Source organism: Urtica dioica, chromosome 4 (assembly GCF_054948205.1).
Source record: "Urtica dioica subsp. dioica isolate 48M chromosome 4, U.dioica_male_clone48M_v1_H2, whole genome shotgun sequence".
NCBI classification, from domain to species: domain Eukaryota; kingdom Viridiplantae; phylum Streptophyta; class Magnoliopsida; order Rosales; family Urticaceae; genus Urtica; species Urtica dioica.
Genome location: NC_142759.1, coordinates 1,572,503 through 1,711,255, shown reverse-complemented (window position 1 = coordinate 1,711,255; position 138,753 = coordinate 1,572,503). Strand labels below are relative to the sequence as shown.

Here is a 138,753-nt window from a genome sequence, read left to right as displayed (position 1 = left end):
GAATTTTTCTTTGAACTTGTTGCAATTTAAGCCATTTTGCTTTTATCATATTTTTCGTTCACGAACCTTTAAATAAGAAAAAAGGGGGATAGAAAAACACTTTAAATTTACTAATTAATAAATATAAGTTATACAATTTTTTATTTATTTTTAGACAAAAATAACCCAAAGAACATACAATTTCAAAACTTTATACTTTCCTTAAATTTTTGTTCATATTTGTGTCTAAACAAAGGATATTGATTAAATTATCTATCTAAAAATAAGGGTTTAATTTTTCGCATTTCACTCGCGGATCCTAACCGCTTCCTCCAAGCTCATGGAATAGGTTGGGACTTATTCCACATATGTCTTTATTTTTAGCAAATTTTACAATTTTTTTGCAAATACTGTAATTATTTTAGAATATACCGCAAATATCGTAATTATTTTAACAGATTTTGCAAATATCGCAATTATTTTAATAAATACCGCATATATCATTTATATTAATTTCTTTTTTATGTAATATCTGGCAATAAACCTTCGACACACTGCGGTATACTGCATAAGGTTAAAAATAAATCAATAAAACAGAAACCACAATACAGTAGCGATAAACAATAAGTAAATCCTTGCTAAAAACTCATTGTAGCCAACTGTATTATTTTTATATATAATACATAATTAATCTTTATATGACCCGTTCTTTCATCTCAAAACTTATTTGTGCCTTAATATGTGCGCACAAATAAAAAAATACAACTAAAATTAAAAGAATGATGGGATAAAAATAGAACGCACTATCTGTCATGTATCTAATATCTATCACAATTTAACTTGACTATTCTTTTTATGTGGGCTCAAGGAATATGGAAGAAAAAAAAACATGGAAAAATGATGGTATTTTTCTGCATCTGCTGCCTTTTTTTAATATATATATATATATATGTGGATCCAAAATGGAATTTGACTAATCATGCAGATAACTGTCCCAGTTATGGAATTGTAATTAACAAACGTAAACTTAATCCGGTGTGACATTGTCCTTATCCAAAACAAAAGGGAAACTTGATAAACCAAGCTTGGTGTAGCAACTGATTTGAAAACCAAACCATGTTTTGGATCCTTTAGAGAAACCAAGCATTTGACCATGTGTATTGTCCAAATTATCCTTAAATTAAAATTCTTTTCAAAATCAAACATTTCTCTCCACTCTCATTCCCTTCCTTCACGCTTATTTTTTCAATTAAAAAAAAAAAAAAAAAAAAAACGCTCAGACGCTCAGACCCTCTCCGGCAACCCAGGCCTCTGCGGCGAGCTCCTCAACAACCCCTGCCCCGCCGCCTCCTCTGCGCCCTTCTTCGACGTCCCCGTGGCCCCCGCCAGCCCCCTCGCCGCCGCCGATTCCGAGGACACCGTGGTTCTTCCTCCGAACCCTCGGGCCGAGAACAACAACAAGACCGGGGTTGTGGTCGGGCTCGTCGTCACCGTCGTGATTCTCGCCGCCGTTGCCTTGCTCCTCTCCGTGGGCGTTCGGCGGCGGAGGAGGGCGACGAACGCGAAAGCGCCGAAGCTGGGATCTCCGGCGAGATCGCAGCCGGAGCCGGAGCCGGTGGAGGAGACTCGGGGGAGAGCCGAGAAGAGCGGGGATTCTCAACGACGTCGTGCGAATGAGGTACGACCGGCTCCGCAGCGTACCTTCTCTGCCCCTCAACTTCTTCAGGAGATTGCCGGCTCGTACGGACTGCTTGTTGTGATCTTGTTTGTTACTTTGTTGACACCCAACAAAAAAAAAACTGTTTTGAAATTTTTTCGATTTGTCTTTTTGCAATCTTTGTGCCAATAATATTACAAGAAAAATAGCTAGATGAGTGTAAACTGACATGTCTAGAAATTTTTTTTTTTCCTCTCAGAGAAATTCTTATTTGGTAATAGTTGAATAACAATTCAGCTAGTCTATATTGAATTTGAGCATTTTAATTATATGTGAAAAAATTAGCTACAAATCTTAAAGGAGATAAACGACAATCTTTGGGGAAACTGGCTTATGAGCATACTCGCTATAATTAGTTACAGTCACGTTTGTTCCGAACTAAACAACAGTCTTCATTCACAATTGAGTTTGTAATGTTTATTGATAGTTACTTTGGTAGTTTTGGAGCGTTTTTGGATGAAAATTGGGTTTGTAATGTTTCTTGAAAATTGGGTCTGAAATCTTTTACAAAAAATAACTGAAATGTCTGAAATCAAACACATAAACTAACTGAAAACTCTGAAATCAAACACATAAACTAACTGAAAACTCTTAAATCCAACACATGAATAACCTGAAATGTCTGAAATCCTTTACAAAAAATAACTGAAATGTCTGAAATCAAACACATAAACTAACTGAAATGTCTGAAATCCTTTACAAAAAATATCTGAAATGTCTGAAATCAAACACATAAACTAACTGAAAACTCTGAAATCAAACACATAAACTAACTGAAAACTCTGAAATATAACACATGAATAACCTGAAATGTCTGAAATCATTTACAAAAAATAACTGAAATGTCTGAAATCAAACACATAAACTAACTGAAAACTCTGAAATCAAACACATAAAATAACTGAAATGTCTGAAATCCTTTATAAAAAATAACAGAAATGTCTGAAATCAAACACATAAACTAACTGAAAACTCTGAAATCAAACACATAAACTAACTGAAAACTCTGAAATATAACACATGAATAACCTGAAATGTCTGAAATCCTTTACAAAAAATAACTGAAATGTCTGAAATCAAACACATAAACTAACTGAAAACTCTGAAATCAAACACATAAAATAACTGAAATGTCTGAAATCCTTTACAAAAAATAACTGAAATGTCTGAAATCAAACACATAAACTAACTGAAATGTCTGAAATCCTTTACAAAAAATAACTGAAATGTCTGAAATCAAACACATAAACTAACTGAAAACTCTGAAATCAAACACATAAACTAACTGAAAACTCTGAAATATAACACATGAATAACCTGAAATGTCTGAAATCCTTTACAAAAAATAACTGAAATGTCTGAAATCAAACACATAAACTAACTGAAAACTCTGAAATCAAACACATAAAATAACTGAAATGTCTGAAATCCTTTACAAAAAATAATTGAAATGTCTGAAATCAAACACATAAACTAACTGAAAACTCTGAAATCAAACACATAAAATAACTGAAATGTCTGAAATCCTTTACAAAAAATAACTGAAATGTATGAAACCAAGTCCTCTCTGTCGATACTCTTGACAATCTCATCTGCTGCATCAATGACCTGCAAGACAGATTCTCATGTGTAGCAAAATTATTAAAGAGTCATCTGCTGCATCTGATTCTCATGTGTAGCAAAATTATTAAAGAGTCATGTGCAAAGAAAACAAAGACACACACACACCTTTTGTAGAAGGCAGATTCTGTCTTCAACATCACTACGACAAACCAAAGCTTCCAATATCTTTGCAAGAAGTGGAGTGTAGTCTGGATATTCAGACTGCAAAAAAAAGGTAAGAACTTCAAAATGCATATGTATTGAAGAAATTTTAAGACAGTACTAGCAATCTTTTTCAAGGAGAAATAAAAATCTTTTATTCAAAAAAATTGTTACAGAAAAAGGAATGACGGGACTGTCTTTCCGATCCCGGACCCAACACTAAACCAACACGCCGGCCCGAGAAAGGGAACAACCCGACACCCAGAACAAAGACATAAAGAATACTAGGACATAAGACAATATTAACAATTTGAACTATCTTAAATTAAATATTTTAGTAGGAAAGAGGGTAAGAAAACTAAAATATAGTCAATTCAGGGGTGCAAAAATACAGTCTCTCATCAGCTGCTCAACCCGTACAGCTTAGCCTCCCCCGGAGCGAACACCAAGTCCCCGCTCTTCTCGGCTCTCCCCCGAGTCTCCTCCACCGGCTCCGGCTCCGGCTGCGATCTCGCCGGAGATCCCAGCTTCGGCGCTTTCGCGTTCGTCGCCCTCCTCCGCCGCCGAACGCCCACGGAGAGGAGCAAGGCAACGGCGGCGAGAATCACGACGGTGACGACGAGCCCGACCACAACCCCGGTCTTGTTGTTGTTCTCGGCCCGAGGGTTCGGAGGAAGAACCACGGTGTCCTCGGAATCGGCGGCGGCGAGGGGGCTGGCGGGGGCCACGGGGACGTCGAAGAAGGGCGAGGAGGAGGCGGCGGGGCAGGGGTTATTGAGGAGCTCGCCGCAGAGGCCTGGGTTGCCGGAGAGGGTCTGAGCGTCTGAGCGTTTTTTTTTTTTTTTTTTTTTTGAATTGAAAAAACAAGCGTGAAGGAAGGGAATGAGAGTGGAGAGAAATGTTTGATTTTGAAAAGAATTTTAATTTAAGGGTAATTTGGACAATACACATGGTCAAATGCTTGGTTTCTCTAAAGGATCCAAAACATGGTTTGGTTTTCAAATCAGTTGCTACACCAAGCTTGGTTTATCAAGTTTCCCAAACAAAAATTATGTCTCATTCTCGATAATCCAATGTTTTTTCTTTTTGGTAGATAGGTTTATCATTTACTTTTTTTTTTCTTTCTTTTTCTTCATACAAATGTAAACATAACTTAGAGATGTTTTATCTTCATAAACCTAAATTAGGAAGGGTTAGTATGAAAAAAAAAAGTTAAAAAAAGCTAATTTATAATGTTAGGGTAAAAAAAATAATATAAAAATTGGAAAACGGTTGAAAAAAATAATTGAGCACAGTTACTTGGATCTCGAAATCAATCACTATATGGTTTTATCAAAAGAGTCAAATGATCACTCGAAATGTAATGTATTATGCATAGTTTCTTTTGTCGAAAGCATGCACAAGACGAACGAACACATGTATTTAGTGTTAGATTCATTCTAACTTAGGTCCGTGTTATTGTGTCTAAAATTTTATTTACTTGTACCAAAATTTTCTACATTTTTCTAATGGAGAGTCTAATGCAATTGTCCAAAATAGAATATAAAATAAATAACTAAGCTACTTCTAACTTCTCTCAAAAAGCGGACATGTAATAGCACCAATAGACGACACATAACATGTAAAAAAATTATCTTACTTTCACTCTCTTCCCCCTTTTTTTGTTTTTGAATCATGAATTCCATTCAACATAAAAAATACTACCAAGCAAATTATAAATAAATGAAAAATAACAAATACGCAACCGATTAGACCAGCCATACAAGGTGTCACCTGAGAACCATCGAGATATAAGCGCAGGATCGAACCTACTCGAGATTTTTTGAAGCGTGTCTCTATGTCGTAGTAGGAGAAAAACTCCTACAAACCTAAAGATGACAACCAATACATGGAACAATTTGGTCAGTAGCCCAATAGTCCACTATCATTTTAAGAAACAGTCAAAGTTTTATTTTATTAAAAAAAATAGTTTATCTGGTCGAAGTAAATTAAATTAACTGTTTGAGTTGATTGAATTTACTTAAACGTGGTAGGTTATTTTCTTAATAAAATAAAATTTTAACTAAAATTTTAAAAGAAATTAAGAACTTACTAGTTGCAATAAATTCTTCCCAAAACACTCACTTCCATAGGATAGAGGACCATCTCTTCAAGTCCAAAAAAATAATAGCCTGTCGGATTATGTAACTAGTTGCAATAGACTGTCACATTGAAGAACAAAATCTGTAGTTTTAGGACAAATCTGAAACTACTAAAAAAGTAGACATTTACGTTAATTATTTTATGAGCAACAATGTCAATAGTTGTAGTATAATTGGTCTTACGATGAGGTTGATATAATTCATCAAGTTAGGCCAAGAACACTCCTCCTAACCAGTGTACCTAAATATTATAATTCAAACCTCTAACGTCTAATAAGCATATAAGTAAAATTACCAATCTGAATTATAGTTGAATATAAATGATAAATACTATAATTTAGACATTATCTAATTTATAGCATCTTATGATACAGTATGTACCGAGTATCATACTGTTGTGCTATCTATTATTAAAAATATTTTCCGAGAGTATTCTACTTCTCATTTTTATTTAAAAAATACTTCATTTTAACAGATTTTCCCCCTTGTATAATTCTATTTGAAATTTTTTCATTTTTTTTATTATCTTTTTACATATTCATTTAATGTAACGGAAAAGTTATTGAAAGTTAAAATAATTTTTTTTGTTGGATATGGAATATATGAAAATCAAGATATCTAGATAGGAAAATTGCCAAAAACTTGGAGCAATGTGGAGAACATTTACCTTTTCTTATAGTAATGAAAAATTTGTCATACTAAGACTTTTTAGTTACGAATTTGTCACTGAATCACTGAAATTAGTGACATACTTGTAACTATAGAATCCTAATACGGTAAATTTTTTATTTTTATAGGAAAATGTAAATGTCCTCCAAATTACTCATAATTTCGTTCATCCCCATTTAGATAACCGTAATCTTCAAATGACATATTTATTGAATTTACTCTACAAATAATTTACATGGCTTATCTCTGTATGATACCGAGATAAGCCAAGCCCAACCCTTTATTGGAAGAAAAAAAAATACTTTTCGAGAATGCTTTACTTTTTATTTGTATTCCTAAATATCTCATTTACTTCAAGAATAATTTTCGAGAATACTTCACTTCAAAAATATTTCATTTTAACATATTCTTCGATATTTAAAATTTTATTGACATTTTTTTAATAATTTAATTCTTTCTTAGTCGTTTACAATTTAATTTAACGTAATGGATAAATTATCCACATATAAAAAAATCGAGATATTTAGGTAACCATCATCTTCAAATGATATACTTGTGGAATTTGCGCTACAAATAAATTACAAGGCCCCTCTCTCTATGATACCGAGATAAGTTTAGCCCAACGCTTAATATGAACAACTTGTTAACTTAATCGGGCCGACCAACATGAAAATTGATATATTTTGTCAAAAAATAAGAAACATACCACTTTTTATATTATTTGATGTACAGTAAATATTATAGGGTTTATAATAAATATTACATAAATCACTAATTATTCATATTTCTTCTTTCGTTTATAATTTGCTAATCAACCGAAGTGTAATTCATTATTGACTAACATAAAATATTTCATGACCCATGACAAAAATTTAGTAACCTTCTGAACATAAATACTGGCTATTTTGCTATCGGTAAGTGTTTTGACGACTATTTAGAAAGCATATCCTTAATTTTATATATTTTATTTTATAAAATGAGATGATGGTAATGATAAAATATTTGATATATATAATTATACGATTTTTTTGGTCGATTCTGTATGGGATCTTGTACAACCTGCAATAACTTTATCTTGCACAAAGTTCATATGCCATAAGATATATATCTTTATATCAGCAACATGGTGAACTCATACTTAATGGATAAAAATAGAGAACTTAGATTCCAAATAACTAGAAAGTGTATCAAATGTGTGAATCTAACTAGGGCTCGCGATGTTAGAGGAAAACCATGATTGAGGTTTTAAACCTCTTGAATCCCATCTCACATCCAACTATAATTTTGAGAAAAATTACTTCCACATGATAGAGTATTTTAGATTTTCTTGCCAATTTTCCACTTCAACCACACGCGCACTTGTTCGTTCATATATATGCTAACTAATAAGTTTCCATAAATAGATAATATATACATACATATATATAATTATATATATACATATATACATATACACACACACACTAGCTAGCTATTAGCTAACAGGGCTATCACACACCCAAAAAAAAAACATTGAAAAAGCATAATTTTTCATTTGACATTTATCAAACATTACGATGACTCATCACAAGGAATTATCACTGGATGATCACTTTATTTTTTTCTTCCTGTTCAGGAGGACTTAACTTTGGATGCTTTGTGTAATTTGACCCCATAAACTGAACCAAATGGGCTTTTAAACCTAATTATTCAACACTTGTTCTTCTAGTACTGGGACCTTGAAAAAGCCATGACCACCGACGCCTTGCTGGTTAGTACTTATTGACTGGTTTGATTTTTCTCACAAAATGTTTATTCATCTTATGATTTATATTATATATATGTAGTTAATTACGACAAAATTGCAAAGCTGCTTTAGATCCTTTGGACAGACATGTGTATAAAGTATAAACTATGCATATGTGTTGTGTATATTCATTTGCAAACTCTTGTTCTCACCTGGCAATTAATATATATATATATATATATATATATATATATATATATATATATATATATATATATAATAGCACGCTATTCCAGAGCAAAAGTATTAATATATATTAAGTACATATATCCAAAGAAGCCCTCTTTTTGCTTGCAATGTTTCCTCTTTAGAAATCCCATTCTTTTTTAGAGTTTTTCCCTGTCTGGTATTAAACGTTAAGGGTTTGTGTATTGATTAGTTATTATATATTCTCGTGTGTTCTTATTGCCAAAAGCATTACATATATTCTATAGGATGATTATCATGATTTGATTATCTTTCTGCAAAATATGTTATATCTGAAAACGGAGCTTGTCTTATACATAAAATACAGATAGTCATGGTTATTATATAGCAAAGAAATTAAGCAAATAGTGGTGGTTGTGGTTGGAATATTATTAATTAAAAAGCAATAAAATAGTTTTTTCTTTCTTCCTATATGAGGTCTATGATTCAAACCCTAGCAAAAAAAATGTGACAAAATTAATTAGGTCTTTTAAATAAAGTAGTGTTTATTGAATCGTGGATAAGTGGTCCTCCTTGATCCTTTGGAGACGTGATTAATTAGAACATGTAGTAACATAATATTAAAAAATATCGTAGATTAATATTTGACACCAAAAACTATGTTAACAATTTTGTAGTTATTGCTCAATTTTGTTATTATATTATAATTACTAATTTTCTGTTTTCTATGGTCGAGAATAGGTTGTGCAATAGGAAATAGTTCACGCGTGACTCTCTCCTCCCTTGTATATCTCCATGTAGATCCTTTTCTCTTTAATTCCTTCGCAACCACTTGTTTAATATATATTATTTAATTTATTTGATTTGGTAGCAAATGTTGTGGCTCAGACCTCACTACAGCTTTGCCGTTAAGCAACTTCTAGTTAACAAAAGAATATTCCCTACGCTAATTAATGACAATATGAAAAAAAAAAAAAGTTTTGAAAATCATGTATTGGACATAATGTATGGAAAATATGAGAAAAAAACGTGGGGTTACTTTTGCCCATTATAGACATGAATGTATTACACTTTTTTTTTTCAAAGTGTCGGCCTCATGGTATCTATATATGGATTTTAAGGCTTCCTTTTTATTCTATCTCATCATGGCTCAATTGAGCTATATATAGATTGTTATTCCTTCTTAGGCTCGAATATATAATTATTCCTTGGTAGTTATTAGTACTAGTCTAGAAACTTTGGGACTATAGTTGGGAGTTGGGACTCTTATTATTTTTTCGTGTTACAATCTAGAATAATCACAAGGTATAATTACTAAACAATACTAAAAAAACATATGTTGCATGTTATTTATAATAAATATATCTGATTATGTAATGGACATATATAATTATTGTAAATCTGACATTTTTTTTTAATATTTAAGCTTTTGATATGTAAAAAGATGTATTTTTTTATTACCTTAAATGCCCCCAACAACAAATTTTAATTACGTTATGCACCTTGAATTATTTTATTTAAATTTTTAAATCCACTGTATAAGATTTTTTGGCTCTGGTAATTTTTTTTTTTTTAATTTTTTTTTAATTTTTATGAACGGCTCTTCAAATGAATGTATTGATAAAAGTGAAAAGTTCATATTACAATAATAGCGCAAAGGAAATTCAAAAACTTTTACAAGAAGAAGATGAAAAGTGGACTACAAAATAATATGTGGTTTACCTGTGCAGCTAATCAATCATTATAAAATTTCTATACGAATCAGAAGTGAAAACGGTGACCTTCGCTTGTTGCAGATTGTGTTTTATGGGTTTTGTTTGACTGAGATCCACGTTAAAAAAAATCATATCTTAGATATGAGATTGAGATATGAAGAAAAATTAAAAATCACTTTGATTAAAAATCGGACGGTATAAAAATCAAATCTATTAAGTCTGAATTATTAAAACATAATTAAAAGAGAAAGCAAAATATCAAGAAGAAAAAAAATAAAAAAAAAACATTTTTTTAGGTTGAGAATCTTTTATGTCATTGGTCGAGATTATCGGAATTTCCCTATCTCAAAGAAAGCGATGCCGTCGAAAAATTAAAAGTCCAAATCTTGATTTTTTCGAAGATAGCGCAACTAGGTTTTTTTGGGAGAGGCGGCTAGGGTTATATTCTCTGTTTTGCCGACAATTTTTCTTCAGACTCATTCAATTCCCGGTAATTTATTTTAACTATGTATCTTATTAATTTTAATGCCACCTCATAGCATATATCATAGTTTTTATTGATAAAACATAAAAGCAAAACATAAATCCTTTATTTTAAGCATTAAAACTTTTAGCACGTTTGGTGTCGCAAGACAGTCCCTTTTAATTTCTGTCTCTCTTTAATTAATTGCATATTTGTGACCCTCTCTAGTATAATAAATATATACATTCACTTATATATACGTATACATACAGATAGAAATATCAATATGTTTGCGTCGCTGTTTTCACTTTCATCACATCAATATCTTCAAAAAAAAAAAAAAAAAAAAAATCTTCCAGAGTACGTGAAAGCAACAATTCGGAGTTTTTTTTCAACATAATTAGAGCCCCTAAATTCAAACTCCAAGTAAATAATGTTATGGTCCGTCGCTTTCACCGTTTAATGAGTTTTAACTTCAATAATTAGAAACACGGCTTTAACACAGCAATGCACGATCGGCTAAAGCCAGCCGCTAAGCCGAGCCACCCATGTGACTCCACATCATCATAAAGCCATCCCATTGGCTGCTCATTAGTACATTGAATCTAAAGACGACACGTGTCCCTCTGTGGCTCCCAGCCGGTTTCATTGTTTCTTAGTGACTAAGCTTAAATAAAAATCAATAATATATCAGTCTTTTTAGTGGGACCCACTCAAGGGTACACATCGCTCTCCAGTAATGTCATTTTAAAGCTCAACTCCATTTGGGCCCGAGAGTAGGGCCCACTGTTAGTGCCGGCTGACTCAAAAGCTGGACCGAGCGTACACAAATATATGCTTCCGGACAAAAATACCCTCTAGTGGAGCAACGTAATTACGAAATTACCAGACAAGGCTCAACCATAAATACCAAGGCCCAGCAATGCAACAATTCCCTTTTCCTCAATTTCCCTCTCCTCCTCTCTAATTACAAAAACTCTGCCCCTTTTCTTTCTCTCTCTTTTCCTTTATTTATTTATTTTTTATAAAACTTTTGTTTCCGTAGTAAGTCAAATTCGTCTCTTCATTTTAAGGGTAGAGTCGTCTTTTGGTCTTTTATCCTTTTATTTTCGTAATAATGGTTTCCACTTTTCTTTCTTCCTCTGATTCCCTCTTAGTAAACTCTTTTCCTACTTTCTCCGGCGGATTCTCGCCGTGGGACCTCCCGGAGATACTCCCGGTTTCCCCGGAAACCGGATCTGGTTCACTCAGTCCGAATCCCGGTTCTGATGGTTCGGCGAAACCGGATTCGTTTGAACTAAACCAGGCCGTTTCGAAAGTGGACGAGCGGAAGCGGAGAAGGATGATATCGAACCGGGAATCGGCTCGGCGTTCAAGGATGAGAAAGCAGAACCACCTCGAGAATCTTAGGGGTCAAGCGAACCGGTTCAAGGCCGAGAATCGAGAGCTTACGAACCGGATGAGGTTCGCTTCGCACCATTTGAACCGGGTCCGGACCGAAAACTCTTGCCTCCGGGCCGAGATCGTCGCCTTACGTCACAAGTGGGACCACATACGTCAGCTTTTGCTTTTCCAACGCCTCCAGCAATTCCCGGCACTTTGGCCAAGCAATAATGTCGTTTCTGAACAAACGACTTCTTTGATGATGACCTAATCTAAACCCATGCACGTCCATGATCACTGTGTTATATGAGAGTAATTTCACCCCAAGGATGAAGAAAAAACACGTTAAATTCTTAAACTCTCAAGAAAAAATATAGAGGTCTGTGTAAATTGGTATATAGTAGTTATATATGGTGGAATGGAATTGTATGTCCTTTTCTGGTAATTTTTTTGGGAAAGGAATTCCCGAAACATACTAAAGCTGTGTTTGGGAAAGTTATATATATACATATATGATATATCATGGTATTTTCTTATTATAATCTGAGTTAGGTCAAGTGTATTTTGTTGGTTTTCTTATTTTTTTTTTCTTCTTCTTCTGAGGGTAGGTATTGTTATATGCGCATGCTTAGCTGAGTTGTTTACTTTAGTTCCACTTGGGTAAAATATGTATATAACTCTCGGCCATTTAAATATATCTCCAATCAATAAACGCACATATTCTTATATTATTACATATTGCCTTTATCTTCGAAGCATTAGACTATAATTCCAATTTCCAATATACTTTCTTATGGACAATTTTGTCGTTCGTCGTAGCAACGTACATTACACACGATTCTCATATAAAATGTATACATAACATACACACATATATATGTATATGCGAAACTGCACAAAAATAGTTTCACATCTATTGCTTCTGTCAATTTTATTGACGCGAGATTGCCATGAAAAAGCATGGCCCATGACTTCCATTCTCGAATAATTAATAATAATGTAGCTTATTTAGACTCTATGTTAAAATTCAAACTTAGCTATATCTAATAATTAAAAAATAGCTTATAACTAAGACATATACGTAATATATGAAAGAATTTTGATATTTTAATAATTTAACTCTATTTTTAATTAATTAAGTGTAACAATTAGACTATTTTAAACAATTTTTTTGTGGTAGAACCTTTAGACTTATTTTAAATAGGTAAGAAGATTAATACATTTCTCAATTCATAAAATAAAAATAAAAGTAAAAGTAAAAGTAATTATCTCAATCACAACTTAGTTTAGTTTAGTGAGGGGAACTTTTTTACACTTTCTTACACACAAACGTCATTACAACAATCTACACTCTTATTAGTTGAATTGTCCGCACCCAATAGCGTTAGATGATTGTGCTATTTTGAAAGGAAAAAGAAAAGCATTATGTAAAGGAAAAGCCAAGTCAAAGAAACCGTAAGCCACTGTATAAAAGTTCTGTATATAGTCCCTTTTCAATATACTGAGACAACGGCCAAGTGTATAACTAATCTCGTTTTTTTATTAAGTGAAATTTGGTTGGTTTTGGACTTTTTTGTGTGTGTGTGTGTGTGTGGTTTTGGATATATATTCTAAAAAATAAAAATAATTTTTTTCTAAATGTATGTCTAAGGTTATAATCTGGATTCCTTATGTAAATGTTGGAAACATTATTGCTTCTTGTCAAAATAATAATTACTCGCCGGGAAATCTGAAACTCCTCGTCTTAGAAGTCGATTGCGCAGTGTTAAAGTCGTCAATCATTGTTCTCTGTTTTAAACCATGATAAGTTTCTCGTCTTTTCTTCTGTAAGGAAGTAAAAAGGGCAATTTTCATAATTAATTGGTATGTTTTAAAGTGATATATGTTTCGCATACGCTGATGAGAAATTAAATTTGCTTCTACACATTATTGTCACCCTACAAAAGAAAACATTATTGCCATATGTTTCGCGGATTGATTCGGTTTTGGGTTAGACGTGTCATAATGTCATTGGATAAAGGATTGGTGTACACTGGGACCCACTATGCACGGTCTCTTGTATTTCAAAACGTTTTTCTTACTTTTGTTTTTTATATTATCAATGAATTAAGCTTTTTCCAAAATTTTGCTTTGTGCCTCGGCTTGTGTTAAGCCAGCCCTGGTTGTGTTGACATTAATGGACTTTGAAATACCTATCTATGGCTTAAGCTCACAAGTCATAATATAAACATCAGTGTGTTGTATGAAACTATGCATATATACCGTTTATGAGCAAATGTGATAAGTTGTGTATCTTACTCAGAACTCCAATGAAATTAACCGTAGCGTTCATAGCGAAATCAAGGGAAAAAAAAAACTTTAAGATATTTAATTCTCCCATTTATTACACAAAGGAGAAAATATGTATACTAGACCATTGAAAAACGATTTCTTCAATGGATTCACTTCTTACACTTGTCGGAATATCCGGGGCCACCGTAAAAGAAGAAGCATCCGGATTCAAAGTTACGACCGGCTTTGAGGTCGTAGCATTTAGGTTTGTCGACGACGCGAATGATCTTGGGGGGGTCCTTGAAAGTATTATCAGAAGTGTCGCGAAATTGGAGTTTCTTGAAATAGCTCGCCTTCTTGTAGCCCTCGCTCGGAAAATGGCCGCTTCCCATCTGCGTGCTCGTGTGGCGGGATCCTTTCTTAGAGTTATAGATCTCACCGCCCCAATGCACTCCCGTCGCCACGTTAGCGAGGTTTGTGAATAAGGCTCTTGGCCAATACCCGACCCTCTCGCCTTGTATTTCTAGCCACCAATCACCTTTATTTCCCTCCTGATTGATTATCATCATCACCATATGCTCAATAAGCGTAGAGGTAATGTACATATTATAATATATATGTATATATTTTTAGACATGATTATTGATTAGGGAAATAATACCATTTGTTGTCACTCAAATATTGACACATTTAGTATCAAATTGATCACTACTAATACGACACTAGTTTCTCTAGTCATTTATTTCTCTTGAATCTGCTGAGTCAGCTTTTATTCTTTTCTCTTTTTTTATATGGTCCCTGGACTCCAACTAGGCGGACTCGGATCTGAACTAAGGCTCCATTATTTAACACAATTTACAAGAAGAAGAAGAAAAAAAAAATCATGTATATGGATACTTTGCCAACTATATATCTCAACACAAAAACTTTATAAAGAGAAATAAACGACTAGAGAAACTAGTGTCGTATTAATCCAGTTCGTGACCAATGTGTTACGAAATCAATCTAGTTCATGATTGATTTGATACTAAATGTGTCAATATTTGTATTTTGATTGATTTTTGGTAAGTGACAAACAATTGAAATTATCGATGCCAATTTCCCTAATAATTATGGTATTATAGACTAGTACCTTGGTTATACTAATTTTTATCTCGTATGGGTTACCGTCGTATGTTGAAACAGGATATAGTGCAGAACCAATTGCTATTTTGGAGCTGATTTGTACAAAACCTGGACATGCCAAATTGTAGCACCCTGTATGCTTGTAGTTGTCCCGCTGAACAATCAAATATGTAATGATAAATTTTTTATTAGCGAAATATATATAATTAGTACGTATACATATACCTAAACTAATTAAAACAAAAATTCATGTACGTGGTTAGCAAGTCTTACAGTCCAGTATAAGAAGGTCCTGGTCTTATTCGAAAAAGCATCATCCTTGTTTTCCTGGTAAATGTAATCATTAATATTATATGGGATTAATACATGCTATGTTTATGTATAGTTGTGGTCGTCGTACTTACAACAATCCAACCAGCTTCGATAGTGTTGAGCGTTTTTCCAGCGTAGACCCAAATTTGAGAAATACTAAGTTCCCCAAATGACGTTGAGGGGTTCCACACGTTGATGATTGCACTTCCTCCATGGTTTTTTCTCAAGAATCTAGCCACTGCATACTGTTATTTATCAATGAAAAACATTACACTCAATATTCAACATTTACAAAATGACCGGATTGTTAATTTTGTGCGGCAAAACGTATAAATAAATACGTATAATAATTACACAAAAGGGATATTATATACCTCATGATTAGCGGGAGAATCAAATTTATTGAGGTCTTTTGTGAATCTAACTAAAGGGGCTTTCGGTGGATAATTTAATTTCGGTGACCTCAAGATTGGGATCGATCCTTTCGGACAATATTCTCCATTTTTATTCCATTCTTGTTGAAATATCATTTTTTCATCTACATCTTGACTTTCTCTGGTCCAAATCTGCACACATTCTTAAACGTTATTATTATTACTATTATTCTATCATTGAATTGAATGAATATCAAAACGAGCCAAACCAAACCCTAATAGTATGATTCTTCAGAAGTGGATGATCAAACGCTGGTTGCATGTAAACGTCAACACAATCTATCACTTCACCATTTTCACTCTGCAAGTAATACAATCATTGACGCAAAAAAATGATGTTTATATGTTATCTTTTGAAAAATTAAAAAAATACACATGTATTTGTTCTGATTTTCAGAAACCTTTATAGTTTTGATGGTACCCTTGTGCTTTGTCGTCCCTAAAATTTGTCTCTGCGGAAGCTTTTCCCCATCCGCAAATTTCAATGAAATGACATAACAAAAAAATATGATCGAGACAATTACGCTGCCCTTCGTTGAGTCTTTCAGATTGGTTAAACCCATTATTATTTTAGATCTTCTACAATGAAAAATATTCACTAACTAAATAGAACCCTGTTTATGTTGGAAGAAAATTTTGGGTGAAGAAGAAACATTTTAAAATACGGTGGAGAATATGAGATTAAAGAAAAAGAATGCTACTTGTATTTAATCTACTCTTTGATTTCTGTAGATTTTCTTCTAGAAATTGGATAACTACTTGTCATATTTGTGAACTGTATCTTAGTCTTTCTCTTGATTTTTTTGGAATTGTTGATATCTTTCATTAATGCGGTATCTTATCCGAGAATCCATCTATTTATGAAAAACAAGAAATGAAATCTATGATTATAGAGCCATGATTGATGTTTTTATGAAAATGCACAGATCTTTACAATGGGACAACAACCTAGGATACGTTTTTAATATACACATACACATGCAAGGCAAGTAAATATTTTGTTTATTAAACTTAGAGAAGGACAACTTATGCCATCGAGTAATATGCTAAGCATTATTTTTCTTCTAAATAACGATTAGTGATTAAAAATAAAATGCCCAAAAATCTTAAGGTCGAGGACAAATTAAGAAATAAACAACATGATTTAGTCAACGCTTTGCAAAAATTATTGCCCGATTATTATATTCTAAAAGTGATTTAGTTAAATAACCTATTTAAAATAATGGATTTGTAAAATAACCAAAATTTATTTAAAATTAATGAAGTAGTCAAAATGTGCAATAATCAAATTTAAATTTTATTTTTTATCATAAGATTAATTTTCCAACGCCTCCAGCAATTCCCGGCACTTTGGCCGAGCAATAATGTCCTTTTTCTGGACAAACGACGTCTTTCATGATGACCTAATAATCTAAAGCCATCCACGTCCATGAATTTGATCACTCTTATATGAGAGAGTAAATGGGTACACTATCAACCCAAGGATGAAGAAAAAAAGCACATAAAATTCTTAAACTCTTAAGAAAAATTATAGAGGTCTGTGTAAATTAGTATAAAGTAAGTATATATGGTGGAATGGTATGTGATATGTCCTTTTCTGGTAATTAATTTTGTGGGAAATGAATTCCCGAAACATACTAAAGGTGTGTATATATATATATATATATATATATATATATATATATATATATATATATATATATATATATATATATATATATATATATGATATATCATGGTATTTTCTTATTATAATCTGAGTTAGGTCAAGTGTATTTTGTTTGTTTTCTTAGCTTTTTTCTTCTTCTTCTGAGGGTAGGTATTGTTAAATGCGCATGCTTAGCTGAGTCGTTTACTTGAGTTCCACTTGGGCAAAATATGTATATAATCTCTTGGCCATTTAAATATATTATCTCTAATCAATAAACGCACATATTCTTATATTATTACATATTGCCTTTCTCTTCGAAGCATTAGACTATAATTCCAATTTCCAATATATTTTTCTTATTGGCAATGTTGCCGTTCGTTGTAGCAGCGTACGTTACACACGATTCTCATATAATATGTAATTATGTATACATAACATACACACATATATGTATATGCGAAACTGCACAAAATAGTTTCACATCTATTGCTTCTGTCAATTTTATTGACGCGAGATTGCCATGAAAAAGCATGGCCAATGACTTCCATTCTCGAATAATAAATAATAATGTAGACTATATGTTAAAATTCTAACTTAGTTATCTAATAATTAAAAAATAGCTTAACTAATACATATACGTAATATATGAAAGAATTTTGATATTTTAATAATTAAACTCTATTTTTAATTAAGTATAGATTAGACTATTTTAAACAATTTTTTTTGCGGTAGAACCAAGATTTTAAATTTCGGCAAATTCTGACGAAAATCGGCGGAAGCGCCGCTATCGGAGCAAAAATGGTCGACGAAGAGCATGTTTGTCGTCGTTTTTCGCCGAATATCGTCTTTTTTTGGTTTTTGTCGTTTTTTTGCCGAATGTCATAACATTATTTCGCCAAATGTCATTTTTCAAAATTCTGTCTTTTTATTATAAGTTAGAGAAAATTTGCACAATTGAGATTCGAACTAAAGACCCTACGCTTTGGATGCACATGTGTTTACCTCTAGATCAAATTACAACCTTGTTAAATTTTATACAATTTTAATATAAAATATGTAAATCAATAATTTTAATGTAAAAATCATATAAAAAATTAAACAATAAATTTATAATTATTATAAATTAAATTATTAAAAATGTTTCACATATAAATTATAAATATATGTATATACACATTTATACAACTAAATATATGTATTGGGTATAAATACATTGAGATTAAAATAAATAAGATATATGATATTATATTCGTGCAAAATCAAATATAATATCTTTATAATGTATTGGGTATAATGATATGTATATTGAAAAATATAAAATATAGTTGGCATAAATCTCAATTAAAATTTGAAAAAATACATATATATATATATATATATATAACATATTATGTAACATTATTTTCATTTGGTTTTGCACCGACATGTTAGTTTTCCATCGAAAACAATATTTTATTTGCGCTTTTTCACATTTTTCCGTATGATTTTTTGTCGGGTTGTCGATTTAATGTAAATCAGGAGACTCGAAACGACGTCGAAAACAGCATTTCGAACTTTGGGTAGAAGCTTTAGACTTACTTTAAATAGGTAAGAAGATTAATACATTTCCCAATTTATAAAGATAAGTTATTATCACAGGACAATCACAGCCGTTGGATCAAAAGCAATCTAACGGCGATGAGATGAATAGTGAAGTTGATTGAGCCCCAAGATTGACCTTATTATTAAAACAAGTAAAATGTCCGAGCGTTGCTGCGGGTTGCTTGATGTATATTGTTATTAATGAATTATTAAAATAATTCATAATATTATTTTGATGGAAAATATGACGTATTCAAAATATTTTTGAAATGTTAACTAATAATATATTGTATTTTATTTGAGGAAAAAATAAGTTCGTACAATAAGTTCTTGAGTAACTAATAATTATTGCATGGAAAATAAGTTCTTGAGGAAGAAGAAAGGGCCACAATAGTCAAAGAGGTGGCCGAGATCCACGAACAATAAGGACGGCGAGAAATCGAAACCACAAAGCCACGGATGATAGCTCTTTATACTGGCTCGAGGCGGAAATGAATTCGTTTTTTTTTTCCTCTCTCACAGAGAATAGCTCTATGCTAAAAAGTCAGCCAAAGTTGACCTGCAAGTATAAAGATTGATATTTTTGGAAAGTTTTGATGATGTATGTGTGATCAGCTTGAAGATTTTTTTAAGAAACATGACTCTTATTTATACAGAGACAAAAGCCTTTGAGGACCCAATATCTTCCACGACTATGCAAAGAGGCAATATCTTCCCATTGACAAGTCCTGTGAGTGTAGGGAATACACTTTAAACTCCTCACAAGTCCTGTAGGGAATACACTCATAGAGCTGCGATCTCTTCAATCATTTCTTGCACATCAAGACATAGCAGATCTACTGGAGATCCGATCCTCAAACGAGATAGTCATTCATACACATCATTTCTCTGTGTTGTGAGTTTTGATTTTCTTGTTACAAATAGAAAGTGGGGCGTTGATAATTAGTTGAAAGTGTGGCAAGAGCCAGCGTTTACACATCAGGAATTAGAAAAAAAAAAAAAAAAAAAAAAAAAAAAAAAAAAAAAGGATCTGGAATCCGTAGACCAGCGGACCGCACGCAAACCAACACGCCAGCCCCGTCCGATCTAACAGAAACAACACTTATTACAAACTAACCTTAGTCTATATGCAATCCAATGGAATCAACTAATAAGACAGATAACAAGCTTTAAATTTTTACTCTCTCTTTACAAACTAAACCTTTAGACTATTTGCAATCGATCGCTGCATGGTCACTACTGTTCTCCTGCAAGTAATTTCAATAAACAAAAGTTGAATTTAGCCTTGTAGAATAAGTTATTTTCAACTCGAGACAGGTAATGGATACAAGTAACTATTATTGATTCCAAGGGAGTTACCTTGTCAAGCACGTGAACTAGACTTGACAATATTTTGTATACGAATGCCTCAATAGGACATGGTATCACGGTAAAGTCAGGATGATATTGAAAGTACGAAAAATTCTTCGACGAGTCATAATCCAGTGGTATTTCTCGTGGTGAGTTCGTCCTTGGAACAAAGTCACCTTCCATTTGTCGAATTGGCAAACGAATTACTGGGCACATCTGGAAGATAGTCATTTAAATTTAGGTGATAAAACAAAAACAAATTATGATTTAGGAAAAGCAAAAAAAAAAAAAAAATAGCTTTACCACGGAACTTACCATCACAAGTTATGATTCCAAATTCCTCTGCAGTTTCACGAATCATAATTCCACTCACCCCAGCGAGAGAAGCAGTTATACATTCAACTTAAAACACACAGACCAGGCTTTAGTTTAACAAAACGATAATAATAATATCAACAATAAGAAGCTACTTCGACAAATACACGTAACAGGATTACCTGAAAGAAGAGCACCGTGTATGTCTATGTCCATAACATGTTTGAGCAAGCTGATTTAACCTATCAAGTTATGTTCAACAGAACTACGATCACATCCAGGAAAACCAAAGGAAACAAGGAAACAACTTTGTATGTGAATTTACCCATTCTTTTTCAGATGTTGTCCCGTCATATTTTTTCACTGTTCATGCACCGGCAAGAACAATTTGTATCTGTGGTCTGATTACATATTGCCACAATGATTAATAAGGGAACAAAAGAGAACAATTTAACCAAGATCAAGCAAAACCGAAAAACAAGTTGTCGAACTCACTTGTGGAACTCCTTGGGAAAATCCAACGCCCCATTTTTCTCGTGTTGTTTCATGGACATGTGCTTTTTAAATCCGCAGAGCCCTGAGACGAGAAACGGTGGAGACACTCCACTCCTGAGCGTATTCGAGAAGGACTTAAATGTCTATCTTTAAGCTTCTTGACTGTTGCATGTATTTCTGACCCGCGTCCCAGTTTTGAAATATTTGGTCCAAAAAGTTATCGACTTTACCCTCTTTCCCAGTGGAGCTCTACACTAAAAAAAACCATATCAACCAAAAATCTCAAGATTCAATTTCTTTTATTATTTTTTTTTATTAAATACACTTTGGTGTACATTGTATAGATTGGGGAGCTTCAAGCAAGTTTAACCGACTAATATCCACGAGATCTTGACATTATCATCGACTGGGAGACTACACTTGTCCCAAAGAAAACACATTAATTATGAGAATCACGAGAGAAGAAAGTTACGTTTTGTTTTTTCAAATGGGATCGCGAAATCTTCAAAGTCAATAAGCTAATGCAAGTGTTTGATATGTATGATAATACTAAACATGAATTATTTTGGAAAAATGAGAAAATGAAATTACCAGAAAGTTGTCTCACTCGGTCTCGTCTGTTTGAATCCAGACACCATCTTTCCGCACGTGTTTGCGATTGAAGAGGAAGTTGGGGACATGCGAAATCTTGTGCCATTCCTTCCCGACCTCTTTCTGGCACTGCCTTTGCAAGGTGCGGGATTTATCATCGATGTCCAGCTCTTGCAGTGGCGTCATTTTCAGAAACTCTGGTAGTGTTTCAAGGCTTTCACAAAATCCAATCCTCAAGGTGCGTAGACATGGCATAATTTGTGTTGTCTTTGTGCAACATCCTTCCCACACTCTCCACCGCGGATGCTTAAATAAAGAAAGCTCTTCCAATTTCGGAAATGAAATGACCTCTCGATCAACTTCAGTGATTCCGAGGAATTCTTCACCCACCCTACACATCTTGGGAAAGTGATTTAGTAATAGTTTCTTAAGTGAAGGCAATTTCCCAAGCGGAGGTAAAGTCTCGCAATTCACGAATCCATTTAATTTAAGAAAGGTGAGATTGGAAAGAGACATCATCCAAGCGGGCCACGCGGTGAGACCCAAGTAATTCTCAATGGTCAGAGATTTCAAATTGGGATGTGGATGAATGGAACTCAAGATTTCCGTGTCATTGTGGTTGTTGCTATCTACAAACTCAGAATCGGATCTGAACTTCAACTCCAACGCACGCACATCCGGTTTGCCATTGAGGTTCAGCTTCGCGACATCATCCACTGTCAACGCTACATTTCCACACCCTTGGATGCTTAGATTCCCTCGAAACTGAAGGTGTTTCATTGTGATTAGATCTCCAATGTGTAGATAGGATCCCCTCTCCTTGGGCACCACTATACAGTCTAGACTTTGCAAACCACTTAATTTTCCTAACCCTTTCGGAAGCCCCTCTAACTCCCAACACCCCTTAATGTAGAGATGTTTTAGGCTGACTAGTTTTGAGATGCACTCTGGTAGTATTTTTAACTTAAAGCACCACGTGAGTTTCAAGGTCTCCAGATTACAGAGGTCGAATAGTTTCTTCGGCAATTCTTTCAAATTAACATTCCTCGATAAGTCTAGATATCTCAAGTGTTTCAATAGACCAATATCCTCTGATAATCGTTCCAACCTGCAATGCTCCAAACTCAAAGTCCGAAGACATGTAAGTTGAGAAGACTCTAACATCTCTTCTTCCAGACAGAAAAGCGTGCGCAAATTGTTCGCATTTCCTAATGAATTAGGAAAACACCCTTTGAGAGTCAAGTGACGAGTGTTTTCTTCTACCACCACCGCCTTCTCCTTTCCGTCTTTGTCAATTTCCATATAAACGTATTCATCGCCCGTCAAAAAATGGGCAAAATCATGAACTATGTCATGCATTTTGCAGAAAACGACTCCAAAACGTTCTTGCTCTTTGATTTCTTGAAAAAATGAACGCATTGCCAAAGTCTCAAAACAATCTCGACCTTTTTTCCACGAATCTACTCCTCGGCCTAAATAACCGTGAGACATCCACATCTCGATTAGATCATTTCTCCGTATAACATGGTCTTGAGGAAACACCGAACAAAACAAAAAGCAGCGTTTTTCCAACGGTGGAAGGTCGAAGTAACTTAGCAGAAAAGGAGCAAAAATATCCCTAACTTTAGCATCATTCGACTCCCACAGTTGACTTCCCAAAATGTCCCCCCACTGACTGGCCGTCCTTTTAAACCGCACAAGACTTCCTAGAGTTTTAGCAACTAGAGGCAAGCCTCTCGATTTAGCAGCAATTTTCCGGCCGATAGTTTCTAGTTCTAAATCCTCTTCAACTCCCCTCCCCATGAAAGCTAATTCGCGAAAAATTGACCAACAATGCTCTTCACTCAATTTTTTTAGGCTAATTATCTGCTCCGTGGCCACTCCCATCATTATTGCAACTTCTTGCTTTCTCGTGGTCACTAATAGCCGACTTCCTCTACCCCCATTCCTAAGAGATTCGCCTAATGTTTCCCATCTACTGTGATCTTCAAGCCAAACATCGTCTAAGACAATTAGAACTCTTTTTCCCTCAATGGCCTCATGAATGCATTTGACAGCGGCATTCAGTTCAGAGCTTTCAGATTTTCTTCCAAGGCCTTCAGCAATCGCTTTGGCGACCTTGATCTCGTCAAAAGGATCGGAGACGCACACCCAAACTCGCTTATCAAAGTGGGCCTTAACTGCCTCGTCTTTGTAAGCAAGTTGGGCGAGAGTAGTTTTTCCGAGACCCCCAAATCCCACAATGGGGATAATGTGAAGGGATGATCTCCCATCACGATTGTTACTACTCTCACACAGTAACTTGCTCACTAAACGACTACTTTCCTCGACTCGACCATGAACTTTGGTCTCATCGATGAGGAAAGTTGTCTGGGGCGGCCTAGGCCTCTTGACAATCTTTTTTGTATCGAGATTGTAATTATTTTTATTGTTGGAAATCCTAGTCAACTCTTCATTAAGCTGCTTGATTTTGAGAGCAATATCACGGTGCATAACAAGGCGACCGACTTTGGTGCAAGAGAAGCAAGAGAAAGAAACCGGAAAACACACCTTCTTGTCTAAAGAAGAAGAAGAAGAAGAAGAAGAAGAAATCTCCAGAGCTTTGTCTTCTTCTTCTTTCTTGATCTTGTCTTCAAGAACAGCCGTGCTCCACTCGTCCAGAACGTTCTCCATCTCCTCCGAAGCTTTCTTGAGCTCCTTCAGCCATAATTTCACAGCTTCATTGCCCAAGTGTTGCTTCTCCTCGGCGTCCTGAAGCACAGCTTGAATGAGCACAAGATTGGTCTTCAGTTTTTTGACATCTTCTTTGACTCCTTTCACGAGCTTGATCTCCCCTCCGATTCCATCGAATGCCATGGGAAGCAGAGTCTCAATCAGCCCCGAAACCACAGCTTCAGCCATCTTCCCACTTTGGAACTTACTTCACAGCTCAACTCACTCACTCTAATGCTCACTCTTATGGTATTGTATGAAGAAGAGAGACAGGGCTGAACAAAAGAGACTCTTGTTTCCCTGTTATATTTTCAGGCTGCTTTTATAAAAAGAAAACTATTCAATACAACCAATGAATTGAAAAGGGGAATAAAGGAAAATATGCCGAAATGAGAATGATTGAAGTAAATAATTATTTCCTTTACAGCTATTGTTTGTCACTTTGTCTATGGTATTTTCCTTTACAAAATAATAAAAATGTCTTTATATTATAATAAATAAATAAGTAAGGCACGGTAGTCGATATTCTATTTCTATTACAATATTTAAAGATGAGCTTTTTGACCATTGACTACTACCATATTGGTTGTGATTTCTTAGTGCATCAGACGATTTATTATTTTTTTATATACTATGATCTCAATGATGATATTGTGACGGATTATATATCACTTTTTTGTTTAATAGTCAACTTGTACATGCTGTGCTACAATATGAATTGTTATTAGTTTGAAAATGTCATTATTTTGTACAATCTTTGGTGACTGGCTTGCGTTTGCATTTCATTGTAGTAATGTTTTATTATTGTAGTTTTTGTTTTTGACTTGCTACGCCACCGTGTTTATTATGTTTGACTCGTAATCTCAGGGTCTACAACTCTACATATAAATGTTTGTATTATTGTTATATTTCTATTGTTGCATATAATGACAACTATATAATAGTTGGTGTGAGTGTAACGATTTTGTACTTTTTTTTTAAGAAGAATAAGAAAGGGTCGTCCTGATTAAACGGCATATTTGCGAAAATTTGGTCCCAGAAAACAGAAGGAGGTGACTTTGTCCAAGAAAAAAGAGACTCGTAGTTTATAGCTAATTTTGCGAATTTGCAAGCAATAATGTTACACGAACGACGAATAAAAATGATAGAAAAGGAGACAAAATAAGAATGTCTTTCACTTCGAGGACCAGAGATAGTAGCCAAAACGAGGCTCCACGAAACTAATGTATTACCTAGATTGATATTATTAATTACTAGAGTTTGGTATATAGTGATAGTAGCGGAGTTAAAGTTTTCAGCCAAAAGGGGCGTAATTTAAATTTGTAGGGGACGTTAGAAAAAAAAATGTATGTGGAGGAGCATACGTGAAAAAAATCATGTGATTTTAGGCTAAAAATGTAAAAATATATATATAAATTAGGGGTCGAAAAAAGAATTTGTACATATAATATTCTGTAAATATTGACTAGTAAATATGCTTGAGTTGCCAACTAACAATTGTAACCAATTCTTATGCTCTGATAGGTTATGCAATTGTTCTAGATGACATAAGTGAAAAAAGGCAGTTGGAATATTTAGTCAGCGATCACATTGGCAATGGAAGTCGGGTTATCATAACGACCAGAGACGAAGGAGTGCTTCGGGGAACCGACATTACTAGAGCAACTTTCGACAAATACAAGGTTAAGGTCTTGAGTTCTGAGGAAGCATTTATGATCTTTAACGTGACGACTTTCGGAGAGAAACCACCACTGAAGGATTACAAAATGTTTCTCTTCTACACAGTAGAAATTTGGTATTAAATCTATCTGTATTATAATACTACGCAATGAAATTGGAAAAATATCCGAGCCCACTAAAATGTTATAAGGAAACAATTACGAACCTACAATCAGTATGTAAAATTTATAAATGGAAGATCAATTGTCCAAATATGTTTCAGAGTACATTAAAGTAAAACCTCACAGTGATTTCACAAAATCCAGTCAAGCTTGGTGTGTGCATTAATGTAAAATCTCACATGAAATTAAAAATTTCTTAATGGATAAATTTAGGGGCCGTTTGGTTATGTTTTCTGTTCCCGTTTTCTGATTCTAAAAAACAGTTTTAGAAAAACTGTTTGGTTATGAATTTAGAAAACAGAATCATGTTTCTGTTTTCTTTGAAATTTGTTTAAAAAACAGAAAACAATGAAAAGTTGTTTTCTATTTTATCTATTTACAATTGAATGGAAAACATAGGCCCCGGTTATGTTTTCTATTTCTGTTTTTTGTTTTCTTATTCTAAATTCTAGAAAACAGTTTTAGAAAAACTGTTTGGTTATAAATTCAGAAAACAGATTTAGAATCATGTTTCTGTTTTCTTTGAAATTTGTTTAGAAAACAGAAAACAATGAAAAATTGTTTTCTATTTTATCTCTATACAATTGAATGGAAAATATAACCAAACAACATTTAAAATATTATGAAACGTAATTCTAAATCTGTTTTTTAAATTTAAAAATTAGAATCAGAAAAAAAAATATAAAAACAGAAAACGAGTTAGAAAACTAAACCAAACGGCCCCTAACCAAACAACATTTAAAATATTCTGAAACATAATTATAAATCTGTTTTTTAAATTTAAAAATTAGAATAAGAAAACAGAATTTAAAAACTGAAAACGAGTTTAGAAAACTAAACCAAACGACCCCAAGGAAACAAATTAGTAAGGTAGATGAGACCTCAGTCAAAGCCTTTCGGATTTTGTCAATAAATTGGGATTTGAGGACTGAATTATTAGGAAAATATGATATTTTTGGACATCCATTACCATATGTATTGAAAATTACACATTCACTAACAAAGCATTACTCGAACGGTTTTAACCTTGAATGATATTTTCAAAAATAAATACACTAAAACTTCAATTAAATGGTAAATATTGAAGATTCTTTTATATCGGAGACATACTACAACTTTAGAATATTTACTATAAAAGGCCTCATAAATATAGTATTGCTCGAGAGAGTCTCTTAAAGTTTAAAATATTTATTTTCAACGTGACAACTGTTATTTATTGACAAAAATATAATATAGTTATAGTATTGGCTAATAATTAATCAATCAATAATTTAATTAAAAATTCGAGTTGCAAATTCACAATGTACAATTATTTATTTTTTTAAAATAAAATAAAGCTTAAAATATAGATGAGTTATTATTAAAGTCCAAAAAGGTTATGCAGGTGTGTGAAAATTAAGCTTCGAAACTAGTCACAATAGCCAAAAAGCCTGTTAACACTTGAAAGACTCTCAATAATTTAAAGAATTTTTTTTAAACTACAATATAAATTTTATGGTAAAAAATAATCTCATGTGGCCACCAGGAAAACAAATGAAAATTATTTGTTTCACAAATCGAGTTTTCAATACTTAGGTAAATCAAATGTTAATTTCTTATTGTAATTGGTGTTTCTATTTGATTTGTCTAATTTGACGCAACGTTCTTAGTGATGTAACTTGCTAAAATTTCTAATTGTGATCGGGTTAATATATGTTGACCCGTTAATTTATGTGGTGTTTTATTTACGAAATTAAAAAACATAAAAAATACAATTAACTTATTAGGATATAGTATGGTTCATTTCGTCTTCGACATACCTTTTTGTTTATTTTAAAATGACTTACGTGCCATGCCATCGACAAATTTTCTCCAAAAAAAAGGATAATGTAAATTATGGATTTTAAAAAAACAAACGAGGAAAATGTATACGTTTCAAGTACAATCAGACTAAAGATCAAACTATGAAGGTATTCGGAAGGCGTTGACTAATTTATTACTTAAAACGTAAGTACGAGTCGGCGCTTAGTTAGTATTATTTGTTTAATACCTAGAATTTCCAAATATAATTATATTATGTTTATTTGACTCATTAGCTATGAGTCGGACTAAAAACCCGTAACAACGGCCCAAGCCCATATCCCACGATGGCTTCGGCCATAATCTGTTCACAAGTACCTGGTATAATTCAAATTTTAATTTTTTTTTCCATTTTTACTTATGTATTTTAGTTACTAACAAGTTATAAACCCTAATCAAATTTAGCAACTATGTCTTTAAAAGAAAATACAAGCAAGCATAAATAGCTTCTGTTCAATTCATTACAAAATATAGTAAATTATTTCCAAAATTTTAATTTTACTAATGAGTACACATTCACAATTAAAAGATCGTTCCAATTCCAATAACAAAAAAATAAAATAAAAAATACGATAAAAAATGACGTCTATAAAAATATTACATGAATAACATTTTACACTAATAAAAGCAAATAAATAAAATAAAAACTAACTTAAAATTTTGTGCACGTCCCTTAATTTTAACGTTATTCCAAATGGAAACCCACGTAATCATCGACAATTCACTCTCCGATTATCTACCATAAACCAACTTCTTTTTGCTGTATTTAACCGTACACATCCATTGGTAATTTTTCTATGTTTGCGACTTGAGAGTGGCCTTGAAAGAAAAGAAAAAAAAAATTACTTCACTGAACCTGTAAGATTAGCAGTCTCTTCTCTTCTCTTCTCTTCTCTCCCTCTCAATATATAATTGTTTTTTTTTTACCATTTCGATAAAATCACTTGACTTGCTCGTGCCGTAGTTAATGGTGTTTTGATTCCACGAATGGTCTCGTGTAGTAATCGATCAGTGGTTTTCCGATCGTCGAACAGATGAGTAGCCTAGTCGAAAGGCTTCGAGTTAGGTCGGATCGCCGGCCGATTTATAATCTCGATGAATCCGACGACGACGATGTTGTTCTCGGAAAGCGCGCGGCGGAAGAGACTTTCGAGAAGATAGTTCGCGACGATGCGGTGAGATTTCAGAACATATCGATTCGATTGATCACTTGTGGTGCTTAGTACTTGTTTCAGATTATCTGTTTTTTTTTTATCCGAAATGCTTTCCAGTGTATTAAGATTGAGCTCATGGACCTAAATTTCATGCCTAAACCCTAGATTATTGTTGACATTCCTTCATGTCTTGTAATATAGCTGTTTTGCTTGGTCTTTTTCTATGGTTTGAATTTGAACATTAATAATCTGTTTTTTATTTTATTTGAAATGTTTTCCAGTGCATTCAGATTGAGGTCATGAGGCTAAATTCGTGCCTAAACCCTAGATTGTTGTTAACATTGCTTCATGTTTTGTGATATCATCACCAATTTGCTTTTTTTTTTTTTTTTTTTTTTTTTTTACAATTTTTACATATACAGTTGTATTGTTTGGTCTTTTTCTGTGGCTTGAATTTGAACAGAAAGAGAATTTATGTCAATCCTGTGGAGAAGGTGAAAATCTTCGTTCATGTGAGACGTGTAATTACGTGCACCACTCCAAGTGCTTGCTTCCGCCGCTGAAAGCCGAGAATCCTGGAAAATGGAGATGCCCTGAATGCGTATGATTAATGTTCAATCATGTGCTATTTTCTGATTCGCGAGGGAAATTTTTTTATTTATATTGATTACTGTTTGCAGGTTAGTCCTCTGAATGAAATTGATAAGATACTGGATTGTGAAATGCGGCCCACTGCAGCTGATGACAGCGACGCTTCAAAGCTCGGGTCGAAGCAGGTTTTTGTGAAGCAGTATTATGTTAAGTGGAAAGGCTTTTCTTATTTGCACTGCACATGGTAATTTTACAGTTAATTCCATTGGCTCCTAAATGTGAATGGTTTTTGGATTAAGTTCCCATTTTTAGTGTTGTGTATACTTTTGTTCAGGGTGCCAGAGAAAGAGTTCCTCAAAGCTTTCAAGACAAATCCACGACTGAGAACCAAACTAAGCAATTTCCATCGTCAAATGGAGTCAAATAATACCTCCGACGAGGACTTCGTTGCCGTTAGACCCGAGTGGACGGCTGTTGATCGGATCATTGCTTGCAGGTTTATGCTTTTCCCAAACTTTCTTGTCTGTTGTAGATACAATTATAGCTGTTTCTGACTTTTAGCTTAACGTCGATTCAGTGGCTTAAATTTATGTTCTTTTGTATTTAGCTAATATGTGATTAACAAGTCTATTTCCTTTCTATATATAGTACGAATCATAGATTTATTTCTGATGCAAAAGGTTACTATAGACTTCAGATTGTTTTGACCGACCTCCTGGTTCTTAGTGGGAGGTGAAGATACGGTCAGTTGTGCTTTTGCGCCCCATTTTTTTAATTAGGATTTCAGCCCTGTTAATATAAAGATTCATGTTTCAAAAAAAAAAAAAAACTTCAGATTAGGTGCGATATGTAGTAGCTTTGAAAATTTAGGTATTTATAGTAGTTTTTTATTGTTATTATTATTTTAATTTCTAAGATTCCTGTAATTGTATGACATTGTATTGTTTTCCTAGTTGAAACTGATACGACATGCTCACTATCAAGCAATGAATAGAATTAGTACTTAACATGCGTTTATGGTTAATTTTTTTCTCAATAAATGCTGCAGGGGTACTGATGATGAGAAGGAGTACCTTGTGAAGTGGAAAGAATTGTCTTATGAAGAAACCTCTTGGGAATCTGAAGCAGACATAGCTACATTTCAACCTGAGATTGAGAAATTTAAGAGAATTCAGTCGAGGGGTAGCAGTCAGTCGTCAAAGAAGCACAAAAGCAGTAATAAAGATGGTATTGAACCAAAACAAAAAGTGAAGGAGTTTCAACATTATGAAAGCAGTCCTGAATTTCTCCCTGGTGGTATGTGGCTGACTTTTTTTTTTTTTTTTTTTTTTTTTTTTTTTTTTTTTACAGGCGATTTGGTCTCTTTATAGTGAATTTATATTATTTATTTATTTAATGTTTTTATTTGCGTGTGTAATTGAAGGTTCGTTGCATCCTTACCAGCTCGAAGGGTTAAACTTCTTACGTTTCTCTTGGTCCAAACAAACCCATGTTATACTTGCGGATGAGATGGGACTCGGTGAGTCTTTGTTTTCTTCTTTAGTCTCTAGGTGGTAAGGTGTTCTTAATTGCCTTCCTTCTCCATTCAACATCTAAAAAAGATTTGGTCTTGTATTGAGAATTGAATCTCTGATGCTTAATGGAACAGTAAGGTGTTTGACAGTAATAGTGAGCTCAATTTGAACACAGATGAGCACTGGTTATATAGATTGGAAAATGAGGACTACGGGTGGTCCGAGAGACCCGCGGCTCTCCTAGAATTCTTCTCCAAGAAAATTTCCCAAATGGACCGATAACCTTCCATCTCTGAAATTCCCTCTATATGCACTCACCCTCGCATATTCCCTCTCAATCCCGTAACAAACTTTTCAACATAGGAAAATGGCTAATTTATTCCAATAAAAGATAAAAACACTTAATGACACATCGTAGGCTTCTAGAATGAGCTTCCCGTCTTCTGCTCCGACAAGTCGTCCTTTGGTGACATTTCCTCCGTTGTGAGCTCCCTCTTTGGGCACACGGAAATTTGAGTTTGGGCCTCTTCTTATCATCTTGTTTGGTTCCAGGGAAAACGATACAGAGCATTGCATTTTTAGCCTCTCTTCATGAAGACAAGATTGGTCCACATTTGGTGGTTGCACCTCTATCTACATTGAGGAATTGGGAGCGTGAATTTGCAACTTGGGCGCCTCATATGAATGTGGTATGTGTGCCTGGGATGGTTGTTTTTAAATACCCCCTTTATTGGTTGGGACGTACGGCTCTAAGTTGATTTATTGAATTTTTTTTTTTTTTTTTTTTTTTTTTGCTGCAGGTCATGTATGTTGGTGGTTCACAAGCTCGCACTGTTATACGAGAATATGAATTTTACTTGCCAAGAAATCCCAAGAAGCTGAAGAAGAAGAAATCTGCTGGGGTCAGTGATAGTAAACAAGAGCGCATCAAATTCGATGTTCTCTTAACATCGTACGAGATGATAAACCTGGACTCGGCCTCGCTAAAGCCTATAAAGTGGGAAAGCATGGTAATATCTTATACCATCTTTCACGATTGTTGTTTTCTTTTAAGGAAGAAAAAAAAACATCTTTCATAATTGCTGGATTATTTTTATATTGGGTTCCAGCTTAATGCTTAGATCTGTATGTAGATTGTTGATGAAGGTCATCGTCTCAAGAACAAGGATTCAAAGCTATTTTCATCATTGAAGCAATACTCTAGTAATCATCGTGTGCTTTTGACTGGAACTCCACTCCAGGTGTGTTCTACTTACCCTGCTATGACAAATAAATAACTTTTAGCATGTGCGAACATTCTTTGCTCAATTCCTATGCACTATTATGAATCAGTAATTTGTCTTATTTTGATCACAGATTTTCTGACAATTTTTTTTTTTTATTGCGTGCATCAAATTATTAACACAAACTCACTCTTGTTATATCGATTGATTTGCTTTCAGAACAATCTTGATGAACTGTTTATGCTTATGCACTTCCTTGATGCTGGAAAGGTGAGTGCCAGAATGTTTTATGAATTTAATTGTATTGATTACTTTTCTTAAAAAAAAAAAAAAAAAAAAAAAAAAAAAAAAAAAAACTGTATTGATTACTTTGCAGTTATATGATTACTTGAGATTAGATTTTTGTGAATTCTATGATTCAGCATTATATGTTTATTGTGTTGCAGTTTGGAAGTTTGGAGGAGTTTCAAGAGGAATTTAAAGATATAAATCAAGAGGAACAGATTTCAAGGCTCCATAAAATGCTGGCACCCCATCTTCTTAGAAGTAAACACTAGCCGTTTCTTGTCTTAAAAGTTTTTCCATAAATATTTGGATAGAATTTAATAATTGGGTCAAATGTCCTTACTGAATCATGCTAGATTTTTTCAGGTTGAAAATTATTTACCTCTTATTTTGTGGTATTTTAGAAGGGTTTTCTGAAAACATAATGATCTCTTCCTATTTTATTAATCACAGAAGTTTTCTCTTTCAAATTGGCCAATAGACATACATATAAATACATCACTTCACTCTATTTATAATACAATAGCAATTGATGCCATAATTCTGATCGTGCTGTTCTGTACATGAAATCATTATCCTGAAAGTGTTTAAACGAATTGTTCCTTCCGCAGGAGTGAAAAAGGACGTCATGAAAGAGTTACCTCCAAAAAGGGAACTAATTATGCGTGTTGAGTTGAGTAGCAAGCAAAAGGAGTATTACAAAGCAATTCTTACTCGTAACTATCAGATACTATGTCGCCGCGGTGGTGCACAGGTAAGGAGTCCAGATACGAAAAAAAAGATTGATTTTTGTTTTTTTTTTTTATGTAATATGACGTAACACATCTTTTTGGTCGAATACAGATCTCACTTATCAACGTAGTTATGGAATTACGCAAGCTCTGTTGTCATCCTTACATGTTAGGCGGAGTTGAACCCGATATACAAGATCCAAATGAATCATTCAAGTAATTTTTATGATATTACTTCCAAGTCTTTACATTCTCTGCTAGAACAGTATTTTTAAGAATAAAACCTATAAATAGTTAATAGTTAAACGTTATGAATAAATTGTCTGACTCTAGAATATTGGCTAAAATTTAATCCATGGTATATTTTCATTCATTAAATAAAATACTATTCCATTCTGTCTTTGAATTGTTGCTGTTATACTTCAAATATTAACAATAAACAAACAACAATAATTTAATAGGGTCTTAAGTTTACCTTACCTTTGTACAGGCAATTGGTAGAGTCTTCTGGGAAATTGCAGCTATTGGACAAAATGATGGTGAGACTTAGGGAGCAAGGGCATAGAGTGCTCATATATACCCAATTTCAGCACATGTTGGACTTGCTAGAAGATTATTGCACTTTCAAGGTATGCCTCATTTGGTGTGCATGCTTTTTTGCCAGCATCGAGCTTTTTCAGTGGTTAAGTGATATTAATCTAAAGTAAATTTGATATGATTTTGGTGTTTCGTTTCAGAAATGGCATTACGAAAGGATAGACGGTAAGGTTGGTGGAGCTGAACGGCAGATTAGGATCGATCGGTTTAATGCCAAAAACTCGTCCAGGTTTTGTTTTTTGCTTTCCACCAGAGCTGGGGGTCTGGGAATAAACCTTGCAACTGCTGACACGGTCATTATATATGATAGGTGAGTTTTGGTGAATTCTTTTTAGTTTTTTTTAGTTTTATTATTTATCAATCCTATATCACATTAGTTAGCATAAGGATGTTGTTTGACTAACCTTGAACTTCTTTTTGCGTCATCAATTCACTTCTACATTTTCTGAATCCTTCCTTTTCCCTGCTCTCGTCTAGTGACTGGAATCCTCATGCGGACTTGCAAGCTATGGCTAGAGCCCACCGACTTGGGCAAACGAACAAGGTTGTAATTAGCTATCCAGAAGTAACATTCTTCCATTTGGGGAGAGTTTCATATGGACACTGGTTCTGTTCTTGTTCTTGTTGTAGGTTATGATTTTTAGGCTGATAACTCGCGGGAGCATTGAAGAGAGGATGATGGAGATGACCAAGAAGAAAATGGTCTTAGAGCATTTAGTTGTTGGAAAGTTGAAAACTCAAAATATTAATCAGGTAACTTTCTAGATGATTGGTCCTTGAAAAGTCAGCAAGGAAAACGTGTGTTGTGGCGGAAAAAAGAAACTTAATTTAAAATAATATATTCAGAAGGAATCATATACATTTCAATAGGAACTGGTGATACTGCACAAGCCTTAAATCAAATAATAATTATTGTTTTTCTGCTTTTCCTAGGAAGAGTTGGATGATATAATACGGTATGGCTCGAAGGAGTTATTTGCTGAGGACAACGATGAAACTGGAAAGTCCCGGCAGATACACTATGATGATGCTGCGATCGATAGGTATATGACTCAACAGGGTTCGTTTTAATTTAATTTTATCACACGAGTATTTGTTTGAAGACTAAATTATGTGTCTTACTTCTTTAATTATAGATTACTTGATCGAGAACAAGTTGGTGATGAAGATTCGTCTGTGGACGATGAAGAAGAAGATGGATTTTTGAAAGCCTTCAAGGTTTTTCTCAACTACTTATATTGAGTGATTTATCATATGCATGGCTAATTTCTAATAATTGACAATATATATAGGCCTCTTTGACTTTCGATATATATCATTTTTTTTCTTTGTATTCTGGATTCTGGAAAGGGATATTTACGCTGCCTAATTGTTATATTACACCGAGGTTTTGTTTAATATCTGATTATTTAACTGGTAGGTGGTTTAGATTTTTGTGGACCCTTTCGGAGAGAAAATTGAAACTATCATGTTTGTTATTTTTTCCATTTACGATACTTGATCTTCCAGAGTAATCTCCATCATTATGGATAGAATATAATATGATTTCGTGCTTAATTTTGAGTTCTGAGGATGAGTATTAATCTCACGGATTGCTCCTGTTATTAATTGTTCCTAGATATCATTCTTTTCTTTGTTTTAAGATATTTGAGATCTTCAGATTCTGAAATTTTTCATGCTTAAGAGGAAATATTGCGTATACTTCACGATGTGTGATGGTTATCAAAAGGAAATTTACGTAATGAGATTTGATGGTATACCCTTCTGTCTATTTCCCATTTCCCCAAGGATGTAATGTCCTTGGTGACCTGCTAGGTTTTCCAAAAGTTTGAATTACCAAAATAATATTTCTAAGACATAACCCCGGGACATATAATGACCTCTGCCATTGTAACTATTAATTGAAGTGGTTAAGATCTTCTTTGCCATCTTTTCATGCTTCTTTCTTTGGTGCTTTTAGGTTGCAAACTTCAAATACATTGAAGAAGCAGAGGCCAAGGCGCAAAAAGAGGCTGAAAAGGCTGCCCATGATGAAAACGTTACTATGAGCAATTCAGAGAAGTCTAATTACTGGGAAGAGTTGCTGAAAGACAGATACGAAGTTCACAAAGTGGAAGAGGTTAGCGCTCTGGGCAAAGGAAAGAGAAGCCGGAAACAGGTATGCCTAGTTTATGTTGCATTGTTTAACTTTTTCTTAGGATGCCACATCATATGTGACAGTTGTAAATATTAACTCCGAGGTCGCGTTTCTCTTGATAAATTTTTTTGAAAGTTTTCTCGGATTGAAAAAATTGTTGGCATTGTACTTTGTTAAAATAACGGGGTTTTTAACAAGAGAGGATAGCTCAGTGGTAAGCACCCATGCTGTAATCTCTTATAAAAAATAAAAGAAAAAAAGAACGGGGTGGAAATTCAATTCTGTCTTTGTACTGAGGGCTTACAAGTTTGTGCCATTGAATCTCTGTAGATGGTTTCTGTTGAAGATGACGATCTTGCTGGTTTAGAAGATATAAGCTCTGACGGAGAGGATGATAACTATGAAGCTGACATGACTGATGGTGAAGCAGCATCATCGGGAAATGCTACTGTAAGAAGAGGCCGAAAGAAAGCCCGTGGTATGTATTCCATTGTCATCGCAGGCCCAAGAAAACAACTTGTATATGCTGAACCTGTATTGACCATTGTTCAACTAAAAAATGGACTTCTGTTACAGTGGATAGCTCGGAGCCACATCCTCTGATGGAAGGTGAAGGAAGGGCGTTTAGAGTGCTGGGTTTCAACAACAATCACAGAACTGCATTTGTTCAAATTCTGATGAGGTCTGACTTTATTTACTATTTATCCACATCTCTATCGCGGAAACGTGCATTTAGGCATTTAAATTTTCTTATTCGGGAAGTTACTTTACAATTCTCTATCTTTCCTTGTGTTTTAACCTCTGGGAACATGTTGCAGGTTCGGTGTTGGTAATTTCGACTGGAAGGAGTTTGCATCTCGGATGAAACAAAAGACATATGAAGAAATTAGAGCGTATGTCAGTCCATTTATTTTATTTTTTTGGATCTGTTCGAATAAAACAAAGTCCATAAATTATGCATACTTTTGTCTTTTCATTTAATTCTAATATTAAAGGATTATATGACCTTTATGACGCCCTTCGGGTTCCCAACAGAAATCGCAATAGTAAAACCCGACTTTTCTAAAGTTAGACATTAGGCTTCCATAATTAGGTCTCTTTTCCCTCGTAATATCACGCGTTTTTAGAAGAGTAGATAAATTGATGTGGTATTCGCGCCTATATCAAGCAGTAATGGATCTCGATGAGTTTAACATATTCATTTATTGATTCTAAGTATGCATAGTAGTTTGCCCATCTATTGTATGACACGTGTCTTTCTCCTACAGTTATGGAACACTTTTCCTGACCCATATTGCTGAAGACGTTAACGATTCTCCGAACTTTTCAGGTTAATAAGCCTTTCTTCGCTGACTATATGTTGTTTCAATTTTGACTTAAATTACTTTTTTTTTTTAGCAAAGACTTATTGTACTTTTGTTCTGCTACTAAATACTTCTCCCTATATGATCTTTGCTCTGTAGATGGCGTTCCTAAGGAAGGACTCAGAATATCGGATGTGCTTGTTCGCATTGCAGGTCTTATGCTAGTGCAGGAGAAAGTGAGTTATTACCTATAATCCATTTTTCATTTTGTATTTATATACAACTTTCAAGAATATTTTTCTTATTATATTCCGCTATGTAGCTTAAACGCATATTGTTTGTATCCGGAAATGTATAGGTACAATATGCAGTGGATAATCCAGGATTGCCATTATTTGCTGAGGACATTCATCATCGCTACCCAGGATTGAAAGCTGGAAAGTACTGGAAGACGGAGCACGACTTGGCGTTATTGCGGGCCGTGATGAAGTATGTCGCCATTGTATGAGTAGTAATATGTCTCCGATGCTTTAAAATAATTGTTTGGTTTCTTATAAATTTGAACATTTTCAAGGCATGGATACGGAAGATGGCAAGCTATTGTCGACGACAAGGAGTTGAAGTTCACGGAGCTCATCTGTCAAGAGTTGAATCTTCCGGTGGTCAACTATCCCGGCATCAACCAAGCTGCCACTCAAGCACCGGTCACCGGAGAAGCTTCCGGAAACAACCCTCCAAGCGAGAATGGTGGTGTTGCCCCTCCCTTCCAAGACCCGTCTCAGATGTACCATTTCAGAGATATGCAGAGACGATTGGTCGAGTTTATCAAGAAGCGAGTGCTTCTCTTGGAAAAAGGGCTTAACGCCGAGTACCAGAAGGAATATTTCGTGAGTTTTTCAACATATATAAATTTTTTCATTGATCTGGCATCGTTCTTTGTGATCTGATATTTTTCTGGGTTCGTAAACAAAGGCTGAAAAAGATCAGAATGAAGAAGCTGCTGAGCCGACCAAAGCCAAGGTTCCGAATAATGTTCCGGTCGCACCACCGGTGGTGCCTAAGCCCGCTGAGGATAACCCAAGCTCGGCTGATCTCTTGCCCGAAGTGAAGCCCATTTGTAAGTCCACTTCAAATTATTTAAAAAAAAAAAAAAAAAAAATTCTTCTGCAGATCTAAATTTTTCTCGTCGTTCGTGCAGCTTCCGAAGAACTTGCTACCGCGGTCGACTCCAAAGACGGTCGCGCGGATTTGGTCCAGCTTTATAACAAGGTATGAGAAAACCCTTTTCGTTTTTCAGCCGATTTTCCTAATATTATGAACAAAATATGTTTACTCTTTATAAATTTATTTATGGGCAGTTGTGTAATTTGACCGAGGAATCTTCCGTTCCGGGACCCGGCGACACAATCAAATCGGTTTGCAACAACATAACTATGATCCTCTCTTCTTCTCAGCCCAAGGAAAATGTAGACACAGCGGGCGGGTCGAACTCCAATGTTGCGTCAACTCAAAATCCCGTTTCCAAAGTCGAGAACCCGAAGGCCGTGGCGGGCCCAGAAGCAGCCAGAGAGGCCAGCGTGGCCCAGAGTGATGTGGCAGCGAAGACCAAAGGTGAAGGGAAAGATGTTGTACTGTTGGATGATTGAGACCCGCTTCTCCTCATTTAGTTATTACCGACTTACTTAGTCTTTTTTCTTTTTCTTTTTCTTTTTCTTTCTTCAACACATCGATCTTAGATCGTTTTTTTTGCAATTTTTTCTAGTGTGTATAATTAAGTGTTTTAAGACTGGAAGTTTCCAACCTCATTATCGTTAGGCCATTGGTATCATGTTGGATGGTTATTTAATCTTTGATTACACACAATCACGTCTATTTCAGACGTTGTAGAACTCTAATTTTTTTATGATTATATATAGCGCAGTTCTGAAAAACACTAAGAATTTTTTTTTTCTTTTTTTTTTTACAAGATCGTATAATTTGGTTTATGGTATAGTAGTTTATTTTTTTCTTTTCCTTATGATCGCTTTTTAGTCTAAACACAAGAAAATTATTTGATTTCTGTATTGCAACTTAATAAGAGGAATTGGCGGCATAAATCATCAAACTCTTTCGTTGGACTCAGTTTGGTACTCAAACTTTTTTTTTTACGGGAATAATCACTAAACTGCATTTCTAGTACTGACGTTACTCATTTTAACAAATCAACGACTCAGATTACAGACGGCCGAATACAGACGTTAAAAACAATTAAAGTAAAATATTAAAGAATATTAAAAAACAAAAGAAAACTATGTTCCAGACATAAATCCCTAATTCAAAAATCCCGCGCGACAAATTTTGTGAAATCGAAGAGAAGAAGATGGACGAAGAAGATCAACACGAGATTCGCGATGAACGCGAGATACACGATCAAGAGCCTGACAGCCAAGCAGATTTCGAACTCGTGGAAGAGGAATACCGCGGCGAAGCTGAGCAAGAAGAGGCGGTTGATCCACAAAACACGACCCAGAATCAGACATGGTGGGCAGGTGTGAACGAGGTCTGCAACGAAGTCAATGGAGAAAATGAAGAGTCTGATGGGGTTGAGTCTGAAAGCGAACTCGAGAGCATCCACAGTGACGATGACGAACAAAGGCCAAGGAAAAGAGAGTATAACCCGCGCTCAAACCGTGAATCTTTCAAGTTCAGGTTAGGGTTGCTTTTCCCTAGTATTGTAGAGCTGAGAAAGGTTTTGAAAGAAGAATTTATCAACTCGGATAGGGACTTCAAGTACGAAAGCAATGATCAAACTAGGATACAAGTCCGATGTAAAGGGAAAGCTTGCAAATGGATGTTGTATGCTAGGGTCTTGAACACAGATTATAAAACGGTCAGAATCAACACTCTGATAGATAAGCACGAGTGTGGCATTGTGTTTGACAATAGACTCGTCACCAGTAGTTGGCTAGCTCATCATTTCATTGATCAGTTTAGGTTCAACCCTCACTTGGACTTTCAAAGCTTCAAAGAAATGAGCTGTGCAGCAAAGTTCACCAATATCACAAAGAACATGTTCTACATGGCAAAGAAAAAGGCAAGGGAAGCCTTAGAGGGATCTGTTGAAGATCAGTACAAGATACTTGACGATTACTGCAAGGAATTGATGAAGACTAATCCAGGCACAACTGCTCTACTGAAAACAATGATGGTGAATGGTAATAGAGTGTTTGAGAGGGTCTATGTTTGTCTAACTGCTTGCAAGGAGGGCTTCAATAGAGGTTGTAGACCTTTGCTTGGGTTTGATGGTTGTTTTCTTAAGGGGTACTGCAAAGGGATGTTATTGGCTGCTATTGGAATTGACCTGGCCAATTCTCAATTCCCGGTGGCTTATGCAGTGGTTGAGAAGGAAAACACAGAGACTTGGAGATGGTTCATGTCACTTCTTAGTGAAGATCTAGAAATAGAACATCCTAGCACTTTCACAGTGATAAGTGATCGACAAAAAGAATTGGAGAGAGCTGTGTCAGATGTGTTCCCGGGGGCTGAAGTGAGGTTTTGTGTTAGACATCTACACTCGAATTTCAAGAAGGAGCACAGTGGAATGCTGCTGAAGCAAATGTTATGGGCGGCTGCTAAAGCAACTACAGAGGCTGATTTCAAAAAGAAGATGGGTGAGCTCAAGGAAGAGGATGTGGAGGCGTATGAGTGGCTTTCACAAAAGGATCCAAAGGAGTGGAGCAAATCACATTTCAGAACCAATGTGAAATGTGATATGCTTCTCAACAACCTTTGTGAGAGTTTCAACTCTGCTATACTAGGTGCAAGAGACCGGCCAATTATTACTTTGCTAGAGACAATCAGATTTTGGCTGATGAAGAGATTTGCTACAAAGAGGCTTGATGCTCAGAGATGGATTCATCCAGTTGGCAAGCGCATTGTGAAGATTTTGGAGTCCAACAAGCAGTTGACAAAGTATTGTCAAGCAACTTTGGCTGGTAATGCAAGGTATCAGGTGACTTTTCGTGGTACTGAAACTTATGTGGTTAATCTGCGTGGAAGGACTTTTCAATTAACAGGACTCCCTTGTCATCATGCATTGGCAAGCATTTGGTCTTCTGGCTTGGAGGTAATTGACTTTGTTGATAGCTGGTACACGCATGCGGCTTATACTGCTGCATACAGTGGAGTCATACAACCAATGACAAGTCCAGATCAATGGCCAGACACTGGACTGAACCCCATTCTACCACCACCTGATATCACCCTGCCAGGAAGACCCAAGAAAAAGAGAAACAAAAGCAATGATGAAGCAGCTCCTGGTTTTGGCCCCTATCCAGCTCATGCCACGAAGCAATCACGAAAGGGTCAAGTCAACCACTGCAGCAAGTGTGGCCAAGCAGGCCATCACAGAAACAAATGCACTAATCCTGTTAATGAGGAGGTATGAAATTGATTATGAGTTTTTATTGAAATTTTGTGTGTATGTGAAAATTTATTGACTACAGGTGATAGCAAGTGATAACAAGTGCTGGGTTTGATTTTGATAACAAGTGATAACAAGTGCTGGGTTTGATTTTGATAACAAGTGATAACAAGTGCTGGGTTTGATTTTGATTCTGTTTGACAGGTGATAGCAAAGAAAAAGAGGGGAAGACCTGCCAAATCAAACCCAGCACCAGAGACAGTGAAAAGAAGGGAAAGAAGGCAAAGACAGCAAAAGAAATCTACTAATCATGCAGCTTCATCTCAGATTGATTCTCATACAGTGTTGTTTAGGCCAATGTAAAGTCAATATTTTGTAGTCTATGATAGTGAAAAGAAATGGCTTTGTTATCAGCCAAACATTTTGTTATCAGCTTTGTATGGCTTTGTTTTGAGACTAATGTATGGCTTTGTTTTGAGACTAATGTATGGCTTTGTATGGCTTTGTTTTGAGACTAATGTATGGCTTTGTTTTGAGACAATGTTATCAGCCTATGTTATCATCAATTTCAGTCCCAATTTCAGTTCCAATTTCAGTCCCAATTTTAGTGCCAACTTCAGTCCAATTTCAGTCCCAATTTCAGTTCCAATTTCACTCCCAATTTTAGTGTCAATTCAGTCCAATTTCAGTCCCAATTTTAGTGCCAACTTCAGTCCAATTTCAAACAAAAAAAATGTCATTGCATTGCATTAAAATGAGTCTTCATTACATCATTACAATCTGGTCTATTATCTGACTTAAAACCCTTAAAACAGTCCACTCTGGTCTATTATCAGACTGACCAAACTTAACCAAACATAACCAAACATAACCAAACTAACCAAACATAACTAAACATGTTCATAGCATGTAACAGACTACAACAACGACAATGACAACAAACAGCGCCATCTTCAGCTTGAAAATCTGAGTTCGAAGACCCTCATTCTCGGATTCTAACACGTTCTTCCTCCTCAGCAAACCGGGAATAATCTGCTTCGACCTATAGCACATTTCTGGGTCTATCCACTTGAAATAACCGCACCCACCATCTTCCTGAGAAAACAAACACAAAGATGAAGCAGCTCGGCGAAAACGAAGACGCGAAAACAAATGAGCTTACCTTTTTTTTTATGCAGCCGTGGAACCTCCTTCCAGGATTTGAAATTGTCCACGACGCGCACTCGCGAACATGAATGCCACAGTAGCAAAGCTCCATGACTGCTGCAAGATCAGGACTTCAAGGTACGCAGACGAGAGAAAAGAAGAAGCAATTTGGTACTCGAATTCAAAAAATAGAATAAATAAGTCCCTAAACTTATAAATGAATTCAAAATAAATAAGTTGGTACTCGAGTTTGTGTTAGATTGAGACACGTGGATTTCCGTCCAACTGTATCGTTAAAATGAGTAACGTCGGTACTAGAAATGCAGTTTAGTGATTATTCCCGTAAAAAAAAAAGTTTGAGTACCAAACTGAGTCCAGCGAAAGAGTTTGATGATTTATGCCGCCAATTCCTCACTTAATAATAGCAACAAAATATTACATCGTTAAATTTTGTTGTATATATAAGCAACAAAATATTACGTTGTTAAATTTTGTGATATATATAAAGTGAAATTGCCCAAATTACATTAATCAAGACCTAAATTATAAAAGGTGATATTGGAAAGCTCAAATTATCTACAAGATGTCACGTCATTGAATTGATTATTTACCTTGATTATTTACCAAGGACTTATCAAATGTTGGCTTGTTAACAAACGTCCAAGTTTATGTTGGCTACTTAACTAATTATTTGAAATTATAATCATTAGATTTACAAACGGAAATTGTCATTACAATTACCTGCACTTGCATACTTATTTTGTTTTCGGGGCGGCATACATACGATACATTCTACTTCTACCGTTAAAAAACAATTGTTTATAAAATGGACACTCAAGATTTAGCAATAAAATTTATTTCACTGATATCTCATTATTTGAACATTAACTTGACAAATAAAATAATAAAATCCAGTTCAAAATCAGTGATTTTGGTCGTTTATCGTCTCTTGTCAGCGTTTTGCCATTTTTTAATTTATTGTGTTGGGTTTTCTTGTTACTTGACATCATTTTCCAACTTTTTATTTATCATTTATATCATAATATCCCTCATAAATGTCAATACAGCTAAATTTGTATACCATGATGTATATATATTTCAATACTATACTTTATGTTTACTTAATATTCGTATACTATTTTTAGTTTAGATTAGACTATATACATGGAAACATTTAAAACCTTTTTTTAATTATTATTTGTACAATTTCATTGGCCAATAACTTTTCGGTCTTTGACGATTTCTCTGTCGGCTTTATTCTTTTTCCGTTATATCCTCATCGTCCCTTGACATTTTTATAATCCAATAATCCAAGACCATTAACATATCATCAGCTCGGCTCTCAGCATTTTTATGTTGAGGATTTTATTTCAACAACTTTAAGAGAATCTTTGCAGAAGAGTCTTATTTAATAATAGAATAAAAGTTGGATCTCTTTCAATAAAAATAATTTAAATCACAAGAGGAAGAGAAAGCCAAAAGTACTCTTGCAAACTAATTTAAAAAAAAAATAATAAAAAAAAAAACAATATACGTTTGTAATAAACACTTAATTAACTTGAAGGTGCCTATGTACATAACCTCTCTGTTCAATCATGACAAAATAAAATTAAAACACGTTAATAATCACCAACCGTCCATCATAACGTCTCGAAGTTTATAACTCTTTACGAAGTTCTTCTCACTCTTATCATTGTAGTTCCTCGCTATGACATCGCAAGAGTTCACACTCTTGCAAGAAAACAAGTACATAAAATTGAACAAGCTCTTCTTATGATTTGCTTTAGAGCCCCTCTTTCCATAATTATAACTATGCGGCGATGACTTACTATTTTTGGTAGGTTTAGTGCACTCTTTGTAAGCGAGAAGAAAAGGATCTTGTTGATCTTGAAATAATTGTCCCTTCCCCGAGCTACTTCGGCTCGGTGGCCTTGAAAAAGCGGGGCACGGAGGGAGAGGAATATTTTCATTGCTCTTTATCGTCGCCACGTCACCATTTGAAGATGGTGAGTCATCAAGTAGTTTTATCGCGGCGAGCTTTGAGATCCCGGGTTTGTCTTCCCATGAGAAGGGTATGTTTCCCAGTGAATCAACCTTTTTGTGGCTCATGATATGTGAAGTAAAGAGTTTATTGTAATGGATTATTAGGGCTTAATTGGTAATGCTTTTAGGTTGAGAATAAGTAGAAAGAGGAAGAGTGACAAGAGTTAGGTTTTGTAATTATGGTTTTGAGGTAGGGAAGGTTATAGAGCTCTTTTCATGAACTTCACACTCTCTAACGGCAAGAGATACTTAAGAGTCAAGCAAGAAAAACGTGAAGAGGAATTAGTATTTAATATATAGATATAGAGTTGTGCAATCATGAAAATATATATATATATATATATATATATATATATATATATATGAGCGATGTTAATTGAAAAATAATTTGGACAAACAATTTTGAACATGTTAATAATTTACGACAATAGAAAAAGACGGCCGTTTGTTATTAATGACAAAATCAATGGCTCGTTATGGAGTTTGGTAAACTGAAGGGTTTCAATAATTACTACGGCTTAAGTTGTGTGGCTTGAGACATTTTCATTCCATGACACGTTTACAAGTTCAATTATCTCGTTCATAGATTCAACACTCCTATTATACTCTAATGTTATTGAGATAGTGACCACCAAAAGTATTTCATAGGTTTTTATTACTAGTTATATTATCGATCAATATTTACTGAGATACCAGTTAGAAACGACTATTTAATAAAACAATATTTACCATTATTCAAATTATACATGGTGATTATTTCCTTATCACTATGTATAATATATTTTTTTAACAAATACAATGAAATACAAAAATAAAAATATATTATTTGTTTAACAAAATACGGTTAAATACAAAAATACTTGTGATCTGCGTAGGTTGAAAAAAATGAACCATATTCCGCTTATCGCTGATTATTATTTTTTTTAACAGAAAAGCAAAATTCAACTCGACAAAGATACCGACTATATATTTTCATTCTCAATAGATATAGAATTTTAGCATATATTAATGACTTATTTTTATTTTTATCTTATAGCCAACAACATTATTTAAGAAAAAGCAGATAGGTGCATGATTATAAAGTAAGGGAATACAATTTGCATCGTCTATTTTGTGGGGAAATCAAAGCTTTTGTCGTACATAATTCACTTAATTATGTAATAGCCATCAATCTTTCTCTTTTCTCTTTCCTTTTCTTTTCTTTTTTCTGATTTTGGCTTTGAATTTGCACGAGGATATAAGATTGGACTTTGGAGACATGAATAACAACTGGCTACCTAAAATGAAAAGTATTTATTTTTAAAATTCAACGTGCAATAATCTTTTTTTATTTTTTTCCCCTGGAGTCAACCGCACGAAAGCTTCTATTTCATATTAATATATACAATAATATTTACTGGAATAAAGTTCAACAAATATGGGTCCAAAATCCGAATAGTATAGTGTACGAATTTTTCAGTTTTAGGTTGAGATATTAGCGGAGAAAGTGAAGTGATTGGCAACACTACCACACATGACAAGACCACAATTATATATTAATTATTGTAAATAAACTCATAACCTTCAAGTCCCACAAGTTCTTAAATCCATAGTCATATACAATAAATGATTTAATGTAAGCACACAACTTACGTTAAAGCTAACCGACGAGTATCGCTGCTAAATTAAATATGATTATGCAGTTTTTTTTTTCAAATACTAGAAGCTAATTAACAAGGTAACGTATACACATATTTCTCAAATATCCTTCATTGAATAGATATGGGTTGGTTGCGCTCAACTATCATGATATTTGTTGAGAAAATTACAAAATAGAGTTTTTAAAGTGCAATATTTTTAAAAAATAGTGATTTTTTTTTATAAATGATATTGTAATGTTTTACAAAACTGTAAACAATTTTTTAAAAAGAAAAATCTATAAACGTTAGAAAAAAATAATTATTTACAATTTAAAAAGCGTTATCTTTGTAATAAATATTTTGGACACACCGCTCTTGTGATTACTTAAAAAAAGCACTATACTACAATTTTCACCAAGAATTCTTTGTTTGGGCCGTCTTTATTTTCAAGCCCAGTACATATTTGACAGACTACTTACTTCCCATAATTTCCGGAAAGACGATAAAACCCAATTGAATCCGATAAAGCACTCGAACAATAACAGGATAGTAACGTCTTTTCGCTTGTTTCCCCAAATATATACAAATGAATCTTTCTGAAACAATAAAATTAGGGTTTCATCGACATTTTAGATTCTCGAAGATCTGAAATCCCAGCCTTTGGTGTTTTTTTTCCTGTGCTGTTCATTTGATTTTCGCACACATCCTATCAATTTAAGCGTCGATTTCATATCATTTTTCCGATACCGATTTTTGTTTATATTATCAAATATCACTGAAGAAATATGTGGCTGTGATGACGAAACTACATTTCTCGATACTGAAATATGTATTTCGTAATATACATGGACCAATATGTGTATTACGTTGATGAAAGAATTTATGCGTGTCTGAGCCTTTTAAACATTTTTTTTTCATTTTCTTATTTGTTCATCTTCTCATATGTTGATTAAACCAGAGAAACGGAAAAACAGATTTAGCTATAGGTTACACTTGTGTTGAGCTTGTTTGGTAAAATATACTTGACACGTCTTATCTATCTCATCAAGTAATTCAAATTCTGAACTGCAAATGTTTTTTGTATACATTTTGATCAAATGCCCAATTTTTTATTGTTAAGAACTGAATAAATTATTGGTGGCATAAAGGCATGTCTGAGATGTTTAAAGCCATGGATGATCATCAAGCTTGATTTTGATTGAAGGATGGATATAATTTGGACAAGTGTCAAGATTGTCTTGTTACAATAGATGTTGGGAATGTTTTTTTACAAATTATATCTTTTTAAAAATAAAAACAAATGACATACGAAATTATTTGTTATCGAGAAGATTAGTGATTTGTCATGAAAATCTGAAAATACATATTTTAAGAGCTTAAAGCAATTAGAAATAAACTCAAGGCCGTTGGACAATCGAAACCTAAATAAGATCATACCTAAAAGCTATTGATCTTATTCGATTGATTAATTGGAGCTTTGTTTATTAGGCTTAATGAGTCGGAAAACGGACAGGAATATTTTTGTTGTAATATTATTTGATAAGATAAGATGATATGTGAGTTTTCATAATCAAGACCCAACCTAAATTAAAAAACTTAAAAACTTATTTTGTTTTGTGTAATAACTTATACCTGATTTCAAACAGAAAGCTAAGCATTACTAATAACTTTTAAAAAGAAAAATTGACATAGAGAATCATTTTTTTTTTCGCATACGCAAACATTTTTTTTTATCTTGCTGTCAGTTTTATTATAATCTGTGAGGCAATATTAATCTTTTTTTGTATGCTTGTTTCCTTTTTGCATCTTGGGTTTAAATTTACCTTCATAGTTCAACCTCTGTTTTAGCTGCATGGTTTTATACAATTTAGTCTTTGACTTGATTTCTTATATCTTTTAAATAAATAAAAATCACACTCTAGGTCTAGGTGGCATTAAGCTTTGAATTATATAGTACGTAGGACTATTGGGTTAGCAGTGGATAATTAAACATACACACACAATATATGTGTATCACGTAACAAAAGAGCTTCACAGAAGAACACTTATCTGGTAAGAAAGAAATACTCTCTAAACTTGGCATCTACTCAAAATTGTTGGATACTATTTTTGGGACCTCCTTTTTGTTTCCTAACAGAAATCACCCTTTACAGAATAACGCAAAACTATGAAATGATATCCAACTGGCTATTATGCACTATTAGTGAAATGATAGTATGAAATAAGTAATAAATAAAATTCAACTTTTCATCAACATACTCAATCGCATTCATCAACGATCTTCTATTGCCACCACTTTTTGGGGAAATAGCCCCACAAATTGCATAAACAGCTATACAATTAGCAACACAAGATATCCCAACATAAAAAAAAATATCTTCTACCCAAAGCCCAAACAGAGTGGAAATAATTATAAAAGAAAATGTTAATAATTGTCGCGGTAGGTAAGTGGTGAATCATCAGTATGTGTAAACTTTAATTCTGTTGTGTGATTGATAAAAAAATAAAAAATAAAATAAAAAAACCTGTGTGTGTGTGAGATATATATTTATGTAATGCTTATCACTGATATGATTATAAAAATAAAATTAATATATGAAAAAACGGAGATATTCCTCTATTGTTTGTGGGCCTAAAGTCAACATTATTTTGGGTTGGGTCGTGGTGGGGTTGGGGTTTTTTTTAGGGACCATTGTAGCTGGTCCTGTTTTGACAAATATTAAAGAAAAATCAGTGGCGAAATGGTAAATAGAGAGAATTGTTTGGACCATTGCCATAATATCTCTGACTGCCTGATGGGCAGGCCACAAGAGTGCCTCCTGTCTCAATTCAGGGAACTCCAAGTAAAAGAAATTTATAACTAAAAAAAATCTATGATTTAAGATATATTATTTGTTATTAAATGGCATTATTGTGACAATTCACCCATATTTGTGAGAGCCAAACCCAATTTCAAAGAGAAGAAGGTTGATGGGGTTTTTTCTGCCAAAGGATGGCCCTTTGCCACGCTCACGTCACGTCTTATCTCAATAATAATTCATTACTTGTCAAAGCGATTTATTATATCATTATAATAAGAATTATATTATGTATGGACTATGGAGGACAATTTTATACTAGTGGAAGCCTAGAACATATCTTGTCTAAAGTTCCACGTTTTAATTATATATTAAAAAAGAGAGGATGGTATGTTTATGTCAATGATATCTAGTTTTAAAAATATATTGAGATAAATTAGTGTAGTGTCCCCCTATTTTAGCTCCCAAGTTCTCAGATATTAGCAAGCGAGGTCGGTTAATTAGATGTCTACGTTAGGGTTTTCGAATCGATATGGAACGAAGATAATTAATGTATGAAAAATGGATCAAATTGATTCGCGCATGATTTGTTTACTCAGTCAAGATGTTTAAGTATGTTCTATGATGACATCTTGAAAAATATTTTTGAAACGTGAAATAATAAGGTAATTCAGCATAATTATACACGAATATTCTCAAGTGGTGATAAAAAAAACATCGAACGCGATTTCAATATGACACTCAAGTTACTCGATGGTCAGTCATATAATTAAAATTTTCAGCACAGTTCAAAGTCTAAATAAGTGTTACCCTCTACGTTGCACCCCAACAGGCCCGCGTTTATAGGTGACATCAGAGATATTAGCATGCAAACGTTACATCGAGGAAAGGTTGAATGAGACTCGAAGATGTCACATTCTTAAAATGGGTTAGATGACTCTCGGCATTTCAAACCACGGCCTTGGTTGGTCTCGAACATGCTGGTCGTGTGGATTCCTTAGGTCAGCCTGAGCCACTTGGTCATAAAATAGCTCAAAGTGGTTTCTAAAGCCAATATCGATACGAGTATTATAGCCCCATAATTGCACAGGTCTGTGCGACAGCTCGGCTTATCTCGGGCTGGAGTTGGTCCTTAATCGCCTTTTCGCTCATTTTGTTGTCAGTTTTGTCAAAACGATTTAACCAAAGTGACATACCACAATATTATTATTAGATTTTGTTCGTCCCTACAGAATCGTTTTACAGCCTACAAAACAAAGCTTATATAGCTCGTGCTTAAAGCAGACCAATTATTCTTGACCAAAGTCTCCTCCAAGAATCTATCATCTCCCATCTCCCAAATCTTATCTTCTTCTGCTACCGATATTTTACATAAAAACAACTCCATATTGTTGGAAACAGAGTTCTTAACCTTCTTATTATAAGCAAACTGATAAATAAAGTACAAGTTAGAAATACAGCACATTAAATTCCAGCAAGGCCCACGTCACACAACATGTAATTAAACAGATGCAATAAATAAAAACAGTAAAAATCCCAGAGGAAACAAAGGAAAGAAACTGTTGGGCTGGCAAAACCCCCCATAATAATATAGTACATGAGTCAAACTTTCAAATATGGATGAACCCATGAAAGGTTTCTGTTGTTCCAAGCATCTGAATCATGGGTAATCTTAGATCAGATGGACTTCGTCGTAAAAACTAGCGGTCCCATCGGCGGCATCGTTGGTGCTCTTGGTGTTGGTGGGGTCGGCGGTTCTGGGGCTGCTTCCGGAGCTGCTGTTGGAGAGCGAGCAGAAAGTGGAGCGCTGAAGAACGCCCGTCGGGGACGAGTTGAGCGAGCCCCTGAAACCGGGCTTTGCGGTCGAAGTGTTGGTCAAGACCTCTCCGAGCGGGCCGCCCATGGCCGAGCCAAGGACGAGGCTGGTGGGCTCGTAGTCGCACTCGCGGGAGAGCCTCAGCGAGGACATCGAGAGCCGAGTCCACTCGGGCTTCGCCGACTCTTCCTCGGCTTTCGTGGGCCAGTCGTCGATGAAGTGGCGGAGCGGGTTCTGGTTCTGGTGCGGTTCTTGGCTCTTGAAGTCGAGGAACGGGTTGAGGAGCGAGTCGGTCGAGACGAAGCCGAACGCCGATTGGGTTGTCGGGGCCGTCGGAGTTTCTTGTTTCGTGGCCATGAAAGCGGGTCCGTTGTTGGACGATGATGTCAGCGTTGCCGGCGGCGGCGGCGCTGGAGACACCGCGGGGGTTATGGACAGACCTCTTCTGCGAGAGAAGTCAAACCGTCATGTATTGTATAAGAATTTCCATCAACTTTTTTCTATTTACTGTAGTAGTTCAGTTAACCAACTAGTTAAGACTTTGGATGAAGTTCAAGCTTCATATCATTGCACATAATAATTGGAGCAAAAAGCAATACATACATACACCAAATTTTGAAATTAGAAAATAAAAAATGTAAAGAAGAGGGAACTGGAAAACAGCTTCTGAGAAAGGGAATCCTAAGTCCAGCTGTTGAGACTTGTCACAATCAACATGAAAGCAATAAAAACAAAATATGGGGTCTACAAGTTTAGCAAATTTTGATGATGGTGTTTAGTGACTGACCTGTCAGAAGCAGAAGGAGGATTAGCAATGTTGTTATTGTTGTTGGTTGATTTGGGTTCCACAGGCTTTCTTGAACGGTGGCGTCCACGGTTGATGTGCCTTTCGCAGTACTTCTGATCGACCACCGCGTCTCTCGAGCACCGCCACTTCTTCCCGTCCGTTCGCCGGCACCGCCCCGGCTCCGGGTCACAGTTCTCTCCCGGAGAAAACCCCCACCCATCTGCACACGCCACGTCATCATCCTCCCCTCAAAACCCCCAATTTGTAATACCAAAATTTCCAGGAAAGTTCGGATTTTTGCGAATTTACTTGGATTTAATTACACTTTCATCACAATGTACGAATTTGGTAAGATTTCCGTTTTTATATTATGCATTTAATTTTTCCCTCCTATTTTTCGACTCGGATTTTTGTTTCCACAGTCTGAACAGAAAGAGATTGAGAGAGAGACGGAGAGATTAGGGTTTACATGAGGAGACGGCGGCCGGAGAGAAAGACGAGACGGCGGCGAATCCGAACGGGTACGGATTGACGAGCGATTTCTTGAGAGGCAAGAGGAGATTCGATGGGACCGAGACATTGGAGGCGATGTACTTGTAGATCAGAGCTTGGTGCTCCAACTCTAACCACTGAGAATCCGTGAAACCTCCTCTTTGAAATTGCATGGCCGTCTGGTTCAAATTCAATCCGTAACCTGAGAAAAAACAAAACCTAGGTTTTTTTTTAGCTATCGAAGTTTTTTCAGTTTATAGCTTAATCGAAGAGATCATATTTTTTTTTACCCGCGTATCTAGGCACAGTGGAAGAGAAGCTGAGCATTTGCTCTTGTGATCTCATCGACGCCATTGTTTCCTTCGCGGCGGTTCTGGCGAGCTTCGACGCTCTCCAACCACCGAAACCGCCATTGTCGTCCTCTTCGTCTCCTTCGAACTTCACGCTCCCAGATCCGGGCCTGGGCTTGGGCCTGGGCTCGGACGGAGATTCGGATTGACCCGAGACCAAGCTCTCCAAGCTCACGAAACCGAAATCCATTCTCGGATTGCTGTGGCTAAGACGAGGACAAGGTCTTTGCTGAGCATGAGTTCATGAGTTTCAGTAGAACTAAGAAGAGGAACAAAGAAGAGAGAGTAATGAGAAAAACGAATCTGAAACTACAACACTGTTTTTCTTTTTTCTTTTTTTAATATTGTTATTTGTTTTCTTAGTTACAACTTACAAAGATGATTATCTCTCTTTTTTTTATATATAAAATGATAATATAAATGAGAGAAAGTGAAGTTGAAAATTAGGGAGCATAGACAAAGCTAGTATAGGTGTTTGATGATGTAGTAGTAGACTACTCGCTTTGAGACAAAAAATAAATACTAGCACAAGTTTTTTTTTTTTTTTAATGTAAATTGCGAAATCTATAGTAACTTGTAACCATTTATATATGTCTTGACTCATGAGTTAAAAGTACTAAAATCTCCTTGGTTGGTTGGCTTCCGATTGAAAATATTATTATGGAAATTATTGTAAATGGAAAAGTTTTGTTATATATTATTATGGAAATTATTGTAAATTAATGTCTTGAGATGATGCGGATTGCTTGATTTATGTTGATGATAATTAATTATATTTTTATAGTGATAAATGATACACTAAAAATATTTAGAATGTTTGATATTTAGAATTTTCTTAAACTATGATGATATTATAAGTTTTAAGGGTTTTAAGTTTTGTAGTTCAACATTTTTGTAATTTTGAAAATTGTAAATTATATTTTTATAGTGATAAATGACACACTGAAAATATCTAGAATGTTCTTATATCTAGAATTTTCTTGAACTATGAGGATATTATAGGTTTTAAGGGTTTTAAGTTTTGTAGTTTAGTATTTTTGTAACTTTGAAAGTTGTAAAAGATATTTATGTAATTTATAAAAATTAAATGGGTAATGTAAAATGAATAGTGAATGTGGATCCATCTCCATCTTTTTGTAATATTTTCATTTTTTAATATATATTTTAACGATGGATATGTAATTGAGAAAATGGAAATCAATATTTTTTTTAACGGAGATCCATCCTTGCATTGTCAGTTTGGAACACAATAATATGTTTTTTTAATGACGAAAATTTACAAATAGCAGCTTTGAATTGTAAGGTGATAATGATTGCCCTTCTTTATGGATTTATTTGCTTTTACTCTCAAAATTGTAAGAAATTCCATTTTGACTTTTGGATTTTTAGCTGTATATTCTGACTTCACCAATTTTGACCTTCTTTATTATTGTTGCTCATATTGTGACCGTTAGAAAAATAACGGAATGGATGATTTTACTATCCACAACTCGTTGTGGCCAAAATAGTTAGCTTCATTAATTTTTTAACAACAAAATTACCCTTCAAAAGATGGTGAATTGTCACAATGATTTCATTAGGGAGTGAAATATCACTTATATTTGTATGAAGCATATCTACTCACATGGTAAAACAATATTGTACACGCAAACTTGTTTGAAACCAGTGATAATATTACTTTACCTCGTAAAACGGGTAAGACTCGAAATTAAATTCCGCCAGAGACATTGCCCATATTTATTTAATTTTAGAGTGTATCTATTAAATTATTTAAGAAAATATAAAAAATTGACTAGTTAACATATGTTCTTTTGTAAATCTATTAAATTAATAGTAGTCATCTATTTAATTATAAATGAATCAATCCATATCTCTAAAAAGAAAAAAAAAATGAATCAATCCATATAATTGGTGGTTAGGATGGAATTAGAACAATTAAGTGTGGTGCAATTTAATTGTTCCACTCCAGCCTAAGAATAAAAATGTTCCACTCTGTAAATATGGTTCAATTCTTTAAACTGCAAAGAAATCTCACTACTGAGTTGATCTGACAAACTTCATAGTAGCAGTGAAAATTGAAGTGCGTATTCTATTCTGTTCATTTAATAATAACCTTTCTTAATGGGAAAAAGAGACGCGCAACTATTTAAGACAAGAACTAACAAACATATTTTCCTCAAATTAAAAAAAAAAAAAAAAAAAAAAATGAACAAACATATTCCTTTATTCCAAAAATGCAAACCTTTTCCCGTCTTTTTATTATTAGTAGCTTTGCATATTCGATAACTATCATTTATTTCTACCATTAAAAAAAAAAAAAAAAAAACTATCATTTATTCCTTAGTAGTGAGTACGCATATTATATATATATATATATAGCAAGGTCTTATAATATGAACCACGGAGAGTTTAAACGCCTTTTACAGCATATAATACCCAATAAGTCATTCGAAACCAGAAATAGGAAAAGAAATAAAAATCTTACGGATCACAGTGTGTGTCCAAAATATAATCTATTATTTATTCTCACTCTTAGCCCCTCTTTGGTTTTCTATTTTTGTTTTCTGTTTTCTAATTCTAAATTCTAGAAAACAGTTTTAGAAAAACTGTTTGGTTATAAATTCAGAAAACAGATTTAGAATCATGTTTCTGTTTTCTTTGAAATTTGTTTAGAAAACAGAAAACAATGAAAAGTTGTTTTCTGTTTTATCTCTATACAATTGAATGGAAAACATAACCAAACAACATTTAAAATATTATGAAACGTAATTCTAAATATGTTTTTTAAATTTAAAAATTAGAATCAGAAAACAGAATTTAAAAACAGAAAACGAGTTTAGAAAACTAAACCAAACGGCCCCACATTCTTAACAAGAGAATATAGCTTAATTTTTTTTGGCTTAGATACTTCCATATGCAAATATACAGGCCCGGCTAATTTATAAAAATAATAAAAAAAAATAAAAAATTAATATAACTAATGTCATAAAATGCTAAATTTACATTTAATTTGGTTTTGAACGCTTTATCAGTCCATTTTTTTTTAATATCAGTCCACTTAATCATTCTCCTAACACGTCAGTAAAACTACACAACTATTTGCATTTAACCGATATCAGAAATTTGTTACCTTACCTTCCAATATTGATGACGCTTAAAAAAACTTTAAATAAATGAAAGATAATTTGGATCCCATAATTAGCACATAATAATTACTTCGAATAGTGATCCCTTGATGATAGCCATGCAGACCATATATAGCTCTAACACGTGACGTGGTAGGTATTTAGTTTGTTTTGTAGACCTTTTTTTTTTATACCATTCATCAAAGTAAGACAAGCTTTTTATACGTACACAGTTGAGTTATTAATGAAATCGACATCAAGTTTATTGCTCAACTATTGCTACGTGGCAAAACTGTTCGCCGGCAAGAGCAAACTTATTGAAATTCTTCACCGGAATTATGTATTAATCAATTAAAAATTTATTTTCCCTTGTTTTGTGTTGCCACATTGATATATAATCTTTGAAAGGGAATAACAATGGTTGAACTTTAAAAACCAATGTAGTCATGCAATCACGGGCATAACGTGTGCTAAAACTAAGACGCCACGTGGACTTCGTTTATATACAAATCATTTAATGATTACCTACATTTACACATATTTTCTTCCGATGGGAAACAGTATCATCATTTGCCCTAGTGTGTTGTCTTGCATTAAAAGTGTCAATAAAATTACGTGGAAAAGGGGTAGAGAAGAGAATAGGTGAAAAGTATTTGTAATGGATTTCTTTATCCAGTTCTAGGGTTCTAATTTTGTTTTTAACGATCATGTATGGCTTGTATCTTGTTGTTTTTGCTCTGTAATTTGTTTTGTGTTTGTAGCTTATTATCTAGGGTCAAGCGGCTAAATGGCCAAATAGAACTTAAGGATTTGCAAAATAGCCAAAGTTTATCAAGTATAAGCAAAATAGCCAAGCTGCGATTATTAATTCAGGCAGGATTAAATTTAATCCAGACAAGATATCGGGATTAAATTTAATCCAGGCAGGATTAATTTAGTCCAGAGATTTTATTCAGCCTTAAAATTTAATCCTCGACCTTCTCCGATCTTCTTCTTCTCAGACCTCTTTCCAGTCACTGCAATCGCACAGATCTTACCTCCCGTCGGACTCTCCGTCACGGCGGCGAAGGCGAGGAGATCGACGGAGATTCGTGACTCTCCGTCACGCTACGGCGACGAGGCGGGCTTCCTCGCTGGAAAGGTTAGTCGCCGGAGCTCCTGCCCTCCCTCGCCGACGAGATAGTCGCCGCCGCCCGTCACATGGCCGACCACCGCCCGCGGCCGGGCCCCGCGGTGCTGCGCATGGAAGTCGAGATGGTCCTCCCGGTCGACAGAATCCCCGGCGGCGAGGCGATCGAGAGTCTGCAGAGAGTGGTGGCTATTTTGGCTAACCTAATGAAACTATGGCTATTTTGCAAAAGCCATAGTTTGAATTGGCTAGTTCATGCCATTTTTCCTATTATCTATTGCTGCACTTAGGGTGGACTCAAAAATTAAAGTTGAGTGTGATCGGAGATAAATAAACTATAAAAATAAATTAAATTCATAAAAAGTTTAAAATATCTAAAAAAATATCCTTTTATATAATCAAAATACTAAGCGACTTGATTTCATTTAAAAAAAATACTACGCATATCTTTAAAGAAATATTTAAATTATTTTCAAATACTGAATTAATTTGTATGTAAATTCCTTCACACATGTCAAAATATTCAAAAATATATATATTTAAAGAAACTAGATTATAATAAGCTAAATATATCCCTATATACACTATACTCATATATATCCATATATGATATATAATCAACTTTAAAATGTCATTTAACTTAAGAAACAAAATTGAATGAATCAAGAGATAGGATAATCATGTAATAAGTGCACCACTAACCAATCATTCTAAAAAATTAAGATGGCTTGACAAAAAAAAATTACAAAGATGCATGTATGGAGGGTAAAGAAGGAACAAAAATATATTTTTCCCCATAAATACACAATAAGAAAAAAAAAAAAAATTGGACAGGTGGAGAAATATAAGAAAAATTCATAATTATGAAATTATTTTAAAAAACAAATGAGGTAAATATTAAATTTTATAAAAACAAATTAGGTATATATGAAATTTATAAAAGAAATAAGGTAGATATATAATTTTATATAATGAAAGGTATTTAAGAATTTACCATATTCATATAGGTATTTAAGGAATTATATAAAAAATTGGGGTGGTCTGGGCCACTACTACAGTATGTTAAAGACAAGACTAATAATTTGATCAGAATACATAAGAAAGAAGACAAGTAAATTATCTAATTAATAACAAATATAAAATTTAAGTGTAAACTTAATACCTTTTAAAAATTATTTCATAACTTTTTTTTAATTTTTTGAAAATAGACTTATTGAAAGTAGAAGGTCAACTACGCTAATTGTATTTGATTATTTTTTTGTCCACAAAACATCTTTCTGAAAAATGGACTTTTCCTACTTGACTTCATAGATGACTAATCTAAAGTAGGGATGGCAATTTGGTTCGGACACGAAACACGAAACGGTTACGACACGATTTAAAGCGGATTTGGATCTCAATAAATGGATCGGTTCTTAATTGGGTCGAACACGGTAACACGATTAAATAATGGGTCAAAACGACACGATTACGATAACACGATAAAAATCCGATTAACACGATTATTAAATGGTCGACACGAAACACGATTACGACCCGCACGAATATGACCCAATTAAAACGATTACGAGTAATAGCACGATTACGATCCAGTTAAACACGATTAATATTATGTATGTAAAATTATTAATTTAAAACTATAAACATAAAATCAATATTCAATTATAGTTGTTTTCAATTACTGATTTAACTAGTATGCCAAATGGGTGTTCTCATAATGACAATTTACAATCACAATAACAATAGTCTCGTAATAACATATCGTATTCCATTTTATTCGGTTTCAATTAAATTCAATTTATTTCGGACAATTACAATTCACATACACAATAACAATAATCTCATAATAACGTTTTGTATTCAATTTTATTTGATTTCAATTCAATTCATATCGAACAACCACAATTCACAATCACAATTACAATAGTCTCATAACAACGTATCGTATTCAATTTTATTTGATTTTAATTCAATTAAATTCATATCGAACAATTACAATTTACAATCCCAATATCAATAATCTCATATTAACGTTTTGTATTCAATTTTACTTGATTTCAATTCAATTCATATCGAACAACCACAATTCACAATCACAATAACATGAGTCTCATAATAACGTATCGTATTCAATTTTATTTGATTTCAATTCAATTCATATCGAACAACCACAATTCACAATCACAATAACAATAGTCTCATAATAACTTATCGTATTCAATTTTATTTGATTTCAATTCAATTAAATTCGTATCGAACAATTACAATTCACAATTCACAATCCCAATATCAATAGTCAAATAATAACGTATCATATTCAATTTTATTTAATTTCAATTCAATTCATATCGAACATCCACAATTCACAATCACAATAACAATAGTCACATAATAACATATCATATTCACTTTTATTTTATTTCCATTCAATTCATATCGAACAATCACAATTCACAATTCACAATATCAATAGTTTAATATTAATGTATCATATTCAATTTTATTAGATTTCAATTAAATTCAATTCATATAGAACAATCACAATTCACATAGTTTCATAATAACATATCATATTCACTTTTATTTTATTTCAATTCAATTCGTATTGAACAATCGCAGACAATAGTCTCACAATAACATATCATATTCAATTTTATTTGTTTTCGATTAAATTCATATCGAACAATCATAATTCACAATTCACATATACACTAACAATAGTCTCATAATAACGTTACGTATTCAATTTTATTTTATTATTCGATATTTAATTCAATTAAATATCGAACAATCACAATTCAAAATTCAAATTATCCTAGAAAATTTATTAATTCACTTTACATTACCAATGATATTTTTGTATGTAATTAACAAACTATTATTATTTCATATAATTATAAACTTTTATTATTATTCCATGTAACTATGAATTTTTATATTAATATTAAGATATTATATCCCTCCATAACATTCCCTCCTTTTTTTCCAATAAAATTCAATTTCAATCTAATATTTTTATTTTGTTTTACCTCTCTTTCCCTCACTTTTTCAATTGATATTTGACTAATTCTTTGTTTGAAAAAAAAAAAACAATTAGGTCTGTTGCTCTGTGCAACTTGTCATTAAAATTTAAAAGTAATTATCATTAAAAGTCATTTCACCTATTTCATTGTACACGTTGCAGTTTGCAACATACTTTGTATTGTAATTACGTTTTTTTATTTTATTTTAGGTCTGTGGCTCTGTGCAACAATTAGTTTGCACTCGTGATTGGCTTTATGGTAATTACGTTTTTTTATTTTATTTTATCATTTTCTAATTTTATTAGTCTTGAATTTATTTTTGTATTGTTATATTTACTAATTATAAAATTTATGTATGATCAAATGGAGAAGCCGATGTTTTCATAAAAGACGTTTTGAAGTTTAAGTTACGTAGGTTCAAAAAAAAAAAAAGTTTAAGTTACGTGATGAGGATGTAGAATCCGAAGGTTCAAGTATTCGTATTGACTAAAACTAATCGTATGTCTTTTTTATTTGTTTTTGTGAAAGATAATTGTATTTTGGAGTTTTATTTTCCTATGGCTATTATGTTTATGGTAATTTTATTTTCCTATGGCTATTATGTTTTTGCTAATTTTATTTTATTTTGGAGTTTTGACTAATTTTATAATTCATCGCAATTAATTGAGTCCGAATGTCTAAACACGATTAAATAATCCATTTAACACGACTATTTAATGGTTTAATTTAAACGGTTATGGATCTGTAAAAAAATAAATGGTCGGATTTGGATCTAGACTTCAAACACGATTAATAAATGGTCGGATTTGGTTCTAACAATTATTTATGCAAACACGATTAACACGACACGATTACGACACGAACACGAAATTGCCATCCCTAATCTAAAGTACATAATTATCATGGAAGCTGTGTCATGTCACACACGCTTTCTTTCACGATTTGAAGTAGCTAAAATTAATTAAATATTGTTTCAAAACTGTAGCTTCGTTGTTTTATCCATCATTTTATAATATAAAAAATTATTCATTTTTTACAATAATAAAATATTAAACATCATTTTTTTTTATTATAGTCGGGAGATTTTTTTTTTTTTTTTTTTTTTTTTGCATTATAAAATACCTTTTAAAAAGTATTTCATTTATTGTAAAAAAAAAAATATCATAAATTTTTTAATTTTTTAAAGTAGACTTATTGAAAGCATGTAGAAGGTCAGCTACGCTAATTGTATTTGTTTTTTTTTTTTTTTTTTCCCACAAAACACCTTTCTGAAACTTAAACTTTTCTTATTTGACTGCATAGATGACTAATCTAAGGTAATGGTGTGGCTCTCGAACACACCACATATATCACACAATTAAGTTCTCTATGAATTTCAGTACATAATTACTATGGATGATGTGCCACGTAACACACGCTTTCTTTCACGTTTCGAAGTAGCTTCACGATCCCTTAAAGCATAACGTCGTTGTTTTGAAACTCGGAAGTCCCAAATTTCAAACCCAATGATCGTAATCGTGAGTGTCGTTTTCTCTTTCCTCTTCGTGGCGATGATTCCGAGCTCAGCTCCGATGGAATTCAAATACCCGGAGATAAAGCACGAAAACACGGAGCACAGAGACTCTTCGGAAACGCGACTCGGTTGGACTCGGGGATCGAACTCACCGCCATCAACAGAACGGACCAGATCGGCCACGTTCGACACAAAGATCTCATGCAGCTCTGGATCACCGACTCCGTCGGAGCTTTTGTTGACGTGGCAGATTTCGCCGTCGAGTTTTCCTTCTCCGTCGTCGCCGAGAAGTTTCCCGGCGGAGAAGGGATTGCCTTCTTCATGGCCGAGCCTTCGTATGCGATGCCTAACGAGATTGACGGGAAAGCGATCGGACTGGTGAGCCGCGACGAGCTCGAAGCCTCGCGGGTCGGCTTCTTCGCTGTTGAGTTCGATACTATGTACGATTCGAAGATCGACCCTCCCGAGATCGCCGGAAAACACGTCGGAGTGAACGTGAAGTCGATGGTGTCTATGGTTTGTACCCATGCAAAAAGGATGATTGGGTTTACGACGCTTCGATAGTCTACGATTCTAGGTCAAGGAATCTAAGCATCGAGTTCTCGGGGTGCGACGAGGAGAGAAATCTCCTCCTCGATCGGGTCGCTCTAGACGAGTATTTGCCGAGAGAGGTGGTTGTAGGGTTTTCGGCCGCAAATGGCCGGTTCACTTCGAGCCATGTCATTCGATCTTGGTCTTTCAATTCGACACTACAATCAACGACATCAACGGGGACGAAGAGCTCGAGATCCACTACTAAGGGCTTGATCGCGGGAATAGTCATCGGGATTTCCATTCTTCTTCTCACCGTGATAGGTGCGATTTTCAAAAGGTGCATAAAAAACGAATCCGATAGCGAATCGATTTTCCTCGAGGATTCGATGGACGACGACTTCGAGCAAGGGAGCGGGGCGAAGAGGTTCTTGCACGAAGAGCTCGTCGCGGAACAAACAACTTTTTTCGGACGAGAAAAAGCTCGGACAAGGAGGGTTCGGGTTCGTGTACAAAGGAACGTTGAGAGGTTCGGGAATGAGTGTCGCGATAAAGAAGGTCTAGAGCGTTTCTCGTCAAGGAGAGTGAGAGAGTACTACGCGGCGGAGGTCAAGATCATAAGCCAGCTGAGGCACAGAAACTTCTACGAGCTCGTGCCCAACGGAAGCCTAGACTCTCATCTCTTCAAGCCAGAGACACATGTACGCACTTATTTATCACCTCATAAACTTATTTTAATAACTCCTATATTTTTTGTTCATATATTTTTAAGCAAATTATTTTCGTGCTCTACCAATTGAGTTTAACCCCTCTTCTTCTTCTTTTTTTTTATTTTTATTTTTTTTTTATCTAATAAAGACTGATTTTTTTACATGCCGCCTAGAACTTTATAAGCTTGATAGATTAATTGCTCTCTTTTTTTTTTCGCGGGGAATTTATGAACTTTGAAAATTTGGTCGATGTTAGATGAAACGGCCACTTCATGTTAAGTTCAATTCTAGCCTTTTTTATTATGTATATATCGAGTTCATTAATATACTTGCTTTTAGACCGTTTCAACCTTAAAAATAAAGTCACTCACACGCTTGATATTTTATCCAAAGAGTTAGGAAATGATATATCAAGTCTTCAAGTTTTAGGAACTACTAGTTAAAAAAAAAAAAGATATAGCTACAACCATCAAAATTTAGGAATAAACAAATTATGAAATTATACAAGATTCAACTTCCTTAAATACTTTCAAGTTTCTTTAATTTTGACACTACTAACATTGATTTTTGGCTATGTTATGCAAAACAGTTGGAAAATAAGGGTTTGTTACCATGGCCAATCCGGTACAACATAGCTCTAGGGCTCGCGTACCTCCACGAGGAGTGGCAACACTGTGTGCTAAACCGCGACGTGAAAGCCAGCAATGTCATGTTGGATTCGACCTTAATTCAACGCTAAGCTCGGAGATTTCGGTCTCGCCCGATTGGTGGATCACGAAAAGGGCTCACAAACAACCGTCCTCGCCGGAACGCTGGGCTACATGGCGCCGGAGAGCATCACCACCGGCCGGTCCAGCCGGGAATGCGACGCGTATAGCTTCGGTGTAGTCTCGCTCGAGATTTCTTGTGGGCGAAAAGCCATTAATCTCCGAGCCTCCGAAGAAAAAGAGATCGGAATCTCGGAGCCATTAATCTCCGAGGCTGCTCTCTTTTTCTTCTTCTTCTTCTTCCCAGGTGGATGGTTTTAATAACGATCAGATTTTGAGGCTCATGATCGTAGGGTTGTGGTGCGCTCACCCGGATCCCGATTCGAGGCCTTCGATGAGGCAAGTGATTCGCGTCCTCGATTTTGAAGCTCATGTTCCCGATCATCTCCCTCGGAAAAGACCAGTTCCGACTTTCTTGCCACGTTCCGAGATGATAATTATATCGTCGGAGACTAGCATTGTGAGTGATCTATCCTTGAACGAGGGTTTAAGTTTACCACAGTAACTCGTCGGTAAATTATTTACCCTATGAGCACCATCAAACGATAATCATAGACCTTACACTTTTATTTGTAATTTTTTGTGTTGTTACCGACTACAAATTCAATAATTTCAAAATTATAAATTTTGATATTTATGTAACCACTGTATAAACGTTTAATCTTCGTAATTTATATTTATTTCTGAATATTCGTTGCTTCGTCTGTTTTCTGTGATTCCCACAACGAAAGAACGGCATATAAGTTAAACAACATAATTTTATTCAAACGACTTAACTTTATTAAAAACGACCTATAACTGAAAGTTCGTCATTTCCCGAGTTTCGCGCGCCTCTGTAGTCTTCTCTACTACCACTGAATCATCGTTTTCCAAATATTCCATTTTGGACATATATTTTTTTTAATATTTGTTGTTAAATTATAGCATATCAGTTAAAACGACATAGCTTTAGTAAAACGACATAACATTTTTAAATCGACAACATAAGTGAAAGTTCGTCGTTTTATGACATTAGCGCGCCTTTCTAGTCTCTACTCTCTACAACTGAACCAGCATTTTCCAAAAATTCAATTTTGGACATTTATTTTTTTTGTTGTAATTTTTTTAATGGCATATCAGTTAAAACGACATAACTTTATTGAAACGATATAACTTTATTCAAACGACATAACATTTTTAGAACAACAGTATAACACAAAGTTTGTCGTTTTCTTACATTCGCTTGCCTCTCTAGTTTCTACCACTGAATCAACGTTTTCCAAACATTCCATTATGGACATATTATATTTTTATTTAATTTTTTTATGGCATATTAGTTAAAACGACATAATTTTATTAACACGATGTAATTTTATTCAAACGACATAATGTTTTTAAACGACAATATAATTGAAATTCATCGTTTTCTGACATTGCGCACCTCTCTATTCTCTCTCTACCACATAATCAGGTTTTCCAAGCATTCCATTTTGGATATATATATCTATCTCAATTTATAATTTTTTTCTGAAAAATTTATATTATTCACTAAGCTCACACACTCCTTATAACGTTAACGAACACTTCATGGATGAGGCTCTAATTTCCACCCCGTGTCGTTCACACGTGTCGTAAATACAAATGAGAGTTCAACACACACACAAGGACGAGACAAGACGTAAATGTAGTGGGGGCTAAGTGTTATATAATAAAAGTTTATAGCACACGCTGTTAAAAAATAAAATTAATATAATTTGTGAATATATATATATATATATATATATAATATAAAAGCAATTTTTTTTTACATACATGATATATAGCTGGTGCAAAATCACACACGCTACTTTGAGCCGCCATTCGCTTCGCAGCGACTATCGACATCAGCTGATCCTAAACGACTCGTGATTTTGATGGGAGCTGCGGTTTTCGATTTCGGCTCGAACATCGGAGATATTCTCGACGATGTTACTATCTTCACCGCCTCAGACTAGCCCGTGAACTTCTAGGATCTATGGAACAGATGAGAGATCTCTTAAATTCTCTTTCAATCCTCTATTTGTATTTTTCATGATTCAGTTATTATTATTTTTTTTATTTTAAATAAATTATATATAGGACGCTGATGAATAAAAATAAAATGAAGTTTACATAAAAATATATAAATGAAAGTCAATAATGGAAAATTCGTAACACTTTTATTTATTTTAGGGTATAATCTCTCATCTTAATTAAGCAAAATTATAAATTCGACTCGATATTTTAAAAAATTAAAAGTTAAACTCGATATTTTACTAAAATATATAGTATACACGTGTTATTTTATTTTCTCATATAAGTAACAATTCAATCTATACCAACTTAAAAATACAAATTCATATCAATCTAGACTAGTAACAACTTGTAACTTGTAGAATGTTTATTTACAGTAAGTATCTCCTAATAAGAAACATTGAGGTAAAGTTTGAGTCGTATTGTAAGAATAAATTAATAAATTTTTTTATTTACGAAAAGAGAACCGATGAGGACAACATAAAGGCCTGGATACTACTATTCTTGTAGTTCGAGAGAGTAAAAGATATTTGGAATTTTTTTTTAGTTAGTTTTTTATTTTATTTTATTATTTGAGCTTTATTTTCTATTTTGGTAAATTATGCAAGTAATTTTGGGAAGTTAATTACACCATTCATTGCCAGCTAGTTATGTATTGTCAATACCGTTTAGATCACTCATTAATGACTCCATTCATCTCATTTATTGAGCCCCCACTTTCCTAATATCTTAGAACTTGCTCTCCAAGAAGTAGAAAAAGGAAAGAGAAATCACGTGAAGATATCATGATCTTTCCTGATTCGTTCGATCAAAAACACCAGCTTTTAATCCAACGGCTAAACACACTCTAAAATTAGAATGCAACGGTTATATTTCGAACATCACATCATATATAAACAAGAACTCCAGAGCTTTAGCGCATAACTCACCCGCCTTTATCTCAGTCTCTCTCTAATTCCAATTTTTAGGGTTTTGCACCAAAATCGTCATGATCTAGGGCTTCGTCTCCACCGTCGGCCCGCCGTCGCACTCGCCAGCCGCTCGACGGGAAGCCTGGACTCCGTCGTCAGTATCTCGCGGCCGATCTTCCAAGCCGATCCCTCTCAGAGCCAGGGTTGCGGGTTTACTCGTCCGTAGAGCCAATGTTTGGGATCGGTGTTGGCGGTGACTTCCGAGAGAACCGCGCCGGAGTAAAGGGTTACCGCCGATAACAAAGCTGGAGAACGACGCTCGGGTGGAGAGAAGAGACTAGACTGGTATCCTTTTCCCTTTTCATCTGAAATCGTTTCCAAAATAGTGAGATTCGAAACAAGACAAGACTCGTTCACACATAAAAGCCGCGTTTCTCTTCTCAATCTCTCTCTAATCGCGGGATTTAGGGTTTCTTCGAGAAAATCCTGATCTAGGTTTCTCTGACTCTCCACCGTCGGCCCGCCGTCGCTCCCTCCCGCCTGGAAAACTCGGCGCCGTTGTCATTATCTCGCGGCCAATCTGTGCCGATCCCTCTCAAAAGCCAGGGTTGCGGGTTTACTCGTCCGTAGAGCTGCTGTTTGGGATCGGTGGCCGTGACGCTCGAGAGACTAACGCCGGCCTAGCGGTCTTCCGGTGAGGGCAAGAACGACGCTCGGGTGGAGAGAAGAGACTAGAAAGGTATCAAAATCCCTAGACAGCCAAACTGGTTTCTTTCCGGCTCAGTTCACTCCGTTGCCAAAATCTCGTGGCCGATCGTCTGCGCCGTCCCTCGCAGAAGCTCGAGGTAGTGCGGGTCGGGTATGTGTTACCCTTGTGCGGGTCGGGTATGTGTTACCCGTCCGTAGAGCCTCTGCTTGGGATCGGTGGCGGTGAAGCCAAGAGCACCACAGCCGTGATTCAAGTGGGGAACAACGCTCGGGTGAAGAAGAGAGACTAGAGACAACCATGCCCAACAGAGCTTTTCAATGGTAAGGAAGCTTTTCCTTCTTCTTTCCATGTTTTTGCTAATTATCTGTGAAATTGCTTTAAATCGTTGATCTATGGTTTAGGGTTTGGACGTGAATGAAATTTCTTCGTGGCCCAACCCCGAAGCTCTGCGGTCCTTGATGTTCGGGTGGCGGGTACTTTGATCTTCTGCAGAGCCTGGAATTGGTGGTGTTGATCAGCGGCGTTGTCCGTGAGGCGAAGTCGTACCACCGCCATGTCTCAACCCGCCCTGGCTACTGGAACGGAGCTTCTGCCATGGCTGAGAACAGCTCGACGATGACTAATTGCCTAACCAAGCCTTTCCATAGAAAACGAGGATAAATAGAAGAACAATACACGGTTGATAGATTTGAAAATGGATCACTCTTTTTTATTTTTTTCGATTTTTATTTTTGCTGTGTTTTGCATTTTTTTTCTAATCCATTACCTTCACACAGACTTCGCGAGAAGGGTTTTGATCCAGTTGGCTCCTTCCTTGGCGAGTGAGTTCAACACACTTTGCAAGATAGGTCTGATCGAGAAAACCGGTAATCTCTTAAAGAGAAAAGAATGGCCAATAGACCTTTCTACACTCCGTATGACCTCCGCTGTATTTCTATGTGAATAACCAATTCCTAATCAAGCCTTTCCATGGTTTCAACAATCAGAGAACGAGGAGAAATGGGAGAACAACACACAGTCGATAGAGTTGAAACTCTTTTTTTCTGTTTTTTTTAGACTTTACTGTTTTTCTTTTTGCCCTGTTTTGCATTTTTTCTAATTGAGTATCTTCACACAGGCTTCACGAGAAGGGTTTTGATTTAGTCGGCTCCTTCCTCGGCGAGTGAGTTCAACACACTTTGCAAGATAGGTCTGATCGAGAAACCAGTAATCTCTTATAATAAACGATAGCCAAGAGACATGTCTACACTCCATATGACCACCGGTGTGTCTTTATGTGAACAATCTCTTGTTTTGTTTTTCAGAGGAGGAGAAGAAAAGAGATGACAGTACAAGGTTGATGGCCAATATTGTCCGTTTTGAAATATTACATCAAACTATCTATAAAATTCGGGTTTCTTAAAAAAAAATTGCTTCCTTTTAGTTTGTTTGGGATTGGTGGCCGTGACGCTCGAGAGACTAACGCCGGCCTGGCGGTCTTCCGGCGAGGGAAAGAGCGACGCTTGAGTGGTATCAAAGAGACTAGAAAGGTATAAAAAATTGCGTGTGTTTAGCGGGTCAACAACCATGAAGCCTTTCGATGGTTTCAAATATATGAACTTCTGGGGTTAATTTGATATCCATGAACATCGAAGGAGACAAAAGTGGGTAATAGTAAGAAATTCTACGACAAAAAAGGTTGAGCAAATAATCAAAATCAGTGTTAAATATCTCTCTCTCTCTCTCTCTCTCTCTCCATATGCGAAGTGCTGGATATAATCCACGAAATGAAATACCTTTCATTTGGTTCAAGGTGAATAATTGAAATCTCTTTTAGAATTTCTTTTTCTCTTATGTTTTTTTTTTCTTCTTTCCTTAACTATTTTCCTTTGTTTTAGGAACCCATGTATGCTGCAAGAACTTTTCAAAGAAGATGCAATCAAGGAGGCCCCAAACAGAATCAGGTCATGAACTCTTTTGTGCTATAAAGTTTATCATTTGAACTCTTAATGCTGTTTTTCATTTTCTTAGGAATTTGGTTTGATTGTTTACTGCATGGTTGGGGAAAAGCTACAGGATTGCTGAACATTGGCAGATATTCAAACTGGTTTAGTCTTCTATTCTCTTTATTCTGCACTCTTTTGCGGTTTGATTAGTTAATTCATTAGTGGATTGAATGGTGTTAAATGTTTACAGATTATTGGAGGTGTAGTACTTCGTGACAGTTTCGGTGAAGATATGATGGGACAAAGAAAATCATTCGGATGCTTCCTGTGTATCTCGTAGGAAACTGACAGCAACTAAGAGGAGAATACTTTGACCATTTAGGTAAAGTTCTGTAACTAACAGCAACAAAGAGGAAAATATTTTGACCAATTTTGCTATAATTCTGAAACTGGTTTTGAGTAAATTTGTGAAAGTGATATTTATGCCAAATTAGCCAATATTTATATTTGTTTACGGGATTTTATTTTCATCAAGCTGCTGTGGGGAAGGAGAGAGCTGATGAAACTGACAGTGAGACGGGTCGCAGCACAAATTGAATCTCTAGAGTTCCGATCCATCTCAGTATTTGTGCTCCTAACGGTATATAATATGTTCTCTTGCAATCGTTTACCTTGTTATTTAAGACTTATTGCATTGATAGATGTGTAGTGTAGGTGTAAATAGGTGTAAATACAAACCCTGATTCATTATTGTGCTTTTATTGTTTTTTACCTTTGCAGTTGTGAACTTGACACCTGTTGATTTTCCTGGACTTACGGAAGTAGCTGTTGATGGGTGCAATCTCAAAACCTTTGAAATTCGAAATCTTATTTTGGCAGTAATGTTTACAAAACTAAAGAATCTTATTTATAATTTTATTGAATTTATAGGGTCAGCTGGATAGCATTGTCCAGGACCAGGACATCGAGAATATGGTTCGTTCATTCATAGAAAAGGTAGTTCGTTTTCAAAATTTATGTGATTTCTTTCAATTATGAAACTGTATCACTGGATTATAACAAGTTGGAACTAATTAAATCTCCTTCTCAGATCAGTAAGTCAAATCTCAAACCCACAAGTCTCTCTGCTGTTTTCCCCTCACCTGGTGGGCCGGGGTCAGCTTCCTAAGTCTTGAGCGTGCCCTAGATCCACTTGGCCTTAAACCAGAGAGCAAAATGAATGTGTAAGTATCTACTTTTAAAAGTGCCATGGAGTCGAGAGTGCTTAATTTTTTATTCTGGCATAAACTTGCAACTATTTTCAAAGGTACAATTTATCTCTATGTTTTGCTAAAAGAAACGATAGATGAAGGTAATGTATTCTCAGAGTCTGGGTTTAAGATGATCTACCTTCCTTCCATGTATGAACATTTTGTTAATCTGAAATTGAGTGTAGTTAATGTAAGGGGTCTCATTTTAGCCAGCCCGAGTCATGGTTTAGGACTTGCATAAATATAAAATTTTCAGCTGGTAGAATAACGGGGAACACAACACGGTTTCAAGCGACATAATGATGGAGGATCAGATATCAAGGTTTCAGCTTTATTTATCTTCCGATGGCTTTGTAATTATAAAATGACATTGTTTTTTGTTTCACGGTTCAATGGATTCAGTACATGGTGGCTATGGTCACGAGGGGATGCTTACCATGGCTGTCGTGGGAGACTCACTGTGGAGTAGTGGGTGTGTTCACCACCAGTCATGGTGTAGCCTATTTCTTCTCTATCTTTCTTATATTTTTCTCTTTTTGTTTGCCCTTTTTGTATATTATTCTAATGGCCTCCCCTGAAATACTTATTCATTCATGTTAATTGCCTGGTATTTTGTGGCTTGGGAGATCCTGGTCTATGGAAGTTTCTTCAATTCTAGCCTGCAAGGTCAAGTGGATGAAGAGAGAATTCTCCTTTTGTTTGCGATTTTGGAATTCAACGGAAACTTATGTAACTCTCTCTCTTCCTTTGACTTGAAAATTGTATAGTTAAATGGGGTTTTGAATCTGATTTTCTCTACTTTTTCTTCTCTAATAATAAGTATATCTAAGGAATATTGAATATTTTATTTCATGGTTTCTTCTTTAATAATTAGTATATCTAAGGAATATTGAATATTTTTTTGTAATGGTTTGAATGCTTCTTGTATCCAAAGGTCTATATCATTTATGTAACTCTTTAACATGCTTTTTGCTTTGTATATGGAATTTAAGCGGGGGATTCTCCCTACTTTTTCTTCTTCAATAATATGTATGTGTGGTGATGGTTATTAGATATTTTGATATTTGCTTTCTATTTATCTTATAGCTTGACTATTTCTTGTATCAAAAGGTCTATATTACGTTTGTTCTGTGCATTACTAGTTATCTCTACAGGTATTTTGAATGTTGATAGCATGCTGTTTAGAAGGCACCAGTTTATGCTTCTTGTATATTGCTGCTGTGTTCATTAGTTCTACGATTTTTAGCCGCCTAAACTTTTTTCAAGAGTGTAAACTTTGGATAGTTCCTTTGGCCAGTGGTTGGAGATTCTGCAAAAAAAATAATTTTTCTTATTGTTCTGGTTCTATACCTAGAATTTAAAGTTCTTTTTGGCGCATTTAGTATCGAAGTTAACAGTGCGTTTTGAGTTGGTTTTATTGTGAATATGAAGGAGAACACATGAAAAGATTGGATAGCGCGAATTCTTCTCTTCTCGCTGTCCTTCCTTTACTAGCGTGGCAAAAGATTGCTTGCAAAATTATTTCCAAGGTCAGTGGGTTATCCGATCTCCTCTCTGTTAAGTTGTAGATATACTTAACCACCAATTTTTTTTCTTTCTCTTTGAACCGTTTTCTAACGTTATAGATTCGAGAAAGCCTTTTTCAGTAATAGTTTTATGTTTTTTTTTTTTTAAAAAGAAGCAGAGAAGCAAGTGATCGAAGACAAATCCTAGCCAATGGCTTCCTTAAACGTTAGAGTATGAGTTCTTTGGTTTGCTGGCTTTACTTTGCTGAATACGGTTGTTGCTTCGCTCGAACCGTTTTCTATTTCGAAGGCATGAACTTTGAAGGAGACAAAATGGGGTAATTTCACAAAATTCTAGTACTAAAAAGGTTGAGCAAATCATCAAAATCAAAGTCAAATCACTCTCTCTCTCTCTCTCATATGCAAAGTGTACGTACCTTTCTGCTGCATCGGGTGCAAGGTTAGTGAACGGTTTTGGAGTCTCTTTAAGAGTTTCTTTATCTCTCATTTTTTTTCCTTCTTAACTTTATTCCTTTGTTTTAGGAACCCATGTACGGTGCAGGAACTTTCAAAGAAGTTGCAATCAAGGAGACCCCGAATGGACCAGGTCAAGAGCTTTCTTGTGCTATATAGTTAATCCTTTGAACTCTTCTTATGTCGTTGTTTCACTTTCTTAATAATTTCGTTTTCATTGTTCACTACGTAGTTGAGGCAAAGCGACAGGATTGCTTAACATTGGAAGATATTCAAGCTGGTTTCATCTTCTATTCAGTTATCTATATCTATATAATATAATAAGTCAGAATGATTACTTACTATTCATAGACTATTCATCTTGTTTATAACCAATCCTAACTTGACACGTCGCTTACACACGTCGTTATCTTTCTCTCTCTCTCTCCGTTTTCTCAGTCTCTTAATATCTTCCCCGAAAATTAACGCTCTCTGACCAGAAGCCCTAGCTCTTTCTTTGCAATCGGTTCTATAGCCCCCTAAAACTCAGCGACTATGAGATCAAAAGGCTCGAGAACATCCGCCGCTACAGTGAGATGATGGCTTCTCTCATTTGTCTTTAATCCAACATATTCATAGACTATTCATCTTGTTTATAACCAATCCTAACTTAGACACGTCGCTTACACGTCATTATCTTTCTCTCTCTCTCCGTTTTCTCAGTCTCTTAATATCTTCCCCGAAAATTAACGCTCTCTGACTAGAAGCCCTAGCAATCGGTTCTATAGCCCCCAAAAACTCAGCGACTATGAGATCAAAAGGCTCGAGAACATCCGCCGCTACAGTGAGATGATGGCTTCTCTCATTTGTCTTTAATCCAACATATTTTTATCGTCTTCCAATCTATAATTCTTGAAAACCTAACCTGCTCAATTTCCTCTTTTTCGGTTTTCTAGGGTTTCCTTGTTCGTCTAGAGAGATGGTTGGCTCTGGGAGTCCGGGTAATTCTTCGTCAACGAAGCCGGCGGCTGAGACACATGGGATCACAGAGCCGATCTCCGACGCGGGTCGTACCGAGTCAGATCTTCAGCGGAATGTGGAATTGGAGAAGGTAAGTGTTTAATGTTATGGATGTTTGTCGATTTTTGGGGTTTTGTTCGATTTCCTCTTTTTCGGTTTTCTAGGGTTTCCTTGTTCGTCAACCCTCTGACCACCCTTCGGTCTTCTTCTTCTTTTCGGTTCCCTAATCTATTCTATACATTGGTTGAAAATCTCTTTTATTTTATTTTTTTGTTCGGGTCATTTTGGAGATGAAACAAGTGTTTCAAAGGGTGAATGAAGAAGAAAAGTTTGTAAATTTGTGTGGTGATAATGGGAGAGAGAGACACCCTGAGAGGCCAATTTCCCTGTCCCATACGTTGTCTAGGTGCTTTAATTTAATCTATACATAGAGAAGAGAGAGCTTTATACGTCTCTTGTTTCTTGGTTTTCGGTCTTGCTTACATTACGAGTTACAACCATCGCCTTGTTTGAGCTTGATGCAGGGTACTTCTTCGTCAATGAAGCCGGCGGCTGAGACACATGGGAAGCTGATCTCCGTCGTGGGTCCTACCGAATGCACGTATATCTTTTATTTTTGAATTATATTTTTAAACCCACTATTATAGTTCTCTTAATCTAAGTTCCTAACAGAGTTACACTCTGATTTTGATTTTGTAGGTGGCGGAGAGAGCTTTGTTCTTGCGGAACAACGATCAGGAATAGGAACGTGATAAGACAGAACAGGAATGTGATTCTACCGATAATCTTCCCATCGCTCGAGAGAAAAACGAAGAGCCACTGGAACCAAGCTGTGCAGAACCTGACTCAAGTACTGCCTCAGTCCGTCAATTACCTCGCTCTCATACCTGCCAGGTATTGCTTTGTCTTCTTTGATTCCTCGTTTCTCTTACTTGATTCCAGTTTTCGTGGAAACGGTGTGAGCCTGGTTGAGGTTTAGTAGAATGAAAAATCACCGGTATCTTAAGAAGTTTTGGAAGATTACTTTGACCATGTTTATGATTCAGAAGTGGAAAAATTATTGTTTATATGATACAACACACTTCCAATTACTTTTGGTTTGATGCTTTTCTGGAAATATCACATTTTGAAATTGAAAAATCGAAAGTCATAAACCTGCTTGAGGACCCAATGTTATGACATTGCAAAAAAAAAAAGAAAAAAAAAGAGGGTCTGATACGTACTATTAATAACAGAATAGCAATCAACTTAGCTTATAAAAGAAATTCTAGGGTGTCATAACAATGGCTGTTGAGCATTCGGGAGGCTTGGAGAATCTCTAAACAAGAGCAAGCTCAGTTACAAAATATTCCTTTACGATCCTCATGCACGCCACACGATCGTCAAAAACCCACCTCAGCATAAAGACAAACTGAAAAGAAAAACCACCCATACCCATCACACATCAGTGCTCTTATACTCGGATATTCGCAGCTTTCATCTTTTAATACGTTGAGTTTGTCGTAGCATACCAATAATATGGCTGTGATTCTAATGGCCAAATGAAAAGAAAAAAAAAAGTTGATTGAAGGACTTTATGATGTGAAAGTGGATATATCAAATGTTTGCAGGGTTGAGATGAGTTTCATCTAGAAGTCTGGTGAATCACATGGAGAAATGAGACAGAATTTGTGTACTTTTTAGCAATAGTATACATGAGAAAATTCTGTTTTCAAGTACTAATGAGCTTGTTTCAATTTTCATTGGTTTGATGCTGGAGCTGAACGGTAATCAAAATCATTCAAACTCCTATTTTGTAGGACGATCCCTTTTGCGTGGAATCTCATCACAGCTGGTTATGTTGAACAGTCGGTACATGGGGTATGCACTTTTGTAATTCTTTTTATGTCATTATTATGATTGTACATTTCCCTGAATGCTCATAACCCGTGACCTTTAAGTTCCGTTTATCAAAATCATATTGAATTCCACACTGGCTCGTTTAATAGGTTTTTCTGAGAACACTGGGTCTTCTCTTCATCAGAAAGCTGCTTGAACCTGTCTGGGGTTCTAGGGAATTCTTCAAGTTCATCTTCGTCATTAACTTTCTGACTTCAGTATGCGTTTTCATTACTGCTATTGCATTGTACTACATTACAACGCAAGAAAATTACCTGTAAGTTGTGACATCAGTAGTGTTATGCTTTTATTTTGTGGAATCCATTTTAGTTATTTTTCTTCTTTCGAATATCTATTTCTCCGCTTCTGATATTATAATATGTTTCACTATATTCTGGTATTGTTTAGTCTGATCATGTTTATATTTTTAATAATGCTACAGAAATATCCACTCGAAATGTCTTTTAATATTTTTGTTTCTGTTTGTCTATGGTTCCCTTGTTGAATCCAATTTTCATTGAAATCTTCTACGGAGTAAACCAATTCTTTATAATTAAAGTAGGAACTTGTGCCTTCTTTTGATACATTTTTCTTTTGGTTTTTATCCTTTGCTAATAAGTTTTTTATGGTAGCTTTCTATGCTCTCTGATACATGCATTTATATACTAAGTCGTATAAAGATCTTTCTTATCATATAGAAAAATAATAATAATACTGTAGATCTCGTCTGCTAGGTACATGCCTCTCTGGTTTCCATGGGGTCCTAGCAGGATTCTTGGTTGGTTTCTAGAGATCTCGGAAGAGAGCTCTGTTCTTGCGGAACAACGATCAGGAACAGGAAAGTGATAAGACAGAACAGGAAAGTGATTCTGCCGATAATCTTCCCATCGCTCGAGAGAAAAACGAAGAGCCACTGGAACCAAGCTATGCAGAACCTGACTCAGGACGTGAGGAAGATATTCTCCGACGTCGATCCGGAGCTATTCGAGGAGTGCTTGGCCAAGTTCCAGGAAGACGAGGCTCGGGAAAAAGACACGGAAGCAAGCCGCGACGCCACATGGCGGCGGCTGGAGGAGCTTCCCGCCGCGAAGAAGAACTCTTCAAGCAACGAGCCCGTCCTCGTCTCCGCGCCCGAAATCCCCGCCTGTTTGCCTTCTGGCTTGAAAGCTCGCAGATGTTTCGATTATCACAACTGGTATGGAATCATTTAGCGATGACCCATATTTTTTAGATTGATTATTATTGAGCTATAGTTTGTTGTCGTTCGTAATGTCCTTATTTATTTATTAGAGGAATCTGGATTTTTTTTTACTAAAGAAAATTGGTTTATTTTTAGGGGAACATGAAAATTGTGAGGAAAAGCGTATTGGCATGATCAGCGATGACCTCTGACAAGATTTTTAAAAAATCTATAGTTTTCGTCTACTCGTTCTCTGTACATTTGCTTAGCCTTTGTTTGGAACCTTAATTTTACCTGATTAGCGATTACCCATTTTTTTATAGTAGTAAATACTTCGGTTCGGAGATCCGGTTAGTATATTCGGGGCTCGTTTTCTGGCCGTGTTGTCTCTCTTCTTTTTCTTTTCTTTTCTTCGAAAAAGGGTAACTGGAAAAACACAACATTTTTGTTTGGACCCTTTAATAAATTTGTCCAATTGTTATTTTTCAGAACCGCGTTTCTTTATTCCTCTGGATTTCTATAGATCGTTGTAGGATTTTAAAATCCAAAGAACAATCCAAACTGGCTGTTGATGGCAGTATGAGGAACAAGAAAGCAACAAGAAAAGAGATAACTGCTTATACCAGTATCCTTTTTTTATGTTTGAGCATTTTAATTAATTACATAAAATTCCCCTGAACTCTTACACATGTAACAAATTGCTCCGTTCATTTTTTTTATCATCCTTCCATCTATTTTAAGACACGGATGTGTTGCGTGAGCAATTAAATGAGTGCAATCGTAAAGCTTAACAATACCTACCATATTAGACCAGGCTATGCCAGTTGAGGAGATAGAAAGATCTGCTCAATCCCAGTTGGATGGACAGATTGCGATAAACCCTTTGGAGGCAAAAAAGTGAATTTCTCTTGCTCTTTCATTTTTTTTTTTCATTTCTTGGATCTCTGGCATATTTCAGTAACATGTTCGGTCTCATGTTTGCTTTTGTATTTTTATCTGGTTTTGTATTTCATCCTCGTTGACTGCCATTTCATTTTGAACATCAACTTATGTAGATTCGAAAACTTTGATGGACAGTTCGGGAGTTAGTCCTGGAACCAGTCACAACTCGTTCGGCGTGATACCTCGTCCAACAAAACGCTCTAAATTGTATGTTCTTATTGTCATTGTGTTTTATGTTCTGTCTTGCAGTATTTGTTGTCTGATGTCTTGGTACATCATTTGATATTTTTATTGTAGGGTAAGAGACGAGGAGCGGAAATCATCAGGTGAATAAAACGAATGTATTTGTCTGGCCTGATTCAAAAAAATATATTCATAAATGAAACACTTCATAATATGAAATGTTTTTTTGGAGGTGTTTTGGCTTATTGTTAGGCTATGCAGTATAGCTGAAATAGAAAATATGGAAGCTAAACTAGATAAATGAAACTTGTCCACTGATTTAAATCATATATATTATAATTATTTACTAATTACAACTACAACAACCACGTGCTTCGGCTCAAGCCAAACCTTTTCAAATTTTGTAAGTGCAACTAAAGATTACAAACAGGTTGGTTCATGTGTTCTAGTTATGACAGAGTTTTACTTTTTCCATTAAATTCCGGTTAGAATAAGACTCCTGTCTACGTTCACTGTCAAAATTTTTGTCTATAAGATCTCTAATTCATAAACGTGCAGTTCCACATTTTTTTTCCCAAGATCCTTTGGTGTCTTGAAGAATTACACATTTATTGTGAAATATAAATTAAATTTTGTTCAGCTGAGCTCTCAAGTGTTTTAACTCTGACGTGTATATACATACATACATACATATATACATACATACGTGTATATATATATATGTTTTAAAACTCCTTTAAACAAAGGACAAAATGGAAAAATCAAAGGGAAACTTGATAAACCAAGCTTGGTGTAGCAGCTGATTTGAAAACCAAACCATGTTTTGGATCTTTTAGGGAAACCAAACATTTGACCATGTGTATTGTCCAAATTACCCTTAAATTAAAATTCTTTTCAAAATCAAACCTTTCTCTCCACTCTCATTCCCTTCACGCTTGTTTTTTCAATTCAAAAAAAAAAAAAAAAAAGGCTCAGACCCTCATCCTTCTCCGGCAACCCAGGCCTCTGCGGCGAGCTCCTCAACAACCCCTGCCCCGCCGCCTCCTCCTCGCCCTTCTTCGACGTCCCCGTGGCCCCCGCCAGCCCCCTCGCCGCCGTCGATTCCGAGGACACCGTGGTTCTTCCTCCGAACCCTCGGGCCGAGAACAACAACAAGACCGGGGTTGTGGTCGGGCTCGTCGTCACCGTCGTGATTCTCGCCGCCGTTGCCTTGCTCCTCTCCGTGGGCGTTCGGCGGCGAGGAGGACGACGAACGCGAAAGCGCCGAAGCTGGGATCTCCGGCGATTCTCTTTCCCGCCTAAACACCTTCGTGTATATATACAACTATACACACACAGACCGGAATAAATTTGCTAAACAGAGCTCTTTCATTATTTGGCCAGAGAGAGCAAGCCATGGACGAAAGTTTCGATGAGCAGAACAAGCTTCCAGAGCTGAAATTAGGTGAACAGCCGAAAAACCCTAGCTCTGTATTTCGATTGATTGAAATGATTTCGTGGTCAAAAGATCGGAGACTTAGGCGTGTTTTTTTTTATTTTTTATTTATTTTATATTTGCAGATGCGAAGCAAGCGCAGGGTTTTCTTTCGTTCTTCAAAAGACTGCCTCAGGTAGCTTTCTTATTTGCGAATCGCTTTGGCTCTTTGAATGCTGAGTTTTCGCATATAATCCTGGTTGTCAGTTTGAATGCTGAAATATGTTGGTTCTGATTGATTGATGAAGATACAGAAGAAAGTGAAATTGAGGGAGATGGCAAAAATGTTATGATAAAGAATTCATTTTCACTGAACTGTGTTCTTTTTTTTTTCTTCCATTGAGAAGCTTTTGTAAACTCTTAATTTTCTTCCATTTATCTTTTTTTTTTTTGTATTTAGTTATTAATATGGAAATCTGGTCTAGGATCTCTTTGGTTACTTGAAAAATATAAGGAGATTAATTAGTAGAAAAGGATAATTTTTTATTTTTATTATTAGATTTATGAGAATGCTATCAGTGACAAATTATTGTTATCATAAAAAATTTCTTTGTTGTTTCTACTCTATTTCAGGACCCAAGGGCAATTCGGTGGCAGCCCCCAATGACGACGACGACGACTTCGTCAACCCTCCGGCGAAAGAATCTGTCCGCGTCTATGGTAAGTTCTCAATTTTCAAACTGTTTTGCCTATATTTCATGGTTTATGTGCTTTTTAATTATTTTATGTTGGATTGTGTAGTTTCGAAGAGAAAGAGCAAGTGGCCCATAAAGCATGATGATTACACTCCGATGAACACAGCCAAACTGAAAAGCCTGAAAAAAGGGTGATGAAAATTACTTTGATAGTGTTGGAGACTAGTTTTTTGGATGAAAATTGGGTTTGTAATGTTTCTTGATAATTACTTTGGTAGTTTTGGAGACTAGTTTTTTGGATGATATTTTGGTTTGTAATGTATACATGAATAACCCGAAATGTCTGAAATCCTTGACAAAAAATAACTGAAATGTCTGAAATCCATTACAAAAATGAACTGAAATGTCTGAAATCAAGCACATAAACTAACTGAAAACTCTGAAATCAAACACATAAAATAACTGAGATGTCTGAAATTCATCACATAAACAAACTGAAAACTCTGAAATCCTTGACAAAAAATGACTGAAATGTCTGAAATCCATTACAAAAATGAACTGAAATGTCTGAAATCAAGCACATAAATTAACTGAAAACTCTGAAATCAAACTCATAAAATAACTGAAATGTCTGAAATCCATTACAAAAATACTATGAAATGTCTGAAATCCTTGACAAAAAATAACTGAAATGTCTGAAATCCATTACAAAAATGAACTGAAATGTCTGAAATCAAGCACATAAACTAACTGAAAACTCTGAAATCAAACACATAAAATAACTGAAATGTCTGAAATTCATCACATAAACAAACTGAAAACTCTGAAATCCTTGACAAAAAATTACTGAAATGTCTGAAATCCATTACAAAAATGAACTGAAATGTCTGAAATCAAGCACATAAACTAACTGAAAACTCTGAAATCAAACTCATAAAATAACTGAAATGTCTGAAATCCATTACAAAAATACTATGAAATGTCTAAAATCAAGCACATAAACTAACTGAAAACTCTGAAATCAAACACATAAAATAACTGAAATGTCTGAAATCCATCACATAAACTAACTGAAAACTCTGAAATCAAACACATAAAATAACTGAAATGTCTGAAATTCATCACATAAACTAACTGAAAACTCTGAAATCCTTGACAAAAAATTACTGAAATGTCTGAAATCCATTACAAAAATGAACTGAAATGTCTGAAATCAAGCACATAAACTAACTGAAAACTCTGAAATCAAACACATAAAATAACTGAAATGTCTGAAATTCATCACATAAACAAACTGAAAACTCTGAAATCCTTGACAAAAAATTACTGAAATGTCTGAAATCCATTACAAAAATGAACTGAAATGTCTGAAATCAAGCACATAAACTAACTGAAAACTCTGAAATCAAACTCATAAAATAACTGAAATGTCTGAAATCCATTACAAAAATACTATGAAATGTCTGAAATCAAGCACATAAACTAACTGAAAACTCTGAAATCAAACACATAAAATAACTGAAATGTCTGAAATTCATCACATAAACAAACTGAAAACTCTGAAATCCTTGACAAAAAATTACTGAAATGTCTGAAATCCATTACAAAAATGAACTGAAATGTCTGAAATCAAGCACATAAACTAACTGAAAACTCTGAAATCAAACTCATAAAATAACTGAAATGTCTGAAATCCATTACAAAAATACCATGAAATGTCTGAAATCAAGCACATAAACTAACTGAAAACTCTGAAATCAAGCACATAAACGAACTGAAAACTCTGAAATCCCGAGATATGTCTTTCGCGAGTGCACGCAGTTCGAATCGCGATTCATTAGTATATTCCCATTTTGTACCTTTGTTCACCCAAGTACCATCAAATAAACAACATATATTAACGTTTGAACCTGTTAAGAAGTTAAAAAGTATACATTAGAAGTCAAATCTGTACAAGTTAAAAAGTTCGAAATGAAATCGAAATAACAGCTATAAATTTCGAAACTACAGACAACAATTTCAAGTTAAAAAGTTCGAAATGAAATCGAAATAACAGCTATAAACTTCGAAACTACAGACAACAATTTCAAGTTAAAAAGTTCGAATCGAAATCGAAATAACAGCTATAAACTTCGAAATTACAGACAACGATAAGGTTCGTCACCTTCATCCTTGTCTTCCTCACCATCATCGTCTTCCTCTTCATCATCTTCATCGTTGTCATCATCTCCATCGTTGAAGTCATTGAGCATAGAGCGCTTAAAAAGAAAAAAAATATGAAGAAAAATAAGTGAGATGTTTTAAAGCATAGCATTTTAGACAATATATATTAACTTATCCAACAAAGTTGATATTAAATCCAAAAAAAAGCTCGTAAAGTGATCAAATCAATATCTCACAGGACGTCATCAGAAATATGCATGCATTAAAGTGACAGAGATTATTTGGAACTGTAAACTCATTCGGGGGCAAACAAATCAAATGGAAAAAAATAGCCTGAGAAGAATCCGAAACCAGTCCACATTAGCAACACAATATGACAGCCATAAAATAAACTGAACTGACCCGTCGATCGAAGAACCGAATTGCCCTTGGGTCCTGAAATAGAGTAGAAACAACAAAGAAGTTTTTTATGATAACAATAATTTGTCACTGATAGCATTCTCATAAATCTAATAATAAAAATAAAAAATTATCCTTTTCTACTAATTAATCTCCTTATATTTTTCAAGTAACCAAAGAGATCCTAGACCAGATTTCCATATTAATAACTAAATACAAAAAAAAAAAAGATAAATGGAAGAAAATTAAGAGTTTACAAAAGCTTCTCAATGGAAGAAAAAAAAAAGAACACAGTTCAGTGAAAATGAATTCTTTATCATAACATTTTTGCCATCTCCCTCAATTTCACTTTCTTCTGTATCTTCATCAATCAATCAGAACCAACATATTTCAGCATTCTAACTGACAACCAGGATTATATGCGAAAACTCAGCATTCAAAGAGCCAAAGCGATTCGCAAATAAGAAAGCTACCTGAGGCAGTCTTTTGAAGAACGAAAGAAAACCCTGCGCTTGCTTCGCATCTGCAAATATAAAATAAATAAAAAATAAAAAAAAACACGCCTAAGTCTCCGATCTTTTGACCACGAAATCATTTCAATCAATCGAAATACAGAGCTAGGGTTTTTCGGCTGTTCACCTAATTTCAGCTCTGGAAGCTTGTTCTGCTCATCGAAACTTTCGTCCATGGCTTGCTCTCTCTGGCCAAATAATGAAAGAGCTCTGTTTAGCAAATTTATTCCGGTCTGTGTGTGTATAGTTGTATATATACACGAAGGTGTTTAGGCGGGAAAGAGAATCGCCGGAGATCCCAGCTTCGGCGCTTTCGCGTTCGTCGTCCTCCTCGCCGCCGAACGCCCACGGAGAGGAGCAAGGCAACGGCGGCGAGAATCACGACGGTGACGACGAGCCCGACCACAACCCCGGTCTTGTTGTTGTTCTCGGCCCGAGGGTTCGGAGGAAGAACCACGGTGTCCTCGGAATCGGCGGCGGCGAGGGGGCTGGCGGGGGCCACGGGGACGTCGAAGAAGGGCGAGGAGGAGGCGGCGGGGCAGGGGTTGTTGAGGAGCTCGCCGCAGAGGCCTGGGTTGCCGGAGAAGGATGAGGGTCTGAGCCTTTTTTTTTTTTTTTTTTTTTAATTGAAAAAACAAGCGTGAAGGGAATGAGAGTGGAGAGAAAGGTTTGATTTTGAAAAGAATTTTAATTTAAGGGTAATTTGGACAATACACATGGTCAAATGTTTGGTTTCCCTAAAAGATCCAAAACATGGTTTGATTTTCAAATCAGCTGCTACACCAAGCTTGGTTTATCAAGTTTCCCAAATCAAATGAGTTATTCAAGTGCCACCTCATTTGTTTGGCTATTTTTCTTAAAATTTGTAAACATTGGCTATATCTCAAACGTTAAGTTTATAATAGCTTAGTTTGTTACATATTTTTTTTTTCCTTAAAGCTAAGTGTTCTTTTACCTTGACCATACCACGGAGGTTAGTAAATCACAAGAAATCTACAAGTATATAGTGAAAGCATATGGTGTGTTTTTTTACTTATCCTCGAAATAACGTGTCTAAAGTTGTGCTCATGAAAATAGTATTTTTAAAGTTGTAAACAGTTATTTATATATATAAACGGCATTTTGAACCTTGATTTGAATAAATGAATTAACAGTTTATAATAAAATAAATAATAAAGTACATACTTAATACAGTTGTTGTATCAACGAAATTCTTGCACAAATCGAGTGAAGTGAATTCGTACAATCCTTCCACCATAGCTGTGTTATCTTCTTGAACTTCATCAATTTTTGTCTCTTCTGAACGTCAAATGAGTTTCCGTTCCATATAATTTGTATGAAGGTTTCTCGTCTGCTACTTTTGCATTTGAAACGTTATAGGTTTTACCCAGTTCTAGAGTGTTTTTGGAGGGGTTCGATGTCGTGGTTGAATATTGTTCCTCTTATCTTGTTTGCCTTTAAAAAGAATGTGTTAGAACTGTTTTTTCCCACAATCGCTTTCGTCGTTGTTGCATTCTCAAACTTGAGAGATGCCACGACCTCAAAATAATGAGGGGCCGCTCCCATTGGAGATCTGGCTACATACGTTGGATAAGCTATAGTCCCTGGATTTCAAGGTAATAACTAGGAATAATACTTTTACATTAACCAACTTGTAATAACATTTTACAGGTAGTGTTCGACCAGAACAAATTCAACAAGTCCAAGAACACCACAGTCAGTCGGTGAGGTACGATGTTGTTTGCTCACTACCATTCGATCCACGTACGTTTTAACTAAAATATAACAAACTCAAAAATATTAACATGTACTAATTCGTTCTACACTTGCAGATGAAGGATGATGGTTCCATGCTTGGAGTCGATCGAGGCATGGGAGAAACTTTATCAAAACAATAACCAAGCCTGGACAGCGCCTGTTGCAAAAGAACCCATGTAAGTTTTATTTACACCAACGAGATCATGTTTCAATTAACTTAATAAATTAGTTGACATTTATATGCAGGGGTGGATCGTGCCCTAGCTCGCGGATATACAGCGGCAAGCAGAGGAAGCAAGGTCAGCCCCAAGACCAAGAAGCTATGGAGATTGTTGTAATGGCGCAAGTTCTCGGCGAGCAATGTGACTAGGCTACAAGGATAGGGCCATTGATCTCTTCTTCAAATCTGATCGAAGCTCGGGCTCACGACTTTGACGCGTGATCTTTATCACATCAAACAAAGCAGTAGAAGGCCGATACGTCCTTTTTACGTAGTGCAGTGAGGGATCTAGTCAGTGCATTCGTTGCATCTTAGTCTAGGGCTAGTTCGAGTGCACACATGAGATAGAGATGCGACCCGAGGTTCCTTCGTTAGCATCAACTATCAATCAAAGGGATCGTCCCCACTCTAGTCGTAGTCCTTGCAGCACCTGCGGAGAACGACGTCCCAACTCGAGGAGTGGGAGGTTATTTTGATCGATCTTAGACTTTCATTTCATTTGGTCTTTTTTATTTTGTTGTAGTGTTTTTCATTCTACGTTAGTCTATGTATTATATTTGTACTAATTTAATATAATTTGTAAATTACAATTAAAACCAGCAAATTATAAAAATCAGAAATTAAAAAAAATTAAAAATAAGAACTTACAAGCGACGTTAGAAGCTAAATGTTGCTTCTAATGATTGATCGGAAATGGTGTGAGTACATTAAAAGCGATATCGTCACTTTTAATGTCGCTTCTAATTTACTTTTAGTAGATTACTTTAGAAGCGACTTTTGTCGGATCTAAAAATATTGTTTTTCTCTTAGTGTACTAGGATTTTCTTGGAGACAACCTGAATGTGATTCGGTGAAGATATAACCGGAAGCGTACCACATAAAAACTGCACTTGTACAAAATAGTTATAGAATCGAAGCTAGCGCGATCTCTCAAATAAGGAAACATGTTTTCCAAGATGTTAAACACATACTATAGGACATCTTGGATTGCTAAATTGAGCTTGAGTCTTCCTCTAGCAAGTCTAGCCCAACTGTCAGTGTTCTTCGTCACTTGAGTAGGGATATACTAATTTCGTTTTGTCCGCAGAAGACAGTGCTCAACAATTTACACCCATAACGCCACCATCTGCCGGCAATCAATCACTGCCCCTTTGAAGGTCCTCTCGTTACATCAGTTCCAATTAGCGTCTAAAATAAGCCAAGACCGCTATGAAAACTCCTAATTCTGCACTATTCTAGAAGATATCATTATTGCTATCCTCATCATCAGCACAGGCCAACCTTCTTCCCAGACCTTCAACGAATCAAAGGTTTTTGGCCATGTGAACTTTTGAGAACAAATGGAAAATTGTCTCTGTCCCCGCCACACCTCCTGCAACACCCATCCAATTGTTCGTTGAGAACCACCAGCTTAGCAGCAACTTAGCATACGTTAGAGATTTAATTTAGAATTTTATATCACGATACAAAGTATATACCAACTTAGAAATTGAAAAAAAAAAAATCTCCAACTCGCGAAAGAATTATAATAAGCCCCCAATTCGTTTTATTTATTTTAGGTCCTTAGGTGGATAGGGTGATTCTTATTTATTGGGTGCACTGGGTGGAACGTCCTTTGTTCTGTTGCTGAATGTCACAAGAGGCTACAATTATATTCCACAGAAGAGGACTAACCCTTTCGAAAGGTCAGGTGGCTCTTGTACTCATTTTCATTATCAATACCAATTCCTTTCCCTTTTCCAGTTATATAATACTATGCCATATATTTTTTCTAAGTGCAGGACTCAAATTTTTAACTTTTTTTTTTATTTTTTTTTTATATATCACATGAGTTTTGGAAATGGGCAAGCCTGAGACGATGTCAACTATATAACCTAAAAATTAAAAAATTAGAATCGAGTAAATACTTAAATCTCTAAATCAAAACGTCTTATTTATATACTTTGTTTGTTGTCCATTAATAAGTAACTTGCACTTAAGGAAATAGAGAATCCTCCTGTAATTACCAAAACAAAGTCATTAACTAGGCCTAGGTGGACAACTCCGCCGGAGAGTTTGTTCCTGTCGGCGCTGGTGCAGTGGGACCGTCTGTGTGACCAACGCTTGTCTTTTGCGGCGTAGTATACGACTTTAGAAGCCTGTCTTTGTTTGTGTTCCACCACTCTTCGGCTTGTTGCTCGCTAAACCTTCTTTTACTGTCCCAAAAAAAAAAAAAAAAATTCAGATGTCGTAATTGCCAAGTGTAAGTGTAGAGTTCCATCTCATAATAAATTGATTGACTAATAGGCTTTTAAGTCTATGCATGTCTCTTCGATTTTCTGATGTGGGATCCTTTAACTGTTATGGTCAAAACTGTTTTAGGAGTAAAAAACTTTTGTGATTCGTGTCTTTTTATTCCTTCTTCTTTCTCTCATAAAATTACCTGAATTTGACACGCCTGAAGACCTTTGTGCTGTTCTGAAGTAGAATGAGAGTGACGTACACTCCGGGCTCGAACTGTTCGATAACTTCTTTTCCCTTTTCATTCCTTGGGGTTGTTGAGCTGTCCTCTGAGCTCGGATGGCCGTCGTCATCTCTGGTACTGGACGCAGACGGCGAGTCCGGATTGTGATGATGATGACTGTGGCCGCTGGAATGACCCGAATTTGAATGATCTCCTGACCCATGGGACTGCATTATATGAGGTTTCTTGGAGTGCAATGATATATTTCGGTGGTGGCGATCTACGCCTGCTTGGAAGGACGAGCTTTCGGATGTGTCGTGGCCAGTCGTGTCAAGAAAATCTTCGGCTCGGTCGTACAACGATCTCAAGATTTCGGCATTTGAATCTTCTGGGGGCATCTTTTCTGCTACGGTCTTCAGCTTAATTGACAAAAGAAAAATAAAACAGTTATTGGCCAAAAGATTGAAACTGACATCGGCGCTGTCAAAATGGACCACTTGTTTTTGTAGTTCCGAAAGTTCAAACCTGCGCCGAGAAAGACTTGACAAGCTCATTAGCTATTCTGTATTTTATGGACTGCCCATCGGCGAATATCGTGGCGGATCGCGCCTCTTTCCGTAGCTTTTGCATCTCCGCTTCTTGAGTGTCGCATTTCTGCCTCAAGCTCTTAACCTGTCCCGAGAGAAAACATGATCAGAAATTATAGAGATTGAGATAGTGAAAGTGAGTTCCTACCTGTGTGTGCAACTTTGCTAGCTCTTGCGTCAATAGATCGTTGGACTTCTTGATGTTGTCCATGACGCTCTTGGAGAACATGGGAGTGGCTAACCTCGGCGGGCTCTGCCTCCGCGTGAAAGGAGTGGGCTGCCTGGAGCTCACGTGTTGCCGCGGCGACGTCGGCGTGCCGGGTGGCCCCCTCGCGTGCTGGGCCCGGCCATAGTCGGACCGGGCCGCTCTGGACCGGGCCGGATCAGCCATCGGGGAGAGCAGAATCTTGGAGGATCTCGCCTCGCCCCGGGTCGAGTAGTCCCGAGAGTCGACAGAGCGGCGCGGAATCGTGATCCTGCGGTTGTAGGCTGCGACGCTAGCTCCGGGCTCGGCGGCCTTGAGCTTCGCGTAGCAGGCATCGCAGACGCGGTGGGGCTTCCCGGGCGTGGGTGCGAGCGCGGCCCGGAAGGCCTTCTTCGAGCTGCACGCATGGCAGTGGACCAGGCCGCAGTTGTAGCAGTTGTGCCTCTTCCGGGTGAACCCGAACGCCTGTCGGCACCCGGAGCAGACCGACTGGTCGGCCCCGGAGACCCACTTGTGAATGCAGATGCTCGTCGTGAAATTCGACCCGCAAGAGATGTTCTTCACATTTCGGTCCTTGAGGGCCTCCACCAGGGTCGGGGCCTTGCGGTCGTCCGTGTCGCCGTGGCCGAGCCGCCCGTTCCCGCCTTTGCCCCACGTGAAGACCTCGCTCCGGGAGGTCAGCACCGCCACGTGGCTTGCGCCGCAAGAAATCTCCTCCACGAACTCCCCGACCAGCCTGTCCTGCACCAGACACGGCGACTTCCCGTCGGTGCTGGGATTCCCGAGCTGCCCGTGGACTGTGCTGCCCATGGTGAAGACGTGGCCGGACGTGGTGAGCGCGACCGTCATCGTGTCGCCGCAGCCGAGCTGCTGGAAGTTGTAGTCGAGGAGCGAGGCGACGCAGGTGGGGGCGAGGTAGGTGTCCTTGTTCCCGTGGCCCAGCCGGTACCTGTCACCGTCGCCCCAGGTGAAGAGCTTCCTCGAGGAAACGCTGCTCCCGGGCTGGGCCGCGATCTCCACGATCGCGGCCGTGTGCCAAACCCCACACGCAACTTTTACCGTCTTCAGTCCGCTCAGCAGCTGGATCTCCTTGGGGGCCGAGACGCTCAGGCGGTCTCCGTGCCCCAGAGCCCCGAACGTGCCATCCCCGAAAGTGAACAGCTTCCCATTCGACGTCGACAATGCGGTGTGCCAGGCACCGCACGCCACGGACAGCACCTGGAGCCCGTCAAAGGGGCCGTTCAGCCGCTTCGGGATCCAGTGGCTGACGTCCGTCCCGTGGCCGAGGAGCCCCGCGTTGTGGGCCCCGTCGCCCCACGTGAACAAGTCCCCGGTAGTTGTGACCGCGCACGAGTGGTACTCCCCGCACGCCACCGAGTCTATGTTGTTGATCGCCAGAAACTCGACCAGATGGGGCCGGCTGAAGTCCCTGTCCACTCCGTGCCCCAGCCTTCCCCCGGATTCCTCCCCCCACGTGAATACCTCGCCTTGCCTCGTCACAAGCGCAACATGCCTTAGAAAATAATAATTGTTAGAAAACAATGTCAGTGAAGCAAATAAAATGCCCAAAACAAGAACATACAAAAATATATATGGAACACCTAAATTGAGAAGAAGAAACTCGACCAGGTGGATATGAGATGATCTCACTAAATTTAAAAACAAAAACAGAAAATTAGAAAAATAGTCAACGTTTGGTAAATATTAGGTAAATAACCTTAAGTAATAACGCGGCCAAACATATAGAAGTGTGACTATTTCTCCAAGATTTACATCTATAAATACATGAAAATAGTTATTTACCTAAAATTAATCAAACATTGATTATTTAGCAATGTTAAACGTTTAAAATGTCTATTTTTCTAATGGACCATTTAAAAATAAGCTATTAAAGACATTGCCACATTCATAATTTGTCAGACGCAGGGCCTTATGGGCCTGACCAAGCCCATTAAGGTGACCAAAAAGCTAAACATCTAATCATATGAAAATTCACATTATTCTACGTCAAACTTTGGCCGATATATATTTACCTTACACCGCAGGCAATCTGATGAACATCGAGGACTACGTTCGATTCTAAGGGTCTCGGGGTCAGTACGTCAGCTTTTAAGGGAGTGGAGCTAGCTGAGGCATCGGGGAAATTTCCATCGAGCCAAACCTCTCCCCAGAGATAAACATCGCCGAGGGATTCGATGTCATCCGGTCCGGACCCTCCGCTCGAGCAGCTGGGAGTGCTTGAAACGCTAATCCGATAACCATCGCCAGTGCTTGTTCTAAGTTGCATGCTTGGGCGGTCTGAAGCCGCATCTGAGCTCACAAAATTCAATGGAGATTCACGCGGATACAAGTCAAAGGATAATCTTCCGTTGGCAACACTAGAAAATTCAAAGGACGATCTCAGGGGACTGCCGATTGGAACAGCGTCGCTACCGTCTGGGTGCTGAAAGTGATGTGCGTCCGAATTAATATATCGAAAAGTTGCCATTTCAATCGCCGGAGTTAAAAAATAAATATATCGAACTGCATTAGAGGCTCACTTCTGAAAAATCGCTCTTACTACGCCGACTGCGCTGTTGTCCTGAAGGGATTAGCTCCTTAAGCCCTGAAAACCACAAGTCTGCCTCAGATTTGTCCTTGCATATCTATATAACACCAAAAAAATAGAAATAAACATCAATGGTTCGAGATTTTCATGAAGGTGAAGTGAAAAGTGGTAAAGGAAAATGATAAAACCAAAGCAAAATTTCGGTTACCAAATCAAGGGACCGTTCGCCGTTGTTGTAAAGAAGAGAAAACGATAAGTAGTCCTTTTCCGGACGCAAAAATCTTCTAAATACAGCCTGAATAAAAAAAATATATAAAACCAAAGGATTATCATATATTTTACATTGATTTTTAGACAGACTATAATTTGCTCTCTTTATTTTTCCTATGAATATGATAAACATGGTTATGAATTTGACTCAACGGTTCTTTGTCCAAGAACAATTCGTGAAACCGTAGATAATTTCAGATGCCTTTCTTCCCCACGAGAGAACCAAAGAATTGATGTTTCATCCTGTTAGCAAAAAACTAAACTGAAATCATGCTCAAGAACCTGGTATAAATCAAATTATAATAAAACAAAAAAAAAATCTGAAGCTAGAGGGAAAAAAATATATATATATATATATATATTATTTCAACCCAGTTGATTACCGCAGAAATTCTAAACGGGCAAAACTTGGGCTTCCCTTTCCTGCTATACTTGATCAATTGAGTACCTTTCTTCAAAGCAACAATTGCCTATACAAAAAGAAAAAAAAAATAGAAATGAAGAATCACATGACGGTAATTTTGCAGATCCATAATTTTCTTCAGAAACCGAAATAACAGAATAATAACCAGATCGGTTAACTGAATTTCCGCGAAATCAAAGTGCAACATCCTAATATTATAACTATTTATTTGAATTGAATCAAAACAATTGTTGACAGAAAAACAAAAAGTTCTTCCGCGTTGTATGAACAGAAAACAAGATATCACATGCAAACAAAAACCTCGTAGTCAATATTATCCGAATAATAATTAGAGAGAGTGACAAAGAGACTGACTTGTTCAACGTCACGATCGGGATTAGTATTAGCATAGCCAGAAGGATCTGCCATTCCATACTGTGAAACGAGATACAGTCCCGATCTTCATAGATGCTTTCCTCTTCTCATTAAATTACCACTTTTTCTCTCTTTTACGAATCTTTACGACGGACGATCAATTTTCGAGAGAGATTAAGAAAAAAGAACGAAATGTTTGGGGAGAGAGAGATATGTGAGGGTGGTAGTGAGATGAGGAATGAAATGAAATGAGAAATGGGAAATGGGAACAAGAAATGGGAAAATAAGAAATGAGAGACGAGGAATCTGAGGGAACGAAATGTTTTTTTGTCAAATTTAAATGGCAAATAAATTTCTGCCCTAAATTTTAAATGGCTACTATAGCTCCGCTGTGCCAAATAAAATTATTTAACACAAAGACCACCCACATGGGTGGTCAGAAATTTTTCGAATGGATTGGCCGAATCAAAATTTCGAAGTCGAATATGAATAATTGAATTAACATTATCTCTCTCTCTCTCTCTCTCTCGTCAGAACACAAATGAACCGTCAAATAACTAACTCCGACTGGGAATAAACCGTCACAAGGCCTAGGTATGCCGTCGAAAAATGTCTCCGACCGCCTCGACATCAGATGGTGGCGCCGACTCCGTTCCCCATCTCCCTCCTCCCTAATCTCATTTTTTCCCAACGACGATGATGGCGTGTCGACCGTGAACCAGAAACATGTCCAACTTGATTTTGTTTTTCTTTCGACATAGAAAGCCATTCTCCCAGTCGAGATGTCATCGTCAACGGTGGTGGCTTCGGTTTTCTCTCTACCCGGTTGCTATACTCATGCGACAAAGAACCGATCATTTCTTGCATCGTAATTTCCAATCGTCATCTGTCAAAGCCTCGTCTTCCTCCGATTCCGCTAACTTCTTCTCCGACGGACTATTCCCCTGCTCCGACGGCCATGGCAGTAGTTTCCTTGATCTCCCTGTCTCTCTCTGTTTTAATTTCTTATTCTATCTAAATTAGATACATCAATTTTCTTTCTTTTTCATAAATAATTGTATATGATAATGCTGATATTATATGTAATACATTTTTCAAAGGAAACAAAGGGACTCAAAATAGCCTGCGAATTCAAAAGTGACGGGGCGAGAAACCCAAATCGACAAAACTACCTACACAGGGAAAATAAAACCTCTACCCTTGGAAATTTATTCTAAGAAGGCCAAAAAAAACTATAAACTCATGATATTAATACATATTTCCGACAGTGCCTGCATTTTCTTGTGCGCAGAGGAAGCTCAAAACACAAGATTTATAGAGTGTAAGTGTCTTTGTCATTCCTTCTGCTGTAGTTTGAATGGTGTTTGAGCATTTATAGATTATTGGAGTTGTAATACTTTCATGATAGTTTGGCACTTAAGACTTGGTCATATCAGTCTAGATAGGATTAAGAGACTTGTGAGGGATGGTCCACTCCAAGCCTCTGCAATAGGTTCACTACCTACTTGTGAATCCTGCATAGAAGGAAAAATGACTAAGCGACCTTTCTCCGATAAGGGTCGAAGAGCCACTGAGTTGCTGGAACTAATACATTCTGATGTATGTGGTCCGCTCAACCAACAGGCACGTGGAGGATACGAATACTTCGTTACCTTCACTGATGATTACTCAAGATATGGGTTTGTCTATTTGCTTAAACACAAATCCGAGACCTTTAACGTATTTAAGGTCTTTAGGGCTTTAGTGGAAAAGCAAACTGGCAAAGTGATCAAAACCCTTCGATCTGATCGAGGTGGTGAGTATATGTCTGGAGAGTTCGATGACTTTCTTAAAGAAGAAGGTATCGCTTCTCAGCTTACCGCACCTGGCACACCTCAACAAAACGGAGTGTCAGAGAGAAGAAAACGAACTCTTATGGAGATGGTTAGATCGATGATGAGTTACTCATCACTCCCGCTTTCCTTTTGGGGATATGCCCTCGAAACAGCCGCTTACATTCTGAACCAAGTTCCGTCTAAAACGGTTCCTGGTACTCCTTATGAAAGATGGACTGGCCGTAAAGTAAGTTTGGGCCACATCCGAATTTGGGGTTGCCCAGCACATGTGCTAAGGCAAAAGACTAGCAAGATGGCTAGTAGGTCAGAATTGTGCCTGTTTGTGGGATATCCAAAGGAAACCAAAGGTTTCATTTTCTATAGTCCCGAGGACGATAAGACTTTCGTTAGCACGAATGCTCGTTTCCTTGAGGAGGACTTCATGAAGGATGCGAAACCTAGAAGCAAAATTGTGCTTGAAGAAAAGTTGGGTGAGGAAGCTTCTACCTCATCTGTAAGAACTGTTCTTACCCCAACTGAAACACAACCTAACTCATCAGAATCTCGTCAAGTAGTACTTCGACGTAGTGGGAGGGCTACTCAAAAGCCTGACAGGTACATGTCTTATGGAGACTCTCTTGTAGCCATCTCCGACATGGATGACCCTGTTTCCTATAGCCAAGCGATGGCTTGTTCTGAATCAAACCTTTGGCTTGACGCCATGAAAGTTGAAATGCACTCGATGTATGTCAACAATGTCTGGAAACTTGTAGACCTTCCTGAAGGGATTAAACCCGTAGGGTGTAAGTGGATATACAAGAAGAAAAGGGGTCCTGATGGGAACGTTGAGACGTTCAAAGCACGACTTGTGGCGAAGGTTTATACCCAACAAGAAGGGATTGACTATGAAGAAACCTTCTCGCTAGTCGCGATGCTTAAATCCATCCGCATACTCCTATCCATAGCCGCAGCTCTCGACTATGAGATCTGGCAAATGGATGTCAAGACAGCCTTTCTGAATGGCAATCTTGACGAGCGCATTTACATGGCTCAACCAGACGGTTTCGTGGATAAAGGTCAAGAGGCCAAGGTTTGTGAGTTGCTTAAATCCATTTATGGACTAAAGCAAGCATCTAGGTCATGGAATATTAGATTCGATGAAACTGTAAAAAGCTTTGGCTTTGAACAGTCGATAGATGAGCCTTGTGTTTACAAGTTAATACACGAAGGTAAAGTTGTGTTTCTGGTACTATATGTCGATGATATACTACTCATTGGTAATGACGTGGGTAAGTTATCTGAGGTTAAGGTCTGGCTGGCAAAACAATTCGATGTGAAGGATCTAGGAGAAGCCGCGTACATTCTGGGGATCCAAATCTTTCGAGATAGGAAAAACCGAACCCTGTCACTCTCTCAAGCATCTTTCCTGCGTATCTCATATGAAACTGACAGCAATCAAATCAAATTTCCTTCTCATGGTCAGAAAGTCAAATCTCAAAACGTTGTATACCTTTTTAGTGTTTTGATGTTTAGTTTTTCTTTCTGGTCGTGCAACGTACAAAGGAACGGATATAGACGTTGCCTTTTCTTTATAAGTGAATGTAATGCACTGTACTACTATTTTTATACTGGGATGTTAGCATTGGCAATTGTCCAGAAACTGCAACGAAGATGCACAGAACACGACATTTTAGTGTGCAGGTCTCTCTACTCTTCTGTTATTTGATTCTTTCATTCTTTAGTATCTGCAATTGTGTTTTATTCTTTCATTCTTTAGTATCTGGCGTAGTAAAGGCGAGAGAGAAAGCTATAGGTCTCTGCTTTTATTTATTTAGAAATCAATCTTCTTTTACCACGCTAATCTTTTTGAGAAGCGTTTCAGAACTACTTGATTTGGTTATTATTTCCTGAACTCTTATTGCAACGAAGATGTTTTCCAACACTGCTGTATTCGATTGGTTTGTCAACTTTTTGTGAAATGTGTGCTTCCAATTTTTTTTTATCTGCCCATTATTTGGACTTTTTTGAAGGGCTAATATTTTACACGGACAGTGTTGATCGTTCCTCGGTGAGAGGTTAAGGGCAAACGAGTTTTGCTTCATGTGAGTTTCATATATATTTTGCTTGAATTACTTTTCAGGTTAGGACTTAATGGTGTGTTAAGCTTTAAGGGCAAAAGATTAGTAGATTATAGACTTATGCTCTGGTGAGATTTATTTTTTAGTAACTGAAAGAACTAGTATTTTTCTATCCCTATTTTCAAAAGACCGTCCCTCTTGTCACAATAAATCAAAGGTTAGTGCTTTGTATATTCCTATAAAAATTTAACATCTTTCATTTGGTTCACAACGAGGAATTCGTGGGAATCTAAACTATTGCTGTTTATATGGATTATTTTTACACTATAATTAGGATCGTTTTAAATTTCGTTTGCCATTAAATGCTATAATAACAAATTTGTTTTCCAGATCATTAACAAATGTTTCTTCAAGTTTGTGTCAAAAGAAATATCATAATTACATCACTATTGTCCGTTTTGCAAATTACATGCTTCAATTGTTTCCTTCTTTATTCTTATTTTGCCACCAAATATGATATTAATGTTAATCTATGTATCTTTGTGATCATTAGTCATGATAAAATAAAGTTTCTAGTGGAGAAAGTCATAATCATCATCTCTATTGGCTTGGAGAAGGTCATCCACAAGCTCGGAGCTGTAATTGCTTGCCTCTATAGTCTCTAGTACCACTGAAGCAGCGTTTTCCAGACATTCCATTTTGGACATATGTTTTTTTAAAATTAATTTTTTTTATGGCATATCAGTTAAAACGACATAACGTTTTTTAAAATAACAATATAACTGAAAGTTCATTTTCCGACATTAGCGCGCCTTTCTAGTCTCTACAACTGAATCAGCGTTTTCCAAACAGTCCATTTTGGACGTATAATTTTATTAAATTTTTTTATGACATATCAGTTAAAACAACGTCACTTTATTCAAACGACATAACATTTTTAAACGACAATATAACTGTAAGTTAGTCATATTACGACATTCACGCGCTTCTGTAGTCCCTCCCTACTCGCTACTCGCTACCACAGTACCACTGAATCAGCATTTTCCAGACCTTCCATTTTTTTTGGAATCCAAACATTCCATTTTGGACATATATGTTTTTTAATTTTTTTTTTTTAATCAATTTATATTTTATACTCAAAGTCTCAAACTCACACACTCCTCGTAACGCAAACCAACAACCCATGGCTGGGGCTCTAATTTCGGCCCGTGTCGTCCACGCGCGTCCCATCTTTTTCCATCCTCCCCAGTCCGTAATCCCCGGTCGTAATTTGAACCACGCGCCTCCCTCTAAATCACACGCGCTACCTTTACCTGCCATCCGCTTCGCCCGACTATCGACATCGGTCGATCCTAAACGGCGCGTGGTTTCGATGGGAGCGGCGGTTTCCGATTTCGGCCCGAATGCCGGAGATATTCTCGGCGACGTTACTATCTTCACCGCCTCAGGTGAGCCCGTGAAGTTCGAGGATCTATGGGACCAGAACGAGGTAAAAGATCTCAACAAACCTCTTTCAAACCCTCACTTTTTTACAATATATTTTTCTTTTATGGAGACGGAGCTGAGTTGATGATCATCAAAGTTGTTGATCGGTGACAGAGTTTTTGTCGTTGTTTTTCAGGGAATCGCTGTTGTTGCACTGTTGAGACACTTTGGTTGCTTTTGCTGGTAAATTGTTTGAATAATACACCTAGGTTTATTCTGTCAGAATTTAATTGAAGCTTGATAATTGGTACTTGGCTGTTTTTCTGCTGGTATATTGTTGACCAAATACAACTGAATTTATTTGTGAGAATTTAATCTGAACTTCTCTGTTTGATTCTGTTGAGACACTTTGGTTGTTTTTTTCCGGTAAATTGTTGATCAAATGCACTTGGATCTATTTGTAAGAATCAAATCATTACTTCCATGATTGATCAATTTATCTTCAGCTGGGAACTTGCTTCGGCTCTTAAGGAAGCGAAACCAAGATTCGACTCGGCGGGCGTGAAGATAATTGCAGTCGGTGTCGGAACTCCTGATAAAGCTCGAATGCTTGCCGATCGAGTATGTTTCCTATATTTCTGATTCTCTTTATTCTTAAGAATAATATATATATATATATATATATATATATTTATGAGCGCCGTAGCAGAAAATGAGATGAACTTAGAAAAGCGTGTGGCATAGTGAATGATAAGACACAGATAGGGGACAAATATTTAAAGTTAGAGGATTTAGAAGAAAGTCGTGGAATGTTTTTTTTGGCTCCGTTGGCTCAAATCGGGTCGCATCTATGGCTTCTTAATACGCAGACAAAAAACAAGATCTTATGCTATACGGACCAATGATATCAGGGTTAGATTTAGGTACACAGGTTAACACATCCTATTGCATTTTTGGTGCTCAAAAGCAAGAAGGGGATGGAAAATTTCAATCGATGTTCTCGTAAGTAATGGTATATAGTATATGTTTCTCTAGGACGTTGGTTCACCTTTCAGAAAAATGAGGCTGTCAGTATGACCGAAGAAGATGTCATATGTCAAAAATCGGGAGAGGTTAACACAAATTCTCTCTTGAAACTTGGTTTGGGGTGTGTAGGGTTTTCAAATATAAATAATAATAGCATGAATGTAATAGAGTTCTCTAGTCTTCATCTTCACTCATTGCGGATAAAAACCTCGATTATTTTATCATTCCAAAGCTATTTTAGGGGTTATTGGAATTCTCGACATTTTGGATCCAACATAGACGACAAGCAGTGGAGTGTAATAAACTTGCACCATAGAAATTTTAATTAATTAGTATTATTTTACAAAGACACTAGACTGCAAAACGAATGCTTTTTGAGTCGATTTTGTTTGAATTCTAACTTGCAAGGAACATATTCATATTCACGATTGGATGTGGGTTTTGAACGCTTGTAAAAAGAAGTGGAACAGCTTTATGTTAAAAATATGAAACTGGTTATTTGTGATGAGTGGAAAAATGAACTTGTAGTTTCATATGATCCACCACTATTGTGTTATATGGCATGCTTATTTCGAAAACACAGTTCAGTTTTTCGAAAACACAATTTCAGTTCTTAACAATGTTTGTATAACTGATTAAATACACTTCTTCATATGTTTCAGAAGGTACTTATAAGTTTTTTTTTTTTTTTAAATAAGCATACTATCTAACACGATAGTTGTTATTCACCTCTATTGCATACTCTCATGTAAGTTAGGTTGGAATCACATATCCGTTTCAGTTTTCATGGATCGTGTGAAATGAACGACTGAATCTTAATTATTTTAAGAACCAGAAAATTCAAAGCCAAGAACAGTTTGTAAAATCTCAGTAAAGGGAATCAACTTGTATTTCAACTGCAAATTCTGGGAAATTTGAGAGTCCCTTGGCTCTCCCCATAATCAAACTTTCTTGTCAACTTTAATGATACTAATTTAACTTCCTAGTATTCTATATTCACCCCCTTCCTAATCTACTAATTATTAGAATATCTTTAATACCTAGAGTGCTAACAGATTCTTTGTGCTGACTTTGATCATTTTTGTTCCATGCTTAGTTGCCGTTTCCGATGGATTGCCTTTACGCTGATCCTGATCGCAAGGTAAAACCTTCCACGCACACAAATAATGTGCCTTTTGTATTTTATTGATTTATTAACTTCAAGAAAAATACCCAATACTTCTTCTTTTCAGGCTTATGATACCTTGGGTTTATACTACGGATTAGGCAGGACATTCTTTAATCCAGCCAGTGTAATCTTCTCTCTTTTCTCTACACCCTTGGTGGGAAAATCTTCTTTAAAATCGCTTGCTTATATTTGTTCGAAAATCGTGCTGTACGACAGACAAAGGTATTCTCTAGAGTTGAAGAATTGAAAAAAGCCATGAAGAACTATACCATTAAAGCCACGCCAGAGGATCGAAGCAGCGTGCTGCAACAAGTATGATATGCATGCTCTGTATTAAATTTATCTATTTTGAGTCAATTTTATCATATATAAATTGTCTTCTTTTATTTTGTTCTTTCTTTCAGGGTGGAATGTTTGTCTTCAAAGGCAAGCAATTGTTATACGGAAGGAAAGACGAGGGCACGGGCGATCACGCTCCATTGGACGATATCTTCGATGTCTGTTGTAAAACTACGGTCTCTTGAAAATACTGAGAAGAAATGCCAGGTAATGTTAATACTCGGACAAGGATATTTTCTAATATATGCACAGTTTCTTTAAGTTATATGATCTTCATTGTCCAGATCCTATAAAAGGGTTTGAAATCTGATGTATAGATTTATTTATAGTTGTGGTTGGTTTTAAACACTGAAGCAATCAACCTTAGCATTAATTTGATATAATGTATCTGTATTCGTTTATAATGTAAAGAGAACGATTGAAAAACAATTTGGATCCCATTAGGCATTAGCACAATGTTCATAGTTCATACTTCATACATAATGAAAAAAAATAATACTTAAATAAGTACACTGCTTTAAAGCTATTTTGCGGCTAGAAATTATAACACCAACGCGTGATAGGGACTTGGTTGGTAAAGTCTTGAGCTCATTAACAAAAATAAGATAAGATAAGACTAGCTTTTTATACGTGCGATCAAATCTGGACTTTCTTTGTAGTTCAGTTTAGTTTAGTCAAGTTGGGTTATAAATTTCTCTTTTATTTATTGCCGTGGAAAACTTGTTCGGCGAGAGCAAGATATTCAGTCTATACGGTATTGCCTTTATTATTGTTAAGAAAATTTGTTGTACTATTGCCTTGTTTTGTTAAAATTTATGGACTTATTTTATTAGCACGTCCGTCCTTTTTAAAGACTTGCTGCTAAGAATGAAATGGCGGCAACAATATATTTACATAATTGTGAATTCGAATTATCTATTGTTTCAAATTTATTATATACTGGCTAATATTATTGATTAAAAACATCTAAGATGATACTCTTATATAATATAGTACCTTGAAAATATTATTAAAAATTAATTATTATATTGAAATTAAAAAAAAAATCTTTTTTCTTATCTTATTTTTCAATTTGAAAATAGTTTATAATATAAAATAATTTTTAAAGAAAATTATACTAAATTACTAGATTTTAAGTACAATAACGAATGTTTCATATTTTATAGCCACTTTGCCATTTCCGAATTTTGACTGTGTATTCGAGTTTAATTTCCGTCAAAGTTTTTAAGCTTAAGTTTGGTTAGTTCTATAACAGTTTCGAAACCTTGTTCTTTGGCAAAATTTGAAGTTTCTAATTTCTATAATGCATTTTTTTATTTGGACAAAAAAGTTTATGACATGGCTTATTGGGATTTATTGCAAAAATTATATGAAATTGTTGGTGTGAGTAACTATTTGCTTAAGATGAAAGTTGAGGGACCTTATGTATGTGGTAGTTTCTCTCTGTATCATAGCCAGTAAATTCAACTAGCCTCTAGTGCAAAATAATAGAATCCGACTAGAGATAAGCGATCCAAATAATCACCATTTGTGAGATGGCATAATTAATGTCCCACGCGGACTTCACAAGTTAGCGATACATATATAAGATCATGAAAACACATTCTCATCAAATATGTGAAGGGACTTAGCAAGTTAGTAACATATATAACCTCAATAGTTACTCATTTCATAAGCAATTAGTTTTGGATAGAACATCCTAATTTATTCGGGATAAATTAGACGGGACACAACAACATAATACTAATGAAAAAAAAAACCATAAATTAATATTATTATCTTAAATTTGAATACATATTTGGTAATTCGTTTGGAATCACAATATCTTTGTATTTTTTTAATTTTATGAAGAAAATTCACATATATTAGTTTTTGATTTGTAAGTTAAAAATTTGCTTTTAATATAGACTTATTTGCCTATATACAAAAGATTAAAATACCGCACGGGTATCTCGCTTTCTGCACACTTACAGCAGCGGTTTGAACGTCTCTCGCAGTATGCTAAAAAATTTGCACAAATAACGCAAAAATCACAAATTTACCAACAAAAATATATGCTAAATTGAAAATTTATTATAAATATTGCAAATACGAAATACATTGCAATTAATTATTTTTTTTTACTCAAGAATTATTTATATTAATCATACTTATAATTTTTTTATTAACAAAAATTAAATATCATTAATTGATGATATCTAAATATAATATATTATATTTTATTTATTTGTTTTCTAATAACACGCGTAATTTTCGTTTATTTGCGTTACTTATACCTAATGAAATAATGGTATCTTAGTTAAATACCGCGATATACCACAGACAGTAAGCGGGTTTACTAGTAATACCACACATTCAATTTCTACATTACTATTATCATTTGTTATTAAAATATATGATTTTCAACGATGTAATTGAAATTACAATGTACCAAACACTCTCCCAAATCTTATTTAAGTTAGAGAATTCGGTTCGCAATTCCACTCTCATCCTTGTTACTTAAACCCAAAACTAATGGCCGTTACTCTAATTTCCGCGCGTGTCTCTCACGTGCAAGAAATCTCTTCCTCTCCTTCGTCCACACGACTCTGCTATTTCTCGCCCGTGTCAGCCTTTTCCCGCCACTCTCAGCATTTTCCCGCCGTTCACTTCGCAAGAATACCAACCACAACGCTCAGACTCAGCCCCAAACGCCACGTGCTCTCGGCGGTTTCCGATTTCCCTCCGAACGTCGGAGACATTCTCGGCGGCGTCACCGTCTTCACCGCCTCGGGCGAGGTCGTTAAAGTCGAGAATCTTTGGGATCAGAACGAGGTTTGTGATCACTAATCTTTTCGAAACCCTAATTTTTTTTTTCTTTATGAAGTTGACTTGGAAATCGAAATTGAAAACGATCCGTGATTATTTGTTATTCAGGGAATCGCCGTTGTTGCTTTGTTGAGAAACTTCGGCTGCTTTTGCTGGTAAATTGAGTGATTGGGATGTAGATTAGCTTCGTTAGATTTGTACGGATTTTTCAACAGAACTTCTGTGTTGTCAACTTATCTTACTTTTTTGCTGCTCTGTGATTGATCAATTTATCTTCAGCTGGGAACTTGCTTCGGCTCTTAAGGAGGCGAAACCCAGATTTGACTCGGCCGGCGTGACGATCGTTGCAGTTGGGATAGGCTCGCCCGAGAAAGCTCGTGTTCTTGCTAATCGGGTAAGTTTCTGTTTTCTCGACAGGATTATGCGAAATGAATGATTGTTCATGTTGATTTTTATTCAATTTGGTTTGCGATATTCGTGATCTGACCTATATTTCGAGCGCTAGTGCTCAGATTATTTGGTATAATTGAAGATACTCTTCTGCTAGATTGATGTTTATCATATGATTTTAGAAGGTTCATACGAAAACCTCTGTAAATTAAAGAATGAAAAAAAAAAAAAAAAAAAAAGTAAGGTTAAAGTCATATTTCGTCACTGCGTGATTCAGTGGCATGTGTTTCTTTTGAAGTCATTTGATGGATTTTAACATGATCAAATGAATCACGATTTGTTGTGCTTGCTTTGTTCCACATACAGTTGCCATTTCCGATGGATTGCCTATATGCTGATCCCGATCACAAGGTGACCCTTCAACTGCAAAACTGTCTTAATGTCTTCTATATATTTATTTATTTATTATTTCTTGACAATACTTCTCCTTTTAGGCTTATGATACTTTGGGTTTATACAACGGGTTCGGCTGGACATTCTTCAATCCGGCCAGTGTAATATTCTCTCTTTAATATGTGCAAATCTTCCTTCAAATCACTTTTGCTTATATTTGGTTGAAACTCTGCTATGACAGGTAAAGGTATTTTCTAGAGTTGAAGAAGTGTTTAAAGCCATGAAGAACTACACCATTAAAGCCATACCAGAGGATCCAAGTAGCTTGCTACAACAAGTACGAAGCTCAGTATTAAATAATATCTTTTTAGTCATTTTACTTATTTAAAGCATCTCTTTCAGGGTGGTATGTTCGTCTTCAAAGGTAAGAAATTGTTATACGGAAGGAAAGAGGATGGCCCGGGAGATCATGCCTCGGTCGACGACGTCTTCGATGTCTGTCGAAAAGCTTTGGTCTCTTGAAACTCAGAATCGCAGACAATATGCCAGGTATTTGTAATCGACTAATAGTGTATGTATACATTTTATGTAGCTGGTCCAAAGACAGCAAAAATATGATCTCGTTGTATAGTAATTAAAGAAATATTCTATGACGTCTCTGTTAGAAATAATTTAGATGTATGAGTAGTATTGTAATATAAAGTAGATAAGTAAGAGGTTGATATAGTAAGAGAAGAGCATCAGGAAAAGCGTGTGAGAGATTAGTATGAGGAAGAGATTCGAAATGGGAGAGCACAGACCTCTCGATTGTCTGATATCCATCACTGTACTTCCTTTCGTTTAATTTTTCATTAGTACGAGTATATAGTATGTATTCTCATTAAACCTGACATTATGCACTCGTTGTGTTCAGAATAAGAACGAGTAGTTCTTCTTTGACTTCAATTATACTGTTGTATCGACGCTAGCTTTATCCACATTATTTTTTGGTGATTGCCGTTTTTGAGAAAGCCATGTGCTATGTATAGAAATAAATCGGTGATTATTGAGAATCGAGAGCTTGTTGTATTAGTAATGTTCAGCTGGTTGTATAGTTATTTCGTTATTTTTGTTTATCTATTTTTTAGTCGTTTATGTTTAGTTGAAACGACAGCGTTTTCTTTATACAGTTGGTTTTATATATAATCAAACTTTTGTACTGTTTCATTGATTTAGTTTTGAATAAAGAATTACTTTTCATCCATTCTTCGTTCTCTCTCAATTCTTCCTCTGAAATTCAATCGTAACATGGTATCAGAGCAAATCCGCAAGATTTTCCGCGATTGTTTTTCTCTCAGAACTTCTCTTCCTCAGAAACCGACCTGCTAATTTCATCCATCAATGGAAGTTGTTACTAAAGAATCTGCTCAGAGATCGATGGCGAGTTTTCCGAAGGATTTGCGATAGAGGTCGGAGATTGACGATCCAATCAGTGCGTACTACATTCATCATTCCGATTCACCAGGAGTTGTGTTGGTTTCTCAACTGCTCAATGGAGACAATTACCTGTCTTGGTCTCGCTCGATGAAGATTGCGCTCTCCGTCAAGAATAAGCTTGGATTCATTGACGGAACTATCGTCAAACCGGCGAGTTCAGATCTGGCTCTCTACAATGCCTGGACTCGTAACAACAATATTGTTCTTTCTTGGATCTTGAATTCAGTCTCTAAAGAGATTTCATCAAGCATTCTTTATGGTGATTCTGCCTTCGACGTTTGGAAGGATCTGGAGGAACGCTATTGTCAATCCAATGCTCCAAGAATCTTCCAACTGAGGCGAGAACTCATGAATTTGGTTCAAGATCAGAAGCCAGTGAGCAGGTACTTCACCAAATTGAAGGCAATCTGGGAAGAATTCTCTAGTTTCAGACCTAGCTGCTCCTGTGGGAAGTGTACGTGCGGTGGAGTCAAAGATCTCAACGAATTCATTCAAAATGAGTATGTTATACAGTTTTTTATGGGACTAAATGAGACGTTCACTCAAGCTCTCGATTCTCAATAGTGATGTAAGTAACGAACTTGCGTAGTTGAGTTTGCAAGCTTTATTAATGTTTTCTTTAATTGAGAAAGTAGAAGTTCCGATCTTTCTCAATCATTTCGAACTTGTTACCGTAGGAGCATGTGAGTTGAGAAATCCTTGGTTTTTCGAAACGCACTTGAGGGTCAAAGCCTTGGATGCAAGGCATACTGGCACTTTTGCAAATTCTAGTTTTTTTTTTTTTTGGTTCCCAAGTCTTTGATGTTTTTATCATAAATTTGTTACTTCTGTAATGTATTTTATTCAGATGAAGCCTATGCCTAATCTCTAGGCCCCTTTTTCACATTTCAGAACCTTGATTTTGTAATTTGAGACTTCGAAACTGCATGATCGCAAGGAAACCCATTCCCGCAATATCAACAAACCACTGTATATGGCATATTATATTCTATGCCCTTTTGTTTGAAAATCTTCTTTCAATTCTCTTGCAAAGGTATTGTCTATAGAATTGAATAAGACCATATTTGGTATTAGGGAAAGTGGAATGATGGATTAATACGGATGGATTTTGTTATGACGATAAAGCCATTGTATTGTTTGGTAGAGATGAGGGAAAACAAAATGAGGGATTTATAGGGATTAACTTTCCGTGAGACCCATCGAATACTATCTCTACCAATTTGGAGGGATTGAAAAGGATGGAAACAAAAAATTAAAGTAAATTACATATATACCACTTAACACATTATTATGCAAACATATTATCAATTTAGTAATTTTAGTACATTAAACACAAATCATTCATCTCTATTTTAATTTATACCAAACAAATAAATATATGAATTTTACTCTATCTTCGTATTATATCAACCAACTTTATAAAAATTTATAATCCCTCGCTTTTCTTTCATTTCTCTTTCCTCCTAATTAATTAATCCACCTATTTTCCCCTCCTAGTTTGAGCAATGAAGAACCAGGTGTAAAGCTCTCTGTCTATGATTTATTTTCTATACTTTATGGAATGTTCTGTATTCAAATAAAAGGTTATCAGGGATATCAGTTCTATAAGTAAAAAAAAAATATTTTGATATATTTTAATTTAAAATCGGTGTCATATACCTTCTACTATTTTTCATTTCAAAATTAAGACATTGTACTTTCGTACTTTCATATACTTAATTTTGTAGATAATCTTTTTTTTCCCCTGTTTTAACTGCATATATGAGTTTTTTATACTTAGTCCCCTAAATTAGAATTTAAAGGTAAATCCTCAAATTTATACCAAAAATGGCGTATACGATAACAGATTGTACCGTTATTCTGATTTTGTTTGTCACAAGAAAAATCTGTAGCAGAAAAATTAAAATGTTATGAAACTGGTAGACAAACCAATTAAATCAACCGAAAAATTCAAATGTCATTCAAAATATTTGAACTGTTGCTTCGAAATGTGGGTTTGGGTGTTTTAATCTTCAATCCAAGAAATCATCCCAGTGACCCAGTCTAGCAAGACTTTGAAACTTTTTCCCTACCATCGCTATTAAAAAAATGGGGCGAGATTGGGTATTTAATAAATTGCTGATGTAATAATTTTAGAACATGTGATAATGTTTTTATTAATTACTAAAGGCAATATTTTATATTTCCAGCTGCTTGATCTTGTCGTCAAATCTTGGTAGATTTTTTGTTGGCTGTACAAAAAGTCCCATTAAAATCTGGTAGGTCACATCTTATGCAGGTTTTGAAATAGCATACCTCTCTAGGCCAAGCCTATACAATGCAATCCTATATAGGCCCAGCCTTTTCTTTTCTGTTTTCCTTCACTTCAACCTGATTTGTAGAAGATGATCAGTCCATGAAATTTCAAGAAAGCAAGTGGAAAGAAAACAAAATATTCTTCCAGACAAATTCCAAAGAACAATAAATATTTTGGTTTCATCAAAATGGAAAATATTTGTGTAGGTTTACAATTTTACATGTTGAATCAAGCCTCTCTCTCTCTCTCTCTCTATATATATATATATATTTACGTATTATTATATCTACTGTTTTGATTTGACATTTAGCCAATCTTTTAGTAATTATTTGGTAAATAATTATGACCAAATATTTACAAATCTAAATTGATTGAAAAATTATGTCAAAGTGTTGACTATTAGTTAAAATTTATCTAAAATTTACAAAACATTGACCATTTACCTAAAATTTATAAAATATTAACTAATTAGAAAATTTTCTAATTTTATATGGCTAATTTGCTAAATATATTATATATGTATTATATACGGTCACCTTTAGGCTTTACCAAGTATTTTAATTAAAAAATCACGAATTAGTTGTTACTCCAATGCATCAACTAAACTAGCAACGAATAAGAAGTAAAAGTCCAATTTTAAGTAGTTTTTATTATGAGATGAGAAAATCATTTCTGTTCTCTTTCGTGTTGTATAGCGATTATGAATAAGAGGAAATTCTAACTCTTAACAGAAGAAAGATTTCCGACTATTAAGAACCATGATTTTGACCAAATCAAGATGAAACCTTTCTTCCAATTTGTTCCGACACTATTTACAAAATAAATAAACCCAATACAAGAGCTTCAAACATTATAGTCTACACTCTACTCATGCTCAAAAACCATATATGTGCATTTTTTGACGTGAAAAACATCGTAATGTCATCATCCCTAAGACAAACGAGGGATAAATGTCAATTAAAGAAAAGTAATTGTACTATTGTGCATTGAAATTATAGAAGAAAGGTACATAAGTCGGTCTAAAAAAAGGAAAAGAGCCTTAAAAACACCTTTTTGGTTCATAATGCATGCAAATCGTAGGCATAACAAATACACACTTCTCTCTGGTCCCTCTCACACTGCGGTTGCTATCATCCATAATCCACTTTATTGATCTTTCCCTCTCTCTGTCTCAAATCTTAATAAATATTTTTTTTTTAAAACATATTTCTGTAATTCAGATATCTCTCTCTGCAACATCATTCTCAGAATCAGTCAAGTTCATTGATAATGTAATTCATTTTTCTTTCTTCTCATACGAGGACCACTAGCCTCTCAGTCTCAGTGAAAAATTGCTGTCAAAACCATGAAATTAATAGCTCAACATTGTTTACACATTAGCTACTAATATTATATACTCTCACCGTGTTTTTTTTTTCTTTTATCAGTTTTTCCAGCTCTAAAACATAAGACTTAAATTTTTGGGAGTCCTATTTCGAACAAAATTTTGGAAGAGATCGTATTATCCCATTTTCTGAGTCCCATATCTAGCTTTACTAATAAGATTGTATAGGCCAAGTTTAATTGTCTTTTTCTTTTTTAATTTAAAAACACTTATATTTTTAAAATGTTTAATTCTAATAAAAGAAAAAATGTGTGATTGTTTTGACCAGTCAAAAATAAGTTCTTTACCTACACAACTCAAAAGCCTTAGATTTACCTGATTTTTTAGGGCCACACCCACATCACTTGTTTGTTTTTATTTTCTTTATCGGCTCAGATATTATGTATTTAATGGTTAAAGTACGGAAATGAACTGAACAAATTAAATTTTTGGAGAATGATTATTCGTCTCACTATTATAACATTATTGAAATTTAAGAAGCAGCTAAAAGGAAGTAGTACCCATTTTTCCGTCTCATCTGTTACCCACCAAGTGCAAAAATAGAATTCAATTATTACAAAAAGCCCATCAGAATTATTTTTTACTCTTATGGGTATTAATTCACTATTGAAAAAATATTTAAATTTGTTGTTAATTACATTTATAGTTGGTAAGTGATATTCCATTTTTAAATTATTTCTATACAACGTCCAAGTTGGTAGAATTTTAGCCAATTCCGCAACAAAAAAAAAAATTGCGCAACTTAAAAATAGCAGTGTTGGCAACTTGGCATTTTAGCGAGTGGGGAATATCGGTACATAATTATTTCTTTATCATGATTCATGATTACAAAAATCATATTTCCATGCAAAAAGACTTTCACATCACACAATCACAAAAGGTCGTATTATGGTGAACTAGTTTTATCTCATCTGTTTTTTGTTCTTTGTTCTTCCATTCGATCCTACCAAGTCAAAAATAACATTTTGCATATAGATACATATGCATGCAAGTATCATGTTTGACGTACTGTAATTGATGATATCATTAAGAAATATCATAACATATACGTACAATATATGTACGTACTCATGAGTCATATATATATATATATATATATATATATATACACACACACACTGGGAAAGCCAGAAATCTAAACTAACTAGGGGAGGCTAATATCACACGAGGTTGATTTATAATTTTTTAGGGTAAAAATGTAAAATGTAAAATAAAATTAAAAAAAACTGGTAAAAATGCAAATAATTTTTTTAGGGGGCTATAGCCCACCTTGAACACCTAGTGGCTTTGTGTGTGTGTGTGTGTTTCTCTCTCTCACTATATAAAATATGCATATTCGAGAAAGACAGAATTTATTTATGTTCACTTCAATCACTTTTAGAGAATTTTTATTTTATAGACTTGCTATATTTAAATTTATTAATCAATTTAAACCCTAAAGCAAAGAAATATCAAACAATAAAAGGATTCACAAAGACCCAAACCACGATTCCTTATTCGGCTTCAAAATTCAAAGTTATTGGTCAACAACTGATTCCCTTGATGAGATTTCTCAACAGAAACGTTTCAATCACCAGTTTGTGTTTGATTAAATCTCAATTGAAATAGAACCAAAAGCATTTACTGACTCGCATATTTATTTGATTATAATTTATTTACTCATCTTGACACTCTGGGCCATAGCCTGCTCAGCTGACAATTAGAGTACTTTTCTAGTTTTTATTATTATTTTGGGATCAGAAACGATGTCGTTAAGAGGGGTATTTGCGTAGTGTCTAGTCTCTCTGTGTATGTGTTTGACACAGTATATCTAAAATCTATAGATATAGCCTACATATAATTTATATTAAAGGGAAAAGTAAGTAAATGTAGGTCCATAGGAGTGACAGTAGCACAGAAAATGGGCACTGTTTTGAAGTGATTGGAGGGACAGTTTGTCTTCTGTCCAGTGAAAATCTAATTCAAGGCCTCAGACGCAGATCATTTAATTATAATTTCAAAACCCAGTGCATTAATGTGGTGTGTGTACCCACTACCCACTAAAAGAACTCTCTGGTTTTATATGGTTTTTATAGCTGAAAAAAAAAAACTAATGAAATAAATATGTTTGGTATAGGTGTAGTGTAGGAGTCCTGAGAATTATACTATTTTCCCGAATAAATTTGACTTTAGTTTCATAGGATTAATAATAAATTATAATCATCTTTAAAATGTATAGTCAAATTCAGGGCATAATTGATGGCAGACAACGTTTATCCTTTTTCATTTTTGCACCCCATTTTTTTTAGTGCTTTTAAGGCGTTTTATTTTTTAGTGATCTTATATGTTGATCGCCTTGAGCTCATGCTCATTGCTCACACAAAAAAAAAAGTTAAATTAAATTACTTATTTGTCTGTGAAATTGATCCGATGGAGGAGAATGCGACGTGTGCTAGATAAACGACGTATGCTTGTGAATATTGAGCTTTTATATACAAGCGCTCTTGAGGTTACGTCTAGAATCTAGATAGTGTACTTAATATTAATTGCTCTATTTTCGTCTCAAAGTCAAAGTGATTTGTCATCTGCGGTTTAGTAAACTTAAACTTTAAACTACTATATGCACATTCTTTGTGAACCATCGATGCTATATACTTGAGCTTGCCCAATGCGTGTAACACATTAAAAAAAAAATGCTCTACGTAGATATAGTTATCACCTTTCAACTCTATAGAACAATGAAAAATTAATATTATAATCATAGGATCTAACATCATTGCCAAGAATAATTATTTTTTTTCCATAGTTCCTTTATCCTTTGCACCACATGTGTGGGAAGTGTGAAGCGCTCTCTCGCTAAAGTTGAGTTAGGATTTATTTGTGATTGACTACATGTGTAAACAGTTTAGAGCATCTTTAATAGTAAGCTAAATGTCATATTTAGCTTACTATGTTACATGATTTTCATTGGTTGAAAAAAAAAATGGGGCCCATTTTTTGCTAAGCTAATGGTTAAGCAATTTGCTCTATAGAGCTAATTTACTAAGCTAAATCAATAGCTAATATACAAAACAATGGTAAGCAAATAGCTTAAAACTTTTGCTATTTACTAGCAAGTCCTTATAATTGTTAAGCAAATGACCATTAAAGATGCTCTTAGTGAGCCGAAATAAAGAATTAAAATATTGTATATATTAACTCCATCATGGGGACCAGGATAACCGGTTATTTACTACAAATATTTGACTCGAAATTTTTTATTTCTATAGTTTTGTTTTGTTCCAACCCAAAAACTGTTACTCAGAATTGCTAACTCACAAAAATGAGTCAAACACGATTATTTTGTTAATGTAGTTGGGGTTTTGCTATGAGAAAATATCATGAGTATCCCTCGTGTTTAATCAAAATGCGATATTTATCCCATCTATTTCTAAAAATAGCACACATATCCCTTCAGTTTAATATAAATGACATATACATCCCTTAAAAAATGTTATATTACAAATATCACCCTTTTTCGTTTATTTTTTACAAAAAAATAATTTGAACTCCCCAAAATACCCTGAATGAAATAATTTTTTTATTTTCTATTCTATATACAAAAAAATTAAATTAAAAAATTTCTTTATAAAAATTTAAGGATTTTTTTATAAAGAGAGATTTTTATTTTTTTAAATAAAATAGTAAATAAATATTTATTCTATTAAGGGTATTTTGGAGAGTTCAAATTATTTTTTTTGTAAAAAATAAACGAAAATGGTGATATTTGTAATATAACATTTTTTAGGGGAGGTATATATCATTTATATTAAACTGAAGGGATATGTCTGATATTTCTAGAAATAGAGGGGATAAATCTCACATTTCGATTAAACACGAGAGATACTCCTGATATTTTCTCTTTTCTATTAATATCTTTGGCTAGATCATAATTATTAATTTTGAAATTAGTAATTTAAAAAGACAGGAAAAAGAGAAAAGTAAAAGAGAAAAAATTGGAGGCGCCTAATAAGATGTAAAAAAAAAAAAAAAAAAAAAGACGTTAACAAGAGAGGTCAATGTCAAACACAGATCCCTATAGCAGCATTTGCTTCTTGTATTGTATTTGTATGCTTGCTAGTTGCTGCTGTTAAAAAGTAAAAAACTCAATTCTTTTTGCTTATTAGTTTCACTTTTACACTTTATAGGGATTAGTTTCCTTCTTTATTCTCTCTTTATCGCTTGTCTTTAGAATTTAGATAGATATAAAGAAGAAAAAACTAAATTTTCTAAAAAAAAAAATTCTAATATAATTTTAGTAGTTATCTAGTAGCATGTAGCAGTACAAAGAAGTCTTATACAAGTAGACTATACATGCATTTATTTTTGCAGGATTTGGGATTTTGTTTAGATGTGTGGTTTGATTTGGTTCAATCACTCCTCCGTAGCTAAAAAACAAACCCAAAAAAACCTCATTTTTCTAAAGACCCTCACCAGAAAAAATATTGGTATATAATTTATGGCAGTGTAATGTTTTTATTCACCAATGATTGAGTTGAGCGAGTGAGTGAGTGAGTGAGTGAGAGAGAGAGAGAGAGAGAGAGAGAGGGAGAGTTTTTGCCAACAAAAACCCATCAAAAAACCCTTGAACAAGAAAAACAAGAATGAAGCCCATATGAGCACTCAACAGTAAAAAAAAAAAAAAAAAAAAAAACTCTTCACTCTCTCTCTCATTCTCACTCTTTGAAAAATGGAACCCCCTTCCTCTTCCAATTCCTCTGCTTCGGTTTCATACCCAAACCCGACAACGATCTTTTTTAATGCCTCACCTCAGCAAGAACTCAGTGACTATGGACTCTTCTGTGGCTCAGTTGAAGAAGGAGACCATATTAACAATGGCAACGGTAACATCAATTGTAGTTTCTTCTGCTCTCCTCTCTCAATAATGCCACTCAACTCTGATGGCTCTCTCTGCCTAATGGAAGCCCTCTCGAGATCGTCACATTCACACCCAAACGATAATAATCTCAATGATAGTAATCAAGGTTAGTTACTATTATTACTCCGTACGTATTGTTCACTTTCACAAAAAAAAAAAAAAAAATCCTTTGTGGGTTGAGTTTAAGATTCAAACTTTTTTATTTCCCTCCAATGAATTTATTTGTTTCTCTCTCTTTTCAAAGCAACCCCGAAACTCGAGGATTTTTTTGGGAGCGACAGAGATTTCATGGGTCTGAGTTTGGACAACATGTTTTACCAAAACCCACAAAAGCAAAGCTACGCTTACTTCCCCAACGACCCAAGAGAAGCGAACCGAGAAAGCAATCTTCAGATTCCGACCATCGGAGACGAGGAAATTTGGGTGTCGAGGAGCGTCAACGGCGTTGACTCCGGTGGTGGGTCAGTGGGGCACGGAGATTTGCAGTCTCTGAGCTTGTCGATGAGTCCTGTTGGGTCTCAGTCCAGCTGTGTCACGGTGTCTCAGCAGATTTCAGCGACCACAAAGAAGAAGAGAGGTCAGACCGAGAGAGTTGACCAGAAGTCAGCTGTTCATCATCGGAAGTCTCTTGACACGTTTGGCCAGAGGACCTCTCAGTATCGTGGTGTAACAAGGTCTGTATTTTTTTCTGATTTTTTTTTATTTCTGATATTATAATTTAGTAGTTGATATATGATTCGATGTCATAATTATTTTGAGTTTTTTATTTTTATTTTTATTTTATGATGATCAGGCACAGATGGACCGGTAGATATGAAGCACATTTATGGGACAATAGTTGCAAAAAAGAAGGCCAGAGTAGGAAAGGAAGACAAGGTTAGTCTATATACAACAAATATACTTAAAAAAGATAAATTAAAGGGTTATTTACAGGAATTAAACTAATTTCTTGTTTGTGTGTCTTGCTTGCTTCATGGGAATGCTGTTCACTTACTTCAGTCTATTTGGGTAAGAATTTTTGTTCTTTTTCTTCTTCTATACATTGTTTTACAATAAATATTAATTTTTAACTTGTTTACATTTTTTTTTTTTTTTAATTTATTTAGGTGGATATGATATGGAAGACAAAGCTGCAAGAGCTTACGATTTAGCTGCGATTAAGTACTGGGGACAATCGACTCATATCAATTTCTCGGTAGATTTAATCTTTCATTTTTTTACGCATTGTTACGCAATTTAATATGAAATCATTGCATGGGAGTTTAATAAAAATAATAATTATGAAAATGTAATGATGTTTGGCAGTTGGAAATCTATGAAAAGGAGATTGAAGAAATGAAAAACAAGACTAGACAGGAATATGTCGCACATTTAAGAAGGTTGGTTCTTTTTGGTTCCCAACAATTTATTTGTGGTCACATTTTATACATGTTTCTCTCAAATGATTTTATTTTGTTTTGCAGAAGAAGTAGCGGATTCTCAAGAGGGGCTTCTATGTATAGAGGAGTTACAAGGTCTTTAAACATTCTTTGGTTATACTAAATAACTTATTTAAAGTGTAAATACCCTTAAAAAGGAATTTCACTTTAAGAATTCAAATTGTTGAACCATTAAGTGTTCTTAGGGTTATATAATTAAATTCAACTTGTATCTTTTTTTTAAAGTAACAAGTTGCTTCAGTTGGCTAATATGTTTTCAAGTCATATAAATATTGAATCTCATGAAAAGAAGATAAGAAACTGAATAAAAATGCTAGTTTTGGAGCTGTATTGCTCAACTAAACTAGTTTGTGGACTATATCGTCACTTATCTAATAATTCAGTGGCTAATTGCGGTTACAAATCAAAATATTACTGTTTGACAGACATCATCAACACGGACGATGGCAAGCTCGGATCGGCAGAGTTGCCGGGAACAAAGATCTCTATCTTGGGACATTTAGTGAGTAAATCCTAATTCTATATTTTTCCTGTTCGATAGTTGTTGGATTTGCGAAATTCTTTTTTAGCCAATTTAATGTACTAATTTTCAAGTTAAAATCAATCAGGCACTCAAGAAGAAGCGGCCGAGGCGTATGATGTGGCGGCCATAAAATTCCGGGGCCTAAACGCAGTGACAAATTTTGACATTGTGAGATACGACGTGGACCGGATCATGGAGAGCAACACCCTTCTCGCCGGCGATCACGCCAAGCGAAACACCAAGAACCAATCTGGACCGTCCGATGATTACACCGAGGAATCCCCTGTGATCGTCTGCGACGAAGCCACGCCGAACTCGTCGCCGCAGCCGATCAAACCTGAGCTGCCCTTTTCGGATCGCTTTGGATTGCCTCCTATGGTCTCCAAGTTCTTCACGGGCCCCGCGGAGTCATGGGTCGTCGCGTCTCCTTCTCCAATGCCCCAACAAACTCCTTCTTCGATTCCCATGCCTCACAACAACATGCCCATTTTCGCCGCGTGGACCGGCACATAATGAAACACTTATTTTGCTTGTTTTTTTTTTTTTTTTTTTGGTAATTTTGCTAATCACTCTCTAGAAGTGGGTTTCTTGGGCATGAAGCTACAATGATCGGGTTTTTACTAGTGTAAACCGAGCCGGGTGAAGTTTTTGGATAGCCTTCAAGTTTTCAGCTTTAGCTATAAACCTTGTGAAGGAAGAAATGGAGGGAAAAAATAGATCAAATTAAAGATTGGTGAATTTTAAATGATTTGTAGTTGAGCAAAAGGGTGTGTGACTATGTAAGATAGGCCCATAATTATTAACTACTATTTCCTTTGGCTTTTTTGAGCTTTTGACCTATCTATGATTCTATATTTTATCCTTTATGCATATGACCTTTCACCAAAGATGAGCAGACATTCCTCTCTTTAAAGAGGGTAAAAGATGACCTATACATTGATTGTTAGTCAATGGATTCTCACGATGACTTTATGATTTATTTTTTTATTCATTTTATGATCCGGTTAGGTCAATTGGATGATGAAATTTGTCTAGTTTGTGCGTATATGAATATATCTGCTGTAAAGTATCAGGTAATGATGATTAAGATAAAAGCAATTGCATGTCTTTTTTTTTTTTACCCATATCAGAGAAAAACATTCAACTCTGGCAATGTCTACTATATCTTTTGCGAAGTACTGGCATAGATATAGTGACTGTTGATTACTTGTGTGAGTAAAAGAAATCACTAAAAGAAGGGCTTATTATTATAAGATAATCTTAAGATAACTTTGTTGTGATGCTTCATATGCTTTTCGCATTTTTGTGAGACGTGACTGTCTAATATGAATCATATGATCATATACTGTGGCTCACAAATATGAATAAAAAAGATGCTTTGTTTCAGCTCCAAGATCGACTAAATGAAAGACACTCCAATATTTATATTCATATTTGTGAATTATTCATTTCTTGATACTTTTGCAATTTTTTTTAAAAAGGACATTTAAAGTTTTTTATAAGCAAGTTTTACAAGTTAAAAATTGACATGACCTTCATTCATATACACTTTCCATGAGCCTAAACAAAGTATCTTGTTTTTGTTCATATTGGCATATAAAATACATTATCATAGATTCTTAGTTGGAAAATTGCTCTCAGCCATGACTCACGAGTCATTACTCCAAAATATATTTTATCACTATCAGTCAAGATCTCAACAGCATATATAATATAAGTAAGCCACATATGTTGACACACTTACAAAAACAAAGACCATTTATCTAAAAAAAATATTTAAACAATTAAGCTAATTAAATCTCCAATGTAATCTCTCTCTCTCTCTCTCTCTCCTTACGTAAAATTAACAGGATATCAACGATCAGCTTCATTACATGATGGTTAATGGAACCGACTCTGTACGGTGAGAAGAGACAATAAATTTATTACCGTCGTCATTGGATCATAATTATGAATATTGTACATTATTTAAAAATCGTGCTTAATGGAAATGCTATATTATCATCATCGTGTCGATATAAATCTGCTTTAAGTTGTGCTGTAATAGTTTCGTAGTGTCCGGAGTCTGGACAAAAGTCCACCCCGTATAATATATGGTATGTTAATTAATCATATAACGTGGCTCACCAATATGGACAGCTTTAACTTCAATGGCTATTTCTTTATTATATTATTATTAAACAAGGGCACTTTAAGCTTGTAGGTACGTTTCAAGTTAAAAATTGGAATGCACTTCCTATGGTCTTACTTTGAGCTGAAACAAAGTATCGTTTTTGTTCTTATTTGCACATAAAATACAGTATCTTAGATTCTTAGTTTGAAAATTCTCTACACCCATGACCCAGAGTCGTGGTTGCGAATTATTTTTTTATAACTAGAGTCAAGATCTCAACATCTTATAATATAATATAAGTCACGTATCTTGACACACATATGCAACGCAAAACCCACCTTTTTTTTTCTATATAAACAACCATTTTTATTTTATCTAAAAAAAAGCGTTTTATCTCAAACATATTTAAACAACATCTTGTGTTTAATTTTAGTTACAAGATTTATAATAAACTCAAAAACTAGTGTTTTTAATTTGTAGCAGGGACATAAACATACTTCATAAAGAAAAAAAATCATTAAAATAACAATAAAGTACATAAAAACAAATATCATAGAACCTTTATGTACTCATGAAGTGCTTTACTCAAAATATAATTCCCCCCACTATTTAATGTTGGACATCTTAGAACAAATTAATTTTCCAAACAATAAATTGCCAATTCACATACATAATTACATAAACATAATCGGAATTACAAAAATCATATATCAATCTAAAAAAAACGTCGATGATCCTTAGACGATTTCTTTACAAATGTTATTGCTCTCACACTGGTATTGGAAAATGATGTGCAATAATCTTTCAAAATATAATGACGCGTGGGAAGAACAATGTAGGACCTCGAGAAAACGAGAGAACAAATTTAGGAAAGAAAGAGAGAATTGTGCTTTGAACTTAATGTTCGGTGCGTTTGAAATGAGAAACACGCATCTCTTTTTATATGCCAAGTTTCACACTCATTGCATGCACACATGTTTTCACACGTTCGTCATCGACGTGGGACACTTTTTTTTTTCTTTCTATTTTCCAGCAAAATTTTGTGCTTCTTTTTAAACAGTTTGAACATTAATATTTCATGTCATCTTAACTTAAGTTCAGTAATTAAACCCACTTAAAATTGTTTGTTTTGATGAGTGGCCCCACTCAAATTTATACCACAAAAATAAGCTAATATTGATTATCAAACAGTCTTTAATTTCAATTTTTCCAACACAAGTAACTCTTGGAACAAATTTGCGATGCCAGAACAAAAATATTACCGAAAAGGTAAAGGTTATACACACACGACTTTTGAATATGAATTTAAAACTATATATAGTCAAGAATTACTAGATATCATGACAGTATAGTCAAAAAGGGGTTTAACAACTTTGTGGAGAAAAGCAAGCTAAAGTTAATAGCTAATAGTCCTTCACTAGTGGTGTTCTTGAATCTTTAATAAATTAGTAATGGTAATAAAATAGATGTATTAATTAGTCACGTCAGCAAGATATGTCAATTATACTAGAAGAATCTCACGGGCTAAATAGTTTGAAAGGATTTGTAATATAACCAAATATTTTTAAATATATTTAAAATTTAGTTATATTTGATAACGTGATCACATTAATTAGATAATATTTTACATGATTGTGCCAAACATTTTCATAAGTTAATTTTGGTAATTATACGTTAATTTTGATAAATGATTAATTCACCAAAATAAATAAAAAATTGATTAATATTTTAAAATTAAGTTTGAAATTAATTAAATAGCTACTGCTCTCATTATACTAATAGCACTTTTTATTTTAATTGCTATGGTGAATCGCCGAAATGCGTCTCTACTGGATAATAGCAAGATTTTGCGCTAAAGCTGTAAAATGACAGGCAACATCTCATATAAGAAAATATATATATATATATATATATATATATATATATGTATATATATATATATAAGTTCTAACTTTTAATGTTGAAGTTATCGGTGGAATCACCGATCGTTTTTTAAAAGAAAATAAGGGTAAATCTGGACAAAACAGAAATTCTAAATGTCTTATTTTAAAATTAGCTAAAATAATAAAATTTTAAATAAAATAATGTTTTAAGTACATAGTCAAGATTTCTCCTTACATGGAAGATTAATAATATCGACCGCTGCTTGCCGCTATCACGCTGCACATTCCGTGGTAGTCAACTAATACCGCGGAGTATAAAGCAGGGTATCTCAAAATAAGTATATTAAATAAAAATATGAATAATATCTAATATTATATATTTTAATATATATATATATATTTTAAAATACTCCACTTTTTATTTTTATTTGATTATCGACAAAAATACTTTAAGTTTTCGATTTAATGCACTTTAATCATTAATGTTTAAAAGTTGCGCAAAAAATCGCTAATGTTAATAATTTGTGTCACCGTCACTATTTCTGTCATTAAGCTGATTTTGGACGGCCAAGATTGATTCAAGTTGATAAATAATTTACAAAAATATTTAAAATATATATTTAATAAAAAAGAAAACAATTTAAGAGAGAGAGAAAGGTTAGAGAGAATTAGATGACAAATTAACAGCAGTGGTCGATGGTCATCGAGAGATCGACATAAGCAATAAGCGTTGAACATATACAAACGAAATCCCTCGCTTCGAGGATCATTGTAGCAATTTTTTATTTCACGATTGGTCTCCGATTCGCCGGAGTCAGGACTATGACTATCGAAATCTGGCACCGTTTCTTGACTGTGAATATTCGAAACTGATATACTCGACAATACGATTAAGGCCCAATCAACGATTTGTAAAACTCGGGACGGTTATGAAAATATCAAAGCTCAAAGTTTCGTTACCGTAACTCAAGAATTCCGACGAACGAAGGCAGAATTAATGGGACTAATCGCGAAGGAGCAGATGTTTGAATAAAAAAATAAGAGCAAGAAAAATCGTCTCTGAATCGCTGAGATTTCGATCATTGAGATCGCATTTCCGAAACTGGCAAGGTCGTACGATCTCGTTCAGCTGAAGAAAAAAAAAAGAAATAAACAACGGAGATATGGTCGATTTGTTGAACCAGCTCCGGCGACACAACGGAGAGCTTGGTCTCGGCCTATATGACCTCATCCCTACGGACATGTCGCGACTGTTGACGGAGAATTCGTTGGGCATCATCAACGGAAGCGTATCGTTGTTGGGAGCTCTACATCTAGAAAATCAAAGGTATGGAATTGAAGATGAAGAAGAGCAAGCGAGAGAGAGGAAGAGTGGGAGATTTTAAAATGTTTTTATTTATTTATTTTATATTTGAATATAATAAAAATTAATTTTATTATTTTTATTTATATCAAAATTACCAGGATTCTTACAAGTGCTATTGCATATAATTTTAATGGACGAACTAGTTAAGGAGACACAATTTTTTTATATTGAGTATTTTTCACGTAATTTTTAATAGATTGAGTATTAAAGTGGACCGAATTGAAAACATTGAGTAATTTTACTGTCAATAACTCTTTTTAGTTCGAGAACGTCTCGTTTTACTATAAAAATAACTCATTTTTATTTTATTTATTTGAAATTAAATGGGGTATTTGTGGAATGTTATAAATTTCAAGGTATTCACGGACTTACCGTCTTCAAATGAGGTACTGATGAATGTTTTCCATATTTATATGGCTGGCCCAAATCAGCTGGGCCAGGCAAATTTATTCATAGACTGGGCTGATGAATTTGTATCGGGTTCCGGCCATATTTTCGTATGTACGCTCGAAACAAACATTAATTATACTTATGTATGTAACACTAAATAAAAAAATAATGTATGCGAAATCAATGTTAAATTATTGGATCGAAAGAACAGAGTTTAAATGTCTTCATCAATCTCAGAGTTGAGTTGCTTGATCATAGATGTCCTTGTTTTCTTTTTCCCTTACCATCTTTTTCATCTCTCGATCATTGATGGAGAGATTTTACAAGGATTTTATTTGAAGATGGTAATTAAAAGAAAAAAAAAAACTTTTTTTTTTTACTTTTCATAAATGCATATACATTTTTTTTAATTTTAGAAAATTTTATTTTATTCTAACTTAGAGCATCTTTAATGGTTTAGCTAAATGTATTAGCTTTATTTGTCACATAGATTTTTCTAGAGCTAAATAGTTAAGCAACTAGCTTAATAGAGCTAATTTGCTTAGATTTGTTTAGCTAAATCAATAGTCAATATGCAAAACAATAGTTAAGCAACTAGCTAAACATTTTTTATATTTACAAGCAAATCCTTACAATTGTTAAGTAATAAACCATTAAAGATGCTCTAAGAGAAACTGTAAAAGAAAAAACAACATTAAATGAAATTGTAAAAAAGTAAAAAACAAAAAAAAGTTAAATAAATGTGTAAACCACGAGTAATAATATATTGTAAAATGAGATATTTCGAAACAAAAATATATAATAAGATTCTTATATTGGTTTTATCTGATCATGTACGGATTTAGATTTAATGTGAAGTGACAGAAGAAAGAAAAATATGAAACTATCAAGCCCTTGAAATTGACTGAAAATATTAGTTCTTGTATTATTGTCACATCACTGTTTTATTTTTCAATTAGTGAATTGAAACCTATATTATTTTTGTGATCCCGAGAGTTTTGGCATTTTTTTTGTACAGTTTATGTTATACACACAGTCACACACACACACAATATATACATATAATATATATTATATATTTATATATATATATTTTTTTTTTAAGGCAGCTTTTGCTGCGGTGGGGATTGAACCCACGACCTCTACACAAGAGGTAGTGTGTAATTACCACTAGACTATCCTAAGTACCACTTATATATTTATATGTTAAAGTTACAGAACATACAAGATGATAAATATTGACAGTTTGAGTTGTTTTAAACAAAACAATTAAATGTTTAATATATGGAGATAAAAATTAAAATAATATGTTTAAACTTTAAAGTACCATTGACAATTAAATAATTGAAAACGTGGTCCATCTTGGATAGTAATTGAGAGAGTTGTTTTAATCAGTGTACAAAGAACACCAACAGTTTTATAACAACTGATGTAATTAGTTGAAGCTGTACAAAAGAAAAAAAAAATCTATTGTACTAATTGAAATCGAGAGCCGTGACAATTTTGTACGGCTTGTACATCAAAGTTACCAGTGACTCGCCCATTTCGAGGGGCCTAGATACAAGACCTTGATTGGCTCACTATGACCCATTTCAGGTTCTTCGTCGCCCCCAAAGAATTTCCATCTCCACTTATATCAACTTGAGTTTCATACAAGGGCTATACCAAAATTATGACCATTTAAATCTTCTTTGACCAACATTCATTAATTATTTTTAATTTAAAAAATATGACTATCTATTGACAAATTTATCAATAAATAATTTTATTTATTGACAAACATATCAATAAATAAGTGTGTTTATTGACAATCTTTGTCATAATTTAAAATTAGAAGCAATTATTTTGGTAAAAAAAAATTAAATTGTCATAGTTTTTTAATTATCTCATTATATAATAGTGTAATTTTCAAATATATGTCAAAGTGTATAATAACATTTGTATTACTAATATTTTCAAATAATATTTTAGTACTTTATTTTTGGAACTGAATTAATCAACCCCAAATTGATATATATATATATATACATACATATATATAGACATATATACATACATATATATAGACATATATACATACATATATATATAGACATATATGTATATATATATATATATATATATATGTTAAGATCCAGCTTCCGGACGACAAAGCACCGAAAAGTTAGTTATTAGATTCAATTATTGTGGTAACGTTTGGAAAAGAATAAGCAATTCAACAACTTTTTAGCTATGGAACCAATTCAACAACCTAAAATATACTCATAGGTTTCTATTTCCTCAGATCAGTGGCTGAAACGGCTATATATATGTTATGACATGGCTTCGTATAATTTCAACCATAAACTCAACAATGTATAATTATGTCTCATAGTGGAAATTTAGTTTTAGCAAAGCCTTCCCAATTATTTTGAGCTGTAAAGTAGCTCAGCATTAGTAGGAGACACCTATTTGTGGGCTCTAGCTTGTCCAAAATCCACTACCTAAAAAAAATCTAAAAGGGCAAAAGTGGAAATAAAATAATAAAAAATACAAAATCCCTCTATCTCTCTTATATTTTTTATTATCTATTTATTTTTTTATTTTTTTTGTGTGCGCGATAAAAATATAAGATACGTCTTTTTAAACGTCTCAATTTCTCAACAAATTGTACCACATAAAAATTATAACTCGTCGGGGCTACACTTTATAAACATCCATAATTAGTTATGCTTTTCGTGTGCTGTTCATATACTGTCATTTTATTTTTATAGCCCAATTTTCTTAAAAATAAAAAATTAGGGATTAAATTTAAATTTCCGTAATACTTCAGGTACTTTATTTTTACAAAAATAGTATCATAGAAATCTTAACTTCTATTTTATTTTTCTTATTACTTACTCCTTGTTATTCAAGAATCGATTCTAGATAGTGTTAATGTTATTCATGCCTTAGTTTGAGTGGCAAGACATTTTTTTTTCTGTGACATTCTTTTATATATGATGAGACTTCTATACATAAAAGCTTAAAAGCCATTTATTAATTAGTTGTTTTTATGAATGAAAAAAAAAATAGTTGTGTTTTATATATATATAAACAGATAGTGCTAATGTCCGTAATCCATCCACTTACCAAACAAACTAAAAGCCAAAAGAAAAAGTAATAGGAACACACCACTCATCCTTTAAATTATTTAGGTCACCACCAATGACAAGTACAAGAAGATAAGGCAAATTAAATTCATTTCATTTTCCTCTTTTCCTCTTAATTGTCGTAACCCTTAGTTGGAAATTAAGGTGAATGATAATTAAAAAAAAAAATAAAACAAGCAATGTCACACTCAATTGGCTTTCACTCGTACAAACATGCAAGCGTGCACGAAGTTCACACGTAATGTCTAGAATGTCTTTACCATTACAACAAACCTTTCAAAATATTGTAATGTTGTTGGAAGAAGTGACATGTAAAATTATTTTGATATATTGCCAACTGTGTGAAAGTTGCACGTTCTCGACAGGTCTCTATTTTGATGAACAACATAAAATAATTTTTTTTAAGATGGGGCTTAAGATCCACTTAGGCTTGAGGACCCAATATTTTTGCATCACAAACGTGTTTAAGTGGGCCCATTGGGCCCAATAGTGTAAGAGACACCCTTCACTTTCTGTTGGTCTACATGACTCCTACAAATGGTTAAATCACTATTTCACAACCCAACCGTGTGTTGGTGTGTAGTGACTCATGTTTCGTTTGTTGGTTTACTCTCAAACAAATGCCTAAAGACAAACCTATGCTTATAGGCTATACCCGTAAATATGAAGAAAGTGGTTAAATTTCAAAACCAAGAAGGATTATTAGAATAGCATCACTTTATCACCTTATTTCAAACTTTGAACGTCTTATCTAAGTAAATGCCAATCTTATTTCAAACTTTCAATTACTGAAATTCCGCTAATAATTAAAAAAAAAACATGAGTATTCCTTATAAAGTACTGATTTATATCAGTATCAGCGGTCGCTGACTGCTGATATACTAATACAGGTGGGACCCAATTACATTTGTGTCACATTGTCTATCTCTCATCAGCGGCTACTGATGTCGCTGATGAAAATCATTATCGTTCCTTAAATTAATGTGCAATTCAATTTTAATACATGTACTTTTTGGTAATAAAATGCAACCTTCCATTTTTATAGCAGAACAAAAACACCATGATAAATAGAAGAACTTAGATTAATTAACTTGTAAACCAACAAGCATATCATTACTAGTTATCAAAGATAGTTTAACCTCATTGTTGCCAAAATTAGAAGGAAAAAAAATGTATAGCTTTCACCCATCACACGTAAAACACAAAAAAAAAAAAAAAAGTTTCTCACTGAAATAGTCCGGATGAATTACAACGAGTCAGCAACTACGGATATCTGGACTATTTTGGTAATAACTATTTGTTTCTACATCTATTTTTCTTAGAAATGAATACGAATTTGCAAACTAATGAATAGTTGTATCTAGTTATGCTAATAAATCATCCAATATAGATGATTTAGAAAATCAAGAGTCACGTAGAATACTATGTTGATTCTTAGTAAAAGGTTGTTAACGTTTTTTTTTCTTCTTCTAATTGATCGATTTTAGATGATTTATTACTAGAATCAATTGGAGCATTTATAAATTTTTCAATGCCTACTCATTTATATTAGAAAAAAAGGGAATGTCAGTGTGAATTTACTTATGACAAAATATATAATAGATGTTTGCAGATTGTCCACAACTATAGTGTGAAATGATCTAGTTGATTCTACTTGTAAATTATCGGATTTTTCATTTAGAAAATTATAAACTCGTTTGAAGACCAGTTTGACTTTCATCTTGATTCCTAGTAAAGGTCTTCACTCTTCAAGATGATTCTTATTTTTTGAATAATTTTTTTTCAAATAGAGCTAATCATAAGCTTTCAAACGCATATTTTTTTTCACACCAGTCACAAGTTATATGAACCAGTATATATGTTTCTTGCGAGATCAATTGCACGGACATGTGGACATATTTGCTTTAATTATATCATCAAATAAATATTTAGTACAATTATGGTTATCAAAGAAGAGAAATAGAAAAAAAAAAAAAAAAAACATAAGCAATATAATGAATATAGTGTCTAAATATTATTTTCATACAATTTCTTTCCATTAAGTAATAAAAAAACATATTGAAAAAAGGACTCAGACCTCGAAAAGACGAGAATGCCCCGGCGCGTATGGTCGCTGTCTGAAATGTGTGCGCACAGGGACTTACTAGGAAAGAAGAAGAACAAAGAAGTAGTTCTTCACTTCTCCTCTCTCTCTATCTCTCTCTCTCTCCCCACCCCAAGTTAAACAAGAATACAAACAGTCAGTGATGATGATGACGTGGCGTTGGCGATGGTGGTGGTGGTGGATAGCGTTGACGGCAGCGACGGAGACCGTTAAAGCCGAAGCGAGCGACGAGTGGTGTCTGAGAGAGGTCAGGAAAGGACTCGAAGGTCCGTTAGTGAATTGGACGGCGTCGAATTTCGCTGTACCGTGCAGCGGATTCACGTCGTACCTCCAGGGCGCCACGTGTAACAACGGCCGAATCTACAAGCTAACCCTAACTAACCTCTCTCTCAAAGGAACTCTCTCTCCGAACATCGCCAACTGTACGAACCTCCAATCCCTGGACCTATCGCACAACCTCATCGCCGGTTCGATCCCGTCGGAGCTCCGATTTCTCGTCAACCTCGCCGTCCTCAACCTCTCCTCCAACCGCCTCTCCGGCGTGATTCCGCCGGAGATCGCCATGTGCACGTACCTCAACGTCATCGATTTTCACTCCAATCTCCTCTCAGGTCAGATCCCTCAGCAGCTCGCGGTTCTTCTCCGTCTCTCTGCCCTAGACCTCTCCTATAATCGCCTCTCCGGTCCGATTCCGCCGGCGCTCTCCAATCGTTCCGTCACCGGAAACCTACCGAGACTCAACGCGTCGTCTTTCCGGGGAAATCGCGGATTGTACGGCTATCCGTTACCTCCGCTCCGGCAGAGGGGACTCTCCGTCATGGCGATCGTCGGGATCGGACTCGGAAGCGGCTTCGCGAGCCTCGTCCTGAGCTTCGCCGCTGTCTGCTTTTGGCTGCGAGTCTCCGATCGGAAAACGTCCGCCGAGGAAGGGAAGATCACTCACCTCATGCCGGACTATTGATTGGCATAGGTTTTTTTTTTTTTTTTTTCTTCAATTTCCTTATTCATCTTCTTCTTCTTTCTGGTAAACGAGCTACAACTACACCAACGACAATGGACATTGTACAAAAAAAAGAAATCCCCAATTCAGACACATAAGCAGAGAAAGAGAGATTAAGGTTTAAGAGAGAGACTATATTAGTTAATATATCTTCTTGGTGTTATTAGTAAAATGTAAATTGCAATTCGTCTTTTGTTTTGCCTTTGTTCGATTCGATTCAAAGCTCGTCGATTTCGTTTCTTTTTTCTCTGTTTTTTTTTTTTTAATTTATTTAGATTTTTACAAATTGTGATGAAATACGTTGCAATTGCTAGCCGTTTCTGTGTGATTCCACTTAGGAACAGTTAGTTTAGTAATTCTGTCAGTTTTGCTGTTATGTGTCTTTCGAGTTTTTTTTTTTTGGGGGTCTTTATTTCCATGTGATCGAAATTGTGATATCGTCTGGTTCTACAGCCCCAAATTTAATATATATATATATATATATATATCATTGTATTTATTTTTGGAAGCTAAAAAAGTCATGGCATTTACTATGTCAATGTATATATCCTGATGAAGTTGTGTTGTATTCAAAGCGATTGTTTGTTCTGAGATGGTGGGTTGGGAGACCAATGAAGCTAATTTGTGTGGAATTGTCGAGTTCTGTTCCTTCCCCAAAATTAAATAAATAAAATAATAAGACGAACTATTATTCCACTAGGACTAGGAGTAGGAGGTTGTATTTCTAATTAAATGAATAATATCCATTGCTTAAATAAAGTTACACCTTGGCTTGATGATTAAATTACATATTACTTCATTGGAAAATAATGGTTTCTAGAGTTGTAGGTGGTTCATTTTTATATTTGAATTTGAATTTTTTTGGTCAATAAATTTGTTGGTGTGTGTAGAACGTGGACCTAGTAACCTAGCCTGAGCTCGTTGAAGTTCTCAAAAAATATCTTGTATACTTTAAGTTCATCTCAAGTCTGAGTTTTGGTGTCATTTTATTTTTGTTTTGAATTAAAAATCATTCCAAAATTAAAATTATATATAGAAAATTTATGATTAGAACCAAGGATTCGTATAAGGGATTAGAACCAAGGATTAAATATTTGTCAAATTGTATGGAAATTGTGTTTTTTCTATGGATATCAGACAAAGAACAATGTTTAATTCGTTATACTTTCTTATTTCGTAAAAATTCCGTTTTTTTGCAATGTCTTTGCATCAATACCATCGAATATAAAAAAATTATATATATTTTACTTTTTTTATATAAAAAAATTATATATTTTACTTTTTTTATATAAAAAAAACCTCATAAAATATTGTGGTTTGATCTAAGCCATATAGATTTTCAAAATTTTAACTTATTACGGCAAACCGCCATATATACAGTGAGCCACCACATTTTTCCGACGACTTTCAAGATAAGAATATAGAAGTTTGATGGAATATAAGTTATAAATTATTGTTAAACGAAAAAAAAATATTGATTTATATTATACAATGTTTGAAACTTATTATGTGGTTCATAACTTTATTATATGTGTTTGTAACCAAGACTCGAACTAGATGTTTTATGCTTTATGCTAAGCTCGGTAAAAAAAACTCCATAACAAGACTCTTTGCGATTCTCAACTAACAAAAGTTCCACAATGCACTTTACGAACTCCACTGTGGTAGTTCCGACCCTTACAAGTAGCTAAGGGTATTTGTTTACTTTTTCTTCATAAAATATAAGTTTAATAAGAAAGATGAAATCTCGATCTTAATAAAGTAATTAATTTTTGCGAATTTAAATATTATTGAGGAAATTGCCTACTTCTAGTTCTACTAAATCCTACTCTCACCACTCAAATCTCAATAATGCTCAATTTGATCTTTTTATGTCAATAATGCTCAATGTGATCTTTTTATGATACCAAATAATATTATGGATTATGTATCAATAAGATAAAGGGCAAAAAAATTATTCCAAAAAAATTGGAAAAGAGAACAAAAACATAAGCACGAGTGAATTAGACCAAGATTTGGGACATAATACATTATGAGCTTTGTCGTAGAGATGAACAAGAAGAATGAAGAAAAAGAAAAGTTTAGGTCCTAGTCATTCCACACAGCACAGCACAAATACACTGTGTGGTTGTCTAATCAATGTCTTGATGAGCTTTAAAAAAATAAACCAATTAAGCTTACTGTAGCTGTACTCTATTTTCCTTGAGATATTTATTTAATTAAATAAAAAAAATCAAAAAACGCCGAAAGTAAAAGAGATGGTCAAATGTGCCTTCATTTCATTCTCTCCTTCATTAATGGGTCCTCCGAGAATAGCATGCATTTCTCCATTTCATCATGATTTTGGGTCCCATTTGCCCCCTTATATTGTAAAGTTTTATTTTATTTTATTGGTGTTTCTCATGTGAAAGAAAAAAAAAATGATAAAAAAATAATGTTTATGATAATTACTATAGCACTGTGGTGTGTGAGTGGTCTTTACAATTTGTTTCAGTCACAAGAAATGTGCTATTTTTTTTTTCTCTGCCTTCTAAGCTCTAATCAAAACAACGGCTTCCTTTTTCCATTTAAATGTATTTTTATAATTATTATCCTTTTGTTTCCTTGCAAGCATAGTGTGACTTTGGCCCGCACCACTCGTCACAAGCGACAATTCAAACTCACAACACTTGAATAAAATCCACAAAATTTTATAAAAAATAAATGAGATTTATTTTTGTAGTTGCCTACTTGCAAAAATTAGTTTGAAATTGAATAAAAACAAGATTCAAATATTTTATTATTTATTTATTATAAAAAACAGATGTTTACTCTTTACATATTAGAATCATTCTTCAATATGACTTTCTCACTATTTTGAGATCAAAATTAATTAAATCTAATTTAATCCAAATTATGACTACATATTTTATGCAATTACCTTTGTAACCTTATTATTGTCATTCTCTTCAATTAATAAACTGTGCCATAAAAAAAAAACCTCTCTCTCTCAACGCTTTAATTTATTTTTTCTAGAATTTAAGAGCTTCTTTTTTCACACTTATTTCTCTTTGGCTCCACCACGATCCACTTATTACTCTTCGCCTCCAACACGATTTATGTTCTTTATCAAGAAAAAAACTCCAATTTTCATGGCCAAGATCAACGTACTTCACGATTGCACTCCATCTAAACCCTCGTCTATACCTAATATCTTGGGAAATTTGGGGAAAAAATTGATTTGAAGAATCTGGGAAGATGTAGAATTGTATTTTTCTAATTAAATATACCGTAATATTCAAGAATATGGGTCTAAGTTTACACACTTAGCAAGATGTTGAGAGAATGACCTTCCTTTCAGTTATTTCCGGAGGTTCGAGAAGCGTTTGTATGCACAATGGACAAAGGCAACATCACAAGCATGCCAAACCGAAGCATGCCCGCGAAATCCACACCCGACTCCCGGCGTGCTTTTCATGAGAGACGCTTTCAATATGAGACACCCTTTGACATGGGGAGGAATGACTGTTGCGCGATCTCAAAAACGCTGACTCCTTGTGCAAATACTTCGACTCCTTCTACACCTTGCGCAAGGTTTGAAAACCCAACAACTAATTGGATTTTACGTGGTTATAAAATTTTGTTAAAAATGATAAATGGACTTAAAGAGGTTCATAAATAAAGTCATAGATCATGTTTCTCTCTGTTAATCGGTTTTGAGATAATATCACATGATCTTTAACATGGTATCAAAGCTCCAAAGCTATAAAAAATAAAAAATTCGAATCTTGATATACGCCTAGGATTCCGAGAAACAAGGAAACAAAACAATACAAAATGGAAATTCCATTTTTCATTATGGAACCAATCAAAATTGGAAAATTCTGCTCCATTCAATTATGAATGCCTAGGTTTAGTTTGGAGTCATGTTAAGAATTCCACATCCGAAAATTTATAAAGTAATGAAGTACTCCTTTCACTGCAAATTGGTTTTGTAACAAAACCCATGATAATAAACATCTTTGTTGCGGTTTTTCTCCTTTTTGCAGCCCGTGGCGTCAACGATTAACACATTGACGGGTGAGTTATGTAAGGTGTTCTCGGCGTCGCCGGATAAGGCGTGGAAAGAGATGAGAGAGGCGTGTTTCGACTACCTAAGCCTGGGCGGCACTTGCTCCCCGGGACTGGTGGCGTTGCTCTCCAGCCTCAATCCTCAGCCCTTGAGCCTCGTTCTCCACTTCTTCGCCGTTGCCATATACGGTGTCGGCCGTCTCTTGCTTCCGTTTCTTTCCTTCAGGAGCTTATGGATCAGAGCTTGTCTCATTTGGGTGACCATAATTTTTATTTATTTATTTATTTATTATTATTTTTTTTTTCAATTGAGTGACTGTAAAACGTTTAATTTGTTTATCTGAGTTCGATTGTGTTGTGCAGAGCGCATCGAGTATCATATTTCCGATCATCAAGGCCGAGGGACTGAGACAGATGTTCTTCCCAGCAACTCGTTCTGCTTATTACAGAGCTTCTCCCACTAAGCTAGGCTTACCTAGAGATTACAAGTTATGGATAGTAAAAATTGTAGGATTTCGACGAAGAAAATATTAGCACATGCAATAAATTAGCAGTTGCAAATATTATGATGTTGATTAATGTTGGAGTTAATAATAATACAAAGAGACCTTTCGGTCATTTTGTCTTTATTTTAATAGGGAAAATAACACATTTATACCATGTGTTTTAGTGAAATGTCGAGTTTAACCCTCGGTTTTCAAAAATGTCGAGTTCATACCCTCTGTTTAACTAAAATGACGAAATTATACCATCTGTTTAACTAAAATGACGAAATTATACCCTGAAATAGACAACAGTGTCACAAATATTATTTTTATTGACTTTTCATTGACGTTGATTATAATATTTATAATATAAACACCAATTATCTTTATTCATTCGCGCCATATATGTAATTTATTTAAAAACTAAAAAATAAACAACAGTCTCTTAATCGTGAAGAACACAGAAAGAGGCAAAAGGGTAAACATCGATAGTTGATAGTCATCAAAATCGCATATTCGAACAGAGAATCCAATATTTAGAGTTACAATTCGAACACAGAATGAAGTCATTTCTTAGACGGTGTGAGTTTATTATTTAATTTCAATTTATGGCTATTTTTATTTCAAAATTGAGAATTTGGAAATTAGGGTACTGATTTAGATTTGATTCGGTTTTTCATATATAAGAGTTAATATCAATGAAAGGGAGATTTGTGACGCTGTTATTCATTTCAGGGTATAATTTCGTCATTTTAGTTAAACAGAGGGTATGAACTCGACATTTTTGAAAACTGAGGGTTAAACTCGACATTTCACTAAAACACATGGTATAAATGTGTTATTTTCCCTTATTAATACAAAGAGAACTTCGGTCATTTTGTCTTTATTAATACAAAGAGAACTTCGGTCATTTCTCAGTATGACTATTTCCTTGAATATTTTCAATGTAAAATCGGTAGATTCTCTTGCTAAATTTCAGATTAAAATGTTTAGATTAAAACTAATAGAAGTGTATAATTAATTAGTTTTAAATGGGCTATTTGGGGGGTATTATTTTTCCTATCTTCCAATGAATTGTATTACAATTATCAATGGAACTGAACTTAAACTCTTAAAGTTGTATCATAATACAGAAATTTTGACCGACTACATGTGAAGACGAGACCAAATGTTGAGGAAAACGAGTTCGAGTTTGAGCGTCACAGACTCGACACACATCGTCTCTCACCTCCGATCAATCCTCGCCGGAAACCTACCGGACTGGGATCAGAGCCCCGAGTTCACCTCCATCCTCCGCTCCATTACCCCGGTCCACGTCAGCGACCTCTTCTCCGGCGCCGGCGCCGGAATCCACCCCCGCACGGCCCTCCGCTTCTTCGACCTCCTTCCCGTCCGCCGCCGCGACGTCCGATCACACGCGTCTCTCCTCCAAAACTTCCTCGTCCCCGCCGGATTCTTCTCCGCCGCCGAGAGGATATGCTTCTCCATGGCCATGTCCTGTGCTTCCCCGGAAGACGCGCGCTTCGTCATGACTCTCTTCCCCGAGCTAGGGTTTGAGCCTTCTCTCAGGTGCTACAACTTGCTCTTGGCCTCTCTCTCCAGGTTCCTTATGATGAACGAGCTCAGGAGCTTATTCTCCGAGATCTCGGCTAAACCCAATGGTGTTTCTCCGGATTTGTATGCTTTCAACTCCGTGATCGAGGCTTACTGTAGACTCGGCGACGTGGCTCAGGCTGAGGCGTTTCTGGGGAAGATGTTGCGGTCGGGTTTCGAGCCCGATAACTTCACTCGGAAGTCTCTGATATGGGGTTACTCGAAGAACGGTGGCGTCGAAACCGCGCGCAAGGTGTTCGACGAAATGCCTGAGAGAACCGAGCCGGCTTATGCGAACATGATACACGGTTTTTGCAGGGCCGGAAGGGACGACGAGGCTCTCGAGCTTTTGGCTCAGATGAGGACGGACGGTTTTTCTCCAAGCGTTAAGACTCACACCGTTCTCCTCCAATCTCTGTGCCGGCTTGGCAGAGTTACCGAGGCGTTCGAGCTCTTCAGAGAGATGAAGGAAAAGGACGCTCAGAGCTACAATGTCCTCATCGGAAGCCTCACGAGGGACGGGAAGTTCGACGAGGCTTCGGATTTGGTCAAAGAGATGTCGAGGAATCGGCTGGTCCCGAGCGTGGTGACATACAACGTGCTGATCGATGGGTATTGCAAGAGAGGAATGGTCGATTCTGCCCTCCGGGTTTTTCGTCTCATGGAGTCTGAGAAGTGTCCGCCGGATTCCGTCACATTCACGTCCCTGATCGGCGGCCATTGCCGGCGGAATCAGGTCCACAGAGGGATGTCTCTACTCTCCGAGATGCTCAAAAGAAAGCTCTCACCGAACAAGATCACCTTCACTTCGCTCATCCATGGCCAGTTAAAGGCCGGCCACATAGACATAGCTTACAAGCTTCTTGGGATGATGAACGATTCTGGCCTGGTCTCTGACGAGGTCACCTATGGAGTGTTCATCGACGGGCTCTGTAAGAACGGCAGATTGGACGAAGCCGACTCGATATTCGAATCTCTCCAAGAAAAGGGCATAAGCGCCAACGAGACGATGTGCAACGCTTTGATCAGCGGGTATTGCGGCGCCGGTAGGATCGCCGAGGCGCTGGAGATGATCTCCGACGAGAATTTTCCGGCGAGCGAGTGCGCCTACAACGCCCTTATCAGCGCTATCTGCAAGGAGGAGAAGAGGGTCGAAATCGAGCTGTTGCTCGAGGCGATGCTGAGGAAGGGCGTGAATCCGACGGTGGTGACGTACACGATCTTCGCCGGAGAGTTACTGGAATCCGGCGAGTTCGAGAACGCCCGGAGAATCGCCGACCGGATGATCTCGGCCGGAACGAAACCAGACTCGCGTTTCCACAACAAATTCCTCAAAGCCCACTGCAACCAAGGGAACACGGAAGAAGCCGAGTCTCTGGTCGCGAAGATGATCGAAGACGGGGTTTCCCCGGATTCGTATAGCTACACTTTCTTGATCGACATGTACGGGAATCTCGGCTCGATCGATCGAGCCTTCGACGCTCTGACCCGCATGATCGCCGCGGGTTGCGAGCCCTCCTGCGAAACGTATCGCTGCCTGATCCAGCCTATGATCAAGAAGAAGAAGGAGAAGAAAAGTGACGAAGAAGATTACCTGAAACCGGTCGTCGAGGTTTGGAAGGACTTGGAGCTCGAGGACGCCACGAGGCTCTTCGAGGAAATGGGTCGGCGTGGATGCGGGCCCCACGCAGGGGCGTACGAGAAGCTTATCGTGGGCCTCTGCGGCGAAAACCGACTGGATATCTCCCTTAGGCTGTTGGACCACATGGGCGAAAATGGAATTTCGCCCACCGAGGATATATACTGCGCTCTCTTCAATTGCTGTTGCGAGTCCTCCAAAATGTACGGAGAGGCGACGAAGCTGTTGGACATGATGGCCGAGAAGCAATACCTTCCTTCGCTCGACCGCGCGAAGTCACTCGTGTGCAAGCTCGGCGAAGAGGGTAAAGAAGAAGAGGCGAAATCGGTGTTTTGTAAGCTGTTACGGTGCGGATATAACTGCGACGAAGTGGCTTGGGAGATACTCATACATGGTTTGCTTAAAAAAGGCTTTGCAGAGTTGTGCAAAGAACTTGCAAGCACAATGGAAAAAATGGGGTGTCATCTTCATTCTCACACACATTCACTTTTAAAGCAAGGGATTGATAGTGCTAACAAATAAATCTGATTTTCCATACTATTATTTTTTCCTCATGTACCATCCGCTGACTCTAATGAAGTACTAAGCTAGAGAAAGATACCAAAAAAAAAAAAAAAAAAAACACTAACTGCCATAAACTCTTTTTTATCTCTACTTTGTTACATATACATCATTTTTTTTCTTCCTTTCAATGTGATAAATATATTCGTTAGGATGGTCTTCGTTGTAAATCTCCTCCAGCATCAATGGCACGCTTGTAATAAGCAACTTCATTGCCGAATTTGCTTCAAAGCAACTAAAGAAAACCGGTCGATTTTTGGTTACATGTAACAGCTGTTGAATAATGTCTTCCAGCGTTGTAATCGCGACGGGTTTCCCAGCTTCGTTGGGAATCGGAAACGGCTCTTTATCAGCCGGCAAAAGGTCCAATCCGAAGTTGGTTGACCATTTCTTCAACAACTTCATCTTTCTATCGCTCTTCGAAGAAATATAAGTTATTTCGTTGCAAATGTCCATTTTTTTTTTTTTTGCTAGAAAGCAAATATCCACTTCAACTTCTCTACATGAATTATGTTTTTTCAGACGAGAGATCACATTGGACAACCATCCATCGAGAAATTTATAAAAATATCATGTCTATCATCTATCAGCAAAATCACACATAATTTTATATAGGGTTATATAGCTAAATAGCCTCCCCATTTTAGACAGTTTTTGGATTTAGCCAACATTTGGTTAATTTTGTGTTAATAGCCAGCCAAATTTATTTACATAGATAAAAATACCAAAATAACCTCCCAACCGTTCCCGCCCATTAACATGCTGAAAATAAAACATTTAATACAAAATATTATGATATAACTGCTCGCGGTTATTAAGGACGTCATTAAGATCATTAATTAAGATCATTAAGAGAGAAAGAAAGAGGAAAGAAGAAAGAGAGCCGAGAGAGAGAGAGAGCCGAGAAAGAGAGATCGAGGGAGTGGGGCGCCGCGACACGCAGGTGATCCACATTGATCCCACCACCGGCGCGCTTGGCCTCGATCCCGCCGACGATTTCGAATCTGAGAAGGACGCTGTGGAAGAGGTGACGCGGGGATCATGGTGGACGGCGACGAAGGCGCGGGCCATTTTGGGGTACGCGGCGGTGGGCGGCGTGGGGCTGCTGCTGGTGGCGACGAAGGTGGCGGCGACGATCCCGTGTCTCAACGCAACGATCTATGATTTTGTTTTTCTCTCGACTAATTTTGGTTCTCAGGAATTTTGTTTTCCTTTATAACCTGGGAATCAAGTTCATTCTTGTTCCTGGAACGCATGTGCAAATCGACAAGCTTCTTGCTGAGAGAAGTTTATGGTTTTTTTTTTAATTTTTTTTTTTATACAGTATGTTCGTGTAAATAGATATCATATTTACAGTATGTTCGTGTAAATAGAAATCATAATTACAGTATATTCGTGTAAATACGAAGCTTATTTACAGTATATTCACTGTAAATACAAAGCCTATTTACAGTATATTCATGTAAATAAATTGAAAAAATTCTGGAAATATTTTGGGCACGAAAATTCTGAAATTATGAATATATGGAAGACAAAATAATATTAATGAATGAAGAATATATATACAGATTTTATCCATAATGAATTGCAACGAAAATAGAAACTAATTACCTAAAGTCAACGCTGAAAATTTCCAAATACATAACAATTAATGGGCTGAGAACTTTCAAAATCTGCTCAAAATTCAAATTTCAAATTTGAAAATTTCCCTATTCGGTTTCAATATTTAATTCGAAATTTAAAAAAAAAACTGCCTAATTAAAATAGCGTAAGGGAAAAAAGGTAAAACTAATTCAATTAATAAGCTGCCACGTAAGCAAGATGGCTATTTACGGGAAATTAACGAAAGGTTGGCTAAAACCAAATTGCTAGTGTTTTAGATGGCTAAACAGCTAATTATTTGTTTTATATATCTATGGAAAATATACTAACATGTTCCATAGAATGATTAGAAGTCAACCAAACCACTGGTTCTGTTCCATAGTATGATGCTGTTCAAAAAGCAAAAAAATTCCTTGCTGTTGAAGTTTTCCCTTTAAACTCCCCACAAGAAGAAAATAGCCACAGTGCAATCCAGTGGTTGATGCTGTCAATCAAACCACTGGTTAAGTTCCATAGAATGATTGCTCGAAAGGTTCAGATGATTCATGTGATGAGCTTCAGAATAATAAGTATTAAATCTTATTAGAGAAGAAGAGCTTCAGAGTCACTCGATGTTCATCTTTGCAGGCCCAGAAGTAACTTACCTGAAAATCAGAATTTACCAAATAGCATATTAATTTGTGAAGTACCATAAACATATCCAGCTATGGTTAATGCTCATCAAATAAGGTTCCATGAATCAAATCGAGCAATAAAACATCACCACAAGAGACGGACATTCTTCTAAAAAAAAATGGATATTAAAATCTTTAAAGTAAATAAAGCTAATGCAAGTGTTTGATATGAAGAATTAGAATATGACTATTAATATATGACCTTATTTACAGTTTTGATTTGTCATTTAGCCAACTTTTAATAAATTTTTGGTAAATAATCATGATCAAATATTTACACACGTAAATTGACTGAAATTGTCTATTAAAGTGTTGGTTATTTAACTGAAGTTTACTAATAACTTAAAAATCATTGGCTATTCACCTAAAATTGTACAAAACGTTGGTTAATTAGAAATTGCTCTAGTTTTAATTGGCTAGTTTCCTAATTATTTGTAACATTAAACATGAATATTTTTTATTTGGAGGGAAGGACAGTTAAATTACCAGTAATTGTGGATTGTTGTGATCCATGTTTTCTCACTGTCACGTCTGTTAGATCCGAAGCGCCATCTTTCTGCACGTGTTTGCGATTAAACAAGATGTTGGGGACATGTGAAATCTTGTGCCATTCCTTCCCAATCTCTTTCTTGCAGTGTTTCTGCAGAGTAACTAATGGC

At 35.3% G+C, this 138,753-nt stretch overlaps 13 protein-coding genes, 4 long non-coding RNA genes, 1 other non-coding gene and 1 pseudogene across 22 annotated transcripts; 13 read left to right on the top strand and 6 right to left on the bottom strand.

Moving 5' to 3' along the window:
* Positions 1-11,313: 11,313 nt before the first annotated feature.
* Positions 11,314-12,490, top strand: LOC149399117 (uncharacterized). Its single transcript, XM_089613576.1, has one exon. It carries the CDS (start codon positions 11,499-11,501, stop codon positions 12,033-12,035), a length of 537 nt encoding a protein of 178 aa, XP_089469702.1. The 5' UTR covers positions 11,314-11,498; the 3' UTR covers positions 12,036-12,490.
* Positions 12,491-14,205: 1,715 nt separating this feature from the next.
* LOC149399116 (protein neprosin-like) lies at positions 14,206-16,469 on the bottom strand. The gene is made up of 6 exons (XM_089612939.1): positions 16,308-16,469; positions 16,121-16,207; positions 15,570-15,717; positions 15,434-15,498; positions 15,168-15,314; positions 14,206-14,586 (listed from the first exon to the last, which is right to left on the bottom strand). The coding sequence occupies exons 1-6, from the start codon at positions 16,467-16,469 to the stop codon at positions 14,206-14,208; spliced, it is 990 nt and encodes a 329-aa protein (XP_089469065.1).
* Positions 16,470-19,999: 3,530 nt separating this feature from the next.
* Positions 20,000-22,127, bottom strand: LOC149399115 (uncharacterized). 2 transcript variants are annotated; one of them, XR_016296652.1, is made up of 7 exons: positions 21,890-22,127; positions 21,299-21,552; positions 21,129-21,204; positions 20,986-21,045; positions 20,804-20,890; positions 20,498-20,704; positions 20,000-20,385 (listed from the first exon to the last, which is right to left on the bottom strand). It is a non-coding gene; the product is annotated as an uncharacterized LOC149399115 (long non-coding RNA). The 2 variants fall into 2 exon arrangements; XR_016296651.1 differs by having other exon boundaries at positions 21,299-21,547.
* Positions 22,128-22,271: 144 nt separating this feature from the next.
* Positions 22,272-24,963, bottom strand: LOC149399114 (putative disease resistance protein RGA1). The gene is made up of 2 exons (XM_089612935.1): positions 22,364-24,963; positions 22,272-22,280 (listed from the first exon to the last, which is right to left on the bottom strand). Exons 1-2 carry the CDS (start codon positions 24,788-24,790, stop codon positions 22,272-22,274), a joined length of 2,436 nt encoding a protein of 811 aa, XP_089469061.1. The 5' UTR covers positions 24,791-24,963.
* A 4,109-nt stretch (positions 24,964-29,072) lies between these two features.
* Positions 29,073-39,748, top strand: PKL (chromatin remodeling factor CHD3 (PICKLE)). Its single transcript, XM_089611273.1, has 31 exons — positions 29,073-29,139; positions 29,283-29,456; positions 29,899-30,036; positions 30,116-30,270; positions 30,361-30,522; positions 31,075-31,322; positions 31,450-31,545; positions 32,093-32,229; positions 32,341-32,550; positions 32,674-32,781; positions 32,983-33,033; positions 33,210-33,309; positions 33,660-33,802; positions 33,892-33,995; positions 34,270-34,408; positions 34,517-34,686; positions 34,854-34,920; positions 35,007-35,129; positions 35,310-35,419; positions 35,513-35,594; positions 36,337-36,534; positions 36,844-36,991; positions 37,090-37,195; positions 37,332-37,406; positions 37,782-37,843; positions 37,977-38,053; positions 38,176-38,306; positions 38,392-38,704; positions 38,790-38,934; positions 39,016-39,086; positions 39,176-39,748. Exons 2-31 carry the CDS (start codon positions 29,316-29,318, stop codon positions 39,461-39,463), a joined length of 4,098 nt encoding a protein of 1,365 aa, XP_089467399.1. The 5' UTR covers positions 29,073-29,139; positions 29,283-29,315; the 3' UTR covers positions 39,464-39,748.
* A 428-nt stretch (positions 39,749-40,176) lies between these two features.
* LOC149399112 (uncharacterized) lies at positions 40,177-42,527 on the top strand. The gene is made up of 3 exons (XM_089612927.1): positions 40,177-42,237; positions 42,302-42,311; positions 42,424-42,527. The coding sequence occupies exons 1-3, from the start codon at positions 40,177-40,179 to the stop codon at positions 42,525-42,527; spliced, it is 2,175 nt and encodes a 724-aa protein (XP_089469053.1).
* Positions 42,528-47,815: 5,288 nt separating this feature from the next.
* On the top strand, positions 47,816-47,926 carry LOC149399111 (small nucleolar RNA snoR126). The gene has a single exon (XR_016296894.1). It is a non-coding gene; the product is annotated as a small nucleolar RNA snoR126 (small nucleolar RNA).
* A 3,398-nt stretch (positions 47,927-51,324) lies between these two features.
* LOC149399110 (growth-regulating factor 1-like) lies at positions 51,325-53,614 on the bottom strand. The gene is made up of 4 exons (XM_089613565.1): positions 53,211-53,614; positions 52,898-53,122; positions 52,429-52,648; positions 51,325-52,086 (listed from the first exon to the last, which is right to left on the bottom strand). Exons 1-4 carry the CDS (start codon positions 53,458-53,460, stop codon positions 51,498-51,500), a joined length of 1,284 nt encoding a protein of 427 aa, XP_089469691.1. The 5' UTR covers positions 53,461-53,614; the 3' UTR covers positions 51,325-51,497.
* Positions 53,615-57,595: 3,981 nt separating this feature from the next.
* Positions 57,596-64,750, top strand: LOC149399109 (L-type lectin-domain containing receptor kinase IX.1-like; annotated as a pseudogene). Its single transcript, XR_016296613.1, has 4 exons — positions 57,596-57,695; positions 62,035-62,555; positions 62,597-63,292; positions 63,891-64,750. The product of XR_016296613.1 is annotated as an L-type lectin-domain containing receptor kinase IX.1-like (transcript).
* An 8,880-nt stretch (positions 64,751-73,630) lies between these two features.
* Positions 73,631-78,300, top strand: LOC149399108 (uncharacterized). The gene is made up of 11 exons (XM_089611559.1): positions 73,631-73,696; positions 73,809-73,963; positions 74,397-74,473; positions 74,572-74,766; positions 75,672-75,732; positions 75,861-76,027; positions 76,485-76,945; positions 77,454-77,555; positions 77,740-77,827; positions 77,986-78,079; positions 78,170-78,300. The coding sequence occupies exons 2-7, from the start codon at positions 73,832-73,834 to the stop codon at positions 76,594-76,596; spliced, it is 744 nt and encodes a 247-aa protein (XP_089467685.1). The 5' UTR covers positions 73,631-73,696; positions 73,809-73,831; the 3' UTR covers positions 76,597-76,945; positions 77,454-77,555; positions 77,740-77,827; positions 77,986-78,079; positions 78,170-78,300.
* Positions 78,301-79,070: 770 nt separating this feature from the next.
* LOC149399107 (uncharacterized) lies at positions 79,071-80,183 on the top strand. The gene is made up of 3 exons (XR_016296340.1): positions 79,071-79,499; positions 79,616-79,665; positions 80,103-80,183. It is a non-coding gene; the product is annotated as an uncharacterized LOC149399107 (long non-coding RNA).
* A 2,545-nt stretch (positions 80,184-82,728) lies between these two features.
* On the bottom strand, positions 82,729-83,620 carry LOC149399106 (uncharacterized). The gene is made up of 3 exons (XR_016296466.1): positions 83,366-83,620; positions 83,200-83,249; positions 82,729-82,762 (listed from the first exon to the last, which is right to left on the bottom strand). It is a non-coding gene; the product is annotated as an uncharacterized LOC149399106 (long non-coding RNA).
* Positions 83,621-84,051: 431 nt separating this feature from the next.
* On the top strand, positions 84,052-85,884 carry LOC149399105 (uncharacterized). Its single transcript, XR_016296465.1, has 3 exons — positions 84,052-84,967; positions 85,071-85,172; positions 85,243-85,884. It is a non-coding gene; the product is annotated as an uncharacterized LOC149399105 (long non-coding RNA).
* Positions 85,885-87,077: 1,193 nt separating this feature from the next.
* Positions 87,078-92,431, bottom strand: LOC149399104 (PH, RCC1 and FYVE domains-containing protein 1-like). Of its 2 annotated transcripts, none has more exons than XM_089611556.1 (10): positions 92,048-92,431; positions 91,653-91,739; positions 91,423-91,512; positions 91,208-91,294; positions 90,992-91,096; positions 90,485-90,894; positions 88,395-89,964; positions 88,185-88,331; positions 87,639-88,072; positions 87,078-87,411 (listed from the first exon to the last, which is right to left on the bottom strand). In XM_089611556.1, the coding sequence occupies exons 1-10, from the start codon at positions 92,099-92,101 to the stop codon at positions 87,246-87,248; spliced, it is 3,150 nt and encodes a 1,049-aa protein (XP_089467682.1). In that variant the 5' UTR covers positions 92,102-92,431; the 3' UTR covers positions 87,078-87,245. The 2 variants fall into 2 exon arrangements, with proteins under 2 accessions (XP_089467682.1, XP_089467681.1); XM_089611555.1 differs by having other exon boundaries at positions 87,639-88,078; positions 92,048-92,430.
* A 4,649-nt stretch (positions 92,432-97,080) lies between these two features.
* LOC149399103 (Thioredoxin superfamily protein) lies at positions 97,081-100,340 on the top strand. Its single transcript, XM_089611558.1, has 7 exons — positions 97,081-97,428; positions 97,561-97,607; positions 97,871-97,985; positions 99,487-99,531; positions 99,623-99,682; positions 99,775-99,870; positions 99,963-100,340. Exons 1-7 carry the CDS (start codon positions 97,123-97,125, stop codon positions 100,080-100,082), a joined length of 789 nt encoding a protein of 262 aa, XP_089467684.1. The 5' UTR covers positions 97,081-97,122; the 3' UTR covers positions 100,083-100,340.
* Positions 100,341-102,148: 1,808 nt separating this feature from the next.
* Positions 102,149-104,593, top strand: LOC149399102 (thioredoxin-like protein AAED1, chloroplastic). 2 transcript variants are annotated; one of them, XM_089612312.1, is made up of 7 exons: positions 102,154-102,711; positions 102,814-102,860; positions 102,985-103,099; positions 103,462-103,506; positions 103,590-103,649; positions 103,730-103,825; positions 103,891-104,593. In XM_089612312.1, the coding sequence occupies exons 1-7, from the start codon at positions 102,412-102,414 to the stop codon at positions 104,008-104,010; spliced, it is 783 nt and encodes a 260-aa protein (XP_089468438.1). In that variant the 5' UTR covers positions 102,154-102,411; the 3' UTR covers positions 104,011-104,593. The 2 variants fall into 2 exon arrangements, with proteins under 2 accessions (XP_089468439.1, XP_089468438.1); XM_089612313.1 differs by lacking the exon at positions 103,590-103,649 and having other exon boundaries at positions 102,149-102,711.
* Positions 104,594-112,978: 8,385 nt separating this feature from the next.
* On the top strand, positions 112,979-116,390 carry LOC149399101 (AP2-like ethylene-responsive transcription factor ANT). Its single transcript, XM_089613176.1, has 9 exons — positions 112,979-113,647; positions 113,786-114,215; positions 114,335-114,417; positions 114,541-114,549; positions 114,648-114,736; positions 114,847-114,920; positions 115,005-115,055; positions 115,406-115,482; positions 115,589-116,390. The coding sequence occupies exons 1-9, from the start codon at positions 113,353-113,355 to the stop codon at positions 116,014-116,016; spliced, it is 1,536 nt and encodes a 511-aa protein (XP_089469302.1). The 5' UTR covers positions 112,979-113,352; the 3' UTR covers positions 116,017-116,390.
* Positions 116,391-126,497: 10,107 nt separating this feature from the next.
* On the top strand, positions 126,498-127,676 carry LOC149399100 (receptor-like protein 44). Its single transcript, XM_089610939.1, has one exon. It carries the CDS (start codon positions 126,633-126,635, stop codon positions 127,449-127,451), a length of 819 nt encoding a protein of 272 aa, XP_089467065.1. The 5' UTR covers positions 126,498-126,632; the 3' UTR covers positions 127,452-127,676.
* Positions 127,677-133,115: 5,439 nt separating this feature from the next.
* LOC149399099 (uncharacterized) lies at positions 133,116-135,943 on the top strand. The gene has a single exon (XM_089611080.1). It carries the CDS (start codon positions 133,194-133,196, stop codon positions 135,777-135,779), a length of 2,586 nt encoding a protein of 861 aa, XP_089467206.1. The 5' UTR covers positions 133,116-133,193; the 3' UTR covers positions 135,780-135,943.
* The last annotated feature ends 2,810 nt before the right edge of the window (positions 135,944-138,753 follow it).

Excerpts from the sequence above, each read along its gene's own strand:
- LOC149399104 (XM_089611555.1), bottom strand. The coding sequence starts at position 92,101 with ATGGCAGATCCTTCTGGCTATGCTAATACTAATCCCGATCGTGACGTT. Across the intron at positions 91,295-91,422 it reads TTGTTCTTGGACAAAGAACC|GCTGTATTTAGAAGATTTTT; the intron begins GTTGAGTCAAAT and ends TTTTTTATTCAG. Across the intron at positions 91,097-91,207 it reads GCGAACGGTCCCTTGATTTG|ATATGCAAGGACAAATCTGA; the intron begins GTAACCGAAATT and ends GGTGTTATATAG.
- LOC149399110 (XM_089613565.1), bottom strand. The coding sequence starts at position 53,460 with ATGGATTTCGGTTTCGTGAGCTTGGAGAGCTTGGTCTCGGGTCAATCC. Across the intron at positions 52,649-52,897 it reads TCCGGCCGCCGTCTCCTCAT|ATGGGTGGGGGTTTTCTCCG; the intron begins GTAAACCCTAAT and ends TGGCGTGTGCAG. Across the intron at positions 52,087-52,428 it reads CCTCCTTCTGCTTCTGACAG|AAGAGGTCTGTCCATAACCC; the intron begins GTCAGTCACTAA and ends CTTCTCTCGCAG.
- LOC149399112 (XM_089612927.1), top strand. The coding sequence starts at position 40,177 with ATGGACGAAGAAGATCAACACGAGATTCGCGATGAACGCGAGATACAC.
- LOC149399116 (XM_089612939.1), bottom strand. The coding sequence starts at position 16,469 with ATGGGTTTAACCAATCTGAAAGACTCAACGAAGGGCAGCGTAATTGTC. Across the intron at positions 15,315-15,433 it reads GGACCTTCTTATACTGGACT|CGGGACAACTACAAGCATAC; the intron begins GTAAGACTTGCT and ends TTGATTGTTCAG. Across the intron at positions 14,587-15,167 it reads TAAAAATTAGTATAACCAAG|GAGGGAAATAAAGGTGATTG; the intron begins GTACTAGTCTAT and ends ATAATCAATCAG.
- LOC149399099 (XM_089611080.1), top strand. The coding sequence starts at position 133,194 with ATGTTGAGGAAAACGAGTTCGAGTTTGAGCGTCACAGACTCGACACAC.
- LOC149399108 (XM_089611559.1), top strand. The coding sequence starts at position 73,832 with ATGGTTGGCTCTGGGAGTCCGGGTAATTCTTCGTCAACGAAGCCGGCG. Across the intron at positions 73,964-74,396 it reads GGAATGTGGAATTGGAGAAG|GGTACTTCTTCGTCAATGAA; the intron begins GTAAGTGTTTAA and ends AGCTTGATGCAG. Across the intron at positions 75,733-75,860 it reads TTGAACAGTCGGTACATGGG|GTTTTTCTGAGAACACTGGG; the intron begins GTATGCACTTTT and ends CTCGTTTAATAG.
- LOC149399114 (XM_089612935.1), bottom strand. The coding sequence starts at position 24,790 with ATGGCTGAAGCTGTGGTTTCGGGGCTGATTGAGACTCTGCTTCCCATG.
- LOC149399103 (XM_089611558.1), top strand. The coding sequence starts at position 97,123 with ATGGCTGGGGCTCTAATTTCGGCCCGTGTCGTCCACGCGCGTCCCATC. Across the intron at positions 97,429-97,560 it reads ATCTATGGGACCAGAACGAG|GGAATCGCTGTTGTTGCACT; the intron begins GTAAAAGATCTC and ends GTTGTTTTTCAG. Across the intron at positions 97,608-97,870 it reads CACTTTGGTTGCTTTTGCTG|CTGGGAACTTGCTTCGGCTC; the intron begins GTAAATTGTTTG and ends ATTTATCTTCAG.
- PKL (XM_089611273.1), top strand. The coding sequence starts at position 29,316 with ATGAGTAGCCTAGTCGAAAGGCTTCGAGTTAGGTCGGATCGCCGGCCG. Across the intron at positions 33,803-33,891 it reads GTCGCCGCGGTGGTGCACAG|ATCTCACTTATCAACGTAGT; the intron begins GTAAGGAGTCCA and ends GGTCGAATACAG. Across the intron at positions 33,996-34,269 it reads GATCCAAATGAATCATTCAA|GCAATTGGTAGAGTCTTCTG; the intron begins GTAATTTTTATG and ends ACCTTTGTACAG.
- LOC149399117 (XM_089613576.1), top strand. The coding sequence starts at position 11,499 with ATGGTTTCCACTTTTCTTTCTTCCTCTGATTCCCTCTTAGTAAACTCT.
- LOC149399101 (XM_089613176.1), top strand. The coding sequence starts at position 113,353 with ATGGAACCCCCTTCCTCTTCCAATTCCTCTGCTTCGGTTTCATACCCA. Across the intron at positions 114,216-114,334 it reads CAGTATCGTGGTGTAACAAG|GCACAGATGGACCGGTAGAT; the intron begins GTCTGTATTTTT and ends TATGATGATCAG. Across the intron at positions 115,056-115,405 it reads ATGTATAGAGGAGTTACAAG|ACATCATCAACACGGACGAT; the intron begins GTCTTTAAACAT and ends ACTGTTTGACAG.
- LOC149399102 (XM_089612312.1), top strand. The coding sequence starts at position 102,412 with ATGGCCGTTACTCTAATTTCCGCGCGTGTCTCTCACGTGCAAGAAATC. Across the intron at positions 103,650-103,729 it reads CATTCTTCAATCCGGCCAGT|GTAAAGGTATTTTCTAGAGT; the intron begins GTAATATTCTCT and ends CTGCTATGACAG. Across the intron at positions 103,826-103,890 it reads CAAGTAGCTTGCTACAACAA|GGTGGTATGTTCGTCTTCAA; the intron begins GTACGAAGCTCA and ends CATCTCTTTCAG.
- LOC149399100 (XM_089610939.1), top strand. The coding sequence starts at position 126,633 with ATGATGATGACGTGGCGTTGGCGATGGTGGTGGTGGTGGATAGCGTTG.